Source organism: Anomaloglossus baeobatrachus, chromosome 9 (assembly GCF_048569485.1).
Source record: "Anomaloglossus baeobatrachus isolate aAnoBae1 chromosome 9, aAnoBae1.hap1, whole genome shotgun sequence".
NCBI classification, from domain to species: domain Eukaryota; kingdom Metazoa; phylum Chordata; class Amphibia; order Anura; family Aromobatidae; genus Anomaloglossus; species Anomaloglossus baeobatrachus.
In genome coordinates, this window is record NC_134361.1 from 202,153,316 (window position 1) to 202,297,494 (window position 144,179).

The 144,179-nt window shown below is 46.6% G+C and overlaps 1 protein-coding gene and 1 long non-coding RNA gene across 3 annotated transcripts; both read right to left on the reverse strand.

The window, feature by feature from the left end:
• Positions 1–10,715: 10,715 nt before the first annotated feature.
• On the reverse strand, positions 10,716–14,445 carry LOC142250681 (uncharacterized). 2 transcript variants are annotated; one of them, XR_012725252.1, is made up of 6 exons: positions 13,555–14,445; positions 13,399–13,466; positions 13,254–13,315; positions 11,317–11,439; positions 11,164–11,218; positions 10,716–11,063 (listed from the first exon to the last, which is right to left on the reverse strand). It is a non-coding gene; the product is annotated as an uncharacterized LOC142250681 (long non-coding RNA). The 2 variants fall into 2 exon arrangements; XR_012725251.1 differs by having other exon boundaries at positions 11,164–11,222.
• Positions 14,446–46,908: 32,463 nt separating this feature from the next.
• Positions 46,909–117,643, reverse strand: PNCK (pregnancy up-regulated nonubiquitous CaM kinase). Its single transcript, XM_075324263.1, has 12 exons — positions 117,492–117,643; positions 104,685–104,785; positions 86,237–86,368; positions 69,271–69,345; positions 67,296–67,434; positions 66,826–66,949; positions 65,434–65,509; positions 57,313–57,425; positions 55,129–55,207; positions 50,398–50,485; positions 49,161–49,283; positions 46,909–47,998 (listed from the first exon to the last, which is right to left on the reverse strand). Exons 2-11 carry the CDS (start codon positions 104,759–104,761, stop codon positions 49,167–49,169), a joined length of 1,020 nt encoding a protein of 339 aa, XP_075180378.1. The 5' UTR covers positions 104,762–104,785; positions 117,492–117,643; the 3' UTR covers positions 46,909–47,998; positions 49,161–49,166.
• Between the last annotated feature and the right edge of the window lie 26,536 nt (positions 117,644–144,179).

Below are 144,179 nucleotides of genomic sequence, written 5' to 3' on the forward strand. Positions count from 1 at the left end.
CGGACGGAGTTGACGACGATTTAGCTGGCAATTTTGGAGAAGGTCGAGAGCACTTCACTGCAGCATGTGTGCCTCCGCAATTGGAGCATTCATGTTTATATCTGCAGAGACCGAAGAATCGGCAGTGACCCTCATTGAACAACCAGCACGTGCCGGGTCTACGCACGGCCACTGAACTGGAACCGGCGGAGTTGCCAGAGGCCGCAGACGGAAAGGGGTTTTTTGGTGTCATCATGAAACGCAACCATGAGTCCGTAGCTTTTACTCCCCAACCTAAATGGGGTTGGAGTGCTAAACGGCGCCGAAAGTCTTCATCATAGCGCCACCAGGCCGAGCCGCCATGCGCTTTGAAAGAGTTAAAAATTGAATCGGCATATATAAAGAGCTCAGAACAACGTTCGGGGTGCTTTTGACCCATAACGCAACCCATGACAAAAAAGGCTTGCAGCCAATTGTTAATTGTTTTCGCGACTCTGGGTTTCCTCTCAAAAGGCCGATCAGCGGACCGCCGCTCTTTGTCAATCGTGAATTGTTCAGTGGATACCAGAGACCAAATGTCAATGTAGTCATTGGCCCATATTTTATTAGTAGTCTCGGTATCAAGATGCGAACCCAAGGGGGAAATACCACAAAAAAACGTGCCCCTATGTATATCCGCACGGGGAGGGAGGTCGGGTCTCTTTTCAGGTTGCCGGCCAAGTAATAAAGGGTTAACTAATATCTTATTACCCGGGGTATTAATATGTGCTAGCAATGTTTGTAATGACATAGCCGTTGTATCAGGCCCTGCCCAAGCCCCGGAATAATTGTACTCACCAACAGCAGGAGGATCAGTAGGATTAAGCGGTATCTCTGGAGCAGCTGAAACGTGCGCCTGGTCTATATATGTCTCGGCGTCCCTCTGGCGGCTGGTTCTGTGTCGAGAGGGCCTACCAGACACTCCAGACTCATCAGACGACTCCGCCGTGGTTGAAGGCGAACGCTATCTTGAGGACCGTGAACGATGACGTCGGCGAGAGGACCTGGACCGGCGCGTAGAATAGCCGGTATGTCGATCACGATCCCTCTCGTAGCGACTACGCCTATAAGGGCTTTGGGAATGCGAAGAGGCTGAGGAGGCAGCAGAGCGGTTACCGCGCCCACGGCGTCGCCGACCGTGGGCCGTGCTTCAAGCACCCGCTGCATAATCCACCCAGGGGGCAGATTGAGTAGGAGGAAGCTGGGGTACGTTCTGCGCTGTGGGAGGTAAGGCCATCATTGCTTGTGCTGCAGGAGGCAAAACCATTGCCGCAGGTGCTGCAGGTGGCAAAGCCATCGCCGCAGGTGCTGCAGGAGGCAAAGCCATCACCGCAGGTGCTGCAGGAGGCGAAGCCATCACCGCAGATGCTGCAGGAGGCCAAGCCATCACTGCAGCCATAGCAGGATGAGCAGCCATCCCCCCTTGACTGTTAATGATTTGTGGCAGTGTTTGGGGTGCTACATTTGTGGCTTCTGCCACAGATCCCACCCTGCATACTTCTGAGGCATTGCAGGGTGTGAGGGAAGGGTAAGCACCTGCCATTGGGGGCATTGATTGTGCAGCACACTCCTCTGCTGAGGAGGAGGAGGAGCTGCTGCGGCTATTATGGCCTCCCATAGCTAAGGGAATAGGCCTTACAGGAGGTGGAGGAACTGCAGAGCGCTGCAGCGTTTGTGGGACAGCAGACGGAAGCAGAGCAGGGAGCGATGGTGATAAAGATGGCAGCGCCGCTTTGCCTGCAGGACAGGTAAGGCTTGCGGCCGCTGCATGCGTTGGAGCTGGGCGGGTGGGCGGGGCTTCACATGAGGGACGTGAACGCGCGCGTCCAGAGCGCGAGGCGCGCACACGCCCCCCGCGCCTGCGCTGAGACGCTCCTGCAGAGGGGCTCAGACGCTCCGGAGGGCGGATTGCAAGGGCAGGCCGCCTGCCGACCGGTTGTAGTGTCTGTGCCTCAGGAGGGGGGGGGACGCTGCTCACCTAGAATTGTAGCAAGCCATGCGTCCCCTTCCCTCCTGATCCTGTCCCTGACAGCGTCACCAAGCCTGTCAGTCATCTCTCACCAGCTTAATCCGGTTCTCACGCAGTGAGGAGAGGCCGGAATCAGGAAGAGAGGGACTTTATATAGGGGAAAACTATGGAACTGGGAACAATCCCATTGGGCAAAATCTATAAGGGGAGGGTGTGTTAAATCGGACATGGGAAGAATGCTTAACCCTGTACTGCCTGGGCACAGCAGTCAGGGTGCATCCAGTTAATTACTGACATGCCCTATATTCTGAACATCTCTATGATATAAAAAACATCAGTAGCAGAAGCCCATCAGGTGCCTCCCAGCACTTTATCAATGTGCACAGTGGCAATGTGGACTCCTTCAGAGTCAATGCTATTGAACAGATTTTTTTACCTAAGAGAGGAGGAAATCCTGTGTCTATATTGCATTTAAAAGAGGCAAAATGGATCTTTGACTTAGGCACTAGGATGCCCTTTGGGTTAAATTTGAGAAACAAACTAAATAATATTTATCAAAATTGATCATTTGTGGTTCGCTAAAGTTTTGGGGGTTTTTTCAGACCTTCCAGGTTTCTGTTTATATTGTATAGTGATCAATCAGTCTTTATTCCACATACCGTATTTTTCGCTTTATAAGACGCACTTTTCCTCCCCAAATTTTGGGAGGAAAATGGGGGGTGCGTCTTATAAAGCGGTAGCGGGGGGGGGGGGGTCCTGTCTGAGGCGATCGGGCGGGTGCCTGTGGCTGCATGCAAGCGGCCGGGTACCTGTACTTGCATGCAGCGGCAGCCGGGTACCCGTGGCTGTGTGCGGGCGGCAGCGGGTGCTGTGTGGGGTCGGCAGCCAGGTACCTGTGCTTGCATGCGGTGGCAGACGGGTACCCATGGCTGTGTGCGGGCGGCAGCCGGGTGCTGTGTGCGAGCGGCAGTCGGGTGCCCGTGCAGGTACCCGGCTGCCGCCCTCACACAGTCACCCATCTGCCGCCCGCACACAGCCATGGGTACCCGGCTGCCACCGCACGCAAGCACAGGTACCCGGCGGCTTGTACGCAGAGTGGGCGGGCAGCCTGCTGGCTGCCACTCTGTGCATGCGGGGCGGGCGGCTGTGCAGCTTACCAGTTGTCCGCGGTCCCACTTTCAAATGATGGCGCCGGTGGAGCTCTTGGATGAGAGCTCCATCTGCGCACGCGCTGCTCCGGGAGTCAGCGCGTGCGCAGATGGAGCCCTTGGATGAGAGCTCCATCTGCGCATGCGTCGCTCCGGGCGCCATTACTTGAATCGGGACCGCGGACACACTCCACCACTGAGCCGTCGCCGCCGCTCCCACCACTGAGCCGCCGCCGCTGCCACCACTGAACCGGGACCGCGGACACACGCCACCACTGAGCAGTCCCTGCCGCTGCCACCACTGAGCAGTTGCCGCCGCTCCCACCACTGAGCCGCTGCCACCACTGAACCGGGACCGCGGACACACGCCACCACTGAGCAGTCCCTGCCGCTGCCACCACTGAGCAGTTGCCGCCGCTCCCACCACTGAGCCGCCGCCACTGCCACCACTGAACCGGGACCGCGGACACACTCCACCACTGAGCAGTCCCTGCCACCACTGAGCAGTCGCCGCCGCCGCTGCCACCACTGAACCGGGACCGCGGACACTCACTGCACCGGCCTGCTGCACGGCTCACACGCCACGGCTGCTGCCGCCACCACGGACCCCACGGATCCTGCCACCGCGGATGCCACCGCGCCTGCAACCACGGACGCCACGGCACCTGCAACCACGGACCCCGCTGCCACTGACCTGCCGCGCCTGCCAGCACAACCTGTGCCTCCTGTGACCCCGCTTCACCACCACTGCTGCCCCCCTCCGGTAAGAGAACACCGGAGTATAAGACGGACCCCATTTTTCTTTTTTTTACCTTTTTTTATGTCTAAGTTTGGGGTGCGTCTTATATTCCAGTGCGTCTTATAAAGCGAAAAATACGGTATGTGTTGTGCTTGGTGAATGTTTAGCCAATGTAATCCGCTGTCCAGGTGTTTGGTTGTCACATGTTTCTTTTTGGCTATAAAACATTTGTGTGTTCACTCATGATGTTAGATAACTAAGGACATACACTGTCCGAAACGCGTCTTCCTTTCCATTCATGTGAATTGGTTTTATCGCTTTTAACCTTGTTGAAATAAAAGTCGAAGTTTTTATTTTACTGGACGCAGTTGCTGGATTTTCATTACCTACCTACATGCTGTGGATTTGCCTTCCATCCGTGCACCGTCTCAGGATCACATCTTTATATTGGGGTGAGCTGGATTTTTTTGTTCCTATACATACATACATACATACTAGCTGTACTCCCCGGCTTCGCCCGGGTTAATAACTGCTGTTGTGGCGCCCCTGACCTGGTCAGGCACCACTGAGTACTGCACCCATGCTGGGGACAGTACAACACAGGTAATCCAGAAGGCTGACCGGGGTGTGGAACACAGGCGCATAGTGATCAGGTCTCACACATGTACCCATGGGAGGACCCCTGGGGATCCCAGGAGGGGGCAAGCCTTCACCTTCACTGGAATAGTGGAGGGGGTAGAGCCTCCATCTCCTCTCAAGGGGTGTGGTGGAGAGTCTGGTTGCTAGGTGGCGTAGGCAAGAACAGGAGAGGAGGGGAGTGAGTCAGTTAGGGCAGAACTCCATAGGGCTCAGTGAGGAGCAGACCTGTGGGGCTGTTGCTGTCTAACAGCGCCCGCGCAGTGGCTACAGACGGGGGAGAACGGTCAACTAGGAGTGCTACCTGAAAGCCAGCTTCAGCTAGGGAGTGCAACGGAGTGGGAAGTAAGGAGACTGCTAGAGAGCACCAGGCCCAACCGGGCGGCAGATCCCGAAGCGGGGATAGATTCAACTTTCTTCTGCTGAACCTGCCGGTGTGGGGCTCTTAAAGCCCACACCACAACACTACAAAAGCAGCAGCCACGTAACCACAAGTTTGGGCCCATAGGTCATAGGAGGCAAGAGGCTGGAGTGGCCTGGTCCGGGGAACAAGCACACGGCGAAACAAGAAGGGGAGAGAGGCTTGGAGCATCTTCCCTGGGTGACCCCCATAGGGACTCAAAGTCGGGGTTACCCCAAACCACCAAGGGCTAAGGAAGGCGAGTCAGTAGTCACCCTCATAAAGTCATCCTGAAGGATACCTGGTTCCCATCTGGTTCATCCCAGCTACGCCCGGGCTACTCACCCTGCCATCAAATGTGAGTAAAGCCCTTGAAAGACATTCCTGCCTGTGTGGTTATTCTGCGACTTGTGGTACTACAAACCTACACTGGGCCCTGGGGCTTGCCTCACTCTCAGGAGGCTACTACATCCGACTGCATCCACCATCAGCCCCAGGCGTCCCCTAACCTGCAGTGGCGGTCCCCACTGACCGCAATACTGAGAGTGGCGTCACGATCAAACAAGAAGATTTCCTACCAGTGACGGAGATCCAGCAACGTGGAGTCCCTGAAGGTAATGCACCGACACTGACACTACACCTGTGGGGCTTCACATCTGGCGTCACGAACAGGATAAGGACTAGACCTGTTCAGACAGGTGACCATGTGCCTGGGCGGTCCGCTTGAAAAATTGGAAGCGCCGCCATATTGCCACCATGAAAAGCGCGCTGAAAGACAACAGCAGCCCGCGCTGGAAGAAGTTACCGCCCACGAAGAGGTGTGGCTACCCAGAGATCCTCTGCAGAGTCCTGACCTCGCTGATGAAGAAAGCGGAGGCGTCCAGAAACGGCGAGAGAGAAGGGAAGCCACAAACCTGCTGCTGCGGAGAGCAGAAATGGAATCCAGACACGGATACCCCGAACCAGGCTCTGCTGCCTGGTGGTGCCGGGAGCTTGCCCTCTTCTGTGATCAGCTGGAGGCCAGGATTATGCGACGGCTCTATGAGGAACGCAAGGAGCTTCTAGAGAAGGCTGCAGCGGTCCGGACCTATGAGGAGAGAGCCGCGCGGAGCCTGCCGGATCGAGCGGCGACGACGATTCAGACCCCGATGGGTGAGTCCGGTGTTGCCCCGGCTAGAACAAGAGCCCCGACCCTGGCTGCTGCGACCGCGGTCCCAGAGGAGGCGCCCGGTGCGGCGATGCTGAGTGAGGCCGCAGCCACGCTAGGTGCGGCCCGCCAAGACCAGGCCGCCGCCATGCCAGGCGCGGCCCGCCAAGACCAGGCCGCCGCCATGCCAGGCGCGGCCCGCCAAGACCAGGCCGCCGCCATGCCAGGCGCGGCCCGCCAAGACCAGGCCGCCGCCATGCCAGGCGCGGCCCGCCAAGACCAGGCCGCCGCCATACAGGGCGCGGCCCGCCAAGAGATTGCATCACTATTTTCCCCGGCCTGCAAGGCCAGAGCAGACACCGCTCCCCAGTCCAGAGAGGTCCCTGCTAGGAAGACCCTGATAGGAGAGGACCCTGAATACTGGAAGCTGAAGGCTGACCTAGAGGCCCAGTTCCCACAGGAGATGGTGGATCGGTATCTGCTCCCTCCGCATACCCCCAAGGAGATTCAGGCAACCCCTGCAGCTGCGCCGGAGAGTCCACCACCTGGGCCAGCTGAAGAACACTCATCCCCAGCGCTGCCACAACCAGAGTGCGGCGAAGAACTAAGGGGGAGGGGAGGCCAGGAAGCAGAAGGGCTGACTCCGATGCCAACGGCAGCAGACCCCTACCCAGAGCCGGAGATGCTGCCCTATTCCCGCTGGGAGGAGGAAGACTTGACACCGTCAGCAGATGAAGATCAACCCAAAGACCTCACCTGGAAGCCCACAGGCATGAATCCAGCCCGCAAGACACGGCGCAGCAGAACACAGGTTGCTCCAGCACCACAGTCTCCAGAGCAGAGAGAAGTCACGGTCAGAGACCTGGAGGAGAAAAGGTGCCTAAGAAGGTCCAAAGCCCAGGCCAGAGGACCCCTGTGTCATGGCGTAGTGGAAGATTTCAATCTGAGAAGTGGTTATGGATTCATTGTAGCCCCTGGCATCAAGGAGGGGATATTTGTTAACAGGAGAGATGTAAGCGCTCATCTGCCTAGAGGACACCCTGGCAGAAATCTAAAGATGGGAGACTCAGTTCAGTTCACCATGCATCAGGGCGAAAGGGGCTACTATGCCCTGGACGTAGCGCTATGTCCCAGCAAACCTTACAGCCATCCCATGCTACAAGAAAGACAAGAAAGACAAGAAAGACAAGACAGAGATAAAGGAACAGATGCAGAAAAGGAAACAGACGAAGACCAAGAAAGGAAAGATAAAGAACCTACAGATGAAACAACCACAGACAAAGATCCTACAGATGAAACAACCACGGACGACGACGGAGAGCAAGAAAGTCACAGGTGCCGGTGCCCTACATGCCCACGCCCTGGTGAAACGGAGGAGTAGAGTAGAGAGAAGTAAAGAAATACAGCAAGTTACCAGTTGAAGTTTTGACAAGTTTTGTTTGCAACGTTTAAGAAATGCGCCCACAAAAACTATTGTGAGAAAACCATAAACCTTAAGGCTATGAACTTGCTATAGCCACAAACTCTCGCAGTGTAAATAGTTACACCAGTGGCACCACCACCAGGGCCAGCCTGTTTAGGGGCTTGGCTCGTCTGCAACCAGGGGGGCCCGTCCGTAGAAAAGGGCCTTGGCTCACCTGCGACCAGAGAGCACGCCTGTTTATGGGGCCTTGGCTCACCACCACAAAGAGGGTACCTGGTCAGCACCAACTGTGGAGGCCGCCTCTGAATCCTGCCAGAAGAGGCTGACGGCGCGGATCCACCAGGCCAGGTATACCCTGAAACCACCAGCCCATGAAAGCCGCCTCTACATCCTGCCAGAAGTGGCTGAAGTCGCGGCCAACGGGAGAGGAAGATTGGAGAAAAGGTCTGGGGAAACGGATGGCCCAGACCTGGTCACCAACAGGACCGGTGACCTGCCTCCTGAGAGGGTTTTGGGTGGGTTAACGGACTTGTGGGTGGAGGGTGGTGATGTCTGATATCTGGTGGTTTTAAAAAAATGTTTTACATGTTTTAATGTTTTATGCATTTTAAAATGTTGTCTTGCAGCCCGAGGACGTGCTGGTGATAACTAAGGGGGAATGTGGCGCCCCTGACCTGGTCAGGCACCACTGAGTACTGCACCCATGCTGGGGACAGTACAACACAGGTAATCCAGAAGGCTGACCGGGGTGTGGAACACAGGCGCATAGTGATCAGGTCTCACACATGTACCCATGGGAGGACCCCTGGGGATCCCAGGAGGGGGCAAGCCTTCACCTTCACTGGAATAGTGGAGGGGGTAGAGCCTCCATCTCCTCTCAAGGGGTGTGGTGGAGAGTCTGGTTGCTAGGTGGCGTAGGCAAGAACAGGAGAGGAGGGGAGTGAGTCAGTTAGGGCAGAACTCCATAGGGCTCAGTGAGGAGCAGACCTGTGGGGCTGTTGCTGTCTAACAGCGCCCGCGCAGTGGCTACAGACGGGGGAGAACGGTCAACTAGGAGTGCTGCCTGAAAGCCAGCTTCAGCTAGGGAGTGCAACGGAGTGGGAAGTAAGGAGACTGCTAGAGAGCACCAGGCCCAACCGGGCGGCAGATCCCGAAGCGGGGATAGATTCAACTTTCTTCTGCTGAACCTGCCGGTGTGGGGCTCTTAAAGCCCACACCACAACACTACAAAAGCCGCAGCCACGTAACCACAAGTTTGGGCCCATAGGTCATAGGAGGCAAGAGGCTGGAGTGGCCTGGTCCGGGGAACAAGCACACGGCGAAACAAGAAGGGGAGAGAGGCTTGGAGCATCTTCCCTGGGTGACCCCCATAGGGACTCAAAGTCGGGGTTACCCCAAACCACCAAGGGCTAAGGAAGGCGAGTCAGTAGTCACCCTCATAAAGTCATCCTGAAGGATACCTGGTTCCCATCTGGTTCATCCCAGCTACGCCCGGGCTACTCACCCTGCCATCAAATGTGAGTAAAGCCCTTGAAAGACATTCCTGCCTGTGTGGTTATTCTGCGACTTGTGGTACTACAAACCTACACAGGGCCCTGGGGCTTGCCTCACTCTCAGGAGGCTACTACATCCGACTGCATCCACCATCAGCCCCAGGCGTCCCCTAACCTGCAGTGGCGGTCCCCACTGACCGCAATACTGAGAGTGGCGTCACGATCAAACAAGAAGATTTCCTACCAGTGACGGAGATCCAGCAACGTGGAGTCCCTGAAGGTAATGCACCGACACTGACACTACACCTGTGGGGCTTCACACTGTTAATAAAATAGAATGTATTAACAAAATTGTATTCTACAAAAACCACAAAACATATAGATATAAATGTAATTATAATGTCTGTCATCTCTCTGTCTCTCTCTCTCTCTCTATCTCTTTGTCTGTCTGTCTGTCTCTTTCCCTGTCTGTCTATCTATCTCTGTCACTTTCCCGGTCTGTCTCTTTCCCTGTCTGTCTCTTTCCCTCTCTATTCGCTTTAATGGAGGCAGGTTTTTTGGTGAATAACTGTAAAGCGCGGGGTTAAAATTTCCCCTCAAAACATAGCCTATGACGCTCTCGGGGTCCAGAAGTGTGAGTGTGCAAAATTTTGTGTCTGTAGCTGCGACGGTGCAGATGCCAATCCCAGACATACACACACACATACATACACACATTCAGCTTTATAGTCTGTCTCTTTTCCTCTCTTTCCCTGTCTGACTGTTTCCTTGTGTCTGTCTATTAACCTGTCTCTCTCTTTCCCTGTCTGTCTCTTTCCCTGTCAGTCTGTCTCTTTGTCTGTGTTTGTCTCTTTGTGTCTGTCTCTTACCCTGTCTATGTCTGTCTCTTACCCTGTCTGTGTCTGTCTCTTTCCCTGTCTGTGTCTGTCTCTATCCCTGGCTGCATTGTGACACGCCAACATTCCATATAAGGGCGTGGCTGCGCATTCTTCTGAAGTTCTGGCTGCACAGTGGCTCCCAGCTCCATTCGCTTTAATGGAGGCAGGTTTTTTGGTGAATAACTGTAAAGAGCGGCGTTAAAATTTCCCCTCAAAACATAGCCTATGACGCTCTCGGGGTCCAGAAGTGTGAGTGTGCAAAATTTTGTGGCTGTAGCTGCGACGGTGCAGATGCCAATCCCGGACATACATACACACACACACACACACACTAAAGGCTACTTTACATGTTGCGACATCGCTAGCGATCTCATTAGCGATGTGAAATTCTAGAGCGCAAGTGCAATCTTTCGAGATCGCACATAGGTAATTTTACGCATGTGCGATCTCAAAAGATCGCACTTGCGATCTAGAATTTGACATCGCTAATGAGATCGCTAGCGATGTCGCAGCATGTAAAGTAGCCTTTACACACATTCAGCTTTATATATTAGATAGTACCAAGCGAAAGGAAATCCTGTATCTAGGGTGAGGGACCCCGGAGCCTACCGCTGGCCCCTGGGGTCCCTGACCACCCTAGACAGGTTCTGCACCTATTGACTTCTATGGAGTTTGAGGTCCGGGGTCAAGTTCAGCTGAACATTTAACTACAGTTTGGCAGAACCCAGTGAACCCGAACATCCAGGGGTCCGCTCATCCCTACTCCCGAATACTCCCTCCAGTCACTTATCATTATGTAACATAATTCTATACAGTAAAGTCACAACCAGACATAGACACGGTTAATATGATTTATTTTTCTCAATATTTTGTGTAAATTCCTTATCAGAATGTCTTTGGAGTGTGGGAGGAAACCGGAGAACCCGGAGGAAACCCACGCAAACACGGGGAGAACATACAAACTCCTTGCAGATGGTGTCCTTGGTGGGATTTGGACCCCAGTGCTGCAAGACTGCAGTGCTAACCACTGAGCCACCACAAGACTGCAGTGCTAACCACTGAGCCACCGTGCCGCCCGTATGTGGAATATGTGAGAACATCGTCTGGAGCTGCAGCTGATCTCAGGATCTCTGCAGATGATGGATCTGTCTCCATGGAGCCGATGAGAATCTGTGGATCTTGATGGAAATGACCTGGAACTTGTGTAGATTTCTGGAAAGAGAAGACGAGAAGATATTACATCCCATCAACAGATTCCTGAAGGAAATACAAAGGAGCTGAAGAAAAGAAGCAGATTCTAATCTCTACTTACATGAAGCGCAGGTCGCTCTGATCCAATCCCTCAATGGTTTATAGACTTGGAGCTTCTGTCTGTAAAAAGGAAAAAAAACAACAATAAGTATTATATTATATGTAATCTACAGATCATGGGGCAGAGAGAGAAGAGGAAATGAGGGGAACTCACCATCCGCTGTTTTGGGGTGTCCACGTTCATGGTCCTTCATGCTTGGTGAGAAGTGACCAAAGAGACCAGAACAACTGGAAAATAAAGATGATTTTTTTCCAGCCTTTAAAATAATGCAGATTTCTGTGAAGAGAAAATGACAAATCATTATATCCAGTGGTGTAACTAGAGTTCGATGGGCCCCGCCGTAATATTTGGACCTCACCCCCCCTCCAGGTTTCCCATGCTCTGCTTTACCGCTTTCCCTCAGCACCTGGCTCTTCCATGCTTTGCTATACATCTTTCCCTCAGCACCCAGCGTGACGCCCTGGACTAGCAAGGTAGTCACAGATAGCACCCCGCACAACACCAGTCCCTCACTAGGTAACACCAGCCAAACCAAAAACCCTAGTCACCTCCCGCAGAGCTTGATGAACACACCAGGGGGCGGAGCCAGGCGGTTGGCCACAACCACCGAGGAGTCCAGAGGGCCTGTGGCAGGAAAAGAGTAGTCAGTAGTCAGTAGTGAGTAGTCAGTTGACAGTGGAGTGAGGAGTGAAGGAGTCTGACAGGTGCCTGGGTTGGAGCCCATGCACCTTTGGCTAGGAGGCAGATGGTGGCCTAGCCTGCAGGAGCCGGGAAGACGGCTCAGTGGAACCGTGGTGGACCGGGACAGGGTAGTGGCCCGTCGGTACCGACCCGAGGAACCGACTCGGAAACCGGAGCACAAAGGGGGGTACTCAGACCCTGAAACAAGGTCCAGAATCCACTGGACTGAGTTAATAAACTGATTGCGGTCTGGACCTTAGGTCCTTTCCCACCCAAGTCCCGACTGAAGGCAACAGCCCACCGAGGGGGATAGAAAGCCACCGAATAGGCAGAGAGATCCCACGGGCCAGCGTCTTCAGGCAAACGGGCTCCTCCGACATATACAAGGCCGGGGAGCGGACTCTCATTGCTGAAGCACAGGCAGTCTACACATACACAACACGGTGCAGGAGAAAGGCCAAGACCACCGAACCGGGTGGGGGACCAGACGCACACCAGAGACTTGTGTGTGTCAATAACAGTGAGTACAACCGTGCCATCTGGCCGCGCACCGCCCTGCACCGCTCAGCTACTCTCCCCAATGGGTCCCAGGGCCATCATCCCTGCCCACGGAGGGGTTAACATCTTGCTGCATAACCATCTCCCCTGGGTGCCCCGTAACTGCAGCGGTGGTGTCTACACCTTCACCACATCCCGTGGGTGGCGTCACAAACTCAAACACGGCTCCGGCCGTACATCTACCTACCTACCCCCTAAGTAGCGCCAGCACCCTTTCAGAGCGAAGTGACCCCGGGTCCGGAGGCGTTCGAGCCACCCACCGACGAGCCCGAATCCGAGCGGCTCGGCTGCAGCCAAGCACGGGGCGGTACACCAGCTTTCCTAATTCTCTGCTATATATCTTTCCCTCAGCACCCAGCTTTCCAAATGCTCTGCTTTATATCTTTTTCTCAGAATCCAGCTTTCCCATGCTTTGCTATACATTTTTCTCCCACCACCCAGCTTTCCTATCCTCTGCTATATATCTTTCAGCACCCAGCTTTCCCATGATATCAGAACATGAGAAAGGTGGGTGCTGAGAGAAAGATGTATAGCAGAGCATGGCAAAGCTGGGTGAGGAAATAAAAATGTATAGCAGAGCATGGAAAAGCTGGGTGCTGAGAGAAAGATGTATAGCAGAGCATGGGAAAGCTGGGTGATGAGGGAAAGCACTTCTTTCACTCAGTAACCAGCTTTCCTATCCCATGCTTGTATCTTTGCCCCTATTCTTCTATTATATAGCACCCTGTACCCCCCCCAGGCCCCGCAGAGGTCCCGACCATGATCGTTCCGCCCCTTATTTTATCATATAAATAAATTCCTAGTAAAATGAGCTGGAGACTAAAAGAAGTTGAATCCTAATATTTACTTACATGAAGTACAGGTTGTTCTGATCTAATTATTCTTTGTTTTCCAAACTTTTTTGACTTTCCTTCTACAAAGAGGAGAAAGCAGCGATTATTTCTCTGTTACATGTAATGTACATATCACTGGACAGAGGAGTGAGGGGTGACTTACCGTCCGGTGTTTGGGGGACGTCCTGGGTTTAGCCCTTCATGTTTTATATTGACCAAAGCTGATGGTAACTAGAGAACAGAACAGCAAGAAGTTAAAGATGATTTATTTATTTTTTTACAGCCTTCAAATTAGTTGTAATGAATGCAGGGTCCTTACCTGGGCTGGAATTCAAGATGGTCTCCTCCACTGCCCGCACCATGGACATCTTAAGATGTCATTGTGGTGCGCGTCTGAAGCAGTGGTTACGGCACAGGGGGCAGTGAGGGCTGGAGCGCAGCCAGTCAGAAATGCAACCCGGATGGAAGAAGTGGTTGCACGGGACGACTGTGAGCTGCTCTCCAATCTGATAGTCCTCCATACATATGGGACATCTCTCGCCCTCCTCCTGTGAGGTTACATTCCTTGTTGGGAGTCTCTCAATTTGGCGAGTTCTCCAGCTAATCCTACCACGCCTTCTCCTCGGCACAGGTACATTTTGTACAGGTGGCTGCACCTGTGGCAGTGGTGGTGGGATCACAGGCTCTGCCTGCGGTTGAATAGGTGCGTGGATGGATGGTGATGGCCCCGCAGGGGCTGGTCTTAGAGGAGAGCGGCTTCTATCTCTGCTCCTGCCCCTGCTGCCCTCCGCTGTTGAGCTGGAGGGCCTGGCAGGGGCTGGTCTTAGAGGAGAGCGGCTTCTATCTCTGCTCCTGCCCCTGCTGCCCTCTGCTGTTGAGCTGGAGGGCCCGGCAGGGGCTGGTCTTGGAGGAGAGCGGCTTCTTTCTCTGCTGCCCTCCGCTGTTGAGCTGGAGGGCCCGGCAGGGGCTGGTCTAGGAGGAGAGCAGCTTCTTTCTCTGCTCCTGTCCCTGCTGCCCTCCGCTATTGAGCTGGAGGGCCCGGCAGGGGCTGGTCTAGGAGGAGAGCGGCTTCTTTCTCTGCTCCTGCCCCTGCTGCCCTCCGCTGTTGTGCTGGAGGGCCCGGCAGAGGCTGGTCTTAGAGGAGAGCGGCTTCTTTCCCTGCCCTCTTGTCCCCTACGGTGTAGAGGATCTCTGGCAGGTCTCCCTCTCCTCTCAGTGACAGCATTGCTGTCTCTCTGACGTCTATTGGGAGGTCTTCTCTGATGTCTTTCTTGAGACCTCAACCTATGGACAGTTATGGCCTGACCTATAAAGAAATGATAAATTATCATGATTATTTCCAATTTTGTTAAACACTTTTGGCCTATAGGGATCGGCCCATCTGCTGCTGTGGTGTTTAGGGAGAGGAGAACACTAGAAAAAATTGCCTTATTTTGGACTTTAGTTTACCTGCAGTGTCTGTCCTAAAATGTGGCCCATCATACCCCATGATATCTCCTCCCAGGAATGCCCTAAAGCAGAGGTCTCAAACATGCGGCTGCGGGCTCCATGCGGCCCCTCAGGCTGCTTCTTGCGGCCCACAGGCACGTGGACCCAGTAACGATCGCAGCAGGGGCCGCAGCCGTCAGCGCTTTATTTCAGATGAACATTTTTCTGGAGGTGTGAAGTCGAGCTCTCTCTGTACAACTCAATGGCAGCCACCGGCCAATCAGAGGCAAACAACTGACCCATTTGATCTCAGTTGCTTGCCTCTCATTGGCCAGCGGCTGCTATTGGAATAGTTGTGCAGCGAGAACTTGACTTGTGCAGCGCCGGCAGAACGTTCATCTGAATTTCAGATGAAGCGTTGACAATGGCTGCGAACATTACCACGTCCATATGCCTGCAGGCCACATGAAGCAGGAAAGAGGATGCCGAGGGACCGGAGGACAGGTGGTAAGAAGAAAGTTTTGGGGTGTTTGTGTAGAATTGAAAACAGAGGACCAGGATGGGACATTGCTACAAGAAGAGGTCCAGTAAAGGGGACATTACTACAAGAAGAGGACCTGCATGGGCACATTACTACAAAATGGGCACAAGGAGGGGGCACATTACTTCAGGATGGGGACCAGGATGGGCACATTACTACAGAATAGGGAGCAGGATAGTGACATTACTACAGGATGAGGACCAGGATTGGAACACTACTACAATATGTTGGCAGAAATTACTATATGGTGCCAATTGTAAAATTGTATTACTTACGAAAAGGGGATCAAATATATATATATAAAAGCATGATTTTTATTTTTTTTACCAGCAAAAATGTGTGTGTGTATATATATATATCTTTTTTTTAAAAAAAAAATGTAAACAAAGAGCTGTACATTGTTCTAATAAACTAAAAAAAGTTCAAAAATGTTGATCCAAAGCTGTATAGAAAAAATATGGTACCAATAAAAATGTCACTTTGTCCTGAAAAGAGTGCGGCCCCCAATTGTTTTTTTCTGTGTGGCCCTTATACCCAGCCGAGTTTGAGCCCCCTGCCCTATAGGGTGTGAATATTGTCTATCGTCCCCCAATATTTCACTTACCTCGATTTTGTGGTCGGCGCAGCCATGCTTCATTGTCAGCGATCAGCTGACGCAGCTCCCGGGCACTCATGTCTTAGGTACCTGGAGCTGATAGAATTTGGAGAACTGAGCTCTCCGGGCACCGGTATTATTGTGCCCTGATCAAAGATCAATAACAAGTAATAGGAAGTAAACACTAGATGTGGAGCACAAACTAGATCACTCTTCCAGAACCAAAGTGAAGTGTCAGCAAAAGCATCAACTCAAGAAATGGCAGTGATGTCCCTGTGCGGGGGCTTCTATACCCGCCGGCATTCCATTCCATTATGACATCATCATGGAGAACCCCGAGCATTGTGACATCACAGCAGCCGGCCGCCATGTTTGCTGCAACCGATGAATGGGGCAGAGAATGTGGAATAATAATATCCTGTCTGTTTTCTTATAATATAAATGTATAGAAATCTGTGGCTGGAAAAGATTTATATAAACAGGTTTTCTCATTGTTTGTAAATAGTAAATCTTTTGCTTGGTAGATAATATATATTATTTATTGTATAAATTGTTTATTATTAAACATTAGATGTCTATGGGGAATATCTATTATATAAAGCTGAGTATATGTATGTGTGTGTGTGTGTGTGTGTATGTATGTGTATATGTATGTGTGTGTGTGTGTGTGTGTGTGTGTATATGTATGTGTGTGTGTGTGTATGTATGTGTGTATGTATGTGTGTGTGTGTGTATGTATGTGTATATGTATGTGTGTGTGTGTGTATATGTATGTGTATATGTATGTGTGTGTGTGTGTGTGTATGTACACCGTGTGCAGAATTATTAGGAAAGTTGTATTTTAGTGGATTTTTTTATTATTGATCAACAACTATGTTCTCAATCAGCCCAAAAGACTCAAATATCAAAGCTTAATATTTTTGGCAGTTGGAGTGGGGTTTTTTAGATTTGGCTATCTTAGGAGGAGATCTGTTTGTGCAGGTAACTATTACTGTGCAGAATTATTAGGCAACTTAATCTATTCCCATCTCACTTGTTTATTTTCACCAGGTAAACCAATATAACTGCACAACATTTAGAAATAAACATTTCTGACATGCAAAAACAAAACCCCCCAAAAATTAGTTCCCAATATAGCCCCCTTTCTTTCTGATGACACTCAACAGCCGACCATCCATAGATTCTGTCATTGCTTGATCTGTTTACGATCCACATTGCGTGCAGCAGCCACCACAGCCTCCAGACACTGCTCCGAGAGATGGACTGTTTTTCCCTCCCTGTAGATCTCACATTTTATGAGGGACCACAGGTTCTCTATGGGGTTCAGATCACGTGAACAAGGGGGCCATGTCATTATTTTTCATCTTTCAGACCTTTACTGGCCAGCCACGCTGTGGAGTAGTTGGATGCATGTGATGGAGCATTGTCCTGCATGAAAATCATGTTTGTCTTGAACGATACCGACTTCTTCCTGTACCACTGCTTGAAGAAGTTGTCTTCCAGAAACTGGCAGTAGGTCTGGGAGTTGAGCTTCACTCCATCCTCAACCTGAAAAGATCCCACAAGTTGATCTTTGATGATCCCAGCCCACACCAGTCCCCACCTCCACCTTGCTGGCATCTGAGTCGGAGTGGAGCGCTCTGCCCTTTACTGATCCAGCCTCTGGCCCATGCATCTGCCCATCAAGAGTCACTCTCATTTCATCAGTCCATAAAACCTTTGAAAAATCAGTCTTAAGATATTTCTTGGCCCAGTCTTGACGTTTTATCTTATGTTTCTTGGTCAGAGGTGGTGGTTTTTCCGCCTTCCTTACCTTGGCCATGTTCCTGAGTATGGCACACCTTGTGCTTTTTGATACTCCAGTAACGTTGCAGCTATGAAATATGGCCAAACTGGGGGCAAATGGCATCTTGGCAGATTCACGCTTGATTTTCCTCAATTCATGGGCAGTTATTTTGCGCCTTTTTTGCCCAGCACGCTTCTTGCGCCCCTGTTGGCTTTTTGCCATGAAACGCTTGATTGTTCGGTGATCACGCTGCAAAAGTTTGGCAATTTCAAGTCTGCTTCATCCCTCTGCAAGACCTCTCACAATTGTGGACTTTTCAGAGCCCGTCAAATCTCTCTTCTGACCCATTTTGCCAAATGAAAGGAAGTTGCTTAATAATTAAGCACCCCTTATATAGGGTGTTGATGTCATTACACCGCACCCCTCCTCATCACAGAGATGCACATCACCTGATTTACTTCATTGGTAGTTGGCTCTCAGCCTATACAGCCTGGAGTAGGACAACATGTATAAAAAGCATCACGTGATCAAAATACTCATTTGCCTATAATTCTGCACACAGTGTATATAACAAGAGAGGCCACGATGTAATAAAGGATGGAAAAAATACAAAACAAGAAAGGCCACTATATAATAGAGGATGAATTAATACATAAGATAGAATATAGTGAGGGATGGTGCAATACATAAGCAGAGGGAACACTGTCATAAGGAATGGAGAAATACATAGAGAGGAAATTATCTAATAAGGGATGGCATTATACTTTATAAGAAAATAAGAGAGTGCTATTTAATAATGGAATGGTGATATACATAGGTATACAGATAAGGACATTTTTGTGTACTCACCGTAAAATGTCTTTCTTGGAGCCTTTCATTGGGGGACACAGACAGTGGGTTATATGTTGTCTCCAGGGGAGGCGTGACACTAGGTTTAAAAAAGTGTTAGCTCCTCCTCCCACAGCATATACCCCAGCTAGACGGGAAATAGCTCAGTTTGTTGTAAAAGCAGTAGGAAAAAGACAACCAAAACCACAAGGGCGGGAGCTGTGTCCCCCAATGAAAGGCTCCAAGAAAGACATTTTACGGTGAGTACACAAAAATGTCCTTTCCTTTCTCGTCTTTTCATTGGGGGACACAGACAGTGGGACGTCCCAAAGCAGTCCCTGGGTGGGAACTGAACTATTAACAGTGTATAACATCAGACTAAGAGCTGACTAACAACTGCAACTGCAGTGAACACATATCAACACTGTCAAGAACCGAGCAGTGGCCACTTATAAATGGGCCACTGCCGCCTGAAGGACTTGTCTTCCAAGAGCAGCATCCGCGGATGCATGCGTATGCACTCTGTAGAATTTTGTGAACGTGTGCACACTGGACCAGGTAGCGGCCTTGCAAAGTTGGGCCGCCGAAGCCTGATGGTGGATAGCCCAGGAGGCACCCACTGCTCGTGTAGAGTAGGCCCGCACAGATTGAGGGGGAACGGCACCTCGTGCTTTGTATGCCTCACAGATGGCAGTCCTGATCCATCGAGAAATCGTGGATTTAGACGCCGGGTTGCGCTTTTTGTGTCCTACTGGGAGGACGAAGAGGGCATCGGACTTGCGCAACGGCGCTGTTCTGGAGATGCAGATCCGCAGAGCCCTGACAAGATCGAGAGTGTGAAGGGCTTTGTCAAAGGAGTGGACCGGGGCCGGGCAGAATGACGGCAACACAATGTCTTTGTTCAGGTGGAAAGAGGATACGACCTTCGGAAGGAAGGCGGGGGAAGGCCGAAGGACCACCTTATCATGATGGAATATCAGGTAAGGTGAGCGACAGGAAAGAGCTGCCAGTTCGGACACTCGCCTGATACAGGTAATAGCGACTAAAAAGGCAACTTTCCAAGACAATCGTTGAAGAGAGATTTCTCTCAGAGGTTCGAAAGGAGGAAGTTGAAGGACTCCCAGAACCAGATTCAGATCCCAGGGATCTAAGGGGTGGCGATAAGGAGCGACCAAATGCGGTACTCCTTGAAGAAAGGTATGGACCTGAGGGCGGGAAGCCAGCTGCTTCTGGAAAAAAATCGACAAGGCAGAAACTTGTCCTTTAAGGGTACTGAGAGCAAGACCCGAGTCCAGACCGTCTTGCAGAAAAGCAAGAACATTAGGGATTGAAAAGGTCAGGGGCCACCGATTATGACAGTCACACCAGGAAAGATAGGTCTTCCAGGTCCTGTGGTAAATGCTGGCGGAGGAAGGCTTCCGAGCATTAAGCATGGTATGAACTACCCTGGAAGAAAGACCCGATTTGGCTAGAATCAGGGATTCAAGCGCCACGCCGTCAAATGCAGCTGTGCTGTATTCTGGTGGAATATTGGACCTTGCAACAGAAGATCCGGGCGGTCGGGAAGATGCCAGGGAGTGTCGCTGAGAAGTTGGAGGAGCTCTGGATACCAGGCTCTCCTGGGCCAGTCCGGGGCCACGAGGATCACCAGGATTCCCTCCGCTTTGATTTTCTTGATTACTCTCGGAATGAGAGGAAACAGAGGGAAGATGTAGGGCAGGCGAAACTGCGACCATGGAAAGACTAGGGCGTCGGAGCCGAGCGCTAGCGGGTCTCTCGACCGAGATATGAAGGGACGTATTTTGGCATTCATTTGAGACGCCATGAGGTCCACATCCGGGAGTCCCCAACGAAGAGTGATCTGATGGAACACTTCGTCGTGGAGGGACCATTCCCCTGCCGCTAGACCTTGCCTGCTGAGAAAGTCTGCGGCCCAGTTGTCTACCCCTGGGATATGGACAGCTGAAATAATGGGGATTTGCTTCTCTGCCCAAAGAAGAATCCTGGATACTTCCTTCATCGCTGCCTTGCTGCGAGTTCCTCCCTGACGGTTGATGTAAGCCACGGCCGTGGCATTGTCTGACTGGATCCGAACAGGGAGGCCCAATAGTAAGGGTTGAAATTCTGAAGGGCCAAAAATATGGCTTTGATCTCCAGAACATGGATGTGCAGAGAGCGCTCGGAAGGAGACCAGCATCCCTGAACAGTGTGGTGGAGAAACACCGCCCCCCAGCCTATCAGGCTGGCTTCCGATGTGACTACCTGCCAGTGGACCGGGCGGAAGGACTTCCCTTGAGATAGGGATGAGGCTTGAGTCCACCAGACGAGGGAGCTGAGCGCAGACCGAGATAGGCGGACTGACCGGTCCAGGGAAGCTGGATTCTTGTCCCAGGAGGATAGAAGATCCAGTTGTAGAGGGCGCATATGGAATTGGGCAAAGGACACGGCTTCTATGACCGCCACCATCTTGCCTAACACTCTCATTCCATTCCGAAGGGATGTCTGACGGCGAGAGCGGAGGGATTGGGCGGCCCGGATCAGGGAAGATCTCTTGTCCTCTGGAAGAAAAACCCGTGACTGAGCCGTGTCTATCAGCATACCTAGAAAGGTGATGCGCTAATGAGGAATGAGGGATGACTTGTTGAAGTTGATAAGCCACCCTAGCCTTGACAGCGTGTCTAGGCAAATCTGCACGTTTTCTGAGCAAACGTGAAGAGAGCTCCCTTTGACAAGAAGGTCGTCCAAATAGGGAACGACCAGGATGCCTCTGGGGTGTAAAATGGACATGACGGCCGCCATGACCTTTGTGAAGACCCGAGGCGCAGTGGCCAGCCCAAAGGGGAGAGCCCTGAATTGGAAATGAAGGTGTCCTACGGCAAAGCGAAGGAACCGTTGATGAGAGACACATATGGGAATGTGTAAATAAGCATCTTGAACGTCTATGGAAGCTAGGAATTCTCCTGGTTCCATGGCGGCTAGTACTGCTCTCAATGATTCCATTCGGAAAGTTCGAATCCGTATGAATTTGTTCAGCCGTTTGAGGTCCAAGATAGGGCGGACAGAGCCATCTTTTTTGGGAACGACAAAAAAATTTGAATAGAAACCTTTGCCGCGCTGTTCCAGGGGTACTGGAATGATAACGTTTGCTTTCTGTAAAGAGGCTATGGCCTGAAATAAGGCCTGGCTTTGCGTTTTGGATTTTGGAAGACGAGAATGCAGAAACCTGTTGGCCGGCAGGGAATGGAAATCGATCTTGTAACCTGAGGTGACGATTTCTCGAACCCAAGCATCATGAGTGTGGTCTAGCCAGATATCCCAAAAAAGCAGAAGCCGCCCTCCCACAGGAGTCGGATCTGCGGGATACCTGGCGTCATGCTGAGGGGGCCTGTACAGAGCGAGGTCCTTTGGGTTTAGGTTGCTTGGAGTGGGAATGCCAAGAAGAGCCCCTTGAGGGACCGGATCCTCGATCTGAACGTTGGGACGGTCCTTGTGCCGATGGTTTTTGGGGGGCAGGCCGAAAGGACTGCCTGCGCCAAGAAGATTTTTTGAAATTTCTGGCTACAGGCCGCTTTTGTGGTAGAATGGTACTTTTACCACCCGTCGCCTCAGATACGAGTTTGTCCAGGGATGCACCAAACAGACGAAGACCCTGGAAGGGAAGTGTGGACAGGGACTTCTTGGAGGCACTGTCCGCATTCCATATTTTTAGCCACAGAACCCTGCGGGCGAAGACAGCATTGGCTGCCGTTAGAGCTGACCAGCTAGCTGCATCTAGGGAGCCGTGAAGAAAATAATTAGAGGCAAGAGAGAACAAATCAAGAATCTCAAGAGCCTCTGGAGGAATATTGCAAGGGCGAAGCAACTTGAGCAGGTTCCTACTCCACACGTTCATAGCTCTTGCCACCCATGTCATGGCAAACAGGGGGCGCAGAGAGGAGCCCGAAGCCTGGAAAATAGATTTGACCACAGTCTCAACTGCGCGGTCGGACGAGTCCTTGAGAGACGCGTTGTCTGAAACAGACATAACCGTGTGTTTAGCCAGTCTGGATACTGGCGGATCCACAACGGGGGGTACCGACCAGGGATTAACCATTTCCGGAGGAAAGGGATAAGCGAATGAAGAGGAGGATTTTTTATTAAACCTCCTGTCAGGGTGATCCCACCGTTTAGATATGATTTGATGAAAAATCGGATCCTGGGCAAAGGACTTAGGAGGCTTCTTGGCTCGCTTGATTGCCGACTGAGAAGTCGGGTCCGAGGGCTGATCAGAAATCGACAGAGAGTGATTGACAGCCGCTATTAAAGTGTCTTCCATATGCCTAGACTCAGAAGGGACATCTGAATCAGAGTCTCGGGAATCGTGACTACTAAAGGTCACGGAGCCTGAGTCAGACTGACCATCGTGTGAGTCAGACGAGGCGGAGCGGTCGCAATGGCGCCTTTTGGAGACAGCCTTTTTACGTACTGGGGATGATACACCAGACGAAGGCGGGCTCCTCTGAGGGAGCTGAGCCGGGGGGAAGCTGTGGGAGCCTGTGGAAGGCTGGGATATCTGAGCGGCCAGGTCATCTAACCTTTTAGACATCAGAAGAGCCCATGCAGGGATAGCCTCATCAGACAGGGGTGCTGCCTGAATGGTGGCCGGGGCCGAACCCACAGACTGCACGACCCCCTGGTCCGGCAACACATGTTGTGACATTGTAGTAGGGGCATTGCAGCCCCGGCAGAGTGGATAGCTTTGACCATTGGGAAACGAGCTTTCACAGGTGGTACAAGCATAGTACAGGTCCATAGAGGATGCCTGGGAAGCTTTATCACCCTTGCGTTTTTTACGCATGTCAGCAACAAACGTACAATTATACTGTGAGCCTTTAGCAGTATTACACTACTGTGGGCGAGGAGCTACTAGCAGTATTAGAAAGAGACTGCTATACAGAGCTGGTATATACCAATAGTAAAGTGGCACACACTGCCAAACAGTCGGTATATACCTGCAGACACAGTCAGTATATACCGCTAAAAGCTGATATACACCGCCAGCCAGCAGGCACACACCGCTAGAAAGACAGCGATATACCGCTGAACAGAGCGGTATGTAGTGCTGCAGAGTTGCAGAGCCAAGGAGGCGATCTAACCCGTGTCTGCTCCCCACATGTAATGGCGTCCAGTGTTCTCTGGCAGCATGGAGGGGAGAGACGGCCCACTAGAGGGAGCGGCTTCTAGAGCAGTGGAGGGGGCATTGCTAAGAATGCAGGCCCGAAACCGGGAGCTAAATTTATGATGCTTCCCCGGGAACACGGCCTGCATCGCCCCACCGGCGCCTCCTCAGGCGGCGGTTGCATGCAGGGGATGGGGAATGGACCGAGCTGACAATCAGTGTGTGTTTAGCTAGGGCAATGGAAACCTGAGCTGAAGCTCCATATTTCCCCACTCAGAAAAACATGACAGAAGGACAAGTGACAGTAGTGTGCAGCAGCAAACCTTTTTTTATAACAGCTAAGCTGCACGAATAGCCTTGCCCAGTTCCTTTTTTTTGTACGGACACAAAAATAATGCCCCCAGTGAACCCCTTAATGTTCCCACACACTTAAATACCCTTTTCATTGCTTCCAAGTAGTATAGCTTCCCAAAGATTACACATTATGATTTCTCCTGATTCCCCCACACACAAAGTATGATACTGGCAGTGCCCCACACACACAGTTTCATTCCCCGAGTGTCCCCCATACACACTTTGATGCCCCTAGTGTCCCACACACACATTATGATGCCCCAGTGTCCCCTACACACAGTATGATTTCCCCAGTGTCCCCACAGACAGTCTGATGCCTCCAGTGACCCCAACATACAGTATGACACCCCCAGTGTGTTCTTCACAAACAGTGTGATGCCCCCATTGTCCCCCACACACAGTATGATGCCCGCAGTGTCCCATACGCATAGTATGATGCCACCAGTGTCCTCCAGCCACAGTATGATGCCCCAGTGTCCCTCACACACACACACACACACACACACAGACACACACACACACTATGATGCCTCCAGTGTCCCCCACACACAGTATGATGCCCTGTGTTCTCCACACACATTATGATGCCTCTATTGTCCCTCACACACAGTATGATGCCCCAAGTGTCCCCCACACACAGTATGATACCTTCGGTGCCCCACACACAGTTTGATTCCCCGAGTGTCCCCTATACACAGTTTGATGCCCCTAGTGTCCTACACACACATTATGATGCCCCAGTGTCCCCTACACACAGTATGATGCATCCAGTTTCCCCAACAAACAGTATGATTCCCTCAGTGTCCCTCACACACAGTATGATGACCCCAGTGTCACACACACACACACACACACACACAGTATGATGCCCCTGTGCCCTTAGTGTGACCCACATAAAGTATGATTTCCCCAGTGTCCCACACACACAGTATGATGCCTCCAGTGACCCCAAAATACAGTATGACACCCCCAGTGTTCTTCACAAACAGTGTGACGCCCCCATTGTCCAAACACACACAGTATGATGCCCCAAGTGTCCCCCACACACAGTATGATGCCTCCAGTGTCCCCAACATACAGTATGATGCCCTCAGTGTTCTTCACAAACAGTGTGATGACCCCATTGTCCCCCACACACAGTATGATGCCCCTATTGTCCCCTCACACACAGTATGGTGCCTCCAGTGTCCCAATATACAGTATGACGCCCCCAGTGTTCTTCACAGAGTGTGACGCCCTTATTGTCCCCACACACAGAATGATGTCCACAGTGTCCCACACACATAGTATGATGCCCTTAGTGTCCCCCACACACATTATGATGCCACCAGTTTCTCCCACACAGAGTATGATGCATCTAGTATCCCCCACACACAGTATGATGCCCGCAGTGTCCCCCACACATAGTATGATGCCCTTAGTGTCCCCCACACATAGTATGATGCCCCCAGTGTCCCCCCAGCCACAGTATGATGCCCCAGTGCCCCTCACACACATTATGATGCCCCCAGTGTCTCACACACACATAGTATGATGCCACCAGTGTCCCCCACACACAGTATGGTGCCCTGTGTTCTCCACACACATTATGATGCCCCTATTGTCCCCCACACACAGTATGATGCCTCCAGTGTCCCCCACACACAGTATGATTCCCCCAGTGTCTGCCACACACCCTGACCTTCACAGAGGGAAAACAGTTTTAACCAGAACCCAGACAGCGCTGCTCTTTATTATTTGCAGTACCACCTAACTTATAGGATTTTCCAAAGAAAGGAGCAAGGAGCAGCGACGCTGGAGTAGAAGAAACGGATTTAGGCTATGTATGCAAAGTTTTTTTTTAGGCTTTCAAAATTGACAAGTTTTCAACTGGAAAACACTTAAGGAAACGCTCTATCTTTGGAGAGATTTTGGAGAAGTTTTGAAGAGTTTTTGAAGTATTTTGAAATTTCCTGAAGTGTTTCAGGCATTTTGATTGGACAGTATTTAGTTTGCAGAATTTTCTATCGGGACTTTACTGTACTTTTTTTTTCCTACCAGTTGGTTTTGAAAACTTGAAACAGAAAAAACACAAAGATTCTATCTAGTGATATTGGAGTGGAACCAAAAAGAAGAGTCTTGGGGCACCAGCTGACGTCCGTAGGTGATGCCCTTTATAAGTTGTAGTCCAACAGAAATATATGGAAATGGAAAGAGCAAAAAACATGAAATAGTAAAAAAAATCTATGCAATACTGCCATCTATTGGTGAGATTCTGGTGGAGCTCAGGTGGTTTTGTAAGTTCACCATTGTTTTCCATCAGTCACAATCCGTCATTTTGAGATACAACTAAATCCTGCAGAGCTTCAGTTTTTTTTATAATGGAAGCCTATGGGGGCTGGAATCTGTCGGAATCCGTTAAATGACTGATTCCGGCGACGGATCCGTTTTTAGCAACAGAGCATGCTCAGAAGTGGAAATTCCTTTCGGGTTAGTACAAAATTCTCTCTCTCTCTCCCTCTGTCGATGTCGGTCTCTCTCTCTCGGTCAGTCTCTCCCTCTCTCTCATACTCACCGATCACCGGTGCGGCACTGCACGGCTGTCACACTGCTCCGGCGGCTTCTCCTGGTTTTGAAAAAGCCGGTCGCTCATTATTCCATCTCGTATTCACTGCTTCCCCCGCCCACTGGCACCTATGATTGGTTGCAGTTAAACGAGCCTCCACGCTGAGTGACAGCTGTCTCACTGCAACCAATCACAGCTGCCGGTGGGCGGGTCTATATTTTGCAGTAAAATAAATAATTAAAAAAAAACAGTGTGCAGTCCCCCCAATTTTGATACCAGCCAAGGTAAAGCCACACGGCTGAGGGCTAGTATTTTCAGGATTGGGAGCCCCACGTTATGATGAGCCCCCCAGCCTAAAAATATCAGCCAGCAGCCGCCTGGAATTGCCTCATCCATTAGATGCGACAGTCCCGGGACTCTACCTGGCTCATCCAGAATTGCCCTGATGCGGTGGCAATCGGGGTAATAAGGAGTTAATGGCAGCCCAAAGCTGCCACTAAGTCTTAGGTTAATCATGGCAGGTGTGTATGAGACACCCCCTGTGACGACATGGACTCTGTCAGTGCCCAGCAGGGGTTAAATTTCTTAAAATTCAGCCAGACATGAAGATAGTTTGTTTATAGACGGGGGATAAGTTCCTCATTGTTTTTACAATACTCTTGCTACATGCTGCCAATCTAGGACCTGTGGATCCGATTGGCTAGCCATAACTGAACCTGGATTATAATACTACATGGCCTTCAGCATTGAATGCAAGGATTCGGCTTTGATATCAAGAACTACCTAAGGAAGGAATCCAGCTTGGGACAATCCAGTCATCTGACTACAGACTTTGCGGACCTCAGCCAGCTTCCTAAATCTGGCGTTATTCCATTCTCGGTGGGTGCCCGCTGAAAGCGGGGTGCTGCTGGTTTGGAGTAAGTAGCCCTGGAAGATCTGAGGCACGGACATTCTAAATCTCTGGTGAGCCAGCTGAAGGGTGAGAAACTGTTGCCGGTTACATTCTGTGATTTTGCTGGTTATGTGCCATATGCCGTTAATTTTTTGGGGATCCAATAAAGTCTTAGGTGGGATTTGCACGTTGCGACATCGCAAGCCGATGCTGCGATGTCGCACGCGATAGTCCCCGCCCCCGTCGCAGGTACGATATCGTGTGATAGCTGGCGTAGCGAAAATTATCGCTACGCCAGCTTCACATGCACTCACCTGCCCTGCGACCGTTGCTCTGGCCGGCGACCCGCTTCCTTCCTAAGGGGGCGGGTCGTGCAGCGTCATAGCGACGTCACACGGTAGGCGGCCAATAGCGGCGGAGGGGCAAAGATGAGCAGGATGTAAACATCCCGCCCACCTCGGTCCTTCCGCATAGCCGCCGGTGGCAGGTAAGGAGATGTTACTCGCTCCTGCGGCTTCATACACAGCAATGTGTGCTGCCACAGGAACGAGGAATAACATCGTACCTGTCGCGGCACCGGCATTATGGAAATGTCGGTGAATGCAACGATGATACGATAACGACGTTTTTGCGCTCGTTCATCGTATCATCTAGCATTTACACAGTACGATGTCGAAAGTGACGCCGGATGTGCGTCACTTTCGATTTGACCCCACCGATGTCGCAACGTACAAAGCCGCCCTTAATATAGTGATTCCCTCACTCTGTGTTGTCTGAGTAGTGTTCCGCCCACGGTTAAGGAGGTCGGGCGTTCAATTGGGGTGAGCCCTGGGCCATGCTGTCTTTCTAAAGGCGGCCGGGCCAGCAGATGAGAGCACCCACTGACCCACGTGTCTCCACACCCCCAATCACTAAACTGTAGTGAAAGTAAATAAACACAAACACCTAAAAATCTATTATTTGAAATAAAAGACAAAAAACACCCTCTTTCAACACTTTATTAAGCCCCAAATACCCCCCCCAGGTCCGGCGTAATCCACACAGGTCCCATGACGCTTTCAGCTCTGCTACATCGGCAACTGACAGGAGCGGCCGTAGAACACCGCCGATCGCTGTTAGCTCCACGGAGCAACTGAAGTGAGTCGCACTGTCAGCGGTGACGTCACTCAGGTGGTGCCGGTGTGTGTGCTGTCGTGATGGTGGCGGTAGTGCCTGTGTGTGTGCGGTGATGATGGGGGTGGTAGTGCCAGTGTATGCGGTGATGATGGGGGCGGTAGTGCCGCTGTGTTTGCGGTGATGGTAGGAGCGGTAGTGTTACGGGGGGACTGGCAGATCAGGATAAGGTGGTAAATATCCCAATCGCCAGTTGGGGCTTACTGTCCTCCAGATGACAATGGAGCTGCTGGCAACCCGAAGGTTAGGCAGAAAATACAGAGCTGGGTGGCTCTGAGATAACCCAGGAGACCTGGGAACCGGTCATGTGTGTAGAGACACGTCAGACCGGACGACAACCCAGTTAGCGTTTCAGTGTACCTATGGCGCCGACCATGTGTGCAGGGAACACATCAGGCCGGGTGGTGACCAGGTAGCGTTGACCGGAAAGCCGCCGTGAAAGCGCCCCGTCGGCCACGTGTGTATGACACGTCAGACTGAGCGGTCCCCTAATTAGCGTTTCTGGCCACCAGGGCTCTCAACTAGCCACGTGTGTACAGGACACGTCAGGCCAGGTGGTCACACTGGTAGCGTTGACTAGGAAGCCGATACGAGGGGAAGAGGGTCCACACACCCAGCCCAGGAACTCCCTGTTAATGCCACAGGGGTCCTGGGGTACGCTGTCTGTGTGCGTTGGAGGCACAACTGGACAGGTGGTGCAGCAGCCGCAGCCCAGTTAACTCCACTGGGCTGCACTAGCAGGATAAAACAGTAGGAGGTGGAAGCGCGGCGTCTAACCCTAACGTGCTGAGCCACGGGTGTCTTGGCGTGACAAGCACCGGACGCCTAACCCTACCTACCGCTTCCAAACAAAGGCTTATGCCGCAATGGGCTCTATACATGGAGGTGTGCTCACAACAAGCATATGAGAAGACTGCGCGCCTCCATGTTGTCTCCAGCCCCTTTTATCACCTTACGGTCCGCCCCAAACCCAAAGTGGACCACAATAGCCTGGAGCCAATAGCGGGGTGCCATGTCATCAACGACATCACCAGTGGCCTATCCGGAACAGCCACGTCACTGATGACCTCATGGCAGCCACACCCCAAACACCTCACCAGTCATCGTCTGACGACCAATGGTGAGGTGCCGTGTCATAGGGGCGGGCCTCCGTGAGTCAGTCCGGAGTGGCCACATCATCAGGACACCTGATGTGTGTCAGCCTATCAGGGCCTGCCACCTCACGGACATGCCCAGTGAGGTCCTTAACGGACCTAGCCTCTGATGCACTAAGTGCCTGTACATGCTCAGTAGCCTGAACAACAGTCTCAGAAATCAGACTATCTGCCTGAGCATGCTCAGTAGGCACAACACAGAACTTAGACATGGCACGATGTCCAAGTAGCTGTGCAAAGAGGCTTTTCGCACTAAGTGTAGGAGCATGCTCAGTAGCCTGAACTGAGGACTTAGCCTCAGAAACGGCACTATCAGGCTGAGCATGCTCACTAGGCAAAACACTGGACTTAGGCTCTGGCTGGGGTAAATCGGTGCGCGCATGCGCACTAGCCGCCTCTCCACACTTAGACGTGGAGGAGGAAGCAGCCAGCTGGACGACCCGAGACACGGCCAAAAACGGCAGCTGCTGCCTGGGCACAACAGGAACCGCAGCAGGCTGCTTGCGGCTATGGCGGCGCCGATTCGTAACAGGTAGTGCCGGTGTGTGTGCGGTGGTGATGGGGGAGGTAGTGCCAGTGTGTGTGCGGTGATGATGTGGGCAATAGTGCTGGTGTGTGTGCGGTGATGATGGGGGCGATATTGCTGGTGTGTGTGCGATGATGATGGGTACGGTAGTGCCGGTGTGTGTGCGATGATGATGGGGGCGGAAGTGCCGGTGTGTGCGGTCATGATGGGGGATCTCTCTCCCCTTTGCCAGGTAACGAATCCGTTGTTTTAACGGATCCGTCCCATCAGTTGTACCACAATCTGCAACGCATCAGTCACAAAACTGATTGTGACTGATGCAAAACAATGGAAGTGTGAACTTTGCCTTATATAGAATCTTGTTTGGAAAGAACAGGGTTAATACCTAGTTAGCCAGGAGAGAGAGGAGTGATAGAGACCATGGGGAGTCAGTTCTTGCTTCAAAGTCAGTTAGGATGTCGTGAGTGAGCAATCAAGAAAGAATAAGAACCGTGGGTGTGTGTGAGGAGAAGGATCAGGGAGCAAGAGGCTACCAGGAACCTAGAGTGGTGGCAGTCTTCCTCTGATGCAGGCGATTCCGGGTACTATGAGACTTAAATAGCTGTAATACAACAGTTGTGTACTGGACTCTGGGGAACAGCCTTGAAGTGAAGGTGGATTCGGATAGACCAGGGGTGTGTTAAGTAGGATGGTAGCTAGCAACCGTGGGTGGGTGTGTGTGATGAATCAATGAGCAAGAAGCTACCAGGAACCTACAGTGGTTGCAGTTCACTGAAGCAGGCAAGTAGGGGTACTCTAGCAGTTTAACAGCTGTAATGCAGCAGTAGTGTAATGGACTCTGGGGAACAGCCTTGAATCGAAGGTGGATTCGGACAGACCAGTGGTGCATCAAGCAGAGTGGTGGCTAGCAACCGTGGGTGGGTGTGTGTTAAGAATCAGGGAGCAAGAGATTATCAGGAACCTACAGTGGCAGCAGTATTTTCTGAAGCAGGTGAGTGAGGGTATTATGGGATTTACAAAGCTGTAATGCAGCAGTAGTGTATTGGACTTGGGGGAACAGCCTTGAGGCAAAGGTGGATTCGGACAGACCAGTGGTGCGTCACACACAGCCAAGAGTCCAAGATAACCTATATTTCTGTAGCATGTGACTGTGACATCACTGTGTGTATTATCCCTGTACTGTGACATCACTGTGTGTATTATCCCTGTACTGTGACATCACTGTGTATTATCCCTGTACTGTGACATCACTGTGTGTATTATCCCTGTACTGTAACATCACTGTGTGTATTATCCCTGTACTGTGACATCACTGTGTGTATTATCCCTGTACTGTGACATCACTGTGTGTATTATTCCTGTACTGTGACATCACTGTGTGTATTATCCCTGTACAGTGACATCACTGTGTGTATTATCCCTGTACAGTGACATCGCTGTGTGTATTATCCCTGTACAGTGACATCGCTGTGTGTATTATCCCTGCACAGTGACATCGCTGTGTGTATTATCCCTGTACTGTGACATCACTGTGTGTATTATCCCTGTACTGTGACATCACTGTGTGTATTATCCCTGTACTGTGACATCACTGTGGGTATTATCCCTGTACTGTGACATCGCTGTGTGTATTATCCCTGTACTGTGACATCACTGTGTGTATTATCTCTGTACTGTGACATCACTGTGTGTATTATCCCTGTACTGTGACATCACTGTGTGTATTATCCCTGTACAGTGACATCGCTGTGTGTATTATCCCTGTACTGTGACATCACTGTGTGTATTATCCCTGTACTGTGACATCACTGTGTGTATTATCTCTGTACTGTGACATCACTGTGTGTATTATCCCTGTACAGTGACATCGCTGTGTGTATTATCCCTGTACTGTGACATCACTGTGTGTATTATCTCTGTACTGTGACATCACTGTGTGTATTACCCCTGTACTGTGACATCACTGTGTGTATTACCCCTGTACAGTGACATCGCTGTGTGTATTATCCCTGTACTGTGACATCGCTGTGTGTATTATCTCTGTACTGTGACATCACTGTGTGTATTATCCCTGTACTGTGACATCACTGTGTGTATTATCCCTGTACTGTGACATCACTGTGTGTATTATCCCTGTACTGTGACATCACTATGTGTATTATCCCTGTACTGTGACATCACTGTGTGTGTTATCCCTATACTGTGACATCACTGTGTGTATTATCCCTGTACTGTGACATCACTATGTGTATTATCCCTGTACTGTGACATCACTGTGTGTATTATCCCTGTACTGTGACATCACTGTGTGTATTATCCCTGTACTGTGACATCACTGTGTGTGTTATCCCTGTACTGTGACATCACTGTGTGTATTATCCCTGTACTGTGACATCACTATGTGTATTATCCCTGTACTGTGACATCACTCTGTGTATTATCCCTGTACTGTGACATCACTGTGTATATTATCCCTGTACTGTCACATCACTCTGTGTATTACCCCTGTACTGTGACATCACTATGTGTATTATCCCTGTACTGTGACATCACTGTGTGTGTTATCCCTGTACTGTGACATCACTGTGTGTATTATCCCTGCACTGTGACATCACTGTGTGTATTACCCCTGTACTGTGACATCACTGTGTGTATTATCCCTGTACTGTGACATCACTGTGTGTATTATCCCTGTACTGTGACATCACTCTGTGTATTATCCCTGTACTGTGACATCGCTGTGTGTATTATCCCTGTACTGTGACATCACTGTGTATATTATCCCTGTACTGTCACATCACTCTGTGTATTACCCCTGTACTGTGACATCACTATGTGTATTATCCCTGTACTGTGACATCACTGTGTGTATTATCCCTGTACTGTGACATCACTGTGTGTATTATCCCTGTACTGTGACATCGCTGTGTGCATTATCCCTGTACTGTGACATCACTGTGTGTATTATCCCTGTACTGTGACATCACTGTGTGTATTATCCCTGTACTGTGACATCACTGTGTACATTATCTCTGTACTGTGACATCACTGTGTGTATTATCCCTGTACTGTGACATCACTGTGTGTATTACCCCTGTACTGTGACATCACTGTGTGTATTATCCCTGTACTGTGACATCCCTGTGTGTATTATCCCTGTACTGTGACATCACTGTGTGTATTATCCCTGTACTGTGACATCACTGTGTACATTATCCCTGTACTGTGACATCACTGTGTGTATTATCCCTGTATTGTGACATCACTGTGTGTATTATCCCTGTACTGTGACATCCCTGTGTGTATTATCCCTGTACTGTGACATCCCTGTGTGTATTATCCCTGTACTGTGACATCACTGTGTGTATTATCCCTGTACTGTGACATCACTGTGTGTATTATCCCTGTACTGTGACATCACTGTGTGTATTATCCCTGTACTGTGACATCCCTGTGTGTATTATCCCTGTACTGTGACATCCCTGTGTGTATTATCCCTGTACTGTGACATCACTGTGTGTATTATCCCTGTACTGTGACATCCCTGTGTGTATTATCCCTGTACTGTGACATCCCTGTGTGTATTATCCCTGTACTGTGACATCACTGTGTGTATTATCCCTCTACTTCATGACCTTCAGTTTCATGCAGTGAAAATGTTAATGATCCACCACTCGATGGCGCCACAATATAGCAAATAAATATGAGTCTGCGCTTTTGGACCCATTCGTACAATGCTGCACTATCCGAAAAATAAAAAAAAAATCCATACGTGGGTAAAGAATGTCCGTTCAGCGACTCAGGGCAGAACATGGAACATTTGCCGCATTTGTTACATATTTTGGACTTTTTGGAACAACCTGACCTTTTTTACAGTCATATAGGAGGGGAAAAAAAATCAGTTTTTAACATACTATGTACAACATCCTTCACTAATTTATTTTTAATATATATATAGTGATCAGAAGTTCATTTTTTTTTTTATATACAGGGATGTAAATTCTTAGCATAGACATAGACATAGACATGGCATGAACTAGTGCTGCTATACTAGTTCATGCCATGTGTCGGGACCCTGTGGCTGATTTGCCGGTCCTATGAGGGACACTTAATATTTCCGTGAATTTGTGTCTGGACCTTTTGGCTGATATGCCGGTCCCGTTTTAAGGACACTGAATACTTCCTTTGGATTTGTATCTTACTCTCCTGAGGATATAATGAAACGCGTTGAGAGAAAGAAATCCTATATTTATATACTTCGGAGTTAATTTTGAGTGGATCCTTGGAATACCTGGTGGAACCAGGGGATCTCTTTGATTTTGGTCAACTCCACAGTAATTAAATTTGATTGTCTGAGGAACATTCGTCCACAGTGACCTGAAGACGGGTGAGACTGTTCCTTATTATTCCCTATCTAGCAATCTACAACATGGGGATTGTTTTGCTGCTGTTCTATTACTATTGTCTTTCTGTGAAAGAATATTCCTACTAATGAACTATATAGGATATCACAGGTAGTGACATTTTTAGGCGCCTTCTGCGCTATAATTGTTGTTGGTCTCTTATTTTAATTCTATCACATTAAAAGTTATATTTTAGGCGTGTTAATTTCGCTGGGTTACCTAGCTATTTATATTTATATTTACGGTGTATCCCTATCCAGTAGCTTTATCTGTCTAGGTGCCTGGAACCTGTCAAGGAGGAGGGTCAGCAGCCAGCTCCTATCACCAGTCCGGGACCGAAGGCACGTCGGGGTACATGGACCCTAGGTCGGGGAGAAGCTTCAGGCAACCTGGCAATTAACCTGCAGAGGATAGGGGCTTTATGGACTGTTCCCACCAGCTTAGAGTGCGGGGGCACTAGCACAACGAGGGGGATAGGGCTTTCCTACCAAGCGGCCCACTGAAATCCCAAGCGTGAGCTCCTGAGAGCAGGCTCCTCCATTTAGCCACAGTGGGGAGCGGGGCCCGGACAGCTCCAAGCTTCCGGACCACAACGGACACTCTAAATTGGTGCCAGGAGGCAGGTTACGGGCCACCAGGCAGTGCTGCAGGGGACGGGACCCGGACGAGATCCTTCCGAGAGGCAACGGCGTTCAGAGACTTGGTTTACCCTGTTGTCAGCGTCTGCTTCATTGCTGAGTGAGTACTCGACTGACCCCTGCACTGTGTCCCCACATCACCATCCAGAGTCCCAGGGCCTACCCCTACCCATGGAGGGCAACATCACCAAGCTGCCCCACTCCATCACCCTGGGTACTCCCAACGGCAGCGGCGGTACTCCCAATAACCGCTCACCACGGGTGGCGTCACGAACTATACCAAATCCCCTGTAAATACTCCCTCTCCATTTGAGTGTGGCCCCTAAGCCCCCGAACCGGAGACCCTCGAACCACGAGTAACCACCACCGCCGGATCCGAGCGGTTTGATCCGCTGCAGGGGCAGCACAGATGCGCATGCTCACTCATTGCTCCATTATCAAGATTGATGGGATCTGATGATTGCAAACAACCCCAATCTCAAGAACTGAGTTCTGAAATGCCCTGTCTAAATGAAGCGACTGCTGCGCATGCGCGTGTCACTCTAGGTACAGGAAGTACCAAGCAAACTTGGAAAAGGGAGGGAAACCCTGTATCTAGGGAAGGGGGAGATGGTGACCCCTGACCAAACCTACCACTGATCCATGGGGTCCCTCACCACCCCTAGATAGGTTCTGTACCTATTCGCCGAGCAGGATACCTGACCCTGATTGGCCCATTAAGGATATAGGATAAATGTACAATACCTGTCACGCTAGGTACGGGGAAGTACCAAGCAACATGGAAGGGGAACCTCTCGGTCTAGGGAAGGAGGAGATGGTGACCCTGTCCAAACCTACCGCTAGCCCCTGGCTTCCTTCCATAGATAGGTTCCACACCTCTGCGCAGAGCAGGATACCTGGCCTTGACTGACCCTAGGTATCCCTAGTGCTGGGCCCTAAATAGAAAGTCAGGGAGTATTTTGTGCAGCCAAACACTTTGACCTTCTACTGCCAGAAACCACATGACTGTCTGTCAACTATGACACACCCGTGAGAGCATGCCAACGCTCTCTAGAGACTACCGGAAAGCTGAGTACAGCACTCTGCTTTTTCCAGTAGTCTTATAAATTATGAATGGAGTGTTAATGCGCATGCGCAGCCATCGCTCCATCCTGACAGGACATTTCTGAGCCCTGTTATTCAGATCAGTATTTCTCCCAATTGACAGATCCCCACAATCCTGAGAATGGAGTAACGACTGAGCATGCGCATTGTGACGACATGGACTCTCATGGGTTAAAGTTTCTTAAAATCCAGCCAGACAGCACGATAGATTGTCTATAGATTGGGGAGAAGTCCCTCATTGTTTTTACAAGACTCTTGTTGACTCAATGTAATTGTGTTGGCCACTGAAAGCCAGACGTATTGTTCTCCAGACATTTCCAGTAACCATTGTATTGAAGTTGTGTATTGATAATGTAATTACCTTAGTAGCCATTGTCTAGTCGGTGACTTGCCGACTCCATGTAGATATACTGAGTCTTTCTATGCACATCATTTAAATGAACATTATCCATGCAGCTTGAAATTCATCAAATGGGAGAAGCAATCTTGTCCAACCAATCGATGAGGACGCAGTGTATCCTAAGGGAAGGTTATGGCTATAAAAGGGACTTCTTTAAGCCACCAGGGTTGATGAAGGTTGATTGATGCTGATGGATCCAGTCTAAGCTCTTTGGAGCTGACTAGAGGATCAGGATATCTTATGGCTTCAATCTAGGGACTCCGGTTCCGGTTGGAGACCATATCCACAGCCTAGGGATTTCGACTCCGGCTGCCAGGATTGTAACATCAAACCAGGACTACCTAAGGAGGACACTCAGGTTGGGACAGTTCAGTCACCTGTTACAGACTTTGCAGACCTCAGACAGCTTGGAACCTGTGAGGCATGGACATTCTAAATCCCTGGTGAGCCAGCGGAAGGGTGAGACTCTGTTGCCTGTTACATTTGTGTGTTTTGCTGGTTATGTGCCGTTAATTGTTTGGGGATCCAATAAAGTCTAAATATTGTGGTTCCCTCACCCTGTGTTGTCTGAGTAGTGTTACGCCCACGGTTAAGGAGGCCGGCGTTCAGTTGGGATGAGCCCTGAGCCACGCTGTCTTTCTAAAGGCGGCGGGTTTTAGTGGACGAGAGCACCCACTGAGCCCCGTGTCTCCACACGCATCACCACTCCATCCACGGCCTGGAAAGTTACCAGTAATAGGTTAGTACAGCACTCTGTGTTTTCCAGCAGTCTCATAGACAATGAACAGATCAGTGATGCGCATGCGCAGCCGTCGCTCCAGTCCGACAGGGCATTTTCGAATTCTATTCTTGAGATCAGTGTTGGTCGCAGCTGTCAGATTCCCACTGATCCTGTGTATGGGGCTCTGAAATACCCTGAGAGAACAGAGTGGGGGATGCGCATGCGCATCAATGCTCCATTCATTGTTTATGAAACTGCTGAAAAAAGTAAAGCAGTGTACTCAGCTATTTCCAGTAGTTTCATAGGAAAAGTACAAGTGGGGTTGACTAAGCACTCATCTCATCCGTTCCCTACCTAGGGCCCAGTTCAGGATCAGCCAGGGTCAGGTATCCTGCTTGGCTCATAGATGAAATGTTTCATCTGAAGAAACATTGTTTGTTGCTGTTCCTCTCCCTCAGTCTTATTGGAGATAAATAATTTGTTCACTTCCCCGTGTTTGTTATTCCTGTGTCTTCTTTAGAGCTTAGTGGGGTTGACTAAGCACTCATCCCATCCGTTCACTACCTAGGGCTCAGGTCTGGGTCAGCCAGGGTCAGGTACCCTGCTCGACGCATAGGTTCTGCACCTATCTAAGGTGGTGAGGGAAGCCAGGGGTCAGGTATCCTGCTCAGCGCATAGGTGCAGAACCTATCTAGGGTGGTGAGGGAAGCCAGGGGCCAGGTTTCCAGCTCGGCGAATAGCTGTGGAACCTATCTAGGGTGGTGCGGGAAGCCAGGGGTCAGGTATCCTGCTCAGCGCATAGGTGCAGAACCTATCTAGGGTGGTGAGGGAAGCCATGGGCCAGGAATCCTGCTCGGCGCATAGGTGCGGAACCTATCTAGGGTGGTGAGGGAAGCCATGGGCCAGGATCCATGCTCGGTGCATAGGTGCAGAACCTATCTAGGGTGGTGAGGGAAGCCAGGGGCCAGGTATCCGGCTCGGCGCATAGGTGCGGAACCTATCTAGGGTTGGTGAGGGAAGCCATGGGCCAGGAATCCTGCTTGGCGCATAGGTGCGAAGCCTACCTTTGGTGGTGAGGGAAGCCAGGTGCCGGGTATCCTGCTTGGCGCATAGGTGCGAAGCCTACCTCTGGTGGTGAGGGAAGCCAGGTGCCGGGTATCCTGCTCGGCGCATAGGTGCGAAGCCTACCTCTGATGGTGAGGGAAGCCAGGTGCTGGGTATCCTGCTCATCACATAGGTGCAGAACCTATCTAGAGTGGTCAGGGGAGCCAAAGGCCAGTGGTAGGTTTGGTCAAGGGTCACCATCTCCCCTTTCCCTAGACACAGGGCTTCCCTTCCCTTCCGCCATTTGCTTGGTCCTTCTCCGTACCTAGCGTGACAGGCAGAGGACAAGCTAGGGAGGTCTTTCTGCTTTGCCCAGGATACATGACTATGGCCAACCTTGATCTAACCCGAACGTCCATCCTTGGGAACTGGTGCAGGGATCTAAGGTGGAAAAGGACACAAGGTGGAAAACCCACCACCATATTGATGATCGGAGAATTGTGTAACCTGATGAATGAGCACATAACTCCATGAGTGCCTGTAATCTTGGCTCTATATGGCGATGACAGAAGACGCCGCGCTGCCTGGAATGGGTAGAGGCTCTCAGTGAAATAGTCCAGAGCCGGGCGGCGGAGGGGGAAGGTATGAGGATGGGGGCCGGGGTGGTTACATATCTGCCATAAACAATCCTTGATAGTGCACTCAGGGAGAACGAGTGCCATGTCTATCCGTCTCCTGTTATGACAACTGGGAGCTTAGTCCAGACCAGAGGTTTCTCCGCTCGTGACTTACTTTCCCATGGAGCACATCAAACTGAAGTGTTTATACCGAGGCCACAAAAGCTTAGGAAATGTGTGTATATACTACAGCGGAGCCCGTGTAAACCTATTAACACTGTGATAACTTACCCTGCTGTACACACAACTGGACAGCTTCAACCTACATCCACTGGATACCGCTATACTCTTCCTCTATATAGAACAGTCAAATTAACTAAGCACTAAGAAAAAATAGGGGTGCTACCCGTACGGCACAGTACAATAGCCTAAAGTGGAAACACAAGATAAGGGGAAAAGACACAAAAAGGAAAACACTCCAAGTTTCTTCAAGTGGCAAAACACTGCAGCTGCAATAGTCACAACTCCTCAGCTTCTTCCAGTGACAGGCTCCTTACAAAGAGGTCAGCAATATATTTTATCAGAGAAGTCTGCATCTTTCATATCCTGAACCATACAACATAAGGTAAGGGAAAAAGACAAAAAAGGAAAACACTCCAAGTTTCTTCATGTGGGAAAACACTGCAGCTGCAATAGTCACAACTCCTCAGCTTCTTCCAGAGGCAGGCTCCTTCCAAAGTGGTCAGCAATATATTTTATCAGAGAAATCTGCTTCTTTCATATCCTTAACCATACAACACAAGATAAGGGAAAGAGACACAAAAAGGAAAACACTCCAAGTTTCTTCAAGTGGCAAAACACTGCAGCTGTAATAGTCACAACTCCTCAGCTTCTTCCAGAGAAAGGCTCCTTCCCATGTGGTCAGCAACATATATTATCAGAGAAATCTGCTTCTTTCATATCTTGAACCATACAACACAAGGGAAGGGAAAAAGACACAAAAAGGAAAACACTTCACGTTTCTTCAAGTGGCAAAACACTGCAGCTGCAATAGTCACAACTCCTCAGCTTCTTCCAGAGACAGGCTCCTTCCAATGTGGTCAGCAACATATATTATCATTGAAACCTGCTTCTTTTATCTCCTGGACCATACAACACAAGGTAAGGGAAAGAGACACAAAAAGGAAAACACTCTAAGTTTCTTCAAGTGGCAAAACACTGCAGCTGTAATAGTCACGACTCCTCAGCTTCTTTCAGAGACAGGCTCCTTCCAAAGTAGTCAGCAACATATTTTATCAGAGAAATCTGCTTCTTTCATCTCCTGCACTGATCTTTCACTCCATAAACTATGCATTTTGCGAAAACAGATTTCTCCATTACTGAGATAGGGGGTGACAGTTGGTGCTTATAGAGTTCTATGAAGAGGGTTAGGGGAATCCACAGACATTGTACTGCAAATTCTTACTTTAAATGGGATTTTTCAGGGTCTGGAACCATTGGTTCCTCTCACACCTTATACCTACACCCCCTAATGCTGACCCAAGGGTGATTTTTTTACATTTTTTTTATTGATGCTGGACCATAAAAACCCACCCATAGCCACGTGCCAAGGAACAAGTGCAGCTTGGCCACTCGGCCTTTGGATACTTTCTTCTTCTACAAATAGCTGAACTCGGAGATGAGATAACGTTAGTCATGCGACTTGACCGTGATTCAAGTACTAAAGTGGCTGTGGGATTCTCTCGACTCAAACCCCCAGCTATGTGCCGCCATACTTAGCACTGACCAATAAATCAGATGTGGACGGGGGGGGGGGGGGGGGGGGACTTGGTGTTATTTTTAACCAGTCACAGTTCAGGCATCTCAGTAGTGTTTTTCTTTTTCGTCTTGTTTTGCAGGTTTTTAAGGACTTGATAATGATTGTGTTATTATCCTGACACTGTATGGCTGTATTGCCTGTTCACTATATGGCACTATAATATAAGCCGGTGGACTCATCCTAGGGTTATATGTATACATTTCCCAGGAGCTCTCAGCGCGGTTTTACATGTCAACTGATCTACAGGTTAGAGATTACTGATAATGACCTCAATTTCTGGCCATTGTTATGAACTCACTTAATGAGGTGAACAACACGGACCAGAGATGATGACACAACGAACAGGACTTGCCATATGGAACAGCGGCAATTAGGACAGCAGGCAGGCAAGGGGAGCAGGAAAAACCAGAAGACACAAAAACTGAGAATGTATAGACAGGTTAGGATTGGCAGCAGCATTTGTAGTGTGAACAAGTCTAGAGAAGAGTTTGTGATGCTTACAGCAAACGAAGATCTTAGTTGCAGATCTGAATCGAAGGCTATTACGCAAAGAGCAGGACTTGCCATATGGAACAGCGGCAATCAGGACAGCAGGCTGGCAAGAGGAGCAGGAAACACCGGAAGACACAGAAACTGAGGATGTATAGACAGTTTAGTATTGGAAGCAGCATTTGTAGTGTGAACAAGTCCAGTGAAGAGTTTGTGATGCTTACAGAAAACGAAGATCTTAGTTGCAGATCTGAAGCGAAGGCTATTACGCAAAGAGCAGGACTTGCCATATGGAACAGCGGCAATTAGGACAAAAGGCAGGCAAGGGGAGCAGAAAAAAACAGAAGACACAAAAACTGAGGATGTATAGACAGGTTAGGATTGGCAGCATTTGTAGTGTGAACAAGTCTAGAGAAGAGTTTGTGATGCTTACAGCAAATGAAGATCTTAGTTGCAGATCTGAACCGAAGGCTATTACGCAAAGGGCAGGACTTGCCATATGGAACAGCGGCAATCAGGACAGCAGGCTGTCAAGAAGAGCAGGAAACACCGGAAGACACAGAAACTGAGGATGTATAGACAGTTTAGGATTGGCAGCAGCATTTGTAGTGTGAACAAGTCCAGAGAAGAGTTTGTGATGCTTACAGCAAACGAAGATCGTAGTTGCAGATCTGAACCGAAGGCTATTACGCAAAGAGCAGGACTTGCCATATGGAACAGCGGCAATTAGGACAGCAGGCAGGCTAGGGGAGCAGGAAACACCAGAAGTCACAGAAACTTAGGATGTATAGACAGTTTATGATTGGCACCAGCATTTGTAGTGTGAACAAGTCCAGAGAAGAGTTTGTGATGCTTACAGCAAATGAGGATCGTAGTTGCAGATCTGAACTGAATGCAATAAAGCAAAGGACAGCAGGGAGGCAAGGGGAGAAGGAAACACCAGAAGACACAGAAACTGAAGATATATACACGGTTTAGGATTTGCATCAGCTTTTGTAGTGTGAATAAGTGTAGAGAAGAGTTTGTTATGCTTACAGCAAATGAAGGTCTTAGTTGCAGATGTGAGCCCGAAATTAAATGCAGACTGACAACACTGAACGAAGACATTGGCACAGACAGCACAACATCCCATATAGAATAGCAAGGATCAGGACAGCAGGTAGATGAGGAGCAGGAAACTCCAGAAGACTCAGGAACTGAGAATGCATAGTCAGTTTAGGATTGGCAGCAGCATTTGTAGTGGGAACAAGTCCAGAGAAGAGTTTGTTAAGGTTACAGCAAACAGAGGTCTTAGTTGCAGATCTGACCCAGAAAGTAAATGTAGATTGGAAGAAGAAAGAGAAGTTTGTTGAGATGAATGCTCAGATACACATGGGTGTGAGTCGGCCTTAAAAGGCCTTGAGTGATGACATCACTGGAGTTTGTAATAGCGAAGGGAGGAGGAAATAAGGGAAGGGAGCAAGCTATTTTAGACTCATATTTCCTGGTTTTGTTAGAGAATACTTTTGTAAGGAGGATTTTGCAGGCATAGTCAACTGTCATGGCAGGGTCAGGATCTGTGGAAACCCCAGAATCTTACACTCTACCTTCTACCTTCTCTGATGTTTGTGATAAGCGCAGGGAGACGCTGGCGTCAACACACAGACTTCTAATTCAGAGGTAGACTAGCAAGAGTTAATCTCTGCTGGTCTGCTTGTTAATCTCCTTTAGTCACATGCTGTGGGGGAGCCAGTCACATTCAGTCCCCTCCTATATATGCTGGTTGGACACTTCCCTTAGTGCCAGCTACAGCTTTTCTGTACTGGTCTGGAAAGGTGGTTTGATCCAGACTCATTGGTGGTTGTGTGCATTATTGATTTGAACAGTTGTGGTGATAACCCTTGTTGTCCTTCTGTTGCTGCCTTCCTGCTCTTGCTTTTTTCCTCAGTGTCTTACAGTTTGTTCTTGTGAGTTTGCAGTGTGTCTGAGTTTTGTTTTTTCCCTGTCTAAATCTGTGTCACCATCACACTCCTGCCCCTTCCTTCACTGTAAAAGGGGGGACTGATTACCCAGGCATGGGACTCAGGCATCTACACCATTAGGGGTAACCCTGAGAGAAGGGATAATCTATGGTCCCCTAGCATGAGGGACAGTATAGGGGCCCCTGTCCCTCACTATCATGCAGTCACATCTTTTCAGAAGTCTGATTATCATCACAGACAGGATTACAAAGACAGAAAACATCTCTACACACAACTAATAACACAGTATTTACCAACAACAACAGGAGATGACGCAACTTACCTCCTCCCCTCCCTTTACTATGATCTTTGCACACGCTCATTAGATGCTTCAATACAAAAACATACAATCTTATTCAGTCAGTCTATTGCTGCTAATGTACAAGTGAATCTCCTAGAAGAACGAGGAGTAGGAGTATAGAAAAGCCCTAGTGTCCAGTGTAAAAATTGTCATATAAAAAAAATTCTGAAAAATTAAAAAATATATACTTTTGTGATTAAAAAAAGCATTAAGCAGAACTCTCTACTTTAATCCTTTTTTTTGGATATTTGTAGCTCTTAAGTAATTTTTAGCTGTACGTCCTTCCTACCTACTTCTTCATGTCTGGTCCATGTCTATATATTGAGAGCAGCGTTCTTATCTATGGTTATGTCTAAGTAATAACAGATCCCAGGTCCCTTAATGTGCGGTTCCAGATGGAAAGTGAATCCTTATATGGAGGTAACTGGATACTAGGAGCTCCATTATGTATCGCCCGGTTTATTTAGGATTATATGTAGCATTATTGGACGTATGCCGTGAATATAATTATAGTTTTCCCTTTCGCCCTCTATTTTCTTCTGAAATCCAACTTCAAATCTAAAAAATAAAAAGTAATATTTTTTTCTCAACTCTTCTTTTTTTCATGGTAACAATTTCATTACTGTAACCTTAGATAGGGTTAGAAATATTTGCTTGCTGCCTATGCAGAGTGCAGAAGTTCAAAATGAGTCTGCTGTTGCGCTCTGCATAGGCAAAGACCAAATTGACAAAGCTTGCTTTCTTATACAAGAGCTTTGTCATCTTGGTTGCTGCCTACATTATGCAGAGCTCAGCAGCTGATGACGAAGTCATCTTGACTGCTGCGCTCTGCATAGGAAATGACGACTGTGAACAAGATGAGAAAGCTGCTTTACTCATTCTACGTTGGTCTACCTAGTCATTGTACAGTGGAGATCCAAAGTTTTTGAATATGGGGAACCACCCCTGTGAACCCTACCAAACAGATAAGCTATGCCCCCTGGTGTTTGGGAAAAAAATAGAAAAACTTGAAACAATAGTAATTTTGGGTTAGCGGTTACCTATGCAGAGCGCAGAAGTTCAAAATTTGTTTTTTGTTGCCCTCTGCATACGCAGATCCCCAGATGGCAAAGGTTGCTTTATTATACCGAGAGCTTTGTCATCTTGGTTGCTGCCTACATTATGCAGAGCTCAGCAGCTGATGACAAATTCATATTCACTGCTGTGCTCTGCATAGGCAAAGACTTCAAGTTGGCAAATCTTCCTTTATTATATGAAGAGCTTTGTAATCTTGATTGCTGCCTACATTATGCAGAGCTCAGCAGCTGATGACAAACTCATCTTGACTGCTGCGCTCTATATAGGCAGAGACACCAAGATGGCAAAGCTTGCTTTATTATACCGAGAGCTTTGTCATCTTGGGTGCTGCCTAAATTATGTAGAGCTCAGCAGCTGTTAAACTCATCTTGACTGCTGTGCTCTGCATAGGCAAAACTTGCTTTATTATATTGAGAGCTTTGTTATCTTGGTTGCTGTCTACATTATGCAGTGCACAACAGCTGATGACAAACTCATCTTGACTGCGGTGCTCCGCATAGGCAAAGCTTGCTTTATTATACCAAGATCTTGGTTGCTACCTACCATATGCAGAACTCAGCAGCTGATGACAAACGCATCTTGACTGCTGCTCTTTGTATATGCAGAGACACTAAGATGGTAAAACTTGCTTTATTATACTGAGATCTTGTCATCTTGGTTGCTGCCTACATTATGCAGAGCTCAGCAGCTGATAACTATCTCATCTTGACTGCTGCACTCTACATAGTATAATAAAGCAAGCTTTCCCTATGTAGAGCGCAGAAGTCAAGATGAGATAGTTATCAGCTGCTGAGCTCTGCATAATGTAGGCAGCAACCAAGATGACAAGCTCTCAGTATAATAAAGCAAGTTTTACCATCTTTGTATCTCTGCCTATACAGAGAGCAACAGTCAAGATGCGTTTGTCATCAGCTGCTGAGTTCTGCATATGGTAGACAGCAACCAAGATGACCAAGCTCTTGATATAATAAAGCAAGCTTTGCCTATGCGGAGCACCGCAGTGAAGGGTGAATTTGTCATCAGCTGTTGTGCACTGCGTAATGTAGACAGCAACCAAGATGACAAACCTCTCAATATAATAAAGCAAGTTTTGCCTATGCAGAGCACAGCAGTCAAGATGAGTTTGTCATCAGCTGCTGAGCTCTGCATATGGTAGGCAGCAACCAAGATGACCAAGCTCTTAGTATAATAATGCAAGCTTTGCATAAGAGCTTGGTCATCTTGGTTGCTGCCTACCTTATGCAGTTATGCAGAGCTCAGCAGCTGATGACAAACTCATCTTTACTGCTGCTCTCTATAAATGCAGAGACACTAAGATGGCAAAATTTGCTTTATTATACTGAGAGCTGATCATCTTGGTTGCTGTCTACATTATGCAGCGCACAGCAGCTGATGACAAACTCATCTTGACTGCGATACTCTGCATAGGCGAAGCTTGCTTTATTATACCAAGAGCTTGGTCATCTTGGTTGCTGCCTACCATATGGAGAGCTCAGCAGCTGATGACAAACTCATCTTGACTGCTGCTCTCTATATATGCAGAGACACTAAGATGGCAAAGCTTGCTTTATTATACCGAGAGCTTGGTCATCTTGGTTGCTGCCTACCATATGCAGAGCTCAGTAGCTGATGACAAACTCATCTTGACTGCTGCTCTCTATATATGCAGAGACACTAAGATGGCAAAGCTTGCTTTAATATACCGAGAGCTTGGTCATCTTGGTTGCTGCCTACATTATTCAGAGCTCAGCAGCTGATGACTGACTGCTGCGCTATGCATAGGCAAAGCTTGCTTTATTATATCAAGAACTTTGTGATCTTGGTTGCTGCCTACATTATGGAGAGCTCAGCAGCTGATGACATACTCATCTTGACTGCTGCGCTCTGCATAGGAACTGACGGCTGTGAACAAGATGAGAAAGCTGCTTTACTCATTCTACATAGGTCTTCCTAGTCATTGGGTAGAGGGGATCCAACATTTTGGCACCTGGGGAAACCACCTCTGTGAACCCCACCAAACAGATACGCTATGCCCCCTGGTGCTTGGGGGGAAAAAACATGGAAAGACTCGAAACGATAGTATTTTTGGGTTAGCGGTTGTAGTTTATTACAGTAAGATCACAAGAGTACACTCTTCCAGAAACTAAACCACGGTCCTAATACACCAATTACTATGTGTTTCATAATGACACCAGAAGCCTAAGCACACTTTCCACATTTTTGGCACATCTTCACTGAGGGGAAGGGTTTTTGCTTTTTCGATGAATGATGGTGAGTCCATAAAGTGTTTTATGAAAGTGTCTCCTCAACATAGATATCACATGTTGAGATGGAAGCATGGTGGGGCTCTTGGTCTGCGGTTTGGCACATGGACCCCAGGGTTTACAATCACGGCAACACTTTTCCACTAGAATTTACACAGCCAAAGATGTCCATGACCCAAAGAAAATTCAGCTCATGACCTTCCCAGCCTCCCAGGTCCCAGACGTTCTGTCTTAAGGGGATCTTCTCGTACCATCTTTGTCTTCTTCGGTGTCCTCTCCATTGAGACACCAGTGATTCGGCACACATTCTTATACCTCAGTTTTATTTTTCTTATGTTTTGAGTAATGTAACTCATGAGTATGGCCGACGAAGAGAATTACGATGGCTAAGTGGTGACCTTGGACAAGTCAAGTCCTTGGGCACCAGATATGGCTTTAGCTGCTTTTAACATTAAGCTCCGTATGATCTCAGGAACCTGACACGAGGACCATTAGGTCATCTTTCTGGAAGGTCCTGATCTTAGCAACATAAGAAAGGGGCTTAAGATGAGGATACATGGTGAATATCACAGTGCAGTGTTCCTGGTTCCACCGTCATCTTCACGTTGCGATGGTGTATTGGATACCCAGCAAAGTGAATCCTCTTGGTCTCTTTCTGGTCCGTTGTATGAGGACACCATGGGAATCAATAATACTGAAGTGATGTTTGTGCTCCATCTCAAAACTGGGGCCGGCTGGAAGGGTAGGAAGTTAAAGGGGGCCGTGGTGGGCTAAGGGAAGAACAGCCATTGGCCGCTGAAGGCATCATGCAGACAGGTGTCACCACAAGCTCATGCAAGGGTGTAGTGCCTGACATGGAGATCCCTAGCACGAGGGTACTCCAGACGTCAAGTCTTTATGTTCCAGCTGTGAGGAGAAAGAAGTAACAAGGTCAATAGGCAGTTTCTTAAAGGGGCTTTCCACTTTCTGGCCAGAGCCCTAAAAACTGTTCTGAACTTACTTGAACAATCATAAATGTTCCCATCGCTTACTCCTTAGATGAGTTTTAAGACCCTCTACTGCATATTAGTCAACCGTGTAAACAAAGGATGGTGGCATCCATAGCAAGATGGTGAAGCTGTCATAATATACCTATATGTCCTACCTATATTATTATTATTATTATTACATGTCCACCGCTGTCTTGACTGCTCGTTGTCCTGTTTAGAAGATCCATTATCAGACAGCTTTTTAGGAAATCTTTGGTTGGGGTACTCTTAAGTTCGGATGTCTTTCCCTATCCATGGTGTCCACTTCCCGACCATTGGTGTCCGAACTCTAGGACATTGACTAATGCAGAGAACCAGGGTTCTGAAGAGCCCCTTGGAAATGGAAAATGTTGATTCTTACGGGAATTCAGAAGACCAATCAAGTGCAGTGCTCAGCCATCTAAAGATCGGCCACCGCTATGTTCACAAGTTACTCCTCAGTACCCTGGTTTTTGTGATCAATATGGGGTCCTAGTGGTCAAACCCAAGCAATCGGGAAGTTATCCCCTTTTCTCAAGGATAGGAGATACATTCCAAACCTGAGAGTACTCAAGTTCAGGAGGTCCAAGATCCTCCATCACCCAGAGTGAAGAACAGCTACGTCTCTTGTTCCGGAAGACCTGTCCTGTCCTGAATTACCGAGACCATTTATTTCAACAGGCGCAATGTAATGTAATAGCTAATTAACCCTGTGGAGGTGCTGTATGGAAACGAAACAATACCAAGTTTCACTTCACCAACGGGGATTCTTTATTATCAGTTTTGTTATGACGGAACCCTTCTAAAAAGTAGGGATTGTCCAAAGTGGACAACCTTTGCATATCAAGTACAATGAAGTGAAGCTAGAGACGTCCCGTCATGTCTTGGCCTACGACTTTCACCACTTCTACGAGTGTGTATTATTTATATTAGGACATATCCATGGTTGTTCTTTACCACGGAAAGGTTCTATCTTCTTCATAGTCATAAAAACTCATTTTTGAAGGACACATCTAAGGATTTCTTTCCCCACCCAATATTTGGTTCCGATCTTTCCTCACCTTTAATCACCATTTATCCTTCTGATGCGGGACGGCTTGTCCTTGTGTTTCTTCTGTTTCGGTCTCGGCACTCTGACCCATCTTAGTGATGTGGCGCAGAAATGACGTTGCATTAAAGGCCCTCTAAAGATATATAAGGACGTAGTACAGTTATACTAGAACACCATGTTTTAGGTGGACCCTACCTACCTGCACACACATTGACTGAGATAAGACAGTGCTCACACTAGGGATGAGATGTAAAAGAAAGCCCAAAAAATGCAATCTATGGGGCATCTGGGTCCATAAGGTTCTTGGCCATGGCCAGGGTGCACTGAAGCCCCCTCATTTACAGAAGTCTGCCAGTCTGGTGATGAGTGGTAGTCTAAGTAATTGGACCCCCATAGAAGTTAGACTAAAGGCTTAACCAAAGACCATAGATCGGATTATAGCTTCCATACTGGAAGAGTTAAGCTGGGTTCACACTAAGCGACAGCGACAACGACGTCGCTGTTACGTCACCATTTTCGGTGACGTAGCAGCGACCTTGTAAGTCGCTGTTATGATCGCTGCTTACCTGTCAAACACAGCAGAAGCAGCGATCATAATGTCGCTACATGTGCAGAGAGATGTGCTTAGCGCTGACTCCTTGCTCTCCTTGCTACAGCACACATCGGGTTAATTACCCGATGTGTACTGCAGCCACATGTGCACAGAGCAGGAGCCGGCACTGGCAGCGAGAGCGGCGGACGCTGGTAACGAAGGTAAATATCGGGTAACCAGGGAAAGGTCTTCCCTTGGTTACCCGATGTTTACGCTGGTTACAGCTTTCCGCAGCTGCCAGACGCCGGCTCCTGCTCCCTGCTCGCTTCATTTCGTCGCTCTCTCGCTGTCACACACAGCGATGTGTGTATCACAGTGGGAGAGCGATGACCAAAAAATGAAGCTGGACATTCAGCAACGACCGGCGACTTCACAGCAGGGGCCAGGTCGTTGCTGGATGTCACACACAGCGACAGCGACGGGACGTCGCTGCAACGTCACAGAAAATGGTGACGTAGCAGTGACGTCGTTGTCGTCGTCGCTGTGTGTGACACCACCTTTAGTCACTTTTAGATAAAGGCTATAGATCTTGCCAATTCCAGTAGGAACCAAGATTGGGTGGCCAACCCTACCCGAGTACCAGTAATTTAAACCCATAATGGGGTCTACAAAGATATTCATGTCCTCAAATAGCACCAATCTAGGCTTGACTCACCTTCCATTGACTTCTGGCAAAATTTTTCTGGATCTGTTCACTTACTGACCCATGAATGTCTCTTTCTAGAGCGGTGTCTCCAGAGATCCTGCGGAATGTAACACAGCATCATTTATCAAATGGGAGTGGTAGTAACAGACCCAGAGAAGTGAATTGGAGTAGGGTTCACGCATGCACGCCATCAGTGGATCCAGAGAGGGGACATTAGGACCTCAAATCTTTCGAGTGTGGGAGGTCCCAGCAGTCAGACTAGACATTACTGATTGCGGTTGCAGGGGGTGTGACTATGAATGGCCAGTGCTGGAGGGGGGTAGGCCGATGCCACCTTCTACTTCAGCTGGGGGTCTGACTCTACTTCGATAATGCCACCATCTACTACAGCTGGTGGTCTACTTAAGCTGGATATGCGGTGAAGAGACCCGCCGAGTCCCTGCACTGCAATATATACCACCGGCCAATCAGAGCCCAGTAGCTGACGTTGGAGTGCCAGTCACAGGCGGTGCATAGCAGTGGCTTCATGAGTTACCCATAGTAGGCACACCAATGTCAGCTACCGTTTTCTGTCCTGGCTACAGAAGAGGACACCAGCCGTCATGGGAGCAGACGAAGGTGAGAAGAATCTTTTTTTATCTTAAGTGTTAGAGGAGTGGCAGAATGGGGAACATTATTACAGGATGGGCTCAGGAGGAGGACATTATACCAGGAAGGGGGACATTATGCCAAAAAGGGGCCCAGGGTGGGGCACATTATTACTGGAAGGGGATTGGAGGGTGAAATTATACCAGGAAGGGGCCCAAGATGAGGGACATTATATCAGAAAGGGGTTCAGGATAGATGGGGGACATTATACCAGATGGGGGACATTCTTACTGGTAGAGGCCCAGGATGGGGACCATTATTACTGGAAGAGGCCAGGATGGGGACATTACACCAGAATGGTGGACATTATTACTGGAAAGGGCCCAGAATGGGAGACATTATACCAAGATGGGGGACATTATTACTGGTAGGGGCCAAGATGGGGACAGGGACATTACATGAGCATGGTGGATATTATTACTCAAAAGGGGCCTAGATGGAGTACATTATACCAAGATGGGGGACATTATTACTGGTAAAGGCCCAGGATGGAGGACATTATTATTGGAAGAGGCCAGGATGGGAACATTACACCAGGAGGGGGACATTATTACTGGAAAGGGGCCATGATGGGGGATGTTATACCAAGATGGAGGTCATTATTACTGGTAGCGGCTAGGATTGGGAAAATTGCACCAGGACGGGGGACATTATTACTGAAAAGGGCCCAGAATGGAAGACATTATACCAAGATGGGGGACATTATTACTGGAAGGGGCTCAGGAATGGGAAAAATATTACTGGAAGCAGCTCAGGATGGGCGACACAACAGGAAAGGGCCAGAATGGACAACATTTTTACCAGGAAGGGGCCCAGGAAAGGAAACATATATTACTGGAAGGGGCCAGGATGGGGACATTACACTGGGATGGGGGGACATTCTTACTGGAAGGGGCTCATGGTGGGGACATTATAGCAGGAAGGGGGCCAGGATGTTGGACATTATTTATGGAAGGGGCACAAGATGGTGGACATTATTACATGATGGCATGGGCAACATAGTATGGATTTAGAAAGCTACAAGGGCCCTTAGATCTGACCAACATGCAGATGGGGGCTCAGGTCCAAATTTTGCATCAGGGCCAATCGGGCTATAGTTACACCACTCAGACCCTCAGTGATTATTTATTTATCTCTTAGCATATCCAGAGCTATTCAATATAGTTAATGGGAAAAAAAACCTTTAAGTGTATGGGCACTTTTAGTCTTTCAAGTTTTTAAAAAAAGGAATATAATGAGTCAACTGCAGGATCAGACTAAACAATATTTGTTTGCAGTCTGTTACCATGGAGATAGAACTTAGAACATCAGCACATATAGATTTTATAGCATGCTGTATACATGGAAATTGCCGCCACAACTCTTTGCTATTGGTCATCCTTTTATATGGGCAACTTGTGTGTTAGGTTTACGGGTCTATAATTTGGCAGCAGGATTTATACCATCGAGATGAAGCTAAATTGCCCTGGATATAGAAATCTCATTAAGAAATATCCATGACTCACGACTCCAGCGCTGGGACCGTGGGGTCTGTATTATATCATATTTCTTTTTAATGATGGGGGGGGGGTTTATACTGAACGAGGGGATATATACAAAGTCAATAAATATAAAAATAGAATTTCCTCTAAATGTCGTCTATTTACTCATCACATAAAACATAAAAACTCATTTCATTACGACTCCCAGAATGCAGCGGGAGCGATGCCGGGAGTCGTGCCAAGCACCACGGGGCCGCAGGACGCCGCTTTGTTGTGACGGATGAAGATGTATTTTTTTTCTGTTTCAATACAAACAGAAGAAATACAGAAGCGAAACATCGGGGAACGCAGAAAATAATTAGCAGGAATGTAAAAAAAAAAAAAATTAAAACCCATCGCGTCAAAAGAAAAAACAGTGCGCGTTATGGAACAATCCCATACAGAAGGAAGGATATTACCACCATAGCTCTGTACATTTACATTAGCCTCCAAATGCAGCAACGGTCGCTTGTATATATCATTAGGAAACGACTTATTGCTTTAAGAAGGTTTTTCGGTTACATTTATTTTGTTTTAAATTTTGGCATTTTTTATTTTCATATCATAATCTTTATTAAAAAAATTTAGAAATGATACAATATTCAGATCGGCCACTAGGGGCTATTTCAGACTCACACGTACTATCCTTTATTGAAGACCTTTCTGCAGTCTCATTATCTTCACAGGCACCAATACAATGGCTGCTAAACAAGGAGCACTTATTTAAGAAGGAAAAACTGTATAACGTTTGTCTCATTAGAGGAGGTGATGTCACAGCTCACCTCATCCTCCTCCTGTACAATGACTGATAACACCTCTATATACAGAATATAACACAGGATCCACCATTCACAATAGATCATATCACAGCTCACCTCCTCCCCTTCCTGTTCAATGACTGATAACTCTTCTATCTACATTACATAACACAGGATCCAGCATTCACAATAGACATCACAGCTCACCTCTTCATAATGACTGATAACACCTCTATGTACAGTAGATAACAGAGGATCCATCATTCATAATAGGTGATATCACAGCTCACCTCCTCCTCCTGTAGAATGACTGACTTCCATACACAGTAGATAACACAGGATTCATAAGCACAATAGGTGATGTCACAGCTTCCCTTCTCCCCTCCCTGTACAATAACTGATAACACCTCTATATACAGTAAATAGACAGGATCCACATTCACAATAGGTGATGTCATAGCTCACCACCTCCTCCTCCCGTACAATAACTGATAACTACTCTATATACAGAAAAGAACACAAGATTCCCATTCACAATAGCTGATGTCACAGCTCACCTCCTACACAATGACTCATAAAATTTGTAGATCCACCATTCCCAATAGGCAATATCACAGCTCACTTCCTCCACCACCTGCACAATGACTGATAACACATCTATATATAGAAGATAACACAGGATCCACCATTCATAAGTTGCTGTAACAGCTCACCTCCTCCTCCTGTACAATGACCGATAACACCTCTATTTACTGTAGATAAGACAGGATCCACCATTCACAATAGGTGATGTCACACCTCACCTCCTTGTTCTCTTGCAACATGCCTAATATCACCTCTATATATAGTAGATCACACCGGCTCCTCCATTCACAATAGGTAGTATCACAGCTCACCTCCCCTCCTGTATAATGACTGATAACACAGGATCCACCATTCACAATAGGTGATGTCACAGCTCACTTCCTCCTCCTCCTATACAATGACTGATAACACCTCTATATACAATAGATAACACAGGATCCACCATTCACAAAATGGTGATGTCACAGCTCACCTCCTCCTCCTATACAATGACTGATAACACCTCTATATACAATAGATAACACAGGATCCACCATTCACAATAGGTGATGTCACAGCTCTCCTCCTCCTCCTATACAATGATTGATAACACCTCTATACAGTAGGTAACACAGGATTCACATTCACAATAGGGAATGTCACAGCTCACCTCCTCCTCCTGTACAAAGACTGATAACACCTCTATATACAGTAGATAAAGCAGGATGCACCATTCACAATAGGTGATGTCACAGCTCACCTCCTCCCATTCCTGTACATGCTTATTAGATTCTTCAAGATAAAACATACGTTCTAAGTCACTGTGTTGCTGCTAATGTACATGTGCAGTCATTAAAAAGCTGTAGATCATTTTCTGTCAACACATTTCCTTTTTTCACTTGCGCTGCAGTACCCAACACAGCCAGTTAACAAGGGTGGCGCTGTTTCTATCAAATAAGATAGGAAAACCTTGGTTGTGACCTAATACAACCACTTTAGGGGGTGCAGTGTTACAGAATGTCAGATATTGTGGAGCGGGAAAGCAATCAATGTGATGATAAAACATTACTGCACTCCGCTCGCACTCCACCGCCCGCATTTTGGCACAGGACTGTAATACGTGCTTGAAAATAGCGGAAGGAAACCAGAGTAGTTTATATTGAGGCTTTTCTTTCAAGTCTTGGCCGGGTGCCTGGAACTAAGACGACGTGATAAATTCATAGATGATGAGAAGATGAAGGCCATCTTACCATGGATGCTGCAGCGCCTGCTCACAGGTAAAACGCTTCTCTGGTTCCCTCTCCAGAAGGTGCCGGATGAAATCTTTGGCTGCAAGATATAATAGTAGTTGTAGCCCCCATGTAATGCTTCATTCCACCTGTGAAGGTGCTGAAGGTAGGTCTGATCATCAGACTCTTCTAAGCAAAAGAGACATTTTCTGAAAAGGATAACTTTTTTAACGTGTGGTGCCATTCATGAATGGCACCACACGTTAAAGAAGTGATCCTTTTCAGAAAATGTCTCTTTTGGTTAAAAGAGTCTGATGATCAGACCTACCTTCAGCACCTTCACAGGTGAAGTGAAGCATTACATGGGAGCTCATTAAAATTATACTGTTAGATCCTAGAACATTATGGATATTTTATAAGGTAAGTCATGCCCTAAATGAAGAATTTGCTGCAAAAAAAGGTCAATGAATGAGAGACAAAAAAAGATAAGTGACTTTACAAAAAACCCTGGAAATAATAAGTCAGGTCCTAAGTTATCATTTTGATAAAAGGGTTGTCCCAACTGGTCTGCCACTATTCATGCAACCTGTTGGGCCATGGCTAAGGTTCTCTACTTTCACCCTACTTAAGTTGGCCACACACGTAAGGGCAAACTTTGGAAAACCTGACGAATTTCATAGGGATCAGAAGACAACTTTTTTTTTTTTTTAACGGTCTTCAGCTTGATCTTAAGCCATGACAACTTAATGGATGAATGCTGTGTAGGAAGATCGATCTTGTGCAGCCTAGACAGGTCCACCAGGGTCTTCTCCGACTAGATAGGTCCACCAGGGTCTTCTTTGCCTAGACAGATCTACCAGGGTCTTCTCTGACTAGATAGGCCCACCAGGGTCTTCTCCACCTAAATAGGTCTATCAGAGTCTTCTCTGACTAGACAGGTCCATCAGGGTCTTCTCTGACTAGATAGCTCCACCAGGGTCTTCTCCACCTAGATAGGTCCACCAGGATCTTCTCTGACTAGATAGGTCCACCAGGGTGTTCTCCATATAGATAGTTCCACCAGGGTCATCTTTGACTACATAGGCCCACCAGGGTCTTCTCCACCTCCCCACCTAGATAAGTCCACCAGGGTTTTCTCTGACTAGATAGGTCCACCAGGGTCTTTTCCACCTAGATAGTTCCACCAGGGTCATCTCTGCCTACATAGGTCCACCACGGTCTTTCCCACCTAGATAGGTCCACTAGGATCTTCCCCACCTAGATAGGTCCACCAGAATCTTCTAAGACTAGATAGGTCCACCAGGGTCTTCCCCACCTAGATAGGTCTACCAGAGTCTTCTTTGACTAGATCGGTCCACTAGGGTCTTCCCCACCTAGATATGTCCACCAGGGTCTTCTACGCCTAGTTAGGTCCACCAGAGTCTTCTCCACCTAGATAGGTGCACCAGGGTTTTCTCTGCCTAGCTAGGTCAACCTGTCTCTTCTCTGACTAGATAGGTCCACCAGGGTCTTCTCCACCTAATTAGGTCTATCAGAGTCTTCTCTGACTAGACAGGTCCATCAGGGTCTTCTCTGACTAGACAGGGCCATCAGGGTCTTCTCTGACTAGATAGGTCCACCAGGGTCTTCTCCTCCTAGATAGGTCCACTAAGGTCTTCACCACCTGGGTCATGTGCATCACTTGCCACAAATGGAATAGATTGAACTAGATTAGAAAAACCACACATGTCTTCCAGAAACAGCGCCACCACTGTCAATGGGCTGTATCTGGTATTGCAGCTTAGCTTCATTGCAGTAAATTGGACTGATCTGCAATACCGCTTTGTTTATGGAACAAATACGATATGGTTTTATAAAAAGTCGAAAAATCCAAAGAAATGACTAATTCTTCAAGAAAGCTTCCCCTTACATCAAACACTAACATTCCTGGAGCTAACACCTGTGTCCTCCTGCCACGAGGACTATCAAGGAATTAGTCAGAGATGTGACTCGTGTGAAGGAACCTCTAGGAGCACCGACACCGCAATCCCCAGGAGATCTCATTATTTCTTCTATTCCAGGTGACATCTTTTTTTCCTTTCGAATCTTACACCTTCATTTCTTGAGATTTTCTTGGGGTTTTTTTTTCTAGATGTAACAGTTGGCTCGGAAAGTGGAAGGAAAACGAATACATGGTTCAACGACCGGACACAAGGGGCACTGTACCTGATTCCGAAATGTCATCCCAGTACGGGGAGTCAAATTCATACTCCGCCTTCAGGATCTGATTAAATAGCTCCGAGTCATTTTCGTCATAGAACGGTGGATATCCACAAAGCCTGGAGGATGGTACAACAAGAAAAGACATGTGACTCATCAACAGTACCTTGTACAACAAGAAAAGACATGTGACTCATCAACAGTACCTTGTACAACAAAAAGAGGCATGTGACTCATCAACAGTACCTTGTACAACAAGAAAAGACATATGACTCATCAACAGTCCCTTGTACAACAAGAATAGATATGTGACTCATCAACAGTACCTTGTACAACAAGAATATATATGTGACTCATCAACAGTACCTTGTACAACAAGAATAGACATGTGACTCATCAACAGTACCGTGTACAACAAGAAGAGACATGTGACTCATCAACAGTACCCTGTACAACAAGAATAGACATGTGACACATCAACAGTACCCTGTACAACAAGAATAGACATGTGACACATCAACAGTACCTTGTACAACAAAAAGAGGCATGTGACTCATCAACAGTACCTTGTACAACAAGAAAAGACATATGACTCATCAACAGTACCTTGTACAACAAGAATAGACATGTGACTCATCAACAGTACCTTGTACAACAAGAATAGACATGTGACACATCAACAGTACCGTGTACAACAAGAATAGACATGTGACACATCAACAGTACCTTGTACAACAAGAATAGACATGTGACTCATCAACAGTACCTTGTACAACAAGAAGATACATGTGACTCATCAACAGTACCTTGTACAACAACAAGATACATGTGACTCATCAACAGTACCTTGTACAACAAGAGACATGTGACACATCAACAGTACCTTGTACAACAAGAAGAGACATGTGACTCATCAACAGTACCTTGTACAACAAGAAGATACATGTGACTCATCAACAGTACCTTGTACAACAACAAGATACATGTGACTCATCAACAGTACCTTGTACAACAAGAGACATGTGACTCATCAACAGTACCGTGTACAACAAGAAGAGACATGTGACACATCAACAGTACCTTGTACAACAAGAATAGACATGTGACTCATCAACAGTACCATGTACAACAAGAAGATACATGTGACTCATCAACAGTACTTTGTACAACAACAAGATACATGTGAATCATCAACAGTACCTTGTACAACAAGAGACATGTGACACATCCACCGTACCTTGTACAAGAAGAAGAGACATGTGACTCATCAACAGTACCTTGTACAAGAAGAAGAGACATGTGACACATCCACCGTACCTTGTACAAGAAGAAGAGACATGTGGCACATCAACAGTACCTTGTACAAGAGACATGTGAAACATCAACAGTACCTTGTACAACAAGAGACATGTGACTTATCAACAGTACCTTGTACAACAAGAAGAGACATGTGACTCATAAACAGTACCTTGTACAACAAGAAGATACATGTGGCTCATCAACAGTACCTTGTACAACAAGAAGAGGCATGTGACACATCAACAGTACCTTGTACAACAAGAGACAGGGGACACATCAACAGTACCCTGTACAACAAGAGACAGGGGACACATCAACAGTACCCTGTACAAGAAGAAGAGACATGTGACACATCAACAGTACCCTGTACAACAAGAAGAGACATGTGACACATCAACAGTACCCTGTACAACAAGAGACATGTGACACATCAACAGTATCTTGTACAACAAGAAGAGACATGTGGCATATCAACAGTATCTTGTACAACAAGAAGAGACATGTAACTCATCAACAGTACCTTGTACAACAAGAGACAGTGACACATCAACAGTACCTTGTACAAGAAGAAGAGACATGTCACACATCCACCGTACCTTGTACAAGAAGAGGAGACATGTGGCACATCAACAGTACCTTGTACAAGAGACATGTGAAACATCAACAGTACCTTGTACAACAAGAGACATGTGAAACATCAAGAGTACCCTGTACAATAAGAAGAGACATGTGACACATCAATAGTACCTTGTACAACAAGAAGAGACATGTGGCATATCAACAGTATCTTGTACAACAAGAAGAGACATGTAACTCATCAACAGTACCTTGTACAACAAGAAGATACATGTGACTCATCAACAGTACCTTGTACAACAAGAGACATGTGACACATCCACCGTACCTTGTACAAGAAGAAGAGACATGTGGCACATCAACAGTACCTTGTACAAGAGACATGTGAAACATCAACAGTACCTTGTACAAAAAAAAGATACATGTGACACATCAACAGGAACTTGTACAACAAGAGCCATGTGAAACATCAACAGTACCTTGTACAACAAGAGCCATGTGAAATATCAACAGTACCTTGTACAACAACAAGAGACATGTGACACATCAACAGTACCTTGTACAACAAGTGACATGTGACACATCAACAGTACCTTGTACAACAAGAGACATGTAACACATCAACAGTACCTTGTACAACAACAATAGACATGGGACACATCAACAGTACCTTGTACAACAAGAGACATGTGACTCATACACAGTACCTTGTACAACAAGAGACATGTGACACATCAACAGTACCCTGTACAACAAGGAGAGACATGTGAAACATCAACAGTACCTTGTACAACAAGAAGAGACATGTGACACATCAACAGTATCTTGTACAACAAGAGACATGTGAAACATCAACAGTACCTTGTACAACAAGAGCCATATGAAACATCAACAGTACCTTGTACAACAACAAGAGCCATGTGACACATCAACAGTACCTTGTACAAGTGACATGTGACACATCAACAGTACCTTGTACAACAAGAGACATGTGACACATCAACAGTACCTTGTACAACAACAAGAGACATGGGACACATCAACAGTACCTTGTACAACAAGAGACATGTGACACATTAACAGTACCTTGTACAACAAGAGACATGTGACTCATCAACAGTACCTTGTACAACAAGAGACATGTGACTCATCAACAGTACCTTGTACAATAAGAGACATGTGACACACCAACAATACCCTGTACAACAAGAAGAGACATGTGAAACATCAACAGTACCTTGTACAACAAGAAGAGACATGTGGCACATCAACAGTACCTTGTACAACAAGAGACATGTTACACATCAACAGTACCTTGTACAACAAGAGACATGTGAAACATCAACAGTATCTTGTACAACAAGAGATGTGTGACTCATCAACATTACCTTGTACAACAAGAAGAGACATGTGGCACATCAACAGTACCTTGTACAACAAGAGACATTTTACACATCAACAGTACCTTCTACAACAAGAGACATGTGAAACATCAACAGTACCTTGTACAACAAGAGCCATATGAAACATCAACAGTACCTTGTACAACAAGAAGAGACATGTGACACATCAACAGTATCTTGTACAACAAGAGACATGTGAAACATCAACAGTACCTTGTACAATAAGAGCCATATGAAACATCAACAGTACCTTGTACAACAACAAGAGACATGTGACACATCAACAGTACCTTGTACAAGTGACATGTGACACATCAACAGTATCTTGTACAACAAGAGACATGTGAAACATCAACAGTATCTTGTACAACAAGAGACATATGAAACATCAACAGTACCTTGTACAACAACAAGAGACATGTGACACATCAACAGTACCTTGTACAAGTGACATGTGACACATCAACAGTACCTTGTACAACAAGAGACATGTGACACATCAACAGTACCTTGTACAACAACAAGAGACATGGGACACATCAACAGTACCTTGTACAACAAGAGACATGTGACACATTAACAGTACCTTGTACAACAAGAGACATGTGACTCATCAACAGTACCTTGTACAACAAGAGACATGTGACTCATCAACAGTACCTTGTACAATAAGAGACATGTGACACACCAACAATACCCTGTACAACAAGAAGAGACATGTGAAACATCAACAGTACCTTGTACAACAAGAAGAGACATGTGGCACATCAACAGTACCTTGTACAACAAGAGACATGTTACACATGAACAGTACCTTGTACAACAAGAGACATGTGAAACATCAACAGTATCTTGTACAACAAGAGACATGTGACTCATCAACAGTACCTTGTACAATAAGAGACATGTGACACACCAACAATACCCTGTACAACAAGAAGAGACATGTGAAACATCAACAGTACCTTGTACAACAAGAAGAGACATGTGGCACATCAACAGTACCTTGTACAACAAGAGACATGTTACACATCAACAGTACCTTGTACAACAAGAGACATGTGAAACATCAACAGTATCTTGTACAACAAGAGACATGTGACACATCAACAGTACCTTGTACAACAACAAGAGACATGTGACACATCAACAGTACCTTGTACAACAAGAGACATGTTACACATCAACAGTACCTTGTACAACAAGAGACATGTGAAACATCAACAGTATCTTGTACAACAAGAAGAGACATGTGGCACATCAACAGTACCTTGTAGAACAAGAGACATTTTACACATCAACAGTACCTTCTACAACAAGAGACATGTGACACATCAACAGTACCATGTACAACAAGAAGAGACATGTGAAACATCAACAGTACCGTGTACAAGAAGAAGAGACGTGACTCATCAACAGTACCTTGTACAACAAGAAGAGACATGTGAAACATCAACAGTACCTTGTACAACAAGAAGAGACATGTGACTCATCAACAGTACCTTGTACAACAAGAGACATGTGAAACATCAACAGTACTATGTACAACAAGAGACATGTGACACATCAACAGTACCTTGTACAATAAGAAGAGACATGTGACACATAAACAGTAACTTGTACAACAAGAAGAAACATGGGACACATCAATCGTACCCTGTACAACAAGAAGAGACATGTTACACGTCAACAGTACCTTGTACAACAAGAGACATGTGAAACATCAACAGTACCTTGTACAACAAGAAGAGACATGTGACACATGAACAGAAGAGACATCTGACACATGAACATTACCTTGTAAAAAAAGAAGAGACATGTGACACATCAACAGTATCCTGTACAACAAGAAACATGGTACACATCAACAGTACCTTGTACAACAACAAGAGACATGGGACACATCAACAGTACCTTGTACAACAAGAGACATGTGACACATCAACAGTACCTTGTACAACAAGAGACATGTGACTCATCAACAGTACCTTGTACAAGAGACATGTGACTCATCAACAGTACCTTGTACAACAAGAGACATGTGACTCATCAACAGTACCTTGTACAACAAGAGACATGTGACTCATCAACAGTACCTTGTACAATAAGAGACATGTGACACACCAACAATACCCTGTACAACAAGAAGAGACATGTGAAACATCAACAGTACCTTGTACAACAAGAAGAGACATGTGGCACATCAACAGTACCTTGTACAACAAGAGACATGTTACACATCAACAGTACCTTGTACAACAAGAGACATGTGAAACATCAACAGTATCTTGTACAACAAGAGATGTGTGACTCATCAACATTACCTTGTACAACAAGAAGAGACATGTGGCACATCAACAGTACCTTGTACAACAAGAGACATTTTACACATCAACAGTACCTTCTACAACAAGAGACATATGAAACATCAACAGTACCTTGTACAACAAGAGCCATATGAAACATCAACAGTACCTTGTACAACAAGAAGAGACATGTGACACATCAACAGTATCTTGTACAACAAGAGACATGTGAAACATCAACAGTACCTTGTACAATAAGAGCCATATGAAACATCAACAGTACCTTGTACAACAACAAGAGACATGTGACACATCAACAGTACCTTGTACAAGTGACATGTGACACATCAACAGTACCTTGTACAACAAGAGACATGTGACACATCAACAGTACCTTGTACAACAACAAGAGACATGGGACACATCAACAGTACCTTGTACAACAAGAGACATGTGACACATCAACAGTACCTTGTACAACAAGAGACATGTGACTCATCAACAGTACCTTGTACAACAAGAGACATGTGACTCATCAATGTGACTCATCAACAGTACCTTGTACAATAAGAGACATGTGACACACCAACAATACCCTGTACAACAAGAAGAGACATGTGAAACATCAACAGTACCTTGTACAACAAAAAGAGACATGTGGCACATCAACAGTACCTTGTACAACAAGAGACATGTTACACATCAACAGTACCTTGTACAACAAGAGACATGTGAAACATCAACAGTATCTTGTACAACAAGAGACATGTGACACATCAACAGTACCTTGTACAACAACAAGAGACATGTGACACATCAACAGTACCTTGTACAACAAGAGACATGTTACACATCAACAGTACCTTGTACAACAAGAGACATGTGAAACATCAACAGTATCTTGTACAACAAGAGATGTGTGACTCATCAACATTACCTTGTACAACAAGAAGAGACATGTGGCACATCAACAGTACCTTGTACAACAAGAGACATTTTACACATCAACAGTACCTTCTACAACAAGAGACATGTGACACATCAACAGTACCTTGTACAACAAGAAGAGACATGTGAAACATCAACAGTACCGTGTACAAGAAGAAGAGACGTGACTCATCAACAGTACCTTGTACAACAAGAAGAGACATGTGAAACATCAACAGTACCTTGTACAACAAGAAGAGACATGTGACTCATCAACAGTACCTTGTACAACAAGAGACATGTGACACATCAACAGTATCTTGTACAATAAGAAGAGACATGTGACACATAAACAGTAACTTGTACAACAAGAAGAGACATGTTACACATCAACAGTACCTTGTACAACAAGAGACATGTGAAACATCAACAGTACCTTGTACAACAAGAAGAGACATGTGACACATGAACAGAAGAGACATCTGACACATGAACATTACCTTGTAAAAAAAGAAGAGACATGTGACACATCAACAGTATCCTGTACAACAAGAAACATGGTACACATCAACAGTACCTTGTACAACAAGAAGAGACATGTTACAGATCAACAGTACCTTGTACAACAAGAGACATGTGAAACATCAACAGTACCCTGTACAACAAGAAGAGGCATGTGACACATCAACAGTAAAGGTTTATTAAAAAAAAATGTTTGGATAAGGGATATTGGTTGATCACTGGGGCTCTGACCAATGGGACACCCAGTATATGACATATTATTTAGGTATTATATAGCGGTTTATTTTGTGCACCATAGAACCTGTTACTTGTTCACTTTATAGCACTGTTATGTATAGCACAAAATATAGGGATTACACAGTATGTCATCTATTTGTTATTTAGCATGGCAGACCAGTTTTATTTATGCACACTATATAGCCCAATTATTTAGCTACTAATATGGCGGTTTTACATTCTATTTCCCTCCTTTATCTCAAAATCTAATGGGAAGCTTCCATACCTGACTAACCCGGGGTACCCCATATATCTCAGTGTGAAAAACTGGCTATCATTCAAGAGACACAATTTTGTATTAAGATGGGGAAAAAAAATCATATAAGGTAGTGCATACCAGAGTAGAGAGCCATCTGTATACTGCACTGTTTCTGGCGTATTGCCACTCAGCAGTACACATAGGGCGAATGATATGATTTAGACCCAGCTAAGGATCAAGGGGGGTCAGAGCTACTTTACATATTTTTTCCCATGGAGTATTGCCTTGAAAAAAATAAGTCTCCATATTGAGTTGATTTTCACCAATGACAGCCAATATCCCCCTGAGCTTTGAACTGATGAGGGGCAAAAACCCTGAAACAGTACTGTTGATAGATGGGTCCTGGGTTTGGCTGCTATGAGCTTCTTTCTTTCAGAAGTTTATAATTTCCTTCTTGTCCTGTATGGAAATTAAGGAGATCCTTGACTTGGTGGGGCCATGACTAACGTGCGTTTCGGTCAATAAGGCCAAGATGGACCTTCAGTTGCCAATGAGGCCATTAGCCTGTTTTCTGATTTTATTTACATGTCACATAGAAAGATCCATGTGAGATACTCACAGAATGTATGAGATGACCCCGAGGGCCCAAACATCCACAGCTTTTCCGTATGGCTTCTGCTCCAGGAGTTCAGGAGCTACATACATCAAAAAGGAGATCAGAGACAAGAGGGAAATGGGATCACTCTACACGTTTTTGCTCCACTATAATTTTATGTCCCACAACTGGTTTCCAACATGTTACTAAAGGTTGATGTTCACCTCTGTAAGAGCTACACAAGTCAGCAATAAATGCATAGACCTATAGTGTCAGCAATAAATACATGCACCTATAGTGTCAGCAATTAATGCATATGCCTATAATGTAAGCAATAAATACATGCACCTATAGTGTCAGCAATTAATGCATATGCCTATAATGTAAGCAATAAATACATTCACCTATAGTGTCATAGATAAATATATACACCTATAGTATAAGCAATAACTACATACACCTATAGTGTGAGCAATAAATACATGCCCCTATAGTGTCAGCAATAACTACATACACCTATAGTGTGAGCGATAAATACATGCACCTATACTGTCAGCATAACGACATATACCTAAAGTGTGAGCAATAAATACTTGCATCTATAGTGTCAGCAATTAATGAAGATGCCTATAATGTCAGCGATAAATACATTCACCTATAGTGTCAACAATAAATGTATATACCTATAGTATCTGCGATAAATACATGCACCTATAGTGTCTGCAATACATACACCTATAGTGTTAGCGATAAATACATACACCTATATAGTCAGTGATAAATGCATACACCTACGATGTCAGCAATAAATACGTATACCTAAAGCGTCTGTGCTAAATACATACACCTATAGTTTCTGCAATAAATACATACAACTATAGTGTCAGCAATAATTACATAGACCTATAGTGTAAGCGATAAATATATACACCTACAGTGTCAGCAATAAATGCATACACCTATAGTGTCAGTGATAAATACATACACCTGTAGTGTCAACAATAAATACATACACCTATAGTGTCAGAAATAAATGCATTCACCTGTAGTGTCAGCAATTAATGCATACACCTATAGTGTCAGTGATAAATACATACACCTATAGTGTCTGCAATACATACATACAATTATACTGTCAGAGATAAATACATACACCTATAGCGTCAGTGACAAATACGTACACCTATAGTTTCAGGGATAAATGCATACACCTACAGTCTAAGCGATAAATACATACACCTATAGTGTCAGCAATAAATACATACACCTATAGTGTCAACGATAAATACATACACTTTTAACATCAGCGATAAATACATACACCTATAGTGGAAACTTTCATCAAGTATGTTGCCAGTACCACCCCTAACAGTCCACCTTCCAAGATGCCATAAAAAACACTGAAAGACTCCTTACCCACATAACCCGGGGTCCCACAAGCCGTGGCCATCATTCCGCCATCTTCAATCTTAGACAGGCCGAAGTCGCTGATCATGATCTTTGAGTCCTCAAAAGGAGTTGCATAGAGCAGGTTTTCTGGCTAAAAGCATCAGAAAAATTGCAAATTAATGGTGGAGTCATTCAGAATGTACAAGTAGCCGGTTTCCAGAGCTGCATTCACAATTCTGCTAGCTTCAGAGCTGAAATCCCATGGGATTATTTTTTTTGTCTGTCTGCACCAAGAATCTAAAATCAAATAATAACAAAATAAGCAAATAAAAGTAACAGTGTGTGTTAGTTTTTTCTATTGACAGCCGGAAGAATTATGAATACAGCTCTGGAGTATAAAACAGGCTAGAAGTAATGTAATATATTTATAAAGTGGCTTTTTATGCGTACAGTAAAATTATGAAGTACGATTTAGCTCCATATCTGCAATTTATCACCTTCAAGTCACGGTGCACAATTCCCATGTTGTGTAAGTATTGGACGGCGTCCAGGACTTGTCGGATAAGCTGACTGGCGTCCTTCTCCGTGTAATATCCCCGCTCAATGATACGATCGAAGAGCTCGCCGCCTGTGACACTGCGAGATACAGAGATGTCATGATTCACACCGGTGAATTATCCGCCGCTGGGATTACAGCTCCGGGATTTCTGAGCGTGTGAGTCACTCGGAGGAACGTGGATTAAATGTGCTTCTGCCAAGGACCCGTAGGCAGCAGATAATGAGACCGGCCCGGATCACTTAATCCACTCTCTTCCTACTCAATTTAAAGCCACAAGCTGCATTTCACCATTAACCTGCAGAGCTGTCATCTGCCTATTACTTTTACAGCTGTCACACAGGGTGGAGGCGTGTCTGACTGCAACCAATCATAGATGCAGGGACTGCCAGTGGGCGGGGAAGCAGTGCATATGCATGAGGCATAATGAGCGTCCCCGGAAGTAGCATTACAGCCCCATGGGACACTGGTAAGTATATGCTTTTCCCTTTTTTTATTTACTTTTTTAATTACGCGGGTCGCCAGATCCAGATTGGTACCCAAAGTTCCCTGAGAACTCCGGGCCTGGGGTCGGTGGACGGGTACTTTTGAACCCGCGCAGATCCAGACTTTTGCAGTCCACGTCCGCTCATCACTAGTTGTGATCCAGACTGATGGTTGTTGCCGGAACCGGATTGGTACCCAAAGTTCCCTTAGAATTCTGGGTACTTCTGAACCCGCGCAGATCCAGAGTTTTACAGTCCACATCCGCCCATCACTAGTTGTGATCCAGACTGATGGTTTTTGCCGGTTCCGGATTGGTACCCAAAGTTCCCTGAGAACTCTGGGCCTGGGGTCGGTGCATGGGTACTTTTAAACTTGCGCAAATCCAGACTTTTGCAGTCCACGTCCGCTTATCACTAGTTGTGATCCAGACTGGGGGTTATTGCCGAATCTGGATTGGTACCCAAAGTTCCCTGAGCACTCCGGGCCCAGGGTCAGTGCACAGGTACTTTCAACCCGCGCGGATCCAGACTTTTACAGTCCGCGTCCGCCCATCAGACTAACTGGCGGTTGTAGTACTTTGTTGCTGTGAGCGGTTCTAGTGTTAACCCTTGTTGTCCTTTTGTTGCTGCCTTTATGCTCTTGCTTTTCTCCTTAGTTTCTTACTGTCTGTTCCTATGAGTTTGCAGTGTGTCTGAGTTTTGGATTTTGCCCGGTCTGTGTTAATCTGTGTTGCCATCTCACTCCTGCCCCTTCCTGGGAGAGGGGGTGAACAGGTTAGCTCTGGTCAGGAGAATAGTACGGCACAGAAATCTGGCATCTCCACCATCAGGGGTAATCTGGTAAACAAGGATAGTCTAGGGACAGTGTAGGAGCTCCCTCTCCCTCCCTATCCTATAGTCACATCATGACATTTTCCTGTGCAGTGGTGGACACAGACAGAAAAGGGCCCCTATACAAGAACAATATAAGGGGCATTTTCGGTCCAATAACTCATCAAAATGCACAATTCCATTTGCTTTGGAGGGAGAAATAGGCCCCTTACCTCTTGGGCCCCTGTGCATGAGTGATGTCATGGTAGGCCTAAAAATCAAAACAGGTGCCAGGGATGCTGGTAAGTAGGAGGTGTTCTGTATATTGTGTCTTGTTTATTCCCTGCTCTAAGCCGTGGGCAGGACCTTACACTATATAAACCCCTAGATCCCTGTTTCCAGTGCCAGTTATAGGTTTACCTGACCCTGGTTCAGTCCTAGTACCTCTGCTTCCTGGATATTCGGTTACTGACCTCAGCTCATGTGTTGCCCATTTTACTGCCAGACAACTTTGTTTCTATCCTGACCTCCTGATACTGACTTGGCTTTCTGACCATCCTCTGCCTGCCCACTTCACCGGACAGCAGGAAATGTATTACATTGAATGGGGCAGTTACTTACAGTTCCATAGCCAGGTACAGATGACTGGGGCTCTCGTGAATATCCTGCAGTGCCACAATATTTTTATGGTTAATCCTATGAAGAAACAAAAATACAATATACACAGTGTTATAAAGGAGAAAGTTAGAAAAGGAGTAATAACTAAAGAAATATTACTGGACGAGACACACAGAGCTCACATCCAGCCTATATTACTGAGAGAGACACACAGATCTCACATCCAGCCTAGATTACTGAGAGAGACACACAGACCTCACATCCAGCCTATATTCCTGGGAGAGACACACAGAGCTCACATCCGTCTTATATTACTGGGAGAGACACACAGAGCTCACATCCAGCCTATATTACTGGGAGAGACACACATCTCACATCCAGCCTATATTACAGGGAGACACACACAGATCTCACATCCAGCCTATATTACTGGGAGAGACACACATCTCACATCCAGCCTATATTACTGGGAGACACACACAGATCTCACATCCAGCCTATATTACTGGGAGACACACAGAGCTCACATCCGGCCTATATTACTGAGAGAGACACACAGACCTCACATCCAGCCTATATTACTGGGAGAGACACAGACCTCACATCCAGCCTATATTACTGAGAGAGACACACAGACCTCACATCCAGCCTATATTACTGGGAGAGACACACAGACCTCACATCCAGCCTATATTACTGAGAGAGACACACAGAGCTCACATCCAGCCTATATTACTGGGAGACACACAGACCTCACATCCAGCCTATATTACTGAGAGAGACACACAGACCTCACATCCAGCCTATATTACTGGAAGAGACACACAGACCTTACATCCAGCCTATATTACTGGGAGACACACAGACCTCACATCCAGCCTATATTACTGGGAGAGACACACAGACCTCACATCCAGCCTATATTACTGGGAGACACACAGACCTCACATCCAGCCTATATTACTGGGAGAGACACTCAGAGCTCACATCCAGCCTATATTACTGGGAGACACACAGAGCTCACATCCAGCCTATATTACTGGGAGAGACACACAGAGCTCACATCCAGCCTATACTACTGGGAAAGACACTCAGAGCTCACATCCAGCCTATATTACTGGGAGAGACATGCAGACCTCACATCCAGCCTATATTACTGGGAGACACACAGAGCTCACATCCAGCCTATATTACTGGGAGAGACACACAGACCTCACATCCAGCCTATATTACTGGGAGAGACACACAGACCTCACATCCAGCCTATATTACTGGGAGAGACACACAGAGCTCACATCCAACCTATATTACTGGGAGAGACACACAGAGCTCACATCCAGCCTATATTACTTGGAGAGACACACAGAGCTCACATCCAGCCTATATTAGTGGGAGAGACACACAGACCTCACATCCAGCCTATATTACTGGGAGAGACACACAGAGCTCACATCCAGCCTATATTACAGAGATGGAAACTCCCACTAGAGAAAACACTGCTGCAAATTGCATACTTGTAACAATGCAAACTAATACCACAATAAGCAGGATCTGTGGTCCTTAATATGTGCTGTATACTGATATGTAAAGTTTCTTCTCCATAGTTTTGTTTAATAACACATAATTAATGCCATTTTTTGATTTCTCTTTATTCTCCCTATCTCTGTAATTGTACACACATAATTATAAGGTGGATGAGTAAAAGAAAAAACAGGTTGATCGTTGGTTTGAGTAATTTCTTCTTTCCTGGGAGACCTGAGAAACTGCTCAGAGTTCCGAGGTTGCCATGACAACCATAGAAGTTCCGCTTTTGGGCAGAAGTATAAAAGAGCCATAGAAATGGTGAAAAAAAGATTAATTTTTGATCAGATAATGGCTCGCTAGACTTTCAGAACGGCCAGGACTGATTGAAAGGCTTGTGACATAGACCCTTCAGAAAAGCTTTAACGATGGTGATGAAGTAGATAGGAAGAATTTCATGCAGCTAGGAGCATTGAAATTTGCAAAATATACCATAATTTCACGGGTGCTATATATACATCCATCGCCATAACTCATACTCCCAGACAAGGGGAGAGGTATATGTTGGCACAAAGGCTAATTGGACATATAGGCCCATAGAGAGGCTTCATGGAGTGGAACATCAACCTCTCCATCTCCTAATAAGCAGCTCCTATTATTTTGTTCCTATTTTATTCCCGCCGCTCCCCTGAGAATTTCGACATTTTCCTTTTTAAAATCTGTTGTGTGGTTCCAGAGATATGGGCTTTTTTATTTAGTGCTAATTTTTACAAAGAGGCATGGCTCACAGGATCCTCTGGGGCGTGTATCTAGGCTGATTTGCATAATCACCCTATTAGCACCACCCCTTTGTCAAAGACCATAAATAAAAATGTCCATATCTCTGCAACCGTAGGACGGATTTTTAAAAAGAAAAAAATAAAATACTCAGGGGAACAGCGGGAATAAAACCACACCAAAAACTGGGCACTTTTAATCTGGTGAAAGATCCTTAAACTAAACCCATCTCTGAGGATGGCCTCTCTGTTTCACACTTTTCGTTCTTGACCTAAATATGCCACTTCAGGAGCTGACTGTCATTTGGTGAGACGAGATCACGAGGGACAAGGGAGACTAAACTGGTCCTAAGGCTAGAGGAACCCTAGCTGACCCTGATCCTAAAGGTACGCCTAAAGGTGATGATGTTTGGGTCGCCTGCCTTGCCCTAGCTCCTGAACAAACCTGGTCTAATGGCGCGCCTCCCTCCACCCAGGAGAGGGCCGAGACAGGACAGGTTAATCCCGCACAAATAAACAGACAAGGGGGAAGGGAGGAACCTAAACTCAAACTCACTGAGGTATAGACAATACGTGATCAGGAGGATACTAAAGGAAGGGAGGAAATAATCAGACAAGGGTATTTCCACAACACACCAAACAGCAGACAGACGTTCAAAAGCAACTGGATAACAAAGCCCAAGGATCAGGATCGCATAAAGCTCTCATCGGCATGGGAGAACAGGCTCCACCAGCTTAAAAAGGGTGGAGGCAACTGTGGTAGGTCTCCCGTAACATGTGACTCATGCAAATGACAACAAGAGTATTTCCACAACACACTAAACAGCACACAAAAGTTCACCAGCAACTGAATATCAAAGCACAAGGACCGGGATGGCATAAAGCTATCATCGGCATGGGGGAACAGGTTCCCCCAGCTTAAAAAGGGTGGAGGCGACTATGATAGGTCTCCTGTAACATGTGACTCATGCAAAAGACAAGAGTATTTCCACAACACACTAAACAGCACACAGAGGTTCACCAGCAACTGGATAAAAAGCACAAGAACTGGGATCTCATAAAGCTATAATCAGCATGGGAGAACAGGCTCCACCAGCTTAAAAAGGGTGGAGACGACTGTGATAGATCTCCTGTAGATGGGACTCAAGCAGTAATCCACAGGCTAGCAGAAATTAACTCTTGCAAGACTGATTACTAACTAGAGCACAGCTGGTCGACGACTGAGCTTGTCTGCACAACTTGAAAGCAGCATCATGTGGAGTGTCCAGCTCTGCTGTCTGAACAGCGTCAGATGTAATCCTGACACGCAGTGAGATTTGAGCCAGACACCGTGTGAGACTGCCCTTGCCCAGACTTCATGGCTAGTTTGTTTCGCTAGAGACTTTCTATGCCAATTTTGTTTAGCGAAGCCTCAAAATAGAAAGTGCCCACTAAAATTGATGGACATCTGTTGATTCAGTGGATCTCCAAAACAGATAACAGTGTTTGGTGCGGCATGTTTCCTGCCAAAGACCCCTTTATGGATCAGGATGCTGCATTTGGGATAAGAGGTGTGAATAAGGCCACAATAATATTGCATCTGCAGGAACGCTGTGGCCCCCTGGATGTGTATGTGGTTCCATATCCAAAGGTGGATCTTTTGACTAGTGACTTTGCCTCCAATTATCGAGTAAATTACTATGCTGCTGACAAACTGTATGGCAATACTACATGTCACATTGGGGTCCTGTGGCTGGGGACTCCCATATTTCTGGGTCTTTTCACGGCCATTGTTGGGGCTTCATTGTGGAATGGTTGAGTGGCCACTTGGCCATGCACATCCAGAGTTTAATGACCAAATCATGCCCTAGAACTAGGATAGCGTCACAGATGACTATGATTCTAGATTACTATGCCAGCATGGCTAAAAGGGAAGCCCATTTTGGGGCAAAACAAGCACGTAAAGAGATTTTCTTATAAGCCTAATCAAAACTAGGAGTGCGTAAAAGCCTAAAAAAGGTCCATATCTAACGTGCAAAGTACTGTCTAAATATATAAGCGTTATTGAGGCCTACAAGACATAGGTGTCCATTAGGTGGTGGTTCAACTTGGCCATTTTCATAACTCTTATGAAGAACAATAGAGAGCACAGGATTCATTTGGCCAACTTTCCACTACTTCTCCACCGGCTGACACACAAGGAACCGATTATCTCCTGACTGTCAGGGCTCCAATTATGGCTGCCATCAGTAAACCCTTTGAAAGAGATTGTCCACTGCTGAAAAACTTCTACCAAAAGGATGTTTCTCCAAAGTTCGGCTACAACCTGTGTAACATTAGTCCATACGGCTGCTGTGAAGCCAGTGGAGAAAGGGAACCAGTCATTGTTGGTCCCATGCCTTTTACAATTGGGTGGGAAGTTCCAGCGTAGGACATCCCTCCCCAGGGGAACTGCGCTAATAGTGAAGAAGGAGATGAAAAATTTGCCAACGGGTTATGAAAAGGGATGAGTAGGCACTACCAGGATCGGGTGCTCGGTACTCGTTAAGAGCAGTTGGATGCTTGGATGGGCTCGACTCGAACCACCGAGTATAATAGAAGTCAATGAGGGACTTCAGCATTTTTATGGGAATTCTTTCGGAAAAATGCTCGAGTCCCCCATTGACTTCCATTATACTTTAGTGCTCAAGTTGTGCCCATCCAAGCGTCCAACTGCTCTTAGTGAGTACTGAGTACATGAGCATGGTAGTGCCTGCTCATCACTAGTTCCGAGTACTGAGCACCCGAGCATGGTAGTGCCCGCTCATCACTAGTTATGAGTACTGAGCACCCGAGCATGGTAGTGCCCGCTCATCACTAGTTCCGAGTACTGAGCACCTGAGCATGGTAGTGCCCGCTCATCACTAGTTACGAGTACTGAGCATCCGAGCATGGTAGTGCCCGCTCATCACTAGTTACGGGTTTCGAGCAGCCGAGCATGGTAGTGCCCGCTCATCACTAGTTATGAACACCTGAGCATGGTAGTGCCCGCTCATCACTAGTTACGAGTACAGAGCACCCGAGCATGGTAGTGCCCACTCTTCACTAGTTATGAGTACTGAGCACTCGAGTATGGTAGTGCTCGCTCATCACTAGTTACGAGTACAGAGCACCTGAGCATGGTAGTGCCCACTCATCACTAGTTATGGGTACAGAGCACCCGAGCATGGTAGTGCCCGCTCATCACTAGTTACGAGTACAGAGCACTCGAGTATGGTAGTGCTCGCTCATCACTAGTTACGAGTACAGAGCACCTGAGCATGGTAGTGCCCGCTCATCACTAGTTATGGGTACAGAGCACCCGAGCATGGTAGTGCTCACTCTTCACTAGTTATGAGTACTGAGCATTCGAGTATGGTAGTGCTCGCTCATCACTAGTTACGAGTACAGAGCACCTGAGCATGGTAGTGCCCACTCATCACTAGTTACTAGTACTGAGCACCCGAGCATGGTAGGGCTCGCTCATCACTAGTACTGACCACCTGAGCATGGTAGTGCCCGCTCATCACTAGTTACTAGTACAGAGCACCTGAGCATGGTAGTGCCCGCTCATCACTAGTTACGAGTACCGAGCACTTGAGCATGGTAGTGCCCGCTCATCACTAGTTACTAGTACAGAGCACCTGAGCATGGTAGTGCCCACTCATCACTAGTTTCGAGTACCGAGCACTTGAGCATGGTAGTACTTCCTTATTACTATTCATAACCCATTGGCCAATTTTTCATCTCCTTCTCCTCTATCAGCACAGTTCTTCTTATGAGTGATGTCCTACGAAGGAACTCCTCAACGAATTATAAAAGGCAAGGGACCACCAATGACCCTTTCTCCACTGGCACCAGAGCAGCTGTATGGTTTACTGTTAAAAGTTATGGCCAAACTTTGTTTTCTGGGAAACCCAACGCCGTAATGAGGGGCTCTATTTGATCATTACCATAGTGCCCCCTCTAAGCTGTAGTTTGGTGTCATATACACATGAATTGACAACTCTATGAAGCTCCGGAACCTCATGGCGATTTGTCTCAAGTTGTCCATCTAAGATACAATGCACACTAGGGGGGTCTATTTATGGCAGGTCGTTATTTTTGGCCAGATGAACAGGGAATCATACCGAGCGCAAAAAGACCCCATTAAAAAGAAAAGTCAATGGTATCTAGAGATATGAACTCAACAAACCTTCTTCTAAGGATTTAATAAATGTCACCATCCGATGTGTACGCCAATTAACCGGACCGATAAACCGGGCTGAATATCCAACACAAGGTATAATGCCGCCATACCAAGAATATTAGGCTTCATATCCTTAAAGAATATAATGAGATGTTTAAAGCCGCCACTTATCCGCAGTGCTCTCCGAGCAGCGAGATAACCCCCTCCCGCTGCGATGTAGTCATACACCATGTTATTACTCTATGTTGGAAGGAATACTGATTGGGATCAACGTCTTATTTCAGACTTGTCGGGTTAATCTGAACCCACTGGAATACTAAACGCCGATGCCTAGGACAGAATTATTCATTCTGCCTTTTCAGCAATGGCAGAATGGAAATTGGAAAGTGTCTGTAAAGACAATGCCCATTCTTCTCTTCAGTCTCCTCGGCAGTCGGGAGGTTGAGCATGGAATCCATGAATGCGGCAACCTCCATTATTCTAATAGATTATGGCCCGTTGGGGGGTCATCAACTTAGGACCCCTCCATAGTGAACCAGACCCATCCATCCATGAATGGCCAATAATGGACAGCTCCAGTAAAAAAACATTTTGCCAAAATCACGGAGATCAATGGTCAAGGTCATCTTGGGAGAAGTCCTTAACCTCCATGGCTCCACCACTTGAGGGAAGGTCCAACTACACTGAGTGTGGACACCAAGAATTTCTACCCAGTCCTTCCTTAATTTATTGAGGTATTTGACCACTTTTGGGTAACTTAGGGTTCCATGATTTCTACCACTATATAATCAGTACCAAATAGAGAGTGCCAATTGAAGGAGCTATACAGGAAAACCTTTCAACCTGAGGCCATCTCCAGAGCAAAGTCTATGTGTTTTTTCCTCCCTTTCTTCATAGTTTTCCCACACTAAACTCATATAGCTTTGACTATACTCACTCATGAGCCCCTAGGAGCAGGAATGTCCATATAATGAGACCAAACCCCAGCTACAAACAGGGCGATAAAGGCAAACTCTGCGCCAGTCCAACAATAATGGGCTGGAATAAAAGGGTTGCCTTGAAGCGACTTTTATTTCTTTATCGGTGACATGGGTGGTGCTGTTGCAGCTGCTGGCTAGTGATGTTGCAGCTGATGACCAGAGATGCTGCAGCAGCTGACCGGTGATGTTGCAGCTGCTGACTGGTGATGTTGCAGCTGCTGACCAGTGATATTGCAGCTGCTGATCGGTGATGTTGCAGCTGCTGACTGGTGATGTTGCAGCTCGTGACCATAGATATTGCAGCTCCAGACCAGTGATGTTGCAGCTGCTGACCTGAGATGTTGCAACTGCTGACTGGTTATGTTTCGGCTCCTGATCATAGATGTTGCAGTTCCTGACCAGTGAAGTTGCTGCTGCTGACCAGTAATGTTGCAGATACTGACCAGAGATGTTGCAGCTGCTGACCAATGATGTTGCAGCTGCTGACCGGTGATGTTGCAGCTACTGAACAGAGATGTTGCAGCAACTGACTAGAGATGTTGCAGCTACTGACCGGTGATGTTGCAGCTACTGACCAGAGATGTTGCAGCTACTGACTAGAGATGTTGCAGCTACTGACCAGAGATGTTGCAGCTGCTGACCAATGATGTTGCGGCTGCTGACCAATGATGTTGCGGCTGCTGACCAATGATGTTGCGGCTGCTGACCAATGATGTTGCGGCTGCTGACTGGTGATGTTGCGGCTGCTGACTGGTGATGTTCTTGCTGCTGACCAGTGATGTTGCAGCTGCTGACCATAGATGTTGCTACTGCTGACCATAGATGTTGCAACTGCTGACTTGTTATGTTTCAGCTCCTGACCATAGATGTTGCCGTTACTGACCAGTGATGTTGCAGCTGCTGAACAGTGATGTTCCAGCTACTGACCAGAGATGTTGCAGCTGCTGACCAGAGATGTTGCAGCTGCTGACCGGTGATGTTGCAGCTGCTGACTGGTGATGTTGCAGCTGGTTTACAAATGCTCCAGACCAGAGACGTTGCAGTTGCTGACCAGTGATGTTGCAGCTGATGACCTGAGATGTTGCAGCTGCTGACCAGTGATGTTATTGCTGCTGACCAGTGATGTTGCAGCTGCTGACCATAGATGTTGTAACTGCTGACTGGTTATGTTTCAGCTCCTGACCATAGATGTTGCAGTTGCTGACCAGTGATGTTGCAGCTGCTGACTGGTGATGTTGCAGCTGATTTACAAAATGCATAAAGATTTACATAAAAAATCCTACAGCCAACATATTGACCTAAATATCCACTAACCAATAGAATGAAAGAAGTGACTTTTATATCCAGTCCGCATTCCCTTCTGTATCCCGAGAATGTTACTGTAAGCCCAGGATTATTCCTGAGAGTAAAATATGTTCGCCCCTGCCTCACCGCGCTATTGTTAATACTAGCACAGGGCACCATATATTATGTAGCGTGACGGGAACGCTGAACCTTTCTGCAAAAACACTAAATCCTATTTCATCTTGACAAATGTTTGGCAACCTTAGTTTGTATTTTCGGTAGCTTAAAGGGATATAGTCAGCATTTTTTTTATATCCTGGAATAAACTGAAAAGAAAATACAGAATATCAAGGTTAACTATTGGAGTTCCCAAAATCGTTATAGGCCAATCATGGAGTAAGGAGTCCTGGACTCTTCTCCATTATGTAAGCTGAATTTGAATAGCAGAGAACTTCCTTGTAAAATCATTTCAAAAGCAGAGTGAGACCTAAATTTTCAACAATATGAATGTCAAATTTTATATATAGAGTTGTTCTTTGCTAGATAATAGTGGTGCTAAACAGAGGACTTCTTTTATGCTCCATATAGGGTTGTCATGTACAAGTAGATGCAGGCTGTAGAAATCACAGGAGTTTGCAGAGAGGATTGCAGCTGAAGGAAGTGGTTGGTATCAATCTCTGAAACAAGTTGTTGTTTGCTAGATAATAAATAGTGCTGCCAAACAGAGGACTTCTTTTATGCTCCACATAACGTTGACTTGTAAAAGTAGATGCAGGCCTTAGAAACCACAGGAGTTTGCAGAGAGGATTGCAGCTGAAGAAAGTGGTTGGTATCAATCTCCGAAACAAATACTATCTGAATATTCAGACATACAGGTTTAAAGGCTTTAGGTAATCATGTCAGTGAAACACAGAGAAAGCTGACATGGAGCACAGAAAAGGGCAACAGCCATAAGCCAGAGGAAGGGAGCAAAGCCTGGCCCTAGAGCCAAGACAAGTGCGTAACAGTAAAACTGTATCTATAGGAAATTATTGCCTCAATATGGAGTACCTTGGTGATAATTAATAGCATCTTTTATAGGACAATTCATTTAAAGCGGTTGGCTACTACTTTAATATTGAGGGCCTACTGTTAAGATAGGTGATCAATGTCTGATCGGCCAGGGTCCGATGCCTGCACCCCTACGGATCAGCTTTTGTTGGTGCTGCTGGCAGAGACAATGTCACGCTAGGTATGGGGAAGTATCATGAGTACAGCAAAAGGGAAGGGAAACCCTGTGTCTAGGGAAGGGGGAGATAGTAACCCCTGACCAAACCTTCTGCTGGCCCCAGTTCCTCTGATCACCCTAGATAGGTTTGAAGTCTATGCGCCGAGCAGGATACCTGGCCCTGGCTGTCTCTGAACTGGACCCTAGGTAAGGATCAGATGGGCTGAGCGCTTAGTCAACCCCACTAAGCTCTAAAGAAGACACCGGGATAACAAACAGGGGGAAGCAAACGAATAACTTATCTCCAATAAGACTTAGGGAGAGGAACAACAACAAACAACAATGTTTCTTCAGATGAATACAAGCCAACTGCTTGCACTCAAGCCATATAGGAATTTAACTCTATCACCAGCAAACACCAAGGGCAAATGTGGGTGTGAGGGAAATCCTGGGATATGATAAATTACGATATTCAGTCATGTCAGCCAGCACCCCTTTGATTTCAAACCCCCCCCTTTCCCTTCACACACTGAGACCCTTGCAGATATCCAGCATCTGGGAAGGTGGAATCCAATTACACAGCCAAAGGCAGTCTCCTATGATATGGAAATGAGCTGAGCTGTTAGACCCAGGAAGACCCCCCTAAGTGACACCGTGGTAGAAGTTCATATCTACTTAGCAGGCTTTGAAGTCTCCAGACAGACAGGCTCCAGTAAAATATGTGTAATATCTCGTGAGCCGTGCTTCCTATAAATATGTCAAGCAGAAATATGGCATCCCAGGATGCTGACGAGCTCAGCACATATTTTATATAGGTGTGGGACCATTGTAAGTATCCCAAACGCGATGTTGGCCAGTGGGGGACCAGCAGACCAGCCATGTGTCCTATCATTTTGAAGGTAAAATCATAACTGTAAAAATGAGAGCATTGGCGTCCGCCTACGACGTTCCCAGGCACAGTTATGGCTAATAATCCCTTGGGGATATTATTTTAGACTCCAGCCAGGGGAGGGGCAGTGCTTCCCCGTGAGGTCACTAAGGTAGGAGGGGACATGGATTGAGCTAGGTTGATAACCACAGTTCAGACATTTTGGCCTGTTCTTTGCTCGGGGGTCACGTGTGCTACACCTGTGAGAAAATTCCTGGAACCCTGGTAGAACAGCGTCCCCCTGTGGCCAGACGCACAAGGTAACTGCTTGAACTGTATGCCTGTTTGTAAACCATACTTTACTTGGAAATGTACTCTGACCTATCTATATATATATATCCTGTAGATTCCGTATTGTATATATTGTAGTTTCTAGTGTGGCTTAGGCCGATTAAAATATACAATTAATCTTGGGCTGTTCTGTTATCTCGATCCTGAACTCCACGTCTGTGTGTTCGGCTAATAGTTACCGTAATCGGTTGGTGGCAGCGAGTTTATGCCAAGGATCATTGTGGGGTGACAGTGAGATTAAAGGGGGTTGAGATATATTCCGTCCGCTGAGGTCGGGCAAATATATACCTTACTCTCACAGGGAACCCTTCAGTCATCGGCATAGTCGAATAGCGGCCTCCTGGCTTATTGTCGGGCAATTCCATAATTGGCCTGACTATAAGAGGGGCGCTAGAGAGCACGTCACGTGCTCTGTCTGTTGGCAAGGTGGTGGAAAGGGGAGGCTGTAGCTTCCGCTTCATACCTCCTGTTCGTGACAGTGGGTATTTAAGGACACAAGGAGAAGTGATGATGATTAACAGCTGAAAGGTGAGGATATCCACAGGATCCTAAAAGGAAGGGAATTAACCCCAAGCAGAGAAGTTACAAAGGATTCCATTTACACCACAGCAGGAAGAATAGAATGTTAGGGAGCAGTTTGTGTAGCTAAACACTGCGAACTTCTACAGCCAGACACCACAGGACTGTCTGTCCACCATGATAGGCAGCATGCGGCCGGAAATGCTCACTTCCGGAACTGACCATCAACTATTAGTGGCAAGGCCGGATACTGCACATCCATCTCCTATTGATTTGAACGGCCGCTGTCAGAAGATGGGACATCTCTAGAAGTAAGCATTTCCTGCTGCCTGTCACTGTGCAGAGTGTCGGAACCCAGATGGTCAGGCATTGATGACCTATCCTAAAGATAGGCCATAAATGTTAAAGTAGTAGCCAACCTCTTTAAAGGGATTCTTCTATAAAAGGTTTTAGCAATTATCCCCAAGGAATGCCATATTGAGGCAATAATTTTCTATAGATACAGTTTTACTGTTATGCACCTGTCTTGGCTCCAGGGCTGGGCTTTGCTCACTTCCTCTATGGCTTATGGCTGTCGCCCTTTGCTGTCCTCCATGTCAGGTTTCTCTTTGTCTCAATGACATCATTACCTAAAGCCTTTAAACCTGTATGTCTGAATATTCAGATCGTGTTTGTTTCAGAGATTGTTACCAACCACTTCCTTCAGCTGCAATGCTCTCTGCAAACTCCTGTGATTTCTAGGGATTGCATCTACTTCTACAAGACAATTATGTGGAGCATAAAAGAAGTCCTCTGTTTGGCAGCACTATTTATTATCTTGCAAACAACAGCTTGTTTCAGAAACTGATACCAACCACTTCCTTCAGCTGCAATACTCTCTGCTAACTCCTGTGGTTTCTAGGGCCTGCATCTACTTTAATAAGACAACGATATGTGGAGCATAAAATAAGTCCACTGTTTGGCAGCACTATATATTATTTAGCAAACAACTTGTTTCAGAGATTGATACCAACCACTTCCTTCAGCTGCAATCCTCTCTGTAAACTCCTGTGATTTCTAGGGATTGCATCTACTTCTACAAGACAACCTTATGTGGAGCATAAAAGAAGTCCTCTGTTTGGCAGAACTATTTATTATCTAGCAAACAACAGCTTGTTTCAGAGATTGATACCAACCATGTCTTTCAGCTGCAATCCTCTCTGCAAACTGCTGTGGTTTCTAGGGCTTGCATCTACTTCAAAGCAACCTTATGTGGAGCTTAAAAGTAGCCCTTTGTTTGGCAGTAATATTTATTATCTAGCAAACAACAACTTGTTTCAGTGATTGATACCAACCACTTCCTTCAGCTGCAATCCTCTCTGCAAACTCCTGTGGATTCTACCTAATAATATGCCATCAATGTTAAAGTAGTGGACAACCCTTTAAGCTCTTTTCATGTTAATCCTATATGATTTACACTGCAGCGCTATATATTCAGATTGGCTCCTGAATGTCAGCGTGAGCTCACCATTAGTTTACCAGGAAGAGATTACACAGAGAGCTGATTTCTATGACAAGGATGGCACGATTATATACTGAAAGAATGAGGAAGAATTCTAAAAGATGTTAAGGAGAAGAAAAAAATAAAATCAGACCGGGACATAAAAAGCAGCTAACGGCGCAGTATCACAGCAGCGTGGGATGTTTGTAGAACGCACCTTACATACAGAGGCAGCTGGTGACGCCGCATCCCTCAGCTCAGACAATTACGCATGCAGGAAAACGTGAGGAGATTTACAATCATTTTATACTGTCTGTATTACACAACCTGCAATACCGCGCTCCTCTGGTTAATCTACCTGCATGTAAAAGCCGGGCCCAGGGAACCCAGACAGTAAATCCAGCACTCGTTAAACAGGAAAACTCCCTCTGAGCCATTATACGGCTTCACACCATCTTTCCCGTCACGTCCGCACTGCTAAGCCGATGCATTTTATGTTATAAGAAGACAAAGAGAAGCGTGAACAGCTCATGAATATAAATGGCAGCCCCATTCAAACACCAGGAACTAATTCGGAACAGATTACTATAACTGTTCTTTTAGGAAACCCCAAATTTTGTTATTTTGGGGTGCAGTATAGGTACACTATGAGTTAGCTAATCCATTAAACACTCTATTGACAAGCAAAAGGGTAACAATGTTTTGACCCTTTGACTTTCAGGCTCCATATCTCACCATCCACTACAGCTTCGAGCGTGAAACGACCTTCATTTTATAGACAATTGTCTTGGCCATCTCATATATAAATGTGACTACTTAGCATATGATGAGTTATGCAGATTCTTGTCAGGTCACTGCATTGTTACTGTTTTGCTCCTTCAAATCTAAATTTAAGTTTTTAGTATTTTGTAAATCCACCTTTGGCTTTCACCTCTGCTTGAATCCTTCTGAACGCTCCATCAGATTCAAGCAAGTCTCAACCAAAATCTGCTCCCAGGCCTCTTCTCCACGTCCCCAGTGTCTGCTTCATTGTCATTGAACCATTTCTTCGCCAATCTCGCCATATTCTTCAGCTTGTTGTCCTTCTGGAACCTTATGTCGTCCTTTTCATCCCCATAGTACTCAAGTGTATGACGTAACTCGTCTTGTAGGATCCTCACATATAGCTCAGCATTGAGACCACCATCCATCCTGGTCAAGTATCCAACGCCTTTGGCTGTGAAACCGCCCCATATCATCAGACTTCCTCCACCGAAGTTCACAGTTCCTTCCATTTCTCGATCCATTCGCCCCTTCTTCTCTTGTTTCTTCCAGACCCATTTGACCCCATCAGAGCCGTCTATTGACTTTCATCTCATCGCTCCAAATCACCCGTTTCAGTCTTCCACTGTCAACTTTTCGTACTTCTTGAGCCAACGCTTTTTATGATGATATTGAAGTTGAGGCTTCTTCACCTTTTTTCGGGCCACCATTCCAGACTTGTGTAACGTGCGTCGCTCGGTGCTTGCGTGGACGTCTGTGATCTCACTATTATGAAGCATATGAGCCGCTTCCACTGCCGGGTGTCACCAGAACTGATAGACCTTGTGATGAGCAACGTGTTGACGCCAATATTTTGCCTGGACGTCACCTCTTGGCTCTGAATGGATGGATAGACTTCATTTCTTATTCTTCCATCTGTCATGGCCTCACATGATGCAGTTTGGCAATTTCTTGGCCGAGAGAGACCACTATCGGTGAGCTGGATGATGCTGTTCCTCTTTCCTTGGGAAATATTCATGGCGGCTCCTCGATACAAACCAGTGACATTTTTCCCATGAATCAACCTAATAACACACTGAGCTATTAGGGAATGTGAGAACAGGTTGTAGTTTGTAGTATATGGGAAGAAAAAGGATTTTTCCACCAGGAGCAAAACAGTAACAATGCAGTGACCTGACAAGAATCTGCATAACTAATTATATGCTAAATAGTTGCAGATCAAATTTATGTGTGAGATAGCCAAGATGATTGTCTGTAAAATTAAGTTAGTCTCATGCTCAAAGCTATAGAGGATGGTGAGATATGGAGCCGGAAAATCAGAAGTGTAAACATCGTTACCCTTTTGCTCCTCAGGGTAAATATAAAGTAAGTTACAATACAATACCTAATCCTAAACCTAATAAATTAAAAACTTAAATATTGCAAACGACTAACCTGCAGCCTAAAACTTAAAGACCATGTATAAAATAAAGAAATTTGTACCTATAATCCATATACACTTTCTATTCTAGTAAATATTTGAATAATCACACCCCTTTTTTCAGGCCATGCCTCATCTACATCATGTTACTGCCCCTGAGGAGCTAAGTCTAATTATGCAGCATCCCAGTATCAGGGCAAAGCAAATTGTGGGGGAATACTGCCTTGTGGGATGTTAGATAGCGCCCATAAGACTTGTCATCCTTTCTGGTAGTCCACGATACTCTGGAAGATTTGGAAAGTATAACATTTACTAACCTTAACCCTATAAAAAATGGTAATATGTTAATTTTCAGATAACAATCTCTAATCTCTGTTGTCTATTATACTGTTGATTAGTTTGATTTTTTAGGTTTCAATCCGATAATAAAGTGCTGGCCTGCTGTTGCCTATTTTTTTCATATTTTGACAAAATATGATAGACGTTCTGTAAAATAAGTAGACATTTTATACCATTTCTTTATGACACTCAGCACTGGTAACATGCACTATTTTATGGATAGTGCGAAACCTCAGGGGTGTGGAATGCCACTGTGAATTGAAGAAATTCAAAGATAGAACTATGTCAAGCCCCGCCACTGCGGATCCTTCGTCAGGACAAAGGCAATGCATAAGCTTTTCCTGGAATGCTTCAATAGTAAATACTTTTGTAAATCAGTTGCACTGAGAGTACCTTCAAATCCAGACCTCAGTCTTGCCTACATCATTTATGAAGTAAGTGGCAAATTATCATGGAGATGTCAGGGACCCCTTAGCTGGCCCTCAGACTACGACCCTTTGCTGTCCCTTATCCCAGAGGTAGGCTTGATGGTACCAGGTCTGGACCGCCACTGTGACCCTAACTTCTGTCCGAACCCTGATCTAACACCCCCTCTTCTCCCCCACCTCAGGAGTGGAGATGCAAACCCCACAAATACAACAGAGAGGGGAAATAAACAAAACTCGTACACAAACACAAAGGAGACACTATATGTGTATGGGAGGGAACAAAATATAAGGAAGGAAGTAAATGTACAATGGGGAAACTTTCACACCACTCAAACAGCAAACTACTGGTCACCAAAATTAGGTTCACCACAAAGACCAGAATCGCCAAATCGCATAAGCCAAAGCTATCATCGGCAGCAACAAACAGGGAGGAGGCAGCTGAATAGGAATTTGCAACCTGAGTTTCAAGGAACCACAGACCACTCCACAGGAATTAACTTCTGCAGGAATGGAAAGCAGTGGAAAAGACTCAGCCGACGCCCGGATGAGGCTGCGCAACTAGGAGAGATCAGGCTGCCTGTTGGACCTGAACACCGTATGACAAAAACCTTGATAATGGTGTTCATACTGAATGCCATTTTTTTGGACAATGGAAATAAACCAAAAACTGAACTGATACACCCCCCTCGTTGCATAGAATTATCATACACCTGGATTATAGTAAAGTAAGTTTAAGGTGATGGCCTAAAGTTAAAAAAAAAACATCCTATGATTAAGAACACCACTGTTTCTGGGAAGAAATAATCTTGTTTTCTATTCCCTAACAATATTTCTAGTGATTTCCTTACTTTTTGAGAACTGCGATCTCATTTTCCACCACAGCTTCTTTACCCCGGAGAGCCTTCTTTGGGATACATTTTAGGGCTACCAAATGCTCGGTGTCCTTTTCCTGAGCCAGTACGACTTCGGAGAATGCACCCCTATAGAGAAGAGACAGGAGATTAGTGAGGGTTTATTGTGTTTGTGCTACTGTTCATTAAACCTACACAATTGATTGCCCTATAACTGTCTCATACACCTTTTTCCCTCTTTCACGGGAGGTCCTACCTTTCCAGTTGCTTCTGATACTCCACCTCGAGATCACTCTTTTAGTATCTCAATATCTGGTGAGCTGGATATTTTGTTGACTGTATAACAAAATTAGACTTTTCGACATCCATTTTGCTGCACACTAGGACTATTGGTGAGCACAGTCATTGAGTTGGCCACCAGCGTAGACCTCATGGTCACAGTTGGACAGATTGACACCCTCAAGGCCACCCTTAGCCAGTAGACATGGAACTGTACATGGAGACACAGTCTTATCAGTGTAACAACCCCATATTTAATTATAATAACATACAAAGATTGGGTCCTTTATTTCAAAGACCCTAAAGGGTCTTCTGTCTATCTTCTGTAGGACCTATAAAATATATTGCATAGGTCTAAAAAGATGACTAAAAACATATTGTACCCTGTTTCTTTTCATCCACTGTTACTCAACAAATAAATTATTGGAAATCTTGTAAATTGCTCATTGGACTTTGATCGTGGTGGCCCTCTTGGAGAACACAAGGAAGAACCCAAAAACAGCATGTTGAATGGTAGTCAATGTCTATACCAATATTAAAAAACTTGTAAGATTTTATAAAGATTGTTTAGGGCTACGTTATCCATAGGATCACCCTTGTAGCATATTAATTGACATAAGACCATGATGTGGCACAAGGCAGATCCACCTTACATAAGGTGAAGGCATCTGTGACTACTCAGAATATACTCGGTCAACAACTGTCTCAAAATGGCCCTTCAGGTGTTAGCCTTCAAAGAAGTTCTATCATGGTGGGGAAGTTTTCTATAACTTAGGACATTTATGTCACTCATAGTTTTGAACAAACTCCACCGACTGTCATGGTGGCATTGTCATGGTTTGTCTGGGATCAACATAGGCAGACTCAGGCGTCGACCTGATGTGTGCTGATTCATAGGTAGGCTACCAAGAGTTAATCTCAGATAGTCTGCTTATTCCTTTGGCCACATGTTGTGGGGAGGCCTATGACATCTGTTATCTTCCTGTTTATGTTGGTTGAAACCTTCCACCTATGCCAGCTGTAGTTTATTCTATATTGGTCTGTTAGGTGTGGTGTCCCAGACTTACTGGTGAAAGTTATTCTCTTTGCTTGGTGTGGTTGTGGAGTTTACCCCCTATTGTTTTGAACTTCTTTCCTGCTCTTGTTTTTCCTCCTGAACCAATCATATTGTCTTTACCTTTGTGTGTTCGTGCTGTGTGACAGAGTTTTGTTTTTTCCCTTGTCTGTCTTGATCTGTGGGTGTCATCACACTCCTGTCCCGTCACTCCCTGGGGAGGGGGAATCAGATCAGGGCTGGTCAGGGGTAGGGCCATGATAGAAACTCAGGCATCCCAACCATCAGGAGTATCCCTGAGATTAGAGATGGCCCCCAAGCTTGAGGGACAACCTAGGAGCCCCCGTTTTCCACTATCCCATAGTCATTGTGACAATTTCTTAACATCTTTAAATCCAGATTCCAGAACGCGTGGAGGTGAAATTCCAAGGTCGAACCTTTCTTCCTATATTTTACGTGATAGTGTTGAATAAATGATTTTATTATCTCAATCTACTCAGCAGTGGACAACCCTCATTTCCTCCAAAAGATGTGATAGATGAACGGATGCGACTGTAACGCACATTTTATCCATCTCTGGTGGTAATTACCGCAGCCTAAAAGTTATGTGCTGTGATTGTCATCCATACGGGCTGCTAAAAGAGCATAATACTTCCTGTGTGACAAGGAGAGAGTCTTCTTCCCCCACTAATATCCATCAGCACCGGAGAAGTAGACAGATAATCACACTACGCCTTCCCAGCCGGAACAGTCGTTTCATCATCTTATGATGAAAGGTCCCAGGAAGCACTCACCCAGTAGCATTCCTCCACACCGCATATATATATATATATACACACACACACACACACAACATTGTAGAGTAAGCTACTACCGGAAACTATCTGGTACCACAAGGAACAGACGCAAGCTCCTAAAACCATATGGAGACCAATCATTCCACGGTGTGAACCATTGAAATTCTCAAGTCTCTTTAAACCTCAATGCAGCAACCAGAAAGTACTGTCCAACCCAACTGAACCCCCAAGAATTACAACTTTTCATGGGATTATAAGGGATAACAAGGCTTTTCCCCACTGAGCCATCTTTTGTTGACCCTCAAACACAACACACCATAGATTATTCTCCAGACCACTAATGATCAAGCCAACACTTTTACCCTCAACATTTTAGACTTTACTTCTGTGTGTCCTATGTCAAGGGTTTTTCTCAAAAATCAAGCTATCCCCTATCGATGGTAGAACAGATAGCTTGCTGATCTGGCTGAATGGAGTATAGATGGACATGCTCAACCTCTGCTCCATTTATGATCTATTTCAATCAATCCCATGGTCCATGGATGGAAGGGAGGTTGTGCATGCTCCTCTCCGCTCAGTTCAGGGTGTTCTTGAGGTTCCATCTTCCCATTATTGGGATCATTAGGGTCCATGGATGGATGGGAGGCCGTGCATACTCCTCTCCACTCTGTTTAGGATGTTCTTGGAGTTCCATCTTCCTTCCCATTATTAGGATCATTAGGGTCCATAGATGGAAGGAAGGTCATCCATACTCCACTCTGTCAAGAATGTTCTTGAGATTCTATCTCCCCATTATTGGGATCAATAGGGAGCATGGGTTGATGGGAGGCCGTGCATGCTCCTCTCCACTCTGTCTAGGATGTTCTTGGGGTTCCATCTTCCTTCCCATTATTAGGATCATTAGGGTCCATAGATGGAAGGGAGGTCATGCATGCTCCTCTCCACTCTGTCTAGGATGTTCTTGGAATTCTACCCATTATTGGGATCATTAGGGTCCATGGATGGACGGGAGGCCATGCATGCTCCTCGCCACTCTGTCTAGGATGTTCTTGGGGTTCTATCTCCTTATTATTGGGATCATTAGGGGTTCCCATGGTCAGACTACCAGTGATCAGCAAATTATTTGAAATGACCCTTTCATATATAGTATAAATGAACATTATTATTTACCAAAAAGTCTCGGCTATTTGCGAAAACTTTTTTAAACATTCTTGAAGGATCTACATCACGTCTTCAGGAACGTTGGACTTATATCCACTTATTACATAACACAAGAAACCATATTCAGCTGGTGAATATTAGCGCCTCAATCTTTCGCCATTCCCTGGTAATTGTTTCACGCTGCTTCCTTGCTTGTGACTTTGCGCTCTTCGAAAAGGGACATCCACCCACTCACTGTACTATGCTCCCACGCCCACGCACAACATATCCCTAGCTTCACTAACTAGCAGTGCTCCTCGTTAGCAGAAGGAGGCTGGCAACATCTCCCACGGACGATGGCACTGTGTGGGAGGACGAGGGCAGTGACAACGGCACCCAGCCAGGCAGACGCGATGGCAGGCAAATAAAGCGGAGGAAGAGAAGATATTGGATTAATCAGCTGGAAGAAGGAAAGCTGCGGCGTTCTACGACCAGGATCATGCTGATTTCCGCCATCGCAGCGGTTTCACGATACAGTAAATGTCTTGTACAGTATCTAAGCATGGATGACTGGCCTGCCTCCCCTCCTGTGACACATCGTGGGCTGAACAGATAATTAAGACAGCAGGCGAAACATAAAAAAAAAACCATATGCGAGCGGCAGCCAGGAATATCAGTTATTTTTCATCTTATGAAAAAAGATAATATAACTGCAATTAAAAAAAAAATAATAAAAAAAATATATGTATGGCAAAACTTAAAATAGGCAAAAAAAAGAGAAAAAGAAAAAAAAATATATATAGTATATACAGTATATAGATCTATTTATATATATATATATACATATATATATATATATATATATATATATATACACACACACACACTGTATATACTGTATATATATATATATTTTTTTTTTTTTGTTTGTTTCCTTTTTATTTTTTTATTTTTTGCCATTTTTTAAGGTAGGTTTCGCAATAAAAAAAAAACAATTAACATGATTTTTATTCTCAACTTCCCTGCCCCTCTGCAATATCTACAGCGTTACTTACCTGCCTGGCTCAGGCAACAGCCTTCCCATAGGGTTCAGTCCCGTCCCTTTGTATAAATCCACTCTGGGTTTCTGTAGCGAGACGGCAACCACTTTTGACAGCATCACCAACTAGGTGCTGTCGGATTCAGTAAGCATAGCATTCAGTTATCATGTCTGCCTCACCATCCACTTCACTTCACTCTTCTGAAAACTCCTGCTTGTTTATCATCTATCTGCATTTATTTCCTAGCTCAGACCTGTGGTTAACCATTTGCTTGCTGTAAGTATTACAAACTTTTTAATATACTGCTGTTCACACTTTTATGCTGCTGCAGCTGTGTGTACTCTTCTCTGCAAGCAATTATTCAGTTTGCCTCTTCATCGTGGCTGACATGCTGTTAACCATCTGTCTGTTGATTACATACGTCTCTGCCATTAATCATCTGTCTGCTGATAGCATAGAACTCTGCCTTAAACCATTTGTCAGCTGTAAGTATTACAAACTTTTTACTATACTGTTGCTGTTCACACTTATATGCTGCTGCAGCTGTGTGTACTCTTCTCTGCAAGCAATTATTCAGTTTGCTTCTTCATCATGCCTGACTTGCTGTTAACCATCTGTCTGTTGATTGCATATGTCTCTGCCATTGATCATTTGTCTGCTGCAACTCCTGAATGGACTGTTTGTTTTCAGTTCCAAAATACTGTATATTCACACTGGCTCGGCACTGCTGTTTTTTTGTGCTCCACTTGCCTGCCTTCCATCCTGCATACCCTGCTGTCCTAGTCCTCACGGATCCATGTGCCATCGCCTTTGGTCCATGTTGCTCAACCTGACCTTCAGCTTGGAAAATCCACTTCGCCAGGCGAGCCCTTAAAACAGTGACCATTAACTGTCCCATACTACTGAAGGTACTTTTACCCTAGTGGTGGGTCACTTTAACAGCTGAAGCCCATAGATGTTATTGGGACTGCTGCTATGGTAGTTATACCAAGTCGGCTGTTGACATTCAAATATATTTGCTGTTAATTTAGGAGTCACCTTAGCAAAAAGTCTGTCGTAAGATACTCAAGTCTGGACATAAAGACTTAGCAGGACCTAAATTGTGTATGTATATCCATAATTTTTTGCCCATACTTCCATATTAATTACATTTTTTGTAGACGTGGATTTTGGTGGAGTTCCCCTTCAAATCTTTTTTCTCAAAGCTATTGTATTAACTCTTTATTGTTAGGTACAACTACCAGCACTGATCACTGATTGTATTCTCAAAGCATTTGTCATGCCTTGTTTCGGGACTCGATCTGGAGACCTCTTGTTGCACAGTCGGTTTCCTTCTTTGCCGAGCCAAAGCCTGGTATTCTCTATCCTATTACTGATGGTTCTTTTACTTTTGCTTTACTTCCTTTGCTTTGCTGCTAATCAGGTGTTTCTCACTTTCTTACTTGGTCTGTCCTATCACACCTCGGGTGGGGCTATTTATATTCACTTTTCACCAGCCTTCTTTGCTGGCTATATTTGTGCTAAGGAATTCCAGCCTTGCCGCTAAGGGATTTTGCCTGCTAGGCAGAAACCAGTGTTACTCTTGCTGTGTGTTTTCTCATTTGCCTTCCTAACCCCTTTCTTCTATTTTTTGTTAAGTTGGTAGATTACTCTTACTTGCATTTGTTATTCTTCTTTTTCTCCTTGTGTATGTGCTTTAAGTTGGCTCACCTTGAGTTTCTATCGAACCTCGCAGATTTTCCTTTGCTACTAGTCAGGTGTTTCTCACTTTCCTATTTAGTCTGTCCTATCACAGCTTGGGTGGGGCTACTTATATTCACTTTTCACTAGCCTTCTTTGCTGGCTATATTTCTACGTGGATTTTGGCTAAGGAGTTCCAGCCCTGTCGCTACGGGATTTTGCCTGTTAGGCAGAGACCAATATTACTCTTGCTGTATGTTTTCTCCTTTTTCTTCCTTGCCCCTTTTTTTTGTTTTCTGTTAAGTTGGTAGATTACTCTTGCTTGTGTGACACCCCTGGACTAGTCAGGTCATCACAGGGTACTGCACGCTCTTTATCTCCAGTGCAGGACTCAACCCCCCATGGTTCTGGGTCCCAACTTGCAGTATTGCCTCCATCAGCATGCACAAATCCTAATCACACCTTGCACCACAACCTGTCAGACACACCAGTGGGCTGCTAAGCTGGAATAAGGATGCCCACCTAGAGGTCAGGCAGGGGGGTGGGAGGTGACAAGTGAGTTCAGTGGTAGCCCTCGAGTAGAGAGGAGCTTGAGGAAGCTGGGAGTTGGAGCTCCCAGGGGAGAAGTGGATTAGGTTGCAGACAGTGGTCTGGACCCGGAGGAGTCGGAGACCCGGTCGCGAGATATTGGGACTGGGTGTCTGCCTGAGTCTAGGAGGAGGGTCGACAGCTGCAGTACAATAGCCCGGCTGGAGCCGAAGGCACGTCGGGGTACTGGACCCTAGGTCGGAGAGAGGCTTCAAGCAACTCGGCAATTAACCTGCGGAGGACAGGGCCTTTACAAACTGTTCCCATGAAACTCAGAGATCGTGGCACTAGCGCAACGAGGGGGATAGGGATTTCCAAGCAAAGCAGCCCACTGAAATCCCAATTGTGAGCCCCTGAGAGCAAGCTCCTCTGTTACCCATAGCAGAGAGTGGGGCCCAGACAGCTCCAAGCTTACGGGCCACAACGAACACTAGAATTCTGTGCACAGCGGTAGGATCCGGATCATCATGCAGTGCTGCAGTGGACGGGAACCAGACGAGCTCCCCCAAGGGGGCAGCGGCACCCAGAGACTTGGTTTGCAACGTTGTCAGTGTCTGCTTTTCTTCTGAGTGAGTACCTGATCAGCCCCTGCTACCAGCGAGCCTGCGCTCCCCCTGCAATCCATCCCACCATCCAGAGTCCTGAGGCCTTCCCTACCCGTGGGGGGGTAACATCATCTGGCTGCCCCACTCCATCACCCCGGGTACTCCCAATGTGCACGTGCTTTCAGTTTGCTCACTTTGAGTTTCTATCTAACCCCGTAGACTTTCCTCATCTTGATTAGTTGTGTGTAACGACCTCCCCTCTGGTTCCTCAAGAGGAACGAGAAACAGCTCGATGGCCTTTTAGGAAACCAAATTCGAGATGAGCTGTAGTTGTTTAGTTGTGCGGCTAGGATTATTCTCATCTGTACAGGAACCAGCAGGCTGTTGGTGCAGCTACAGTTAGATAGGCATTAATTCTCCCTGTATTCGTGTTTGAGTCTAAAAATGCAATCTTATTTTGGACGGGGAAATCCTTCATGAGAACATCTTTTTCACTGGAGCAGAAGCCTCATTATATATACATCCTCCTTTCACACACAGCAGTCCTTAAATATTTGGACAAGAACCAAGCAACATGGTCATTGACCTTTTGGAGAGATTCTGACATTGTATAATGAGTGTGCAGCTATTCTAATGGAAAAAATATGGTTTGTATTTTATCCTGATCCAAGAAGAGGATAGACTAAAGAGGGCTTTACACACTGCGATATCGGTCCCGATATCGCTAGTGTGGGTACCCGCCCCCATCTGTTGTGCGACACGGGCAAATCGCTGCCCATGCCGCACAACATCGCCCAGACCCGTCACACGTACTTACCTGCCCGGCGACGTCGCTGTGACCGGCGAACAGCCTCCTTTCTAAGGGGGCGGTCCGTGCGGCATCACAGCGACGTCACTGAGCGGCCGCCCAATAGAAGCGGAGGGGCAGAGATGAGCGGGACGTAACATCCCGCCCACCTCCTTCCTTCCGCATAGCCGGTGGAGGCAGGTAAGGAGAGCTTCCTCGTTCCTGCGGCATCACACCTCTTATAGTATCAGTTACTATGTTGATGCACGGGTCCTGAAGAAGAGGTATATCCTCGAAACGCGTAGACCGATGGAATAAAAGAATACGTTTATAACATCAACGTGCTACATCTTCATTTTGGCTGATGCGCGGCATTAACCCCCTCTTCACTCTGATTTTGTATGCACATCCACGTGGGGCTGCAGCAGACGCCATCATCCTATGCTCTATCAGTGGTTGTGACTATCACAACCTTTTCAGGTGAGTGTATTTTTCCTGATCTACCTCACTGATCTGTTGGTATTACACTATCAGCGCTCCTTATTTTTCAGTTTGTATGTCTCTGTGAGCAGAGTGGTCTGCCTGTATGTGTCTGTGAGCAGAGTGGTCTGCCTGTATGTGTCTGTGAGCCGAGTGGTCTGCCTGTATGTCTCTGTGAGCAGAGTGGTCTTCCTGTATGTGTCTGTGAGCAGAGTGGTCTGCCTGTATGTGTCTGTGAGCCGAGTGGTCTGCCTGTATGTGTCTGTGAGCAGAGTGGTCTGCCTGTATGTCTCTGTGAGCAGAATGGGCTTCCTGTATGGGTCTATGAGCAGAGTGGTTTTCCTGTATGTGTCTGTGAGCAGAGTGGTCTCCTGTATGTTTCTGTGAGCAGAGTGGTCTTCCTGTATGGGTCTATGAGCATAGAGGGCTTCCTGTATGGGTCTATGAGCATAGTGGGCTTCCTGTATGGGTCTATGAGCATAGAGGGCTTCCTGTATGGGTCTATGAGCAGAGTGGTCTTCCTGTATGGGTCTATGAGCATAGAGGGCTTCCTGTATGGGTCTATGAGAAGAGTGGTCTCCTGTATGTCTCTGTGAGCAGAGTGGTCTTCCTGTATGTGTCTGTGAGCAGAGTAGTTGTCCTGTATGTGTCTGTGAGCAGAGTGGGCTTCCTGTACTGTATGTCTCTCTGAGCAGAGTGGTCTTCCTGTATGGGTCTATGAGCAGAGTGGGCTTCCTGTATATGTCTGTGAGCATAGTGGGCTCCTATATGTGTCTGTGAGCAGAGTGGTCTTCCTGTATGGGTCTATGAGCAGAGTGGGCTTCCTGTATGGGTCTATGAGCAGAGTAGGCTACTGTATGTGTCTGTGAGCACAGTGGTCTTCCTGTATGTGTCTGTGAGCAGAGTGGTCTTCCTGTATGTGTGTCTGTGAGCAGAGTGGGCTTCCTGTACTGTATGTGTCTGTTAGCAGAGTGGTCTTCCTGTATGTGTCTGTCAGCAGAGTGGGCTTCCTGTACTGTATGTGTGTCTGTGAGCAGAGTGGGCTTCCTGTATGGGTCTATGAGCAGAGTGGGCTTCCTGTACTGTATGTGTGTCTGTGAACAGAGTGGGCTTCCTGTATGGGTCTATGAGCACAGTGGTCTTCCTGTATGTGTCTGTGAGCATAGTGGGCTTCCTGTATGTGTCTGTGAGCAGAGTGGGCTTCCGGTATGTGTCTGTGAGCAGAGTGGTCTTCCTGTACTGTATGTGTCTGTGAGCAGAGTGGTCTTCCTGTATGTATCTGTGAGCAGAGTGGTCTTCCTGTATGTGTCTGTGAGCAGAGTGGTCTTCCTGTATGGGTCTATGAGCACAGTGGTCTTCCTGTATGTGTCTGTGAGCAGAGTGGGCTTCCTGTATGTGTCTGTGAGCACAGTGGTCTTCCTGTACTGTATGTGTCTATGAGCACAGTGGTCTTCCTGTATGTGTCTATGAGCATAGTGGGCTTCCTGTATGTGTCTGTGAGCAGAGTGGGCTTCCTGTATGTGTGTGTGAGCAGAGTGGTCTTTCTGTATGTGTCTGTGAGCAGAGTGGTCTTCCTGTATGTGTCTGTGAGCAGAGTGGTCTTCCTGTATGGGTCTATGAGCACAGTGGTCTTCCTGTATGTGTCTGTGAGCACAGTGGTCTTCCTGTATGTGTCTGTGAGCACAGTGGTCTTCCTGTATGTGTCTGTGAGCAGAGTGGTCTTCCTGTATGGGTCTATGAGCAGAGTGGGCTTCCTGTATGGGTCTATGAGCAGAGTAGGCTACTGTATGTGTCTGTGAGCACAGTGGTCTTCCTGTATGTGTCTGTGAGCAGAGTGGTCTTCCTGTATGTGTGTCTGTGAGCAGAGTGGGCTTCCTGTACTGTATGTGTCTGTTAGCAGAGTGGTCTTCCTGTATGTGTCTGTCAGCAGAGTGGGCTTCCTGTACTGTATGTGTGTCTGTGAGCAGAGTGGGCTTCCTGTATGGGTCTATGAGCAGAGTGGGCTTCCTGTACTGTATGTGTGTCTGTGAACAGAGTGGGCTTCCTGTATGGGTCTATGAGCACAGTGGTCTTCCTGTATGTGTCTGTGAGCATAGTGGGCTTCCTGTATGTGTCTGTGAGCAGAGTGGGCTTCCGGTATGTGTCTGTGAGCAGAGTGGTCTTCCTGTACTGTATGTGTCTGTGAGCAGAGTGGTCTTCCTGTATGTATCTGTGAGCAGAGTGGTCTTCCTGTATGTGTCTGTGAGCAGAGTGGTCTTCCTGTATGGGTCTATGAGCACAGTGGTCTTCCTGTATGTGTCTGTGAGCAGAGTGGGCTTCCTGTATGTGTCTGTGAGCACAGTGGTCTTCCTGTACTGTATGTGTCTATGAGCACAGTGGTCTTCCTGTATGTGTCTATGAGCATAGTGGGCTTCCTGTATGTGTCTGTGAGCAGAGTGGGCTTCCTGTATGTGTGTGTGAGCAGAGTGGTCTTTCTGTATGTGTCTGTGAGCAGAGTGGTCTTCCTGTATGTGTCTGTGAGCAGAGTGGTCTTCCTGTATGGGTCTATGAGCACAGTGGTCTTCCTGTATGTGTCTGTGAGCACAGTGGTCTTCCTGTATGTGTCTGTGAGCACAGTGGTCTTCCTGTATGTGTCTGTGAGCACAGTGGTCTTCCTATATGTGTCTGTGAGCAGAGTGGGCTTCCTGTATGTGTCTGTGAGCAGAGTGGTCTTCCTGTACTGTATGTCTCTCTGAGCAGAGTGGTCTTCCTGTATGTGTCTGTGAGCAGAGTGGTCTTCCTGTATGTGTCTGTGAGCATAGTGGTCTTCCTGTATGTGTCTGTGAGCAGAGTGGTCTTCCTGTATGTGTCTGTGAGCAGAGTGGTCTTCCTGTATGTGTCTGTGAGCATAGTGGTCTTCCTGTACTGTATGTGTCTGTGAAGAACTCCTTCATTCCTTCATAGCCATCTTTTTTTTTTACTCTTTGCCAAATGACATGAGAGTAACTACCCGCAGTTACTAGATAAGTGTTGACCGTCTCTTCTGGTCTACTGCACTGGGATTTATAGCCGTACTTTATGACTTCCCGAGGGCTGCTGGTTGTCTCTTCTAATAATTGTACATAGATATTCGGCATGGCTCGCCTTCAGCTGCGGCCTGTCGTCCCCGCGACTGGTAAATGCAGTCGGAGAGATAAAGAGAAACGATGGAAATAACAAGAGACACAATAAAGGTTCTGCAGACATAAAGTGACGGACATGAGAGTGTGTGTGACAGCGCGGTGTGAGGTGATGGAGAGGACCTTTCCCTGCTCCCATCCCTCGCAGCATGTTCCGACCATTGTCATTCAGTCTTCCGGGCCCAAACACCCTCTAATCTCTCGTGTTTCTCCTGCCAGGACAAGAAACGTTCCCTCAGCACGAAATATCTCCTCTGAGCGTCATGTTTCATATCCAGATACTGAAGATGGATCACAAGACAATTGGAGAGGAACGGAAAACCTAAAAATATCCTGTTGTATTCAACATGGCTGCCGGCTAGCCCTTGTGAGAGGAGTAACCAAGCGCTCCAATTCCAAATCTGACTGTAACAACCTCCATCCACCAAACTTCTGTACCACAAGCCATTTATAATACAGGTGTCATTTGTGGCCAAGCAGCTATCAGGCACCCTAGGCCACAAAGGACCTGGATGCTACCGCTACTCCAGCACCCCCTTATTGTTACGTCTCAACCCACGGTATACACAGGTCTGGAAAAGAAACATTCTGGAAACTTAAAGGGGGTCTTTTAATCAATAGATCTTGGAATAATAATAATTTCCACAATTTCCTGTCCTGAGATAATCTTATATATGTGCCCCTGCCGTGTACTGTGTACTGGCTGTGTAGGAATATGGTCTGATCATACCACATCTCCTGCGTCAGGGAGGATGTAAAAGAGAGTATATGGGATCACAGCTGATCCTTTCTGTGAGGTAAAACATTTCCCAGTTTTACCTCACAGAAAGAATAATTTGTGATCTCATGGTGTAATATCTGTATACTTTCTTACTTCCCCCCCCCAGCCCAGGATAAAAACAAACAGGGAAATGTTTTACCTCACAAAAAGAAGCAGCTGTGATCCCATATACTCTCTTTTGCCTCCTTCACTGCCCAGGAGATGTGGTATGATTAGACCGTGCTCCTGTACGGTCAGATATGACCATTACACAATTGAAATACAAATGAGGGGGCTTTGAAGCATGATGATTTTGAAATTTGGGGTCTTCCCCCTGCTTCTGATTGAAAGAGCTTGCTTTCTAGACCAAGTGCTTTCTGAACTCAGCTTGTGTGTGCGCATGTCACATAGAGTTTTGCACAAGCTTTGTCAACTGTAATGGCGGTGTCGGTCTCTGTTCAGATTGCAGATTCCGACACTAGACCCGATGGTTTCTCTGGTGTCTGGGATCAACACAGGCAGACTTGGACATCGACCTGCTGTGTGCTGCTTCATAGGCAGGCTAGCAAGAGTACATCTCTGCCGGTCTGCTTGTGAGGCTCCTTTGCTCATATGTGGTGGGGAAGCCAATCACATCTGCTCTCCTCCTATTTATGCTGGATGAAATGTTCTACCTATGCCAGCTATAGTTTATACTATGTTGGTCTGTGAGCTTTGGTGTCCCAGAATTTCTGATGAAAGTGTTGCTTTTTGCTTGGAGCAGTTGTGGAGTTTTCTCCTATCTTCTTGTTGCTTCCTTCTTGCTCTTATTTTCCTCCTTATCCCTTTTTGTCGTGTGTGTGTGTGTGTGTTTTAAGTGACAGAGTTTTGGTTTACCCTGTCTGTCTATTTCTGTGGGTTTCATCTCACCGGGGGTATCAGATCAGGACTGGTCAGGAGCAGGGCCAAGAAGGGGACTCAGACATCTCCACCATCAGGAGTATCCCTTACAGGACTGGTCAGTCATCTCCACCATCAGGAGTATTCCGGAGATTAGAGATAGATTAGGGCCCCCCAACCCAGTGTAGGAGCCCCAATATCCTGCTATCCCGTAATCATTGTGACAGAAGCGTGATAGGCCAATTTCCAAACAATTTGGAGTCCATCCTCCTACTGTAAGAAATATCATTCACAATCGAAAAACATTGAAGAATAATGACAATCGTACCAGGAATGGATGTCCCAACTCAAGATGAGACCGTGCAATGCTCAGTCAACATTGAAAAACCCAAGAGTTACAGCTGAGACTCAAAGGGCCTCAACAAGTTAAATGGTCAAGTTCATGTTTTGACCATATTTCTGTGGGTTTCATCTCACTTCTGTCTTGTTAAACCCTGGGTGGGAGGTGGACGGGGAATTAGATCAGGACTGGTCAGAAGCAGGGCCAGGAAGGAGACTCAGACCTCTCCACCATTAGGAGTATCCCTGAGGTTAGGGATAGCTTAAACCAAAGCAGAAAAACCCAGCTTCCCATACACTGAAGGGGGAAAGCAAAGAAAAGAAATCCAGGTCTTATTCCCATCTGAAGACATTGTGCAGTCTTGCGGCTTCACATACTTACAATATATTAATGTCTTATAAGCTTCCAGATTATTTTCATATCTACTTCTCAATGTACCGGCCATTTTGACAATGATAAATAGATGTAATTACTGGAGAAGGAATAAGATACGTCGGGTTTTTTTAGTTTTTCGGGCTGCATTTTGATCAATACGCCTAAGATGTCATGAGGAACAGCCAGTATTCATCATCGGCATCTTCAGATTCGGAGGACATTGATTATGGAAAGTGCGGCCAGTGAGCGCACATTTCATATCTACTGTATTATAATAAAAACGCAATTATAAAAATGAATATTTGATAAGTCTAGGGAAGAAGAAGAATTGGAGACAGTCAGTCGTAATTTAGAAGCCTGGTTTGGCTTTTGGTCAAACTACCGATGAGATTTTATACCGAGAGTCAACTGTTACGGTTTTCCAACTGCCACCAGTTGGAGACCACTGTCCTAGAAACTCCATCGATACCCATGGCCATCCACATGGGCACATCCACTGAGCCTTAGGAAGAAACTTGCTTGGATTTGGTGTTTTTTTTATGCAATGTAAATTCCCTTCAAAGAATCCGATCCCCCCACCTAGCACCACTATGTTTATATGCTGCACTTGCCAACCAGTCCATCTCCCCATGCCATCCAGTCAGCCATCTTGCAAAGTCACTTTTACTCTGCATGCAGTAAGGAATCAAGCTTCCTCATGGGTGCATCCGGCCTCCCATGAATGTCTGTGGCTGCCTATAGCTCCTCCCCTTTAGGAGAACTTGCAGCAGAATGTCTGTCTGCCTCTAGCTCCTTCCCTTAGGAGAACTTGCAGCAGAATGTATGTGTCTGCCTCTAGTTCCTCCCCTTTAGGAGAACTTTCAGCAGAATGTCTGTATCTTCCTCTAGCTCCACCCTCTCAGACGAACTTGCAACAGAATGTCTGTGTCTGCCTATAGCTACTCTCCCTTAGAACTTGCAACAGAATGTCTGTGGCTGCCACTAGCTCCTCCCCCTTAGGAGAATTTGCAGCAGAATCTCCTCCCCCTTAGAACTTGCAAAAGAATGTCTGTCTGCCTATAGCTACACCCCTTAGGAGAACGTGCAGCATAATGCCTGTGTCTGCCTGTAGCTCCTCCCTCTTAGGTGAACTTGCAACAGAATGTCTGTGCCTGCCTATATCTCCTTCGCCTTAGGAGAACTTGCAGAAGAATGTCTGTGTTACGGGGGGACCGGCAGATTAGAACCAGGTGGTATATATCCCAATCGCCAGTCGGGGCCCACCGTGCTCCAGATGGCAATGGAGCTGCTGGCAACCCGAAGGTTAGGTGGGGAATACAGAGCTGGGTGGCTCTGAGATAACCTAGGAAACCTGGTAACCGGTCACGTGTGTAGGGACACGTCAGACCGGACAACAACCCAGTTAGCTTTTTGGTGCACCTGATGCTACACCGACCACGTGTGCAGGGAACACGTCAGGCCGGGTGGTGACCAGGTAATGTTGACCGGAATACCGCAATGAAAGCGCCCTGTCGGCCACGTGTGTAGGACACGTCAGGCCGAGCGGTCCCCCGATTAGTGTTTCTGGTCACTTCTCGACTGGCCACGTGTGTGAAGGACACGTCAGGCCTTGTGGTCACAACAGTAGCGTTGACTGGGAAGCCGATACGAGGGGAATAGGGTCCACACACCCAGCCCAGGAACTCTTCGTTAACGCCACAGGGGTCCTGTGGTACGCTGTCCGTGTGCGTAGAGGGCACAACCGAACAGAAGGCGCTGCAGCCGCAGCCCAGTTAACGCCACTGGGCTGCACTAGCAGGACTGGACGGTAGGAGGTGGAAGCGTGGCGCCTGACCCTAACGTGCTGAGCCACGGGTGTCTTGGCGTGACAAGCACCGGACGCCTAACCCTACCTACCGCTTCCAAACAAAGGCTTATGCCACAATGACGCTCTAACATGGAGGTGTGCTCTAACTGAGCAAATGTGAAGACTGCGCACCTCCATGTTGTCTCCAGCCCCTTTTATAACCTGGGTCCGCCCCAAACCCAGTGTGGACCACAATGGCACCTCCAGGGTCCAATAGCATAGTGCCATGTCATCAGCGATGTCACCAGCGGCCTATCCAGAACCGCCATGTCATTGATGACCTCATGGCAACCACGCCCCAAACACTTCACCAGTCATCGTCTGATGACCAATGGTGAGGTGCCGTGTCATAGAGGCAGGCCTCCGCCAGCCAGTCCGGAGTGTAGACATCATCAGGACACCTGATGTGTGTCGGCCTATCAGAGCCTGCCACCTCACGGACATGCCCAGTGAGGTCCTTCCCGGACCTAGCCTCTGATGCACTAAGTGCCTGAGCATGCTCAGTAGCCTGAACAACAGTCTCAGAAATCAGACTATCTGCCTGAGCATGCTCAGTAGGCACAACACAGGACTTAGACACGGCACAATGTCCAAGTACCTGTGCAAAGAGGCTTTTCGCACTAAGTGTAGGAGCATGCTCAGTAGCCTGAACCGAGGACTTACCTCAGGAATGGCACTATCAGGCTGAGCATGCTCACTAGGCGAAACACTGGACTTAGGCTCTGGCTGGGGTAAATCGGCACGCGCATGCGCACTAGCCGCCTCTTCACACTTAGACGTGGAGGAAGAAGCAGCCAGCTGGATGACCCGAGGCACAGCCAAAAATGGCAGTCAGCGCCTGGGCGCAACTGGAACCGCAGCAGGCTGCTTGCAGCTATGGCGGCACCGATTCATAACAGTCTGTGTCTGCCTCCAGCTGCTTACCCTTAGAAGAACTTGCAGCAGAATGTCTGTGTCTGCCTCTAGCTCCTCCCCTTAGGAGAACTTGCAGCAGAATGTATGTGTTTGCCTATAACTCTTCCCCCTTAGGAGAACTTGCAGCAGAATGTCTGTGTCTGCCTCTAGCTCCTCCCCCTTAGGAGAACTTGCAGCAGAATGTCTGTGTATGCCTCAAGCTCCTCCCCCTTGAGATAACTTGCAGCAGAATGTCTGTGTCTGCCTATATCTCCTCCTCCTTAGGAGAATTTACAGCAGAATGTCTGTGTCTGACTATAGATCCTCCCTCTTAGGAAAACTTGCAGCAGAATGTCTGTGGCTGCCACTGGCTCCTCCCCCTTAGGAGAACATGCAGCAGAGTGTCTGTGTCTGCCTCTAGCTCCTCCCACTTAGGAAAACTTGCAGCAGAATGCCTGTGTCTGCCTCTATAGCCTCCCCCTTAGAACTTGCAAAAGAATGTCTGTATCTGCTTATAGCTCCACCCTTTAGGAGAACTTGCAGCATAATGCCTGTGTCTGCCTCTAGCTCCTCCCTCTTAGGAGAACTTGCAGCAGAATGTCTGTGCATGCCTATATTTCCTGCCCCTTAGGAGAACTTGCAGCAGAATGTCTATGTCTGCCTCCAGCTCCTCCCCCTTAGGAGAACTTACAGCAGAATGTCTGTGTCTGCCACTATCTCATCCCCTTAGAAGAACTAGCAGCAATATGTCTGTGTCTGCCTCTAGTTCCTCCCTCTTAGGAGAACTTGCAGCAGAATGGATGTCTGCCTATAGCTCCTCCCCTTACAAGAACTTGCAGCAGAATGTCTGTGTTTGCCTATAGCTCCTCCCCCTTAGGAGAACTTGCAGCAGAATATCTGTGTCTGCCTATAGCTCCTCCCCCTTAGGAGAACTTGCAGCAGAATGTCTGTGTTTGCCTATAGCTCCTCCCCCTTAGGAGAACTTTCAGCAGAATGTCTGTGTCTGCCACTAGCTCCTCCCCCTTAGGAAAACTTGCAGCAGAATATATTTTCCCGCCTCTAGCTCCTCCCTCCTCCATAGAATTTTAAAAACACCAACTGTCATCTTCTATCTTAGTACTTGGGAAAGTCTGTCTTCGATGAATACAGATTTTACCCATAAATTGAGACCTAAAAATCAGTCCAGGAGGAGAAAGAAGCAGATTTCTTTGTTAAGATATATTACAAAGTTGAATACTTTCATATGTACTATTGAGTTAAGAAAAAAAATGATGATTACTCTTTAAGCAGAATTTAGAAACCACAGCCAATTAATAACATGATGTCATTTATGACAGTACTCCGTGGCCACTGGATGGGAGTCCTACAACCCACCACCTTTTCTGACTATATTCGTGGCCTTTTCTGACTATATTCATGGCCACTCTTTTGATTAGGCGGCCTGGAGCAAAGTCACTGTTGTGGCGTGACACACACACAATGTGGCACCGAAGGGCCACGGATGGAGTCAGAAAGCTGACCATTGACAGGACTCCCATCCGGAGGCCACGGAATACTGACCAAGACCAATCGGAATTTCAGGATATTGGCAAAACTAGAAAATGTTCCATATCTTACACAATGGACAATTCTTGTAAGAAAACAAAAATCTCCTTCACCTTTTCTTCTATTATTACAAGTATACGTGGCATTTTTTTAAGACCAGTTTTGCTCTTTGAAATATGTCTTAGCACCAAGAAGACACTTTGACATAAAGAAGCAATAAGGAGGAAACCCAGTCTTGTAGAACTAAATGATACTCACGCTCCCAGCTTCTCCTTGATGTTGTACACCATATTGATGTCTTCAATTTTCTTTTTTCCATTTTTCCCGAGAGGCATGGCCGTAACTCAGTGACTGGAAACCTGCGTAAGGAACATGACAGAGAGACCAATCATCAGAAGGGAACCCTTTACTGCCCTGTGTCCTGCAGGAACAATAAACCTGCCTAATACTTGCCTGAAGATGAGATGGTCTCCAGGGGGATATTGAGATTAAAGAGTTACCATCATTTTAATGTTTTCAGTTTTTGTTCCATAAATCAATAATAAACACGAAAATAGAAAAAAAAACTTTGTAATGTATCTGATCAGAGAAATCTGATTTTTTTTCCTCCTGGACTGAGCTTTCACTCTCAATTCAAAGGTAAAATCTCTATTCAGTTAAGATAGATTTTTCATTGCTCAGATGACAGTTAGTGCTCATAAACTTCTATGGAGAATTTGTGTTTCAGGAGAACTTGCAGCAGAATGTCTGTATCTGCCTATAGCTTTTTTCCCCCTTAGAACTTGCAGTAGAATGTCTGTATGTGTCTATAGCTCCTCCCCTTTTGGAGAACTTGCAGCAAAATGTCTGTATCTGCCTATAGCTCGTCCCCCTTAGGAGAACTTTCAGCAGAATATCCTATAGCTCCTCCCTCTTTGGAGAACTTTCAGCAGAATGTCTGTATTTGCCCATAGCTCCTCCCCCTTTGGAGAACGTTCAGCGGAATGTCTGTATCTGCCCATAGCTCCTCCCCCTTTGGAGAACTTTCAGCAGAATGTCTGTATCTGCCTATAGCTTCACCCCCTTAGGAGAACTTGTAGCAGAATGTCTGTGTGTGCCTATGGCTCCTTCCCCCCTTTAGTAAAACTTGAAGTAGAATGTCTGTGTCTGCCTCTGGCGCCTCCCCTTTAGTAAAACGTGCAGTAGAATGTCTGTGTCTGCCTATAACTACTCCGCCTTAGGAAAACTTTCAATAGAATGTCTGTGTCTACCTATAGCTTCTACTCTTTAGGAAAACTTGCAGTAAAATGTCTGTGTCTGCCTCTTGCTCCTCCCTCTTAGAAGAACTTGCAGTGGAATAACTATGTCTGCCTATAGCTCCTCCCCCTTAGGAGAACTTTAAGCAAAATGGCTGTGTCTGCTATAGCACCCCCTCCTTAGGAAATCGTTCAGTAGAATGTCTTTCTACCTATAGCTTCTGCTCTTTAGGAGATCTTGCAGCAGAATGTCTGTGTCTGTCTATACCTCTTCCCTCTTATGAAAACTTGAAGCAGAATGTCTGTGTCTGCCTATAGCTCCTCCCTCTCAGGAGAACTTGCAGCAGAATGTCAGTTTCCGCCTCTAGCTCCTCCCCCTCCATAGAATTTTAAAACCACCAACTGTCATCTCTTATCTAAGTAATGGGGAAATTCTCTCTTCAATGAATACAGATTTTACCCATGGATTTAGAGCTAAAGATCAGTCCAGGAGGAGAAAAAAGCAGATTTCTTTGATAAGATATATTACAAAGTTACTTATTTTTATATGTACTATTGATTTAAGAAATAAAAATGAAATATCGATTACTCTTTAAGTAGAATTTAGAAGCCACAGCCAATTAATAACATCGCTCCAATAGGATCCAAATTAGGTTATTAAGGCTAATTGATATTGCAATGAATCCCCTATTTTCGTACTGGGTTTTGCTACCCAGCTCAGAAGGGCATTGTGCTCGCTGTTTCCATGCCCCAATCATGAACCACGGGCACATTGTCCTCTCCATGCTCACTTGGTATGTAGTTCTATCAGAGAGGGTCCTGCACAGGTTCTTTCCACCTAGTAACAAAAGTGACAAGACCTAGCATGGGTCTTCACCAGAGCATACAGCTTTGGTTCTTTACAAGGAACTCTAAAATTTGGCAGAAGAACAAAGAAGAACAAAGTATCCTGTAAAACAAAACAGTCCATTTAGAAGTGGTTTCAAACTTGTGGATGTAGACGGCTGTTATAAAAAGTGACTTGAACAGTGCCGATCAAACCTTTTTATGTACTTACCATAAATATGTCCACCCCCCCCCACCCCCGTGGTGTAAAAGCCGCTGTTCTCCTGAATCCGGCGATGTTTTTCTTTTCTTCCTGCGCCTCTCGGTTCCTGAGATACAGCCCTCTCTTCCCTATATATACAGTACAGACCTAAAGTTTGGACACACCTTCTCATTCAAAGAGTTTTCTCTATTTTCATGACTCTGAAAATTGTAGATTCACATTGAAGGCATCAAAACTGTGAAGTAAAACATGTGGAATGAAATACTTAACAAAAAAGTGTGAAACAACTGAAAATATGTCTTATATTCTAGGTTCTTCTTTTGCTTTGATCACTGCTTTGCACGCTCTTGGCCTTCTCTTGATGAGCTTCAAGAAGTAGTCACCGGAAATGGTTCGCACTTCACAGGTGTGCCCTGTCAGGTTTAATAAGTGGGATTTCTTGCCATATAAATGGGGTTGGGACCATCAGTTGTGTTGTGCAGAAGTCTGGTGGATACACAGCTGATAGTCCTACTGAATAGACTGTTATAATTTGTATTATGGCAAGAAAAAAGCAGCTAAGTAAAATAAAACGAGTGGCCATCATTACTTAAAGAAATGAAGGTCAGCCAGCCCGAAAAATTGGGAAATTTTGAAAGTGTCCCCAAGTGCAGTGGCAAAACCATGAAACGCTACAAAGAAACTGGCTCACATGAGGACCACCCCAGGAAAGGAAGACCAAGAGTCACCTCTGCTGCGGAGGATAGGTTTCTCCGAGTCACCAGCCTCAGAAATCGCAGGTTAACAGCAGCTCAGATTAGAGACCAGGTCAATGCCACACAGAGTTCTAGCAGCAGACACATCTGTAGAACAACTGTTAAGAGGAGACTTTGTGCAGCAGCCTTCATGGTAAAATAGCTGCTAGGAAATCACTGCTAAGGACAGGCAACAAGCAGAAGAGACTTGTTTGGGCTAAAGAACACAAGGAATGGACATTAGACCAGTGGAAATCTGTGCTTTGCTCTGATGAGTCCAGATTTGAGATCTTTGGATCCAACCACCGTGTCTTTGTAGAAAAGGTGAACGGATGGACTCTACATGACTGGTTCCCACCGTGAAGCATGGAGGAGGAGGTGTGATGGTGTGGGGGGGACTTTGCTGGTGACACTGTTGGGGATTTATTCAAAATTGAAGGCATACAGAACCAGCATGGCTACCACAGCATCTTCCAGCGGCGTGCTATTCCATCCGGTTTGCGTTTAGTTGGACCATCATTTATTTTTCAACAGAACAATGACCCCAAACACACCTCCAGGCTGTGTAAGAGCTATTTGACTAAGAAGGAGAGTGATGGGGTGCTACGCCAGATGACCTGGTCTCCACAGTCACCAGACCTGAACCCAATCGAGATGGTTTGGGGTGAGCTGGACCGCAGAGTGAAGGCAAAAGGGCCAACAAGTGCTAAGCATCTCTGGGAACTCCTTCAGGACTGTTGGAAAACCATTTCCGGTGACTACCTCTTGAAGCTCATCAAGAGAATGCCAAGAGTGTGCAAAGCAGTAATCAAAGCAAAAGGTGGCTACTTTGAAGAATCTAGAATATAAGACAGATTATCAGTTGTTTCACACTTTTTTGTTAAGTATTTCATTCCACATGTGATAATTCATAGCTTTGATGCCTTCAATGTGAATCTACAATTTTCAGAGTCATGAAAATAAAGAAAACTCTTTGAATGAGGAGGTGTGTCCAAACTTTTGGTCTGTACTGTATATATATATATATATATATATATATATATATATATACTGTATTGTCCATTTATGGACAAGAGATATTGTAATTCTCCATTGTTAGTGTATTAAATAAAGAAAACTCTTTGAATGAGAAGGTGTGTCCAAACTTTTGGTCTGTACTGTACATCTAGCCTTGTTACCAAGTGGGCGTGGTCATCAATTCTTTTCTGTGGGCGGTTTACTGAGTATCCCGCCCAGTTGGCTTAAAGACTACATTTATATACAAAGAAGAAAAGGCCATATCTCAGGAACGGAGCGGCGCAGGGAAAAAAGAAAAACAGCGCCGGATTCAGGAGAACAGCGGCTTTTATATCAGATCAAAATATTACATATTTCTGGCAAGTGACAAATCCCCTTCAAAATGACATAACATCTAAAATATATCAGATTTTCATCCACTATACATTTAAATCATCCTAGTGTTCTCTGATGTCAGCAATTTTAAGAAAAAAATAATCCCTGTCCTCATTTCTAAAAGATAATGATACCATCCATATGGAACGACACAATACACTAGCGACATCATAGACAGAAATGTACAGGAAACGTTTCCTTCTCAACTCTGGGAAAGAATTGGAAGATAAGAGACACACTCCATATGGGAAACATACGACCCGACCATATGCTGCTAATAAACTGATAACTTATATATCCACGATGTCTGGATTGGATTATAAAGTGATAGGAACCAATGTGGCCAAGCCTAGGACATAGGCCACCACTTAGCTATAACATAACACTGTAGCAATAAGGCATAGTTCACACAACGACAGGCTCCTGGGGCCATCCTCATACATACATGGCCAAGCTAAAGAGGTATTGTACCGGAAACCATTCCTGGACCAAGACTGAAGAACCTCTAATTGGGACACACTTAGTCTGGTTATGTAACGAGCAGGACATCTCTTGTTTAGCTGAATGGTTATTAATATTTCAAAGTATTAGAACATAGTTTTGACAGGAACAAAGAGCATCCGAAAAATGAAATCTCATGCTGATGTAGAGTGTCACGGGGCAGTAGTCATGGGTGAGGGATTGACTCCGGATGCCCCAAAACGCTACATGAAGAACACGGTCCTGGCTGGGTGTGTTTACTTGTGAGGTGTATCATGGGCGAGGGATTGACTCCGGACGCCTCGGAATGCTACATTAAGGACACGGTCCTGGCTGGGTGGGTTTACTTGTGAGGTGTGTCATGAGTGAGGGATTGACTCCGGATGCACCGGAACACTTCAAAAGGGACACAGTCCTGGCTGGGTAGATGGACTTGTGAGGTGTGTCATGGGCGAGGGATTGACTCCGGACCCCTCGGAGTGCTACATTAAGGACACGGTCCTGGCTGGGTTTACTTGTGAGGTGTGTCATGGGTGAGGGATTGACTCCGGATGCCCCGGAATGCTACATGAAGATCACGGTCCTGGCTGGGTGGGTTTACTTGTGAGGAGTGTCATGAGCGAGGGATTGACTCCGGATGCCCCGGAACACTTCATAAGGGACACAGTCCTGGCTGGGTAGATTTACTTGTGGGGTGTGTCATGGGCGAGGGATTGACTCCGGACGCCTCAGAATGCTACATTAAGGACACGGTCCTGGCTGGGTGGGTTTATTTGTGAGGTGTTTCATGGGTGAGGAATTGACTTCGGATGACCCGGAACGCTACATGAAGGACATGGTCCTGGCTGGGTGGGTTTATTTGTGCGGTGTGTCATCGGCTAGGGATAGACTCCGGATGCCCCGGAACGCTACATGAAGGACACAGTTCTGGCTGGGTAGATTTACTTGTGAGGTGTGTCATGGGTGAGGGATTGACTCCGGATGCCCCGGAATGCTACATGAAGAACACAGTCCTGGCTGGGTGGGTTTACTTGTGAGGAGTGTCATGAGCGAGGGATTGACTCCAGATGCCCCAGAACGCTACATGAAGGACACTGTCCTGGCTGGGTAGATGGAATGGTGGGGTGTGTCATGGGCGAGGGATTGACTCCGGACACCTCAGAATGCTACATTAAGGACACAGTCCTGGCTGGGTGGGTTTATTTGTGAGGTGTTTCATGGGCGAGGAATTGACTTCGGATGACCCAGAACGCTACATGAAGGACACGGTCCTGGCTGGGTGGGTTTATTTGTGCGGTGTGTCATCGGCTAGGGATAGACTCCGGATGCCCCGGAACCCTACATGAAGGACACAGTTCTGGCTGGGTGGATTTACTTGTGAGGTGTGTCATGGGCGAGGGATTGACTCCAGATGCTCCAGAACGCTACATGAAGGACACTGTCCTGGCTGGGTGGGTTTACTTGTAAGGAGTATCATGGGTGAGGGATTGACTCCGGATGCTCTGGAATGCTACATGAAGGACACGGTCCTGGCTGGGTGCGTTTACTTGTGAGTTGTGTCATGGGTGAGGAATTGACTCTAGATGCTCCGGTATGCTACATGAAGGACACGGTCCCGGCTGGGTGGGTTTACTTGTGAGCTGGGTCATGGGCGAGGGATTGACGCTACATGAAGGACATGGTCCTGGCTGGGTGGGTGGATTTGTGAGGTTTGGGGTGTTCGCCCATCTAGGCAGCATGTTGCCGTTGGCTTCGGCTGGCCAAGACCAGAAGAAAACCCATTTCCATAACGAGACCACCAGTTCATTTCAACTCTTAACGGTTCTTCCATAGCAAGGTTTTTCCAGTTGTATAAAGCCTATTCAGACACATTCTCAGCTCCCTCTTAGTTGTTCCTGATCTTACTGGTCTTGTGAGTCCCAGTACAACCCAACCAGCACAACAGTCCAATCCATAATGTCACTTTCCCTTTCCGTAGTTCTATTCTCCTCATAGAGGAGGAGGTATGGGGGTTTTGATCACTATGGCCAAAGTAGAGCCTTATCTTCCTAGATGATTCCACATCTCTTCTAGTGAAAAAGAAGGGGGTAGCCAGTCGTGCTAGAGTAGAGCCTAGTGCTCTTAGACACTTGGGGAGGCTCCACCCGGAAAAAGTCATCTCAGTTCACGTAATCGTCCATCTCAGCCCGCTATCTTTGAGACTTGGGGCTTTGCTGCTATAGTCCCATCCTCCTGATCCTCCTGTCGGTGGCCACGCCGTTATGAGGTTGGTCTTTAGGTTGAACATTGTTTTCTACATAGTATCTCAATCATAATCTCAGGATCTCGCTATCTCCAGTACGGTCTCATTCTCCTTTTCTTACCACAGGTCACAGTCACGCTAGGGGAAGTACCAAGCGAGCAGGGAAGGGGATCCCTGTGTCTAGGGAAGGATGAGATGGTGACCGCTGACCAAACTTACTGCTGGTCCCTTGGGTCCCCCACCACCCTAGATACGTTCAACACCTATGCATCGAGCTGAATACCTGACCCTAGGTATCCCTACTGCTGGACCCTAACTAGGGAAAGGGTGGGATGAGCTCTTCGTCAACCCCACTAAACACTAAAGGAAGACACAAGGGACACACACAGGGGAAAAAGCATGAACTACTTATCCACAGATGACTCAGGCAGAAGTTCAGCAAAGCTTCAGAGACGATACCACAGAGGAGTACAAGCCACCAGCTTGCAACCAGAGCTAGAATGAACTGAATAATATCACCAGCACCGGTCCAGGGAAGATGGGAGTATTTAAGCAACAAGAGAATTCTGATGATCAGTTGTTGGGTGAAAGTCGAGCTCCTGCTGGGTCCAAAAGGGGAAGAGATGAAAACCCAGCAGGAAAGCTACTTACTACAATGAATACTTACAGCAGGAACAATGGAAAGTCAGGGAGCATTTTCCGCAGCCAAACACTGTGACCTTCTATGGCCAGAAACCACATGACTGTCTGTCACACGTGACAGACCCGTAACAGTCACCCACTGCATGTGGCATTGATGAGCTACAGACTACAAGTCCATTTATGTGCTACATTGGGTCTTCACTAACTTTCCAGAAGGAACCGTCTCTTTTCCCTATGAACTAACCCTTCCCATTGTGGGCTAGTCCCAACACTTAACTACTTCTTACCCTATATTCTGGCTACCGCATATAATACTGCTATGCCATATACATGAAAACATTATTAGCTTAAAGACCCACCCCTGAGGATCCCTTGAAGACCGCCCCCTAGGTAAAGATCATGATAGCTCTAAATAAAAAGGTTCATATCTCTGGAACTGTATGACGGATTTGCAAAAAACGAAAACCAGAATTTTCAGGGGAGCAGTGAGAATACAATAAGGGTTAAATGTGACCCTTTTTATGTTCTTCTTTAATTCTTATGGTTTCAACCATTTCATTAATCTAAGAATTGTTATAAGGTTGGCCCCCTATAGACAGGACATTTACTTATGTACTCACTTATGTTAATATACTTCATATACTTTCATATTTGCCAACTATCCCAGGATTTTCTAAGACTCCTCGGCCAAAAGTAGGGTGGGGTCTACGCAAACCCCACCCAAAAGTGGGTGTTACTGGATTGGTTGGAGGCATTTCAACCAAGAGGTTAGACATCCCTGGGAGACAGTTTTTTGAGAAGTCCTGGGGATCCCTGTACAGGCAGCGAATAATTATCCTTTGGTGCCCCTTAAAGGGGTTGTACATGATTACAAAAACATTCCCATACCCATCCATGGGTGCTGAAACTGCAACTCAATTGTATTAAACAGGGTTAAACTGCAATACCACACACGGTCTGCAGACAGGAGAGGTGCTGTTTTCGGATCAAAGATATTTTTCTAAATCTGGACAACCCCTTTAAGTATCTGATATAAAGAATCATTAGCAACCAATGGGTACTGTAGCTGCAAATACAAGGCACTATGTAGTTGATATCTCGCCTGGAACCATAAGAGGAGATGTAGCAGAGGTGAATCTGACAGTGATTTCTATGTACGAGTATGTAGGTCGTCTTGGCTGTAGATAATCGTCTCCGGCCACTCAAGGAGCTCGTCTCCAGTTATGTAAGCCATGGGCATAAATAATGAGTAATTAATGGTCACACTCCGCGCTATTACATTGCACCGTAATACGTAGTGACAGGTGGCAGAGGCGGAGGCGGAGGACTGGTCACATCCTCTACAAGTGCCAAGTATATTCCTACTAAAAGTATGTGAAATAATACACGGGATTTCTTATAGTGTCAATTATGGCACCCTCGCGAATATAATACCGTATGCCCAATGTGGGTCATCACTTCTCATACCTGCGCTACCTTCTGTTATCTCTCTCGGAATAAATTGACAAATGGGTGTTACCAGATCGGGGTGTATCCTTAAATAATGCAATATTGTCCAATCAGTGCTAAGCAGGGACACGCCCATCCCAAATGGTAACACCCAGTTGTCAATGTATTCCTAAATTCCGTGGAGGAATAACAGAGGGATGGCAAAATTGGGAACTATAAGAAAAGATTGTCTAGAATTATTTAACCCTGAATACAATGGATTTATTAAAACAGCTGGATGATGGATCCGAAACCGAGCGACAACTGCAGAAACGGAAGAGGTTACTCAGCGCAGGATGATATTAGGCAATAGGATAACATTAGTACAAGGGAAGATACAAGTTTATATATACTGTCATGGTATAGTGACTAAGGGGTCAATAAATATTCCCATAGGTGTCCAAAAATAACAGACGGAATTTTATATAACTCAAGATTCTCCTGTAGACAAAGAAAGATCTGTGTCCATACAGCATGAATGATCTGACGCAGGATTAATGGTAAATTACTGTACAAGTTATATAAAATAGATAGATAGAGGGATAGATAGATAGATAGATAGAGGGATAGATAGACAGATAGATAGATAGATAGATAGAGAGAGGGATAGATAGATAGATAGAGGGATAGATAGATAGAGGGATAGATATATAGATAGAGGGATAGATAGATAGATAGATAGATAGATAGATAGATAGATAGATAGATAGATAGAGGGATAGATAGATAGATAGATAGATAGATAGATAGATAGATAGATAGATAGATAGATAGATAGATAGATAGAGGGATAGATAGATAGATAGATAGATAGATAGATAGATAGATAGATAGATAGATAGATAGATAGATAGATAGATAGATAGATAGATAGATAGATAGAGAGATAGAGGGATAGATAGAGGGATAGATAGAGGGATAGATAGATAGAGAGATAAAGGGATAGATAGATAGATAGATAGATAGAGGGATAGATAGATAGATAGATAGATAGATAGATAGATAGATAGATAGATAGATAGAAGGATAAATAGATAGATAGATAGAGGGATAGATAGATAGATAGATAGATAGATAGAAGGATAAATAGATAGATAGATAGAGGGATAGATAGATAGATAGATAGAGGGATAGATAGAGGGATAGATAGATAGATAGATAGAGGGATATATAGATAGATAGATAGATAGATAGATAGATAGATAGATAGAAGGATAAATAGATAGATAGATAGAGGGATAGATAGATAGATAGATAGAGGGATAGATAGATAGATAGATAGATAGATAGATAGATAGATAGATAGATAGATAGATAGATAGATAGATAGATAGAGGGATAGATAGATAGATAGATAGATAGATAGATAGATAGATAGATAGAGGGATAGATAGATAGATAGATAGATAGATAGATAGATAGATAGATAGATAGATAGATAGATAGATAGATAGATAGATAGATAGATAGATAGAAGGATAAATAGATAGATAGATAGAGGGATAGATAGATAGATAGATAGAAGGATAAATAGATAGATAGATAGAGGGATAGATAGATAGATAGATAGATAGATAGATAGATAGATAGATAGATAGATAGATAGATAGATAGATAGAGGGATAGATAGAGGGATAGATAGATAGATAGATAGAGGGATAGATAGATAGATAGATAGATAGAAGGATAAATAGATAGATAGATAGAGGGATAGATAGATAGATAGAAGGATAAATAGATGGATAGATAGATAGATAGATAGATGGATAGAGGGATAGATAGATAGATAGATAGAGGGATAGATAGATAGATAGATAGATAGATAGATAGATAGATAGATAGAGGGATAGATAGATAGATAGATAGATAGATAGATAGATAGATAGATAGATAGATAGATAGATAGATAGATAGATAGATAGATAGATAGATAGATAGAGGGATAGATAGATAGATAGATAGATAGATAGATAGATAGAGGGATAGATAGATAGATAGATAGATAGATAGATAGATAGATAGATAGAGGGATAGATAGATAGATAGATAGATAGATAGATAGATAGATAGATAGATAGATAGATAGATAGAGGGATAGATAGATAGATAGATAGATAGATAGAGGGATAGATAGATAGCTAGATAGATAGATAGATAGATAGATAGAGGGATAGATAGATAGATAGATAGATAGATAGATAGATAGATAGATAGATAGATAGATAGATAGATAGATAGATAGATAGAGGGATAGATAGATAGATAGATAGATAAATAGATAGATAGATAGAGGGATAGATAGATAGATAGATAGATAGATAGATAGATAGATAGATAGATAGATAGATAGATAGATAGAGGGATAGATAGATAGAGGGATAGATAGATAGATAGATAGATAGATAGATAGATAGATAGATAGATAGATAGATATAGAGTTCAGGGGTGAAAGCCAAAAATAAAACTCTCTGTCTCTCGGTAAATCCTCCATACCTTCTATTCCTTCCGTCTATCTCCTTTATTCTCCGGTGTATACAGGTGTCTGTTGTTAACCCTTTTATCCCTTTCTGTGATTTACTTTCCGGTGTTTGGGATCCGGTAGGATATACAGCGCTTTCTGTCATGTCAGTAAGAAGTGAGAGGAATCAGTGGAGAACCCTCTTCTTGCCTCCGGCAGTGTCTATCCTTCTATCTATGGGTCAGAGATATCCCAGGTGACCTTTAGGGTGAGGATCCGACCATACAGCCCCCCATATCTCAGCTTCCTGCACCCCTGTGAGCGAGACCCAGGGTGAAGGAGGCTTTGTAAGACTTATAAAGATAACTAATATTTTAGGATGGATTACACCCCTAACACCATGGCTCATTAGTGATGTGGGGTTGTGGATCAGCCGTAGTTTCCACGATTAACCCCTTAGTGTAAGTAGATTGAAAAGAAAAAAAAGAGATTGATGACTCCCTTGGGTGCCACTACCAACACCCCTTGGCTCGGTGTGTGCCACTACCAACACCCCTTGGCTCGGTGTGTGCCACTACCAACACCCCTTGGCTCAGTGTGTGCCACTACCAACACCCCTTGGCTCCCTTGGATGCTACTACCAACACCCTTTGGCTCAGTGGGTGCCACTACCAACACCCCTTGGCTCCCTTGGGTGCTACCACCAACACCCCTTGCCTTGGTGGGTGCCACTACCAACACCCTTTGGCTCCCTTGGGTGCTACTTCTAGACGAGATTGGCACCCACTACCAACACCCCAAATTTAGGCAGCTCGCCTTATGGCAATGTCAGGGGTACAGCAGTCCCTGAAAAACCACTTACATACATCTATCCGGGGAAGGGTGGCAGGTGACTATTCCCAAAAAGGGACCTGGATGCCCAATTTTTGTCCTAAGACATAAAACGACATTAATATCTTAATTGCAGGTGTATGTCGCGTTTCAGGATTCACCCCGTTCCCGAAACGCGTCGTTATCGATGTTTGATTGTCCACTCAAAGGCAAAAATTGGGCATCCGGGTCCCTTTTTTGGGGTTTAATCACCTGCCATCTCTTTAGACCACTGCACCAACTTCACAGACAGACCCTTGCCTGGTGCCGGAGACATGTACCAGCGCATTGCCTGGCACAACTTCACCGAAACAGTGTCACGAAGCAACCTGCAACAAGTCAGTAAACTGATCATCCTGCATATTAAAAAAAAAATGTGAAAAAATCCACTAAGATTCATATCTGATTCTTTTTGTAAAAGAAGATCTTGGATCCGGTGATGCCCTTTAAATTGTTAATTGGGGAGCAGCACTTACCTGCCTGTGATCAGCGGTGCCAGGAGGTTCGCCGCCCGTCTCTGGTGATGCAGAGCTGTGTGACTGTGTGAACATATTCCATGCTATTTAAAACATTCTCATCCCCTACAGTCCAGGCCAGCAAACTGTAGCGCTCGCTCTCGTCTCCCTCTCTCCCTCCCTATCATCCATTCTCTCCACCCCTTTATCAACCATCTCCCTTAAAGGGGTCCAGCCTTATAAGGATATTGCTGAAAAAAAAAAAAATGTCTCTGCAGCGCATAGGAATGTTTGTCGGATACAGAAATCGTTCCCGCGGAAGGACGAATGCAATACCTGAAATGTAGAAGAGAAAAAAAGAATGTGATCGTCTGAGCTCCGCTCGGCTCAGCTCTGCTACATCTGCATATACGTCTCCGCTGGAGGGAAAGGCTGCTGGGGTCCAGGAACAAGTCACTTTATTCATCCGCCAATTATATACACCCCAGGAGTCAATGAGGGCTTACGTTCAGGGTCATAGGATCAGAGACATGAGTATGCCCTCCCAAAATGAATTAAGAGGGTCTCTTTCAATCAGATAAACCCTGTTCTGCACTGATGAGGGGTAAGTGAACCGAAACAGCTGCCTATAGATGGGTGACTGGCTTATGGGATAAGGGTCATTAATTGTCCTTCCTAGATTTATTAAGAGGGTCTCTTTCAGCTAACCAAACTATATTTTGCCCGGATGAAATTACCCCTCATCAGCGCAAAAAAAAGAGTTTGGCTAGCTGAAAGAAACCAAAACAGCTGCCTATAGATGGGTTTCTGGCTCATGGGATAAAGGTCATTAGTTGTCCTTCCAAGATTCTGTCACGGCCGGGCGGTCGGGCAGACCCAGGAGGTGGATCCACTGGACCGAACTCTCTGAGATGGTGGTAGGGAGTCCGGCAGCTGAAGCACTGATGGGCAGTAGAACAGTCCGTGCAAGAGAAGGCAGCGGAGGAGTCCCAGGGACCACGGAGTCACAGAAGGTGGTCTTGGTGACGTAGCTCAGGTTCGGAGGCCGAGGTGATATCAGGCGGGGTCCGGAACCTCTGGAGCAAGATGACGGGTCACCGCAGGGATCCGGGATGGTACGGACTGTCAGATGGCAGACGGACAGCGTGCGGGGATCAGGACACGGCAGACTGGATGGCGAGGCAGGTACGGCTCTACAAAGACAGATAGGTGAGTACAGGCACATAAACACCAAGAGACCTGACTCCTAGCTCAGGGAACACGAAGATCAGGCCCCGCCCCCTTGGACAATGACCCCCTATATACCCTGTACCTGTGCAACCTCATTTCCTGTTAATGGACGCTGGCCCTTTAAGAAAGGGTCAGTGACCGCGCGCGCGCCCTAATGCGCATGCGCGCCGCCCGGGTGCCAGAAGCCAGGGAAGGAGGCTGCGAGGAGGACGCAGGGGAGCCGGCCAGGTCCAGGGAAGCTGTCGGGCGCCGGGATCGGGGGCCCGGAGCCCTGGGACGGACGGAATCCGGTGACTGGGGAGCGGAGAGCGTGGCAGGTGAGCCGGGGAACGGGGGTGAGGACCCGGGGAGCGTGACAGTACCCCCCCCCCCCACGCCCCCCTCCCCGCAACCGGGACATGAAGGCACGGATAAGAGGAGTGCCCACGTTCTCCCTGGGCTCCCAAGACCTATCCTCAGGACCATACCCTTCCCAGTCCACCAGGAAGAACTGTCGACCTCGTACGGTCTTCATGGCCACGATATCCCTTACCGCATAGATGTCATCATCGGCAATAGGAGGAGGGGCCGGACTGGCAGCAGCGGAGAAGGGACCAAGGACAACCGGCTTGAGCAGAGAGACGTGGAAGGAGTTGGGTATCCTCATCGTGGCCGGGAGCTGTAGCTTGTAGGATACCTCATTGATCTTGCTGAGGACCTTAAACGGCCCGATGTAGCGAGGACCCAGCTTGTAGGAAGGTATCTTCAATCGGATGTACTGGGAAGCAAGCCAGACCAGGTCACCAGGAGAGAAACACGGAGGATCCAGACGTCTCTTGTCAGCGTGTTTCTTCATCCGCTGGGAAGCGCGCCCAAGGGACGCTTTGACAGAGTCCCAAATGGTAGCAAAGTCACGAACTGCAGTATCAGCCGCAGGGACATCCGAAGAAGGGGATATAGGCAATGGAACGGAGGGCTGAAGTCCATAAACAACATGGAAGGGAGATTCGGAGGATGACTCACTGACGTGGTGGTTATGGGAGAATTCAGCCCAAGGCAGAAGCGAGGACCAGTCGTCGTGATGGGCGTTGACATAGTGACGTAGGTATGAGGTCACGATTTGATTGACCCTCTCCACTTGGCCGTTAGACTGAGGATGGTAAGAAGAAGAAAAGTCCAGAGTCACTCCCAGATGTTTGCATAGAGCCCTCCAGAAGCGGGAGGTGAACTGAGTTCCTCTGTCGGACACTATGTGGGATGGAAAGCCATGCAAGCGGAAGATGTGATGTATATAGGCTTCCGCGAGTTCCTGAGCAGAGGGCAGTCCGGCCATAGGAACGAAGTGGGCCATTTTGGAGAATCGATCAACCACGACCCATATGACTGTGTGCCCGGAGGATAATGGCAAGTCCGTAATAAAGTCCATTGCTATGTGTTGCCACGGGACTGAGGGTATCGGTAAAGGCAGAAGACGGCCATGGGGCAAGTGTTTGGGCGTCTTGTTCCTGGCACAGGAGGAGCAGGCAGAGACAAAAGCAGCGACGTCCGTGCGAAGGGATGGCCACCAGTAATGGCGTACAATCGCACCCCATGTTCTCTTCTGACCAGCATGCCCGGCTGTTTTTGAGGCATGACCCCAGTGTAACACTTTTTGCCTGTCGGTATCGGAGACATAGGTCTTCCCGGGCGGTATCTGGGCTAGGGTAACAGGGGCCACCGGAATGATGTTGCTAGGACAGATGATGGGTTGGGTAGTCTCTTCCTCCTGCTCCATGGGCATGAAAGACCTGGACAAGGCATCAGCGCGTACATTCTTGTCCGCGGGTCGGAAGTGAAGCTGAAAGTCGAACCTGGCAAAGAATAAGGACCACCTGGCTTGCCGTGGGTTCAGTCGCTGAGCGGACCGCAGGTATTCTAGGTTCTTGTGGTCCGTGTAGATGATCACGGGATACACTGCACCTTCCAGGAGGTAGCGCCATTCCTCCAGTGCCAGTTTGACTGCCAAGAGCTCTCGGTCCCCGATGGTATAGTTGCGTTCAGGCGCTGAGAAGCCCTTGGAGAAGAATCCGCAAGTCACCATCTTCCCGGAGGAGGACTTCTGCATGAGCACTGCTCCGGCTCCTGAGGAGGAGGCATCCACCTCCAAGGTGAACTGGCGGTTCAACTCCGGACGGTGAAGTACAGGCGAGGAAGCAAAAGCCCGCTTCAAAGAGCCAAACGCGGCGTCGGCCGCAGGCGACCAGTCCTTTGGATTTGCCTCTTTCTTAGTCAAAGCGGAAAGTGGAGCAGTCAGAGCAGAGAAGTGAGGGACGAATTGGCGGTAGTAGTTGGCGAATCCCAGGAAGCGTTGGATTGCCTTCAGTCCAGAAGGGGGAGGCCAGTTGAGAATGGCGGAGACCTTCTTGGGATCCATCTGCAGTCCAGTCTCAGAGATGATGTACCCCAGAAAGGGGAGAGAAGACTGCTCAAAGACACACTTCTCATACTTTGCGTACAGACGGTTCTCTCTTAGTCGTCGTAGAACCAGCTGTACGTGCTCTCTGTGGGTTGGGAGGTCCGGAGAGAAGACAAGGATGTCATCTAGATATACTACCACACAGGTGTAGAGGAGGTCTCGGAACACGTCGTTCACCAGTTCTTGGAAGACGGCAGGGGCGTTACACAGGCCGAAGGGCATCACGCAGTACTCATAATGTCCATCGCGCGTATTAAACGCGGTCTTCCATTCGTCACCAGAGCGGATGCGCACCAGATTGTAAGCACCCCGAAGATCCAGCTTGGTGAACAGACGAGCTCCTCTAAGCCGGTCAAACAATTCGGGGATGAGCGGCAGAGGGTACTTGTTCTTAACAGTGATCTGATTCAGACCCCGGTAGTCGATGCAGGGACGTAAATCGCCCTCTTTTTTCTTGACAAAGAAGAAACCTGCTCCAGCAGGAGAGGAGGATCTCCGAATGAATCCCCTAGCCAGGCTCTCTGAGATGTAAGTCGACATAGCCCGTGTTTCGGCTGGAGATAAAGGATATATCCGTCCTCGTGGTGGCGTTGTTCCAGGGAGCAGGTCGATGGCACAATCGTAGGGGCGATGTGGCGGCAGTACCTCGGATTCTTTTTTATCAAAGACATCAGCAAAGGACCAATAAGCCGAGGGCAGCCCCGGTAGGTTCTCAGGAACCGGAGGTCGTCGGATGGGTTGTGTGGATTTTAGGCATCTCTCATGACACGAAGCACCCCAGCGGGTGATTTCGCCAGTGCCCCAGCTGACTGATGGTTCGTGAGTCCGTAACCATGGAAGGCCCAGCAGGATCTGATGGGACATGTGCGGAAGGACGTAGAAGGCGATGTTCTCGGTGTGAAGAGCACCGATGCGCAGTTCAACCGGCCTGGTGGTCCAGGAGATGGTGTCAGAAAGGGGTCTCCCATCCACAGAGGCAATCACCAGGGGCTTGTTGAGTGGGATAACAGGCACCTGGTATTTGTCCACGGTGGCTTGCTGGATGAAATTGCCTGCTGCCCCGGAATCAAGATAGGCCTCAGCCGTGAACCGCGTCTCTCCCGTTGTCACTTGCACGGTCCATGTGACCGGATCAGAGAGAGTCCCAGCACCTAGGGTGGCCTCTCCTACCAACCCTAGGCTTTGGAGTTTCCCGGCCTTTCCGGACAGGAACGGAGGAGGTGTGTGCCCTCACCGCAGTAAAAGCAGAGACCCTGGGCAAGCCGCTCTGCTCTACGTTGTGCAGACTGACGCACTCGGTCAATCTGCATGGGCTCGTGGACGGGACTCCCAGCTGTTGATGACTGAGGTACGGAGGGCTTCTGAGGAGGAGATGAATGCCGTAACGGGCGTCTCTCACGAGATAGCTCTTTGGAGCGCTCCTGAAAACGTATGTCCACACGAGTTGCTAGGGCAATCAGAGCATCTAGGGTGGAGGGCACGTCCCGACCCGCCAACTCATCCTTGATGCGACTCGAGAGTCCCTCCCAGAAGGCGGCTGTTAGGGCCTCATTATTCCACCCGAGTTCTGAAGCCAACGTGCGAAAACGGATGGCGTATTGGCCCACCGTCAGTGTTCCTTGACGTAGGCGGAGGAGTGATGAAGCAGAGGCAGAAGCGCGTCCCGGCTCGTCAAAGGTGCTGCGGAATGCCTGCAGGAACTGTTGAAGATCCTTGGTCATGGGGTCCTCCTTCTCCCACAAGGGGTTCATCCACGCCAGCGCCTCGCCCTCTAGGTGGGACATTATAAAGGCGACCTTGGCTTGGTCGGAGGCGAACAGATGTGGCAGCTGCGTGAAATGAAGGGAACATTGATTTATGAAGCCCCTGCAGGTCTTGGGATCTCCAGCATAACGAGGAGGTGACGCCAAACGGAGTCGGGAAGCATCTGACGAGGTTGCCACTGGTGCGGGGGCCATGGCTTGCCTGGCGGGGGACCTGGGTGCCGCAGGCGTCATTGATGCTTGTAATGTGTACAGGCGGGTGTCCACGGAGGTCATGAATTGCAGCATGCGGGTCTGGACTTCACGCTGGCGTTGGAGTTCCTCTTGCAGAGCCATTAGTGCTGCAGCGGGATCCATGGCCTGATCTTACTGTCACGGCCGGGCGGTCGGGCAGACCCAGGAGGTGGATCCACTGGACCGAACTCTCTGAGATGGTGGTAGGGAGTCCGGCAGCTGAAGCACTGATGGGCAGTAGAACAGTCCGTGCAAGAGAAGGCAGCGGAGGAGTCCCAGGGACCACGGAGTCACAGAAGGTGGTCTTGGTGACGTAGCTCAGGTTCGGAGGCCGAGGTGATATCAGGCGGGGTCCGGAACCTCTGGAGCAAGATGACGGGTCACCGCAGGGATCCGGGATGGTACGGACTGTCAGATGGCAGACGGACAGCGTGCGGGGATCAGGACACGGCAGACTGGATGGCGAGGCAGGTACGGCTCTACAAAGACAGATAGGTGAGTACAGGCACATAAACACCAAGAGACCTGACTCCTAGCTCAGGGAACACGAAGATCAGGCCCCGCCCCCTTGGACAATGACCCCCTATATACCCTGTACCTGTGCAACCTCATTTCCTGTTAATGGACGCTGGCCCTTTAAGAAAGGGTCAGTGACCGCGCGCGCGCCCTAATGCGCATGCGCGCCGCCCGGGTGCCAGAAGCCAGGGAAGGAGGCTGCGAGGAGGACGCAGGGGAGCCGGCCAGGTCCAGGGAAGCTGTCGGGCGCCGGGATCGGGGGCCCGGAGCCCTGGGACGGACGGAATCCGGTGACTGGGGAGCGGAGAGCGTGGCAGGTGAGCCGGGGAACGGGGGTGAGGACCCGGGGAGCGTGACAGATTCATTAAGAGGGTCTCTTTCAGCTAACCAAACTCTATTTTGCCCAGATGAAATTACCCCTCATCAGTGCAAAAAAAGAGTTTGGCTAGCTGAAAGAAACCAAAACAGCTGCCTATAGATGGGTTTCTGGCTCATGGGATAAAGGTCATTAGTTGTCCTTCCAAGATTCATTAAGAGGGTCTCTTTCAGCTAGCCAAACTCTATTTTGCCCAGATGAAATTACCCCTCATCAGTGCAAAAAAAAGAGTTTGGCTAGCTGAAAGAAACCAAAACAGCTGCCTATAGATGGGTGTCTGGCTTATGGGATAAGGGTCATTAATTGTCCTTCCTAAATTTATTAAGAGGGTCTCTCTTTCAGCTAGCCAAACTCTATTTTACACTGATGAAATTACCCCTCATCAGTGCATGAAAAGAGTTTGGCTAGCTGAAAGAAACCAAAACAGCTGCCTATAGATGGGTGTCTGGCTTATGGGATAAGGGTCATTAGTAGTCCTTCCAAGATTCATTAAGAGAGTCTCTTTCAGCTAGCCAAACTCTATTTTGCCTGGATGAAATTGTGGCGCCCTGGACAAGCCAGGACGTCACAGGTACTGTAACAACACACCCCACACCCCGGTTAGGCACATCAGCCGCACACACGAAATCCTTGTTGCCTCTCTCCAGGGGCTGATGTCCACACCAGGTGGGGTGGAGCCAGGCGGTTGGCTCCTCCCAGCGAAGAGTTCACAGCCAGGAAAGGAAGTCAGAGTAGTTCAGATTCAGAGAGTGAAAGTGAAGGAGTGAAGTGGTAAAGGAGCAGTCTGACCATGTCCGGGTACGTGGCCCGGGCACAGAAACAGCAAGGTTGGCAGACGGTGGTGACCGTCTGCAGGCGAGGCCGATTGAAGCACAACCGTAAGGACCGGGGACAGGCGGTGGCCCGCCGGTACCGGACCGGGGAGCGAAGAGAGGCCAGCACCATTCAGCAGGGCCTACGGACCCCGACCAGGCTTGGAGTCGCCGTTAAACCGGTCAAATCCGTCAGCGACGGGAACCTCCGGGGTTTTCCAGCAATAAAGACCCGACTGAAGGCAACCGCTCAACCGTGAAGGGAAATACAGCTACCGCCACAGCTAGAGTTCCCAGGGCCAGCGCCTGCGGGCAAAAGGGGCTCCTCTGGCAAACATACCGCTGGGAAGCGGGTTACCGGTGGGAAGCCATCGGGGCCGAGAACATAACACCGGTGCAGGGAGAGACAGTTACCGCCAACCTACCGGGAGTGACCGTCGCAGCCGTCTGTGGGACTCGTCCATCCAGCCGTTTGTTTTACCAGAGATTCTGTGTGCGTTACTGGCTGAGTAAGTACCACCGTGCCGTCTGGCACTGTGCTGACCCGCGACCCTGCAACTGGCCAAACCCCGCAACCCATCAACCAGACAACCACTCCGGGCCCCGGGACTACCACAACCCCCCTACCCACGGAGGGGAGGAAAACATCCCAGCTGCTCCCTGTCATCGCTCCCGGGATCCCCGTACAGAGCAGCGGTGGTGCCCCAACCTCACCACACACCGTGGGTGGCGTCACAGACCGACACCCCAAACACCAACAAAACACCCCTTTCACTCACGGGCGAGGAGCGCCGCTCCAGTCCCCGAATCCGACCCACCGCTCGAGCCGCCGAGCAGCAGCAGCAGCGCCGGACCCGAGCGTGGTGAGCGCAGCGCCCCGCCGCCCGCGACAACATTACCCCTCATCAGTGCAAAAAAACAGTTTGGCTAGCTGAAAGAAACCAAAACAGCTGCCTATAGATGGGTTTCTGGCTCATGGGATAAGGGTCATTAGTTGTCCTTCCAAGATTTATTAAGAGAGTCTCTTTCAGCTAGCCAAACTCTATTTTGCCCAGATGAAATTACCCCTCATCAGGGCAAAAAAGAGTTTGGGTAGCTGAAAGAAACCAAAACAGCTGCCTATAGATGGGTGTCTGGCTTATGGGATAAGGGTCATTAGTTGTCCTTCCTAGATTCATTAAGAGGGTCTCTTTCAGCTAGCCAAATTCTTTTTACACTGATGAGGGGTAAGTGAACCGAAACAGCTGCCTGTATAAGGGTGACCGGCTTATGGGATTAGGGTTATTATTAGTCCTTTCAAGCTTGATTAATAGGGTATCTTTTAGCTAGCCAAACTCTTTTTTGCACTGATGAGGGGTAAGAGATCTGAAACAGCTGCCTGTAGATGGGAGTCTGGGTTATGGGATAAGGGTCATTAGTCTTCCTGACAAACTTTATTAAGAGGATCTCTTTCAGCTAGCCAAACTCTGTTCTGCACTGATGAGGGGTAAGTGAACCGAAACAGCTGCCTATAGATGGGTATCTGGCTTATGGGATCAGGCTCATTAGTTGTCCTTCCAAGATTTATTAAGAGATTCTCTTTCAGCTAGCCAAGCTCTATTTTGCACTGATGAGGGGTACATGAACCGAAACAGCTGCCTGTAGATGGTTGACTGGCTTATGGTATAAGGGTAATTAGTCCTCCTTCCAAGCTTTATTAAGAGGGTTTCTTTCAGTTAGCCAAACTCTATTTTGCACTGATGAGGAATAAGTGAACCGAAACAACTGCCTGTAGAAGGGTGGGCAGCTTGAATAATATTCCTAGTCATGTTTCAAGGCTCATTAATGGGGCATAGGATGGAAGATTACATAATAGATTTTTATTTTAGTTCTCCGCCCAATTATATTATGGGCATATCATTTTGCCAGCCAAACTCTGTTCTGCACTGATGAGGGGTAAGAGGTCTGAAACAGATGCCTGTAGATGGGATTCTGGTTTATGGTATAAGGGTCATTAGTCCTCCTTCCAAGCTTTATTACGACGGTCTCTTTCAGTTAGCCAAACTCTATTTTGCACTGATGAGGGGTAAGTGAACCGAAACAGCTGCCTGTAGATGGATGTCCGGCTTGGCTAAAATTCCTAGTCATGTTTCAATGTTCATTAAAGGGTCATGAAAGGATTACATATTAGATTTTTATTTTAATTCCTCACCCAAGTTTGTTAAGGACATCTCATTAAGTCAGCCAAACCATGTTCTGCACTAATGAGAGTTAGGTGACATGAAACAGCTGCCTGTAGATGGGTGACTGCCTTATGGGATCAGGGTCATTACTACTCCTTCCAAGCTTTATTAAGAGGGTCTCTTTCAGCTAGCCAAACTCTTTTTGCACTGATGAGGGGTTAGTGAACTGAAATAGCTGCCTGCAGATGGGTGTCTGGCTTAGAGGATCAGGGTCATTAGTTGTCCTTCCAAGCTTTATTAGGAGGGTACATGTCAGCTAGCCAAACTCTATTTTGCCCTCATGAGGGGTAAGTGAAACGAAACAGCTGCCTGCAGATGGGTGTCTGGCTTAGAGGATCAGGGTCATTAGTCTTCCTTTCAAGCTTCCTTAAGAGGGTCTCTTTCAGCTAGCCAAACTCTATTTTGCACTGATGAGGGGTAAGTGTACCGAAACAGCTGTTTGTAGATGAGTGTCTGCCTCATGGGATCACTGTCAGTACTCCTTCTTCCTAGCTTTATTAAAAGGGTCTTTTTCAGCTAGCTAAACTCTGTTTTGCACTGAAGAGGGGTAAGTGAAACAAAACAGCTGCCTGTAAATGGCTGACTGTCTTATGGGATCAGGGTCATTAGGCTTCCTTCTAAGCTTTATTAAGAAGGTAGCTTTAGCTAGCCAAACTCTATTTTGCACTAATGAGAGGTAAGAGATCCGAAACAGCTGCCTGTAGATGGGTGTCTGACTTATAGAATCAAGATTAGTTCTCCTCAAAAGCTGTTTTAATAGGGTCTCTTTCAGCCAGGCAAACTCTGTTTTGCACTGATGAGGGGTAAGCATGCCTGTAGATGGATTTTAGTGTTGGATAATAATATAATAATAATAATACTAATAATCTCTGAGGGTCTCATATAAGAACCCAGTCTCAAAAGATGTAAAGGTGCACATGCTCGACCTCCTCATCATACATTGTCTATGTAACTGACGGAGTACAGTACTCTGCTATTTCCAGCAATGAATGGAGCACAGAATGGACATACACACCACTACATAATACAAGAAAAAGGCTCTGACGTTCTCTAGATTTTAGAGTCCAGTTATTATTATTATTATTATTTATTATTAGTTCTTATGATTCCTGAGGGTCCAACATCTGAGATATCTGAGATATCCTAGATTATCCTAGATTATCAATATTAAAGGAAAAACCAATACGAGTGAGGAGCCAAGCATGCAAAACCATTCACAGCTGATACTTCCAGTGCGCCTCAGCCCCTTCAATCATCAGTGGGGCTGATCTGATATTGTTGGCCTTTTTTAAAGATGAGGATAGAGCATCAATATTAAAGTCTTAGAAAACCCCTTAAATATTGACATACATCTGACAGGTTACATGATCATGTTACCTTTGCAATTCTCCATTAATCTATAGTATCCTTATTAATATATAACACTCCACTAATTCAAAAAATTGAGCTCCATCCTCCATGTGGCTCTTACTACCTATACTACCACCTCTGACCTGTACTGAGAAACCACCAATTTCTCTCTGGAGGTGAAACTAAGAAAGATATGAATAAATATATACTTTAAAGGGGATATGTCACTTGCCATAAATATGTGATTTTCTTATCTGGTGGAACTGCCGCTGTTCTCCTGAATCCGGCGATGTTTTTCTTTTGTTCCTGAGCCTCTCAGTTCCGGAGTTATGACCCTCTTTTCCCTGTGTGTAAATCTAGCCTTTCAGCTAAGTGGGCGTGGCCGTGAACCACAGAAGATTCTAGGATCACACCCACTTGTCTAAAAAGACTATATTTATATACAGGGAAGAGAGGGTCATATCTCAGGAATGGAAAGTCTCAGGAACAAAAGAAAAACATCGCCGGATTCAGGAGAACAGCGGCTTTTACATCAGGTAATGAAATTAAATATTTATTTCAAGTACAGATCTTCTTTGGAGACAGTTAAAAATGCTAATGAAAGAATGTAGGGCACAAATTGGGGTCAGTTTGATTTTCTGTATCGGAATAGGCCTCTAGGGGCTGACTACAGTGTATATTGTATGCGTTTCACTAGATCAGGACGCGGGTCTGACCTTGAATGACACCTGTCATTAATGAGCCCAAAGCCGACAGATCTAAGAATGCCATGTTCTGCTATTATACCCCAGAGCCGGGCTTGGCTCCCACAATCTGAATCTCTTCTATGGAGCACATTAAACATGAATTGGATCCCTGAAAGATGAATGAAGCTGGCAGGTTACAGCGAGCGGCTGGCACAGGAAAGCAGGTCAGGAGCTGCCCTGACGTCACCGCCTGGCTTCTAAAGCATAAAGCAGGCGGAGGGAGATGAGGGTGACCTGACAGCGCCAGTGTGTGGAAGCCAGGGCCATGTGACGCAATGTATACATATATATATATATCAGCGGAGACATTTAATTTAAAGCCTATGGGAAAATACAGGTCACCGGTTAAAGGAGCCTTACGACATTTATGATGCACCTATAGTGTAGGTCAAAATGGGCATCTTATTATGGTGCTGGTAGTTCCTTCCCGGAACTATAAAGTGTAGTGTTTGTCATTCTGTCCAATCCATGACCCTTGGGGTTAGGAGTTACGCTCTCTTCCAGGACCCTATAACAACTGTGTAGGCTTCATCTATGGTGCACATACTCTTTTAATAGAATCTTAGCAAAACTGGGTGTCCTGCGACTCTCTCATTAGGACATATAGATGCCATCAGAGCTTGCAGTCACCCCTGGGCCCTGGAGCCCATATGACCCATATAAGAAGACCAATACCATAAAAGAACTGCAATAATTGGGGTCTTTGTTGGAGATTTTGCATTGGAGCCTACAAATTTCTGGTCGCACCACGGGTTATAAAGTTATACTTGCCAAATTTTGGAAGCAATCATGCAGGAGCCTTCCATATGCTTTGTCCGCTGCCAAAAATGGTCCCATAACCAGTCATCTTTAACAGGTCGTGCCCCTTCTACACCTCGTTCCTCTAAATGTGTGTCTGAACTGCTCTACTTTCCTGGAGCTTTTGGGAGGCTTTTGCAGAACCCATAATTTGCCGACTCTTTAGGTTGTTGGTGAGGTGACCCGTTTTTCCATGAGCCATCTCTATGAGCCAGAGGTGAGGGCTCCTAAAAGTGGCTCTGGAGAATCTATGTGGTTAATAATTCATATATATTTATATAGACAGATGTAAAACTACATTTTTCTTGCAGAATCTTTAAGACATGGGGTGGAATGGAGAACATCATACTGGAAGCAGAGGGGACACTCTGGGACATCATGTGTGGTCATCATACTATGTAGGAGGAATGTACTGTGGAGCATCATACTCTGTGTGAGGGTCTGAGGGTGCATCATACTGTGTGGGGGCTGAGGGAGCATCATACTGTGTGAGGGTCTGAGGGTGCATCATAATTTGTGGGGGCTGAGGGAGCATCATACTGTGTGGGGGCTGAGGGGGCATCATACTGCGTGGGTGGTCAAGGGGGTATCATACTGTTTGGGGAGCTGAGGGGGCATCGTACTGTGTGTGGAAAACTTAGTAGAGCATCATACTGTGTGGGAGGTCGATAAGAGGCATCATACTGTGTGTGTGTGTGTGTGTGTGTGTGTGTGTGGGAAACCACACTATCTGTGGATGGCTGTGGGGGCATCATACTGTGTGGGGGAAGCTAAGGGGAATGTCATACTGTGTGGGTGGTCAAGGGGGCATATACTGTGTGGAGAGAATGGTGAGGAAGCATCATACTGTGTGCGGAGGGCTGAGAGGGCATCATACTGTGCGTGGAAACCGGAGGGGAACATAATACTTCGTGTGGGTTGCTGTGGGGGCATCATAGTGTATGAGAAGCTGAGGGGAATGCCATGCTGGGTGGATGGTCAAGGGGGTATCATACTGTGTGCGGGTGACTAAGGGGGCATCATACTGTGGTGGGGGGCTGAGGACACATCGTACTGTGTATGGGAACCTGAGGGGAACATAATACTGTGTGCGGATGGTTGTGGGGTATCCTACTGTGTGTGAAAAACGAGGGGACCATCATGCTGTGTGGGAGGTGAATATTTGGCATCAAACTGTGTGTGGGGAAACCGTACTATGTGTGGATGTCTGTGGGGGCATCATAGTGTGTACGGGAAGCTGATGGGAATTTCATACTGTGTGGGGGGGATATGAGGCTTCTTAACATAATGTGTGGTGTGTTGGGAAACATACTGTTTAACGGGGCTGTGGGGGCATCATACTGCGTGTGGATCATGGTGGGTGATTGACACTGTATGTGACTGGCTTTGGGAGCACCATACTATGTGTGGTTGGCAGTCGAGGCATAAAACTGTGTGTAGGGGGCTGTGGGGACATCATATTGTATGGGGGGGCTGTGGGGACATCATACTGTGTGTGAGGTTCTGGGAGCATCATGCTTTTTGGCTTGGCACTGTATGGTCTTCATACTGTGTGGGAGGCACTGAGGGTATCAAGATGTGTGAGGGCATCATTTTTGAGGCGAAACACTGTGGGGGGCCTTCATAATCTGTAACAAGTCACTATATAGGCATAATCCTGTGAGGGCATCATATGGGGACATCATGACATGTATGGGAGACGCTGTGAAGGCATCATACGGAGGGGCAACAAGGGACATCATGTGTAAGGGGCATCAAAATATGTATATGAGGTCATCATACTATGTGGAGGGCCATAAAGAGCATGTGTGGGAATAGCACGGGGCTTTACTGGTGGCACTATTCCGGTGTGGATGCACAAAAAAAGACTGAGGGGCTTAGGATTTTGGCTATACTGTAAATCTTGCCATGGGAGATCGGAGGTATGGTGACCCTACAAAACCGGTTATTTATAGGTGTGTCAGGAGCCCCCAACAGTTGGGATCCCATGTTACCATGGTGGCTTCAATCTGAAAAGGACCTCCATGGTAAGACCAGGTAATCCTCGTCACCAATGGATCCTAACTTGGTGAAACTGGAGCTATATTGATTTAGAATAGAAATCCCCCCATGATGATGAGACCTCAGTCCAGCTTCAGTCCTGATTAACCAGTGCTATGTGGTGCTGATGTCCAGCAGGGGGCAGTATTACCTCACTATACACTGCGTACGTCTGAGAACCTGAATCACTAAAATTCTGTACAATTCTGGTCACGTCTGACAAACTAGTGAAAAGCGCAGTGTTTTTTTCTGCAGAGGAAAAATAAGGAGGTTTCCAGCCTCAGGGAGGGATGCTGCGAAGTATTGACATGCAGATAGAGGTCTGGCTGCATCCGAATCTACGAGTACAGGCACAGGCGTATACGGGGTACGGACATGGCCGAGGGCTCACAGCAACCCTCTGTATACCCCAGTAGTGTAGGTGTGCCACCCCCGTGCTAGCAGCCGAGCTGCTCGGATCCGTGTTCTCTCCGGACCCGGGGGGGCGTGCGGCCACTCAAAAGAAGGGGGTTTATTTACAAGGGATTTTATAGAGTTCGTGACGCCACCTGTGGTAGGTGGTAATTAGGAGTACCACCGCTGCAGTTGGGAGTACCCGGGGAGGATGGAGTCGGGCAGCCAGGTGTTGTGACCCTCAACGGGTAGGGGGGATACCCCGGGGCTCGGTGATCGAAGGGGGGGTGCTGTTGGATGCAAGGGGGTCACTGTGGTACTCACTCAGTCCATTAACACTAGAAGTCCCAGAGAGGGGTCATTTAACATTTCTACCTTTGGAACCCAGAGAGCTCGAAATTTCTGGGACTTCTAGTGTTAAGCTGACACCGACAACTGGTCAAACAAGTCTCTGGACACCGCTGCCGCTGAGGGGAGCTAGTTCAGGTCCCGTCCCTAATAATGTTGCCTGGTGATCCGTGACCTGCCTCCTGGCACTAAGTTTACTTCTTTGGTAGTCCCGATAGTGTGAAACTTGCCGGGTCCCGCTCCCCACTATGGCTAAGTGTGGGAGCTTGCTCTCAGGGCTCACGCTTGGAATTTTCTGGACCGTCTTGAATTGAAAAGTCTTATCCCCCTCGATGCGCTAATGCCCCGATTTTGGAGCGGATGGGAACGGCTCTTGAAGGCTCCCTTCTCCTCTGGTAAATTATCGGGTTGCCTAAAGCTACTCCCCGATCTAGGGTCCACGTACCCCGTCGTGCCTTGGTCACAGCCCGGTGAGGGCCCCTTGCCACGATCCCCTGCAACCGGGGGTCAAGCTCCTCTAGGTCCAGATAACCCTCTGCCACCTAGATTGCTTTCCAGGAGCCCCGCTCCTGTCCTTCTCTCACTTTCACTTCTCAGACACAACTCTCTCCTCTTGACACTCCTCACCTCTCCTCCCCAATCCCCCAGGTGGGCAACTCTATTCTACTCAAGCTGTCCACTGGTGTGTTTGGTGGGTGTGGTGCAGGGTGTATCTAGGATTTGATTAGCTGATGTAGGCAACACCATGTAGTTAGGGACCCTAAACCAAGAAGGAGGTGGATACTGCACGGGAGGGCAGATTGTGCAATACCCTGTGACAACTAGAAAGTCCAGGGGCGTCACATAGGCATATACGGGGTACGAACTAGGCCGAGATCTCACCACAACCCCCTGTACACTCCAGTAGTGTAGGCGTATACGGGGTATGGACAGGGACGAGATCTCGCCGCAACCCTCTGTATACTCTAGTAGTGTTGATGTATACGGGGTACGGACTAGACCGAGATCTCACCACAACCCACGGTATACTCTAATAGTGTAGGCAGGCGTATACGGAGTACGGACAGGGACGAGATCTCGACGCAACCCTCTATATACTCCAGTAGTGTAGACGTATACGGGGTACGGACTAGACCGAGATCTCACCACAACCCACTGTATACTCCAGTAGTTTAGGCGTATACGGGGTTCAGACAGGGCCGAGATCTCACCACAACCCTCTGTATACCCCAGTAGTGTAGACATATACGGGGTACGGACTAGTCCGAGATCTCACCACAACCCTCTGTATACTCCAGTAGTGTAGACATATACGGGGTACGGACTAGGCCGAGATCTCACCACAACCCTCTGTATACTCCAGTAGTGTAGGCGTATACGGGGTACGGACTAGGCCGAGATCTCACCACAACCCTCTGTATACTCCAGTAGTTTAGGCATATACGGGGTACGGACAGGGCCGAGATCTCACCACAACTCTCTGTATACCACAGTAGTGTAGGCGTATACCGGGTACAGACAGGGCCGAGATCTCACTACAACCCTCTGTATACTCCAGTAACGTAGGCGTATACGGGGTACAGACAGGGCCAAGATCTCACCGCAACCCTCTGTATACCCCAGTAGTGTAGACATATACGGGGTACGGACTAGTCCGAGATCTCACCACAACCCTCTGTATACTCCAGTAGTGTAGACATATATGGGGTACGGACTAGGCCGAGATCTCACCACAACCCTCTGTATACTCCAGTAGTGTAGGCGTATACGGGGTACGGACTAGGCCAAGATCTCACCACAACCCTCTGTATACTCCAGTATTTTAGGCGTATACGGGGTACGGACAGGGCCGAGATCTCACCACAACTCTCTGTATACCACAGTAGTATAGGCGTATACCGGGTACAGACAGGGCCGAGATCTCACCACAACCCTCTGTATACTCCAGTAACGTAGGCGTATACGGGGTACAGACAGGACCAAGATCTCACCGCAACCCTCTGTATACCCCAGTAGTGTAGACATATACGGGGTACGGACTAGTCCGAGATCTCACCACAACCCTCTGTATACTCCAGTAGTGTAGACATATATGGGGTACGGACTAGGCCGAGATCTCACCACAACCCTCTGTATACTCCAGTAGTGTAGGCGTATACGGGGTACGGACTAGGCCAAGATCTCACCACAACCCTCTGTATACTCCAGTAGTTTAGGCGTATACGGGGTATGGACAGGGCCGAGATCTCACCACAACTCTCTGTATACCACAGTAGTGTAGGCGTATACCGGGTACAGACAGGGCCGAGATCTCACCACAACCCTCTGTATACTCCAGTAACGTAGGCGTATACAGGGTACAGACAGGGCCAAGATCTCACCGCAACCCTCTGTATACCCCAGTAGTGTAGACGTATACAGGGTACGGACTAGGTCGAGATCTCACCACAACCCTCTGTATACTCCAGTAGTGTAGGCGTATATGGGGTACGGACAAGGCCGAGATCTCACCACAACCCTCTGTATACTCCAGTAATGTAGGCGTATACGGGGTACGGACAGGGCCAAGATCTCACCGCAACCCTCTGTATACCCCAGTGGTGTAGGCGTATAAGGGGTACAAACAGGGCCCAGATATCACCGCAACCCTCTGTATAAGCTAGTAGTGTAGACGTATACAGGGTACGGACAAGGCCTTGATCTCACCGCAACCCTCTGTATACCCCAGTAGTGTATGATAGCGCTTTATAGACACACTGTTTTCTCATCCAACATTCCTGCTCTTCCCAGCGATGGCTCCAGACTTATCAGAAGACAGATAAGACTGGCTGCCCTATAACCTGGTTACATAAGAACGTGACACATGCTAACATGGCTATCATCGGGGTTACCCGGGGTGAACACTGTACACACTAGCAGTATAATATATGACTTAAAGGGGTTTTTCCCCATGTTCAGAAATGGGTATTGTCGGATACAGCTTGTAAATACAAGCAATTTTGCAATTTACTGCCTATTAAAATTTTTAACCGTTCTTGAGATATTAACACTTTTGTTTTGTTTACAGCTCATTGCCTTGGAAACTGACCACCGCTGCCAGACAGCAGAACATGCGCAGTACTTATCAGGTCTTTTCTATTGAGCTTATAAACACAGCTTTTAATCTGGAGTGTGCTTTTACATCCTAATTCCGACCAGCTTCAAAGCAAGACTTACAAGTTAGACAGCAGCGGTGGTCGGTCTCCTTGGTAACGAGATGTAAACAAACGAAAAGTGTTCATATCTCAAGAACGGCTGAAAATTTTAACAAGCAGTAAATTGCAAAAGTGTTTGTATTGACAAGTACTGTCCAACAATATCCATCTATCTATCCATCTATGTGGGTGGGGAAAACCCTTTAAGGGGATCAGATACTTATAAACATCTGATGTCTATCTTGCCTTGCTGGGAATGTTGAGGTGACCAAACGTTCATTCACTTCTATGGGAGTTTGTCTAAGGCTACATGATGACTTTATAATGGAGTAGTTCTAATTGGTCTAGGACACATATAAGGGGCTGAGTTGCAATACCAGACCCAACCCGCTGATATGAATGGCGCTGTGTCTAATAAAAACCCCATCACTTTACTCCTGCATGTGGAATTACACTAATTTAACGAATAAAAGCTGCAAATATGATAATAACATTCAATTATGGAATTATCGACAAATAAAGTAATAATCATCATATCAAAATTACAGAAAATTAAGACAATACGATTGCCCTTTAAAATCCCATAAAGTGTAATTCCATCGTTGGACTGTAGGTGTCACTGTTGCATGCAGCCACAGTTCCGCTACACTACATTGGCGTCATGAGCATTAACCCATCTACTGCCAAAAAGTAAAAAACAAAAAAAAGGCTAAAACAATCCTTTCAGTTTAAAAAAGCGTTACATTTTTGGGGGCGGAATTGAAATTTAGAAAAACTATTTAGTGGACACCCCCTTTAAGTATATAACTTGCCATTGAACCCTAACAATTCACTTAGCGGTTAAATAAAGTGAAATACTCATTCTTCCAGAAGACTTTTTGGAGAAGTTTTGCATTCTTGAGGAGGATTTGTAGCGTTTCCACACAATGGTTATGGCCACATAGAGTTTTTGGAGCAGAAACTGAGCAGAACCTTTCCAAATCTCAAGGATCCTCAAAAACGTCGGCGTTTCAGCTCAGTTCTGGATCCTGAAAACTAAGCAAAAGAGACTCCGAATAGACACATCGGGAGATTTCCGATAAGGAGCCGTTCGCCACTATAGCTCAAAGTACACAGAAAAAAATACCGCCACCATACATGAAGGTAAGTGGCTTTGCCCAAAATAATTCTACGTTACGGAAAAGTGTGGTGGAGTTCATGGACATATTGCTGTGTTGCACCTCTACCAAGCACATGAGGAGCCTTGTGGTAATTAGGGGTAGTTCATGTGCTAGAGCTCTGATGATATACATAGGTGTTACAGGTGTTCAGCCATGATGTCAGAAGAGGATCTGAAGATAGAGATTTTGCCTAGAAGCTTCAGATGGGAAACAACCACCACCCCAGATGGGACTCAAGCCCACAATCCTTGCCTTAAGAGGCCAGTGCCTTATCCATCAGTGCACTAGGGATTCAGAGAGAAACAACCACCATCCCAGATGGGACTCCAAACCACAATCCTTCGAAGCTTCAGATGACACCTCTGACCTCCTGAGGCTTACGAAAATGATAGGAAATCTCAGCCACTGGTTGACTTGTGTCTCATCATTGCAAATTAGTATGTTCTTTTGTCTTGAGAATATTGATTTAAGGTGAGACATTTCTATGAACAAAGGGTCTCCAACCCTAGATATACAACTATACAAATACGCTAAGCCATAAGATTAGACATAGAGTCAACAGCAATGGTGCATCCCATTGTCTTGGACCCATGCACTCCTGACTTCCATTCATTGTGAGACAAGATGTGATCAGATATCTTGGAAGATCAAAAAAAGAAGATACCTGAATAAAGATAGTCGAGGAGTGTTGTTAACGAATATCTCGACCTGTATTACACAGACGGCTCAAGCTTTGAGGTGAATTTTGGGGCTCTCCAAGTGAGTCGTAGAATTGAGGGATCATGGACTTCACCAGTAGAACAAGATCCTCCGTCATCCTCCACTTAAAATGGTTCAAACAAATGAAAGTCATTGTTACAAGGATAGATTTTTTTGGGAGATCTACCAGGGTCCTAAACTGTAGATGACGCTACTAAAATGTAAGATGGTGGCCATAAGAAGATACTCAAACTTAGTGCACCATGGAATTTGTTCACCAACATAGTCAACTGCTGGGGAATCAGGGTAACCAAGAGCCAATCTGTAAGGAGTGTGTTCCCTCAAGTGAAGAGTTAGAAAGAGACACCGATTTAGATGACCACTGTGGCGCAGTAACCAAATATAAAAGGCTGGGCTTGCAGGGGGAAGACGGAGTTGGTGCCAAGATCATCAGGTTAACAGCTGAGTGTGCAGCAGAGCAGGCGCATGCCATCTGCGAGGGAATCATATGGAAGCGCAGTGAGTCCAGAGGAACCTGAAGCCTGCATACCACTGCCAGAGGAACCTGACGACCGAATATTGTCACCAGATTAACTTAAACACCGAATATCGTTGCCAGAGGAACTCAAAGACCGAATATTGTCACCAGATGAACCCAAAGACCAAATATTGTCACCAGAGGAACCCAAAGACTGAATACCATTCCCAGAGGTACCCGGAGACCGAGTACCATCGCCAGAGGAACTCAAAGATCGGATATCATCACCAGAGGAACCTGAAGACCGAATATCATTGCCAGAGGAACTTGAAGATCGAATATCGTTGCCAGAGGAACTTGAAGACCAAATATCGTTGCCAGAGGAACTTGAAGACCAAATATCGTCACCAGAGGAACCCGAAGAATGAATACCATTGACAAAGGAACTCGAAGACTGAATAACATCACCAGAGGAACCTGAAGACCGAATATCAGTGCCAGAGGAACCCGAAGACCAAATATCATCGCCAGAGGAACCTGAAGACCAAATATCGTCAACAGAGGAACCCAAAGATTGAATACCGTTGCCAGATGAACCTGAAGAAAAAAATACCTTCACCAGAGGAACTTGAAGATTAAATATCGTCACTAAAGGAACCCGAAGACCAAACACTGTCACCGACAGAGGATCAATCTACAACTGTAAAGCATTGAAGATTGGACATCAAGAACTAGAGACTGAGAAATCAGTCGAGTGTAACTGTGAAACATGTAACCTGTTAGTGACTTTCTTTTGATTTGTACTTCTTCATTGCCTGTTTCTTACCCAACTTTGCTCCATCTTCCTGTTCCCACCCAATAAAAATCTGTTGAAGTCACCACTGAGACATCCTTACTGCTGCTGTGTTTCAAAAACGTTATGGACTTTAACATCTGTTTATGGCAAGTGTCTCTCAGCATCTTTTATTTATGCAATAGTAAACTAGGAGAGTAAACTAGAAGAGCCTTATACAGTGATTCTTCCAATCACTCGACAATGCTGGGGTGTTGGCCTCCATTTCTTATATAGAAAAACATTGTGTATGAAGCGGAAGCATATATGTTCGGACATTGGTATTTGTACAACTTTTTACAGTAAGGCATGTCTGTTGGCTCCAAGGCCATATCTTGATAGGCGGATTTCCAGTTTATGATGTTTATACTGTTTTTTGTTGTTTAGCTGGCATTCTGTGATATTGGAACGATGGAGCTGGAGGTGGACTTCTTCTGGTCTCCTGATATGATCATGTTTGATGGTGATGACTGCAAAAATGAACAACAAAGGTCTTGGTGGTTCATGTCTTTATTTGACCCTAAGGGAAGGATCTCTACAACATATGTGGCGTTTATGATCCCTTTAGTCAAGTGATACAATTTACATCATCCTGTTGATTTCTCAGTGTTTTGGAGTCTTTCCGATATATTACTAGGTGTCCAAATAAAGCCGAATTCTGGCTTAGAAAAAGTGAAGAGCGTTTACAAAGACCATCTCTCGTTCTGGAGGACCTGTCATGTTCACATTACTCCTCGGTACGAATTGGCACAGTGTAATGTTTCGTCCTTATGATGGCGGTGCCAGGAACTGAGAATACTAACTTCCAGGTTTCCATACATGATGTAGTTGGTTGCTGAAGATTCCAGCAGGTGGAATACTTTGTGAACAACTTTTTGTTAATGATTTTACTAATAATTAGACTAATTAGGAATTGTCCAAAATGGATAATTATAATAATGTGAAATCTTGTGGCTCAGATGTGAAGAGCATAGAGATACCTAAGAGATGATAAAACCTAAAATATGAGGAGCCTAGAGGTCATAGATGCGGAGCCAAGAGGTACCTAAGAGTGTGGAGTCTAGAGATACCTAAGAGTTAGTCACGTATAGGTACATAAGAGGTGAGGAACCTAAAGGTGAGGGTTGTTAAAAAACCTAAGAAATGAGGAGCCTAAAGATACCTAGGAAGTGAGGCTAAAGGTACCTAAGAAGAAAGTAGGCTAGAGAAATCTAAGAGATAAGAAGCCTAGATTTACCTATGATTTGTGCAATCTAGAAGTACCTAAATAGGGAGAAGTCTAGAGGTGCCAAAAGGTGAAAATTCTAGAGGAACCTAGGAGCTAAGGAACCTAGAAGAACCTAAAAGATGGGGAACCTAGATATACACTACCTAAGATGTGTGCAACCTAGAGGTATTTAAGAAGAGAGAAGCCTAGATATACCTAAAAGATGAGACGTCTAGAGAAACTAGGACGTGAAAAACGTAGAAGAACGTAAGAGATGAGGAACCTAGATATACCTAATATGTGTGCAACCAAAATGTAGCTAAGAAGGGAGAAGCCTAGAGGTACCTAAAAGGTGAGACATCTAGAGGAATTTAGGAGGTGTGGAGCGTAGAGGAAGCTAAGTGGTAAGGAGTCTAGAGGAGCCTAAGAGGTGAGGAACCTAGATGTAGCTTAGATGTGTGCAACCTAGTGGTACCTAAGAAGGAAGTAGCCGTGAGGTACCTAAGAGTTGAGCTGTCTAGAGGAATCTAAGAGGTGAGGAGATTAGTGTTACCTAAGAGGTGCAGAACCTAGAGGTTCCTAACATGTGAGCAGCATAGAGGTACCTAAGTAGGGAGGAGTCTAGAGGAACCTAAGGGGTGAGAAGTCTTTAAGTACCTAAGAGGTGAGCTGCCTAGAGGTACCTGAGAGGTGAGGAACCTATAGGTATCCCATTATGGGTCCTCCAGAACAAATAAAAAATTATAAGCACCCTCCACTGATAGATCCAGAGGTAGATCATCATTTTATGCTGCTCCCATTAGGTTGACTAATATTTTAAATTGAATGGAAGCTTTTGTAGATAGAATTGAGTAGATGAGATAAACAATGACCAGTCTAATGATCCCCCCACACAGATATATAAACCAGTCCCAATAGGCACTAGACTACTCGCTCATACCCAATTATCTGTCTATCTAGATGGGAGGCTGAGCAGATCTTTGGTAATTGCTTTCCCTATGAGGGTCCTTCCTTCTATTTATTGCATGATGATGATCAATGAGGGAGGTCGTCTACGTAACCTCTGTAGGATCGCTACTATTTGTGTTATCTTTTTGCATTTTTTGTGTCTTGGGTGACACAGGAAGCCATCAAAGGGGCAAATATTTGCAGAATTGTTAATGAATTGGAAGAATATGTATAATCAAGTAGCAACCTGGTTAATGATAAAACTGGGGACAGATAGCAGTGGTGTGGTGATGCCAAAGGAGGAGCTGATGAGCACCACAGGTTTACTTTCCAGGAGAAACCATACACATTCACCGTCAGCTTTTGGTCTGGTCTTTTTCAAAAATATAATATAGAGCATGCTGTCCACTCTGGAGCCCACTCATGGTCCCACACTTTCATCTAAATCACATATGTCAAACTATGGCTGATTTTATGCCAGGCACCCATTATTCTGTATGGAGGACTATGTGGGGTCCATTATTCTGTATGGAGGACTATGTGGGGTCCATTATTCTGTATGGAGGGCTATGTGGGGCCCATTCTGTATGGAGGACTATGTGGGGTCCATTATTCTGTATGGAGGGCTATGTGGGGCCCATTATTCTGTATGGAGGACTATGTGGGGCCCATTATTCTGTATGGAGAGCTATGTGGGGCCCATTATTCTGTATGGAGGACTATGTGGGGTCCATTATTCTGTATGGAGGGCTATGTGGGGCCATTATTCTGTATGGAGGACTATGTGGGGTCCATTATTCTGTATGGAGGGCTATGTGGGGCCCATTATTCTGTATGGAGGGCTATGTGGGGCCCATTATTCTGTATGGAGGATTATGTGGGGCCCATTATTCTGTATGGAGGGCTATGTGGGGCCCATTATTCTGTATGGAGGGCTATGGGGGGCCCATTATTCTGTATGGAGGGCTATGTGGGGTCCATTATTCTGTATGGAGGACTATGTGGGGTCCATTATTCTGTATGGAGGACTATGTGGGGTCCATTATTCTGTATGGAGGGCTATGTGGGGCCCATTATTCTGTATGGAGGACTATGTGGGGTCCATTATTCTGTATGGAAGACTATGTGGGGTCCATTATTCTGTATGGAGGGCTATGTGGGGCCCATTATTCTGTATGGAGGACTATGTGGGGCCCATTATTCTGTATGGAGGACTATGTGGGGCCCATTATTCTGTATGGAGGACTATGTGGGGTCCATTATTCTGTATGGAGGGCTATGTGGGGCCCATTATTCTGTATGGAGGACTATGTGGGGCCCATTATTCTGTATGGAGGATTATGTGGGGCCCATTATTCTGTATGGAGGACTATGTGGGGCCCATTATTCTGTATGGAGGGCTATGTGGGGTCCATTATTCTGTATGAAGGGCTATGTGGGGCCCATTATTCTGTATGGAGGACTATGTGGGGCCCATTATTCTGTATGCAGGGCTATGTGGGGCACATTATTCTGTATGGAGGACTATGTGGGGCCCATTATTCTGTATGGAGGGCTATGTGGGGCCCATTATTCTGTATGGAGGACTATGTGGGGCCCATTATTCTGTATGGAGGGCTATGTGGGGCCCATTATTCTGTATGGAGGACTATGTGGGGCCCATTATTCTGTATGGAGGGCTATGTGGGGCACATTATTCTGTATGGAGGACTATGTGGTGCCCATTATTCTGTATGGAGGGCTATGTGGGGCCCATTATTCTGTATGGAGGACTATGTGGGGCCCATTATTCTGTATGGAGGATTATGTGGGGCCCATTATTCTGTATGGAGGGCTATGTGGGGCCCATTATTCTGTATGGAGGGCTATGTGGGGCCCATTATTCAGTATGGAGGGCTATGTGGGATCCATTATTCTGTATGGAGGGCTATGTGGGATCCATTATTCTGTATGGAGGGCTATGTGGGGCCCATTATTCTGTATGGAGGGCTATGTGGGATCCATTATTCTGTATGGAGGGCTATGTGGGATCCATTATTCTGTATGGAGGACTATGTGGGGCCCATTATTCTGTATGGAGGATTATGTGGGGCCCATTATTCTGTATGGAGGGCTATGTGGGGCCCATTATTCTGTATGGAGGGCTATGTGGGGCCCATTATTCAGTATGGAGGGCTATGTGGGGCCCATTATTCTGTATGGAGGGCTATGTGGGATCCATTATTCTGTATGGAGGACTATGTGGGGCCCATTATTCTGTATGGAGGATTATGTGGGGCCCATTATTCTGTATGGAGGGCTATGTGGGGCCCATTATTCTGTATGGAGGGCTATGTGGGGCCCATTATTCAGTATGGAGGGCTATGTGGGACCCATTATTCTGTATGGAGGGCTATGTGGGGTCCATTATTCTGTATGGAGGACTATGTCGGGCCATTATTCTGTATGGAGGGAAATATGGGGCCCATCATTCTGTATGAAGGACTATGTGCGGCCCATTATTCTGTATGGAGGACTATGTGGGGCCCATTATTCTGTATGGAGGGCTATGTGGGACCCATTATTCTGTATGGAGGACTATGTGGGGCCCATTATTCTGTATGGAGGGCTATGTGGGGCACATTATTCTGTATGGAGGACTATGTGGTGCCCATTATTCTGTATGGAGGGCTATGTGGGGCCCATTATTCTGTATGGAGGACTATGTGGGGCCCATTATTCTGTATGGAGGACTATGTGGGGCCCATTATTCTGTATGGAGGGCTATGTGGGGCCCATTATTCTGTATGGAGGACTATGTGCGGCCCATTATTCTGTATGGAGGACTATGTGGAGCCCATTATTCTGTATGGAGGGCTATGTGGGGCCCAATTTTCTGTATGGAGGACTATGTGAGGCCCATTATTCTGTATGGAGAGCTATGTGAGGC

What these genes read in the sequence shown, in the direction of transcription:
- PNCK (XM_075324263.1), bottom strand. Translation starts at nt 104,761, where the DNA reads ATGCCTCTCGGGAAAAATGGAAAAAAGAAAATTGAAGACATCAATATG. An exon ending in ATCAAGGAGAAGCTGGGAGC is followed by an intron (nt 86,369 to 104,684) that starts GTGAGTATCATT and finishes TCTTCTCTATAG; the next exon opens with GGGTGCATTCTCCGAAGTCG. An exon ending in TTGTGCACCGTGACTTGAAG is followed by an intron (nt 66,950 to 67,295) that starts GTGATAAATTGC and finishes TGATGCTTTTAG; the next exon opens with CCAGAAAACCTGCTCTATGC.